This window comes from Amphibalanus amphitrite, unplaced genomic scaffold, assembly GCF_019059575.1.
Source record: "Amphibalanus amphitrite isolate SeventyFive unplaced genomic scaffold, NRLGWU_Aamphi_draft 000609F_arrow, whole genome shotgun sequence".
Classification (NCBI taxonomy): Eukaryota; Metazoa; Arthropoda; class Thecostraca; order Balanomorpha; family Balanidae; genus Amphibalanus; species Amphibalanus amphitrite.
In genome coordinates, this window is record NW_024882103.1 from 299,345 (window position 1) to 416,503 (window position 117,159).

The window sequence follows — 117,159 nt, forward strand, 5'->3', positions numbered from 1 at the left end:
CACTGGTGGGAGGGATCTCTGTATGACCGGCATATTCAGGGCGAGTGCCAACACTGCTGAGGTTTCATCGAGCTATGTGGATTATTGGCGTTGGAACGAGTGCCACCGCTTCTACATAAACGCCGCATAATGCTCCTTCACAGAAATGATTACCAGAAATATAAGCAGTGTTCACAGCAGCCAAGCCGGTCATTTTATATCGTTTATTAAATAAGTAGCCGCCGAAAAAAATGTTCGTATCGTTTTTTCGTGTCACTATTATCAGCTTAACAAGTCTGGCTGGTGCTCTGGCTACATATATTCGTGACAACCTCCGGTATGCCGACGCTCGTTCGGCTGCACATATTTTATAAACATATCATCGCATGTATCCTTTGGACCTGACTTGTAGGGACCACGAACTGTTGTACATGCATTCTCATCAGTCACATCACCTGAGTCACAGCATCCAAAGTCACCCGAGGTCAAGATTCAGCTCGAGCGGCTAATGCATGGAAAGGAAAACTTAAATATTCGAAACGCCTTGAGGCAATTAATGTTTTGATCAGGACTGCGGAGTCGATGGATTCTAGGGTGACTCCGACTCCAACTCCAGCTTCAAAAATCGACTCCGACTCCGACTCCAACTCTGACTCCGGCTCCGGACGGTCCTATTAAAATCCACATCATGATATTGACGTTCATAATGGAGATGTTTTTATCTTGCCTGAAACGACCCTTGTGCGTTCCAAGGCTTTGCGTTGCGCCAAAGATGCATTATAAATAACATGCAAATTAAAAATTAGCTTCTGGGGAATTCACCGTCTTTTGCTTCCCTCCCTGAAAACATTCGCTCAAAACAGCAAAATTGCATTTTTTCGACAAACTCTAATTTCGAGCGCAGTTATATCGTCACTAACCAAACAGGTGCAGTGCATGACGTTGAACCATGCAGCGTTAACTCCGACTCCGTAGTCCGTAGTCGAGTCGGTAATAGGTATTTTGGCGACTCCGGTCCCGACTCCGCAGCCCGGTTTCGATATTTACTCATTCCTTTATTTTTGCCATAGTTATTCACCAAAACCATAGCTAACTTCATTAGTCGTTGCTCTGATCTTCTCTTTCCTTTTCTCGTTCGTTTTTCCCCGGGGCTCTGGATTGGACTATCCCACCTTTAACATGGGGTTTGAGTTGAGATAGCCAAGTTTGCGGCGAGGTTCAGAAACCACTATCTATCTAGGTTGCAACCCCCGCGGCCTCTTGGTGTTGAAGAAATTCGTTCCCTTCATTTGAAAGTGGGCCTTGTACAAGGCCCTATCTTCAACATGGAGCGACCGTTAGTGTGACGTCACCTCGTTTAGTCATTCTGATTTAAATGGGTTTATTCGTTGCAAAATCGCTTAAAACTTGGTCTGAACTTTGTTGTGGTGCCTACAGAGTAAAAAGAATCAGCTTTATGACAGAAATGTGGCCTGGGGAAGGAGGTAATTTTGAGCTGTGACGTCACATATTTGAAAGTTTGTGTTTGGAATATGGGAAGCCTAAGATGTTTAATGAAAAATAAATGCCAGAACCGTGTTCCTGGTCATCCAATCTATAAAGTCGGGCACAATTTAACTGGTTTTAACAACATTTTAGAAGGTGGGATAGTCCCTTTAACCCGCGCCCCGTAGGGCTATCGGCGGACCCTACCACCCGTAAGGGGGGAGGGGGGGGGGCGTTTCGCCCCCCCTAAGATCTCGAAAATTTACCGGCTGATTTTCAAAATTCAAAACGGTGTTCGATAGCCGCACCCGGGAACTACCTTGTAACCAAATTTCATTGACCTAGGTCAAACTGATGACGTCACAGGTCAGGTCGAAGGTCGAATTTTCACCGTTCACAGGCATTTCAAGAAATGTGTTGTGAAATCGAGTAAATTGGTAAGTTATTGAAAACCATCGATGGTACATTGATCTTCAAACACATACTTCGCTATCTGAGGTCACTGATACCAGGTCAGGTCACAGCGAGGTCAGGTCACCTGACGTCACAATATGAAAGTGTCGTGTGATACATGTTTTATGGTCCATTTTACATGACAAATGCGATTATGTGGGTAAGACAGCCTTTGGGGCCAGCCTAGGTCACGTTTTGGTGAAGGCCAGGTCAAGGTCAGGTCAAATTGGTCAAATTTCAAAGTTGATATTTTTGCATTAAATGGGTATTGATTCGATGCAGCTCGTCACGGGGAGTCTAATGGTGGTCTTTGTTTTGCTCTACGAGGTCTAGAATTGCCAAAAATTGAGTTTGAAAATTTGACGTCATCATTCTTGAACAGTTTTTTCGCTATAACTTGGCCAAAAAACGAGGTATTGATCTGAAATTTGGTATGTAGATAGAAGACGGTAGGTACTATCACATATATTCCGGTTTTTCGAAACTCATTTTTTATTTTTTTGGCTAATATATCCAGAAAAAATGTATTTTTTTATTTTGGGGGTCAAAACTCAAAAATTTCAAAAATCCGAGATAGCAGTTTTGTAGCCCTGTCAATTCTACACCATTAATGTCGGATCATTTTTCTGTATCTTTGAAGCTGTAGGCCTGACCGGTCGTCTCGCGAAGGTCTTTTTTCGGTCGAGAATGACAGAACATGACGTCATTCTGACGTCATTTGTGGCCACCCTATCATAGTCTCTGGAAATTGTTTTGGTCAAAATGTGTAAAATTGATGTCCGGAAGGGTCCAGAAAGATTGGTGGCGATATCTCCATCCGCTTAGGAGATATCGACCGAAAAGGACAGGGGGCCGTTTCGCCCCCCCCCCCCCTACGAGGCGCGGGTTAAATCAGCGGTCAAACACGAGTGGGGCGAATTCTCGCTGCATTCTAACGCCGTTTTTACGGGTCTTTCTCCTATTAGGTAGTGCTATAAACAAACGGATTTCTACCTTACATTTATGAATTGTGAGTGACCTTTCCATGAAAAAATATTTCAGCTTACAACCATAAATCCTCAGGTTCCTTCGCCGAAGACGCAATTAACCCTCGCCGGCTGAGGGGGGGGGGGCGGGTGCCGCCCCCCCTCATAGGGTTTTTCGCGATAGCTCCGAACACGCTGGCGATAGAGAGCTGAAACTTGGCATATCTAACCTTTGATCCAAGCCGGGTCTTTTGACACCAACCGCATTTTTGGGTCAGGTCAGGTCACTGACCTATGACGTCATAAGTGAACCTCTGCACGGTCTTCAGATGTCGCAACTTCGCAACGCCCTCACTGCCAGAGGAGATGTCACAGGGAAATGAAACTTGCAGGATCTAGTATCCATTATGAGTCCCACAACTTGTATATCTCGGATTTTTCCTAAAGGTCATGTGAGGTCAGGTCATTTTCGTGACCTCACCATTATAAGTCTATGGGGAAAAATGAAAACTGCTATTCTGGCGCCGGGAACGATCTCCAACTATGGCTCAAGCACACAGAATCATAATTTGATGCACTCCTTGCAAGGTTAGATGCGTCACTTTTGCAATGTTGACCTTGCGTGAGGTCATTTATGACGTCATCAAGGTCATATTAGTTTTTCGTCAATAACTCTTGATCAAATTGAGCTAGCGAGTCGGGAAAGCCACCAATGGACTCAGGAAGGCCTGCCGAATCGAATGATATGCGACATGACCTCTTTCGACCAACTTCGTGACCTGGGGGTGCTGACCTGACCTTGACCTGAGGTCAACACCCCAAGTTGACCTGACCCGGACAAAAAGTATATCATTCGACGCGCCTGAGCGGGGCGAACACGATGCTGCCAAAATCGGCGCTCTGCGGCCGTTTTTTGCGAAGTTATTCACCAAAAACTGAACCGTACCTTGGGGCACTTGACCTGACCTCAGAGGTCACCGGTTGACCTAGGACTTTAAAATCGGGTACCATTCTCTGCGTCTCGTAACGGCGCACACGCTCGTTTTTTCCGCGACGCGCTAGCTCCACCAGGGGCGAAACGGCGAGGGGGTCGTACCCGCCCCCCCCTCGGCCGGCGCGTATGTAGAAAATAGAGATGCCACTTTTGAACCCGCGAACCCGCTTTCTGCGGGTTTTGAAAACCCGCAGGGTTTTTGGCGGGTTCGAGAAGCAAAACTTGTCGTGTGGCGGGTATTTGGCGGTCAGACTTAAGAACCTATAAATTTATTTTTTTAGATGCAAAACACAATGTCAAGTGCATTTGCTCAGGTTAACAATACAATATTCATCAAAACAACTTTTAAAACAGAACCAAATATAAAAATATATCAAGGTAGCACATTTCAAATGCAAAACTGAAAACAACCAGCAATAGCATCCACAGTCTAGCAATGACCAAACCAGGGTACAAGCAACAAACTACAAAGCATAAGTAAATGCTGATGAAAGCATTCCATAAAACATAAAAGAACCTGAAAGCAAACTTATAGGAAGCTGAACTGAAGTCTATGTGCAGTGTGCACTAGATATACATTATGGAAGAACCCAGACTTAAATGAGATGTTGAAAATCAGAGCAAATGCCACATGTTACTTTATTTGCGTCTGGTCGGCATAAAAAGAGCTATCAGCTAAACAAAATTTGATGCAATGCAAATTCATTAATTACCTATCCTACTCTATGTTCTGTCCCACCCTATATTACGAAAATAACACCAATTACCCTTACAAAAAATCAAAATATTGACTGGCATGCGGCCCAAACATAACGCAATACAAAACTGGCGCAGTTCCGACATTCTGACAAGGATTGGCATTTGACTGCGTCAATTTTGGTCTTTGAGGCGAAGGAAAGCTGACATTGATGACGCAAAAATAATTTTACAATCAATTTTTCTGTTTTGGTTTTTGAATACCTCAAAATAGCAGTTATACATGTTACAAAACCACGTAGCTGGTCGCATTTATTTCTTTTGTCTTTTTACTTGTCATTTGTATGCCGAGAGATGACCAGCCGGAGAGCATTACCAAGACCATCTTTAAAATTATTACATTTAATTTAGTATTTGCTGTCTCTTTTTTTAACAGGTGATTAAATCTGAATTGTAAAACTTTAGCTGTTTTGTAAAATAACTTTATCAGAATGGCACATGAATATGCATTATACAACGGTGTTTTCGCAACAAGTTCGCACTAACTACGGCTGCAATAATTTAGTCGCTGTAACATTCCTTGCAATCAGCTGTTGGTAACGCTTCTGACGCATGTTTCCAGAAACGCGTGGTTCATTGGTGGTTAGTTGGTTTTGCTGGGATTTTGCATGATTTGTTTTATGTGTACCTAGATCGACTGGATACTCATTATTCAACGTGTCACTATTTATTTTTAACTGGAAATCGCATATCTTTTTATATCAACATTCATTTTGATAACAATATCATTCTAGAAGCCTAATATTGAGAGGGAGCTAGAGTGAAATTTTGATCCTCAGCCAATGCTGAAGGGTAAGGTGAGAGAAAGATTTTACTGAACTCTTTTCAGAAAGGAATTTCAAATGTATTGATGCATTATTCATTTTCCACTATCCAGTGTGCACTTCCTGAGGACTTAGCATAGAAATTTCAAGTCCTTACTATTTGTTTGGCTGCCTTTTTCTGCACAGCAATGAAGCAAGTAAGGTTTATACAGCTCTAGCATTGACCCAGCTGTATTTTTTTCTTGCAAAAGCAGGTTTTTAAAATTGCGGGTTTTTTGCGGGTTCTGCTCAGCCAAAATCAGCTTGTGGGTAGTTGTGGTTGGGCAAGAGGTAGCTGCGGGGCGGGGCGGGTAATGAAATTGTAAATTTGTGGCATCTCTAGTAGAAAACCAATAGGTCCGGCGAGGGTTAACCCGCGCCCGGCTGGGGGTCCTGGATTTCCACGCCCTGCTGGGGGGGGGGGTGTTTGTGTAGCGGGGTTTCGCGGCGTTGCGGGGCTAACCGGGCAGTGTCTTTCGTTAGTGAGATAAAGAAGAAAACAAGAGAGCTCCGTCGGTGCGCTCCTAAAAGCCCTTCTCTATATCCAGCCCCTCGCGAACCCGTTCCGACTCTGACTCTATCTTTCCGGGGCGATCAATCATCGGAAACACATAGGCTAGGGTTGAGGGATGGGATGAGTGATAAGTGATAACCAATTGTCCCTGATCACATTGAATTAAGAAATTAACTCAACTCAACTGCTCTCCCACTCTTAACAACGGCACCCGTCCTAGCTGAGGGCTATCTCCCACCGGATATACACGACAATCACACTTTCACTTGTCCATCCCCTCTCACTCCTGTCATACGTCCAGTCATACCTCAAAATAATCAGAGTTAGCCGTCTCCGATCCCTCCCTCTTTTTCCTAACTTCCCCCGGTGGTGCTAGGGCGCACGCAAAGTCGTTATCGAGTTATTGGCCTTAAATTTCATTTAACCGTCATCCCTTCATAACCTCAATGCTCCGTACATCAGACAAACGCTTCATAATGCTCACGCTACACAATTAGAGATACGACCCACCACAGATTTCGGCACTCGACCCTCGCCTTACGTGACTTATTGCGGTCCATCCCTCACCATGTCGAACTACCTACACAAAAACATAAATGTCCTTCGGTCAGCGGTTCCGAGACTACGGCTCGCAGGACACTGTGTAGTCCGGTTTCCGCGGGGGACTTATTTGAAATTTGAGACCGGGGCTGGGTAACTAAGGTCCGTCCGGGCTGCCTGCGTCGTCTCCGTATAGCCGCGGTTTTCGGGCCAGCCCCCGGCGACCGAAAGGGATTAGTCGTTCGTCGGCTTTACACGAATCCATGACTACCAGTTATGCCAAATTGCCTATAAGAAAACGAAAACTAAGCGTACCACGGCCCGCGGTGGGCTTATCTAAACTTTGAAACCGGGCTGGGTAACTAGGTCCGTCCGGGCTGCCTGCATCGTCTCCGTATAGCCACGACTTTTGAAACAGCACCGGCGACCGAACGGGTTAGCCTCTGTTGGCTTCACACAATCCACGACTACCAGCGTTATAGGTGCCCGAAGCCCTATCTATCCGTTGCTGGTAGTTAAGCTGTCGTCACAGACCTAACCGAAATGACCGCTGCACGGCCGGAGTAAATCGACTGACAGCGGGGTGGCCAGTACCGACTTACCGCGATCACCCGACTCGCGTGCTTTGGTATTTAATGTTCACCCCCGTCCTGCAGCATCACACGTTTCTTCGCGGGACATTACTTAACCGGCGGCATACGTCTCCTCGCTGGGACGCCTGGGGTCCTAACCATCTCCGAAACTACCTACGTCGCTTGTCGAATGTCATCCTGCGCTGATCACTCAATGGACCGATAGCGGACCTAACCTATCTTTTAAAACCGGGCGGGGTCACTAGGTCCCTCCGGGCTGCCTGCATCGTCTCCGTATAGCCACGGCTTTATGGGGCCCGCGCCGGCAACCGAACGGATTAGCCTTCGTCGGCTATGCACTCATCCTCAATAATCGATCCTTAACTCGCTCTCACCCTTTCTCTTCACTTCGCGACTTATTGCACGTATCCAGGGCTTACCCAAGCGAGGCCTACTATCAAGTGGGGTCTATCCGAGCTGAACTTCATTCAGTAAATCCGATTCCTCTACGTGTACAGTCTTCTTCCATTTCACTCGCTTCTCATCTCCCTCCTAACCCGTAGCCGCGTCGGTGGACTTTCCACGCACAGGGGCGTGACGTGCATCATCTATCTCCCCGGTTCCATCCCTTGCAGTGTCCATGTAGAAGAAAATTACATATATTTCGTGTGCAACAAAGTCTAGTGTGTTGCTTGTGTGCGGACCGTTGGTAAATTGATTAGTGGAGTGCCAGGAAATCCGCTGGCAAGGGCATTTGGGAGTCAACCGGAGGAGCTCCAGTATCGGTTGGGCTAGGGAGGTCCTGTATGTGTTGTGTATAATCGCTATCGTTTGGACCGTGGGATAATTCGGGGAGGATGGAGTGCCAGGAAATCCACTGGCAAGGGCACTTAGGAGTCAACCGGAGAAGCTCCAGTATCGGTTAGGTCAGGGAGGTCCTGTGTGTACATATTGTGTGTAATCGCTATTGTTTGGACCGTGGGATAATTTGGGGAGGATGGAGTGCCAGGAAATCCACTGGCAAGGGCACTTAGGAGTCAACCGGAGAAGCTCCAGTATCGGTTAGGCTAGGGAGGTCCTGTGTGTGTATTGTGTGTAATCGCTATTGTTTGGACCGTGGGATAATTTGGGGAGGATGGAGTGCCAGGAAATCCACTGGCAAGGGCACTTAGGAGTCAACCGGAGAAGCTCCAGTATCGGCTAGGCTAGGGAGGTCCTGTGTGTGTTGTGTATAATCGCTATTGTTGGACCGTGGGATAATTTGGGGGAGGATGGAGTGCCAGGAAATCCACTGGCAAGGGCACTTAGGAGTCAACCGGAGAAGCTCCAGTATCGGTTAGGCTAGGGAGGTCCTGTGTGTATTGTGTGTAATCGCTATTGTTTGGACCGTGTGATAATTTGGGGAGGATGGAGTGCCAGGAAATCCACTGGCAAGGGCACTTAGGAGTCAACCGGAGAAGCTCCAGTATCGGTTTGGCTAGGGAGGTCCTGTGGGTGTTGTGTGTAATCGCTATTGTTGGACCGTGGGATGATTTGGGGAGGATGGAGTGCCAGGAAATCCACTGGCAAGGGCACTTAGGAGTCAACCGGAGAAGCTCCAGTATCGGTTAGGCTAGGGAGGTCCTGCATGTGTTGTGTATAATCGCTTTGTTCACTGTGTAAAATCAACAGATAAAGAGAACTGATCGTTGTAAATTACTCTGGCCAGACACCTTGGAAACGACCTCTTTCCTGACTGTGGGTTAGCATATGGCCTTTTGTGCTCCATCCTCCGATCCCTGCCCCTTCAGCACTACTCACACTCGTATTTCAATATTTACAAGTCCCATTTATTGACATACTCCGACGCAACACCTTAAATTCCCTTGCACGTCAAATTTAAAGGAAAGATTCTGGGCCCAGGCCGCCCATCAACTGAGCCCCACAAGCCGCGCGGTGCGGTACACAGTCGCCCGTCCCTTTCCCGACTCCCCACGGTGCATATTCCCCTCCGTCCGCCTTAATCACCACGGGGCGCCGGACGAGGGTTCACGTCGGCACGCGTCTCGCACCACGCGCACAGTTACATAATTGACCGAGATCGAATTGTGAACTTAAGCTACCTAGACTGAAAGTCGCAAGAATAAATTGAGCTACCTAAACTGAATGGCCTAAAATATTGCGGATGACACCAAAAAAAGGGCAATATAATGTGGCTCACATAGCAGTAACGAGGGGGGGGGGTGTACTTGAAGGATTTAGGGACTAGGTGCGCACCCGTGTTCACCGTGACCTTACTTGAGATGGAGGCGCTGACATGATGGCCGTCTCCGTCCAGCGCCCGGCCAGGCGGCCAGAGCCGCCGCCGGCGCCGCGATGTCCAGCCGCTGGTGTCTCGTGGGCTGTGTGCGATGTCAGACGAGATGCAAGACGAGAAGAGAGGCGTCGAATCCGTCGTCCGAGAGAGCCAGAGTGCGCGTTCCAGTTCCGTTTCATCAACTTATACTTTTGATGACGTCATACTTCAGAGGGCCGGGCAGCATCTCCTTGTCCAATCTTCGTCCTCCATTCGCAGAAAGTGCGTATGGCTCCGCCTTCAAACGTTCGTGATTTGCTGAAGCTCGGCATCCCCGGCCATGGCAGTCACACCCTTTCACGCAGCGGTCGGGTGGAATTCGCCGCCGGCGATCACGGCGTCTGGGGCGCCAGGTGGCGGGGCTGGCCCTCCGCTCCCCTTGTTTTGAAGCCAGCTCCGGCCAGATGTCCTATATTTTGTCGTTGGCGACCGAGTTCCATTTCATCCTGTTTTCGTACAAACCGGGTCAGTCCCCGCTCCCCTTTCTTGTTTTGGTTCAAATCAGGGCCGGTCTGCACTCCCCTCTCCTTGTTCTTCTCTTCTGGCGGGGTGCCGAGCGTGGGACATTGTCTTGTTTTCCAAAGGTTAAACTGATAAATGGTTCGAGACGGGCCGAATGGCGCGTTTCGGTATGCTATTTGTCGACTTCAAATCCGGGTTCTCATGAAGCGGGGTGGTCATCTATAGGGGACCCCTGTTTGTCAAAGCCGGCTGCGCCGTTTCTGTGGGCGCCGGCTGGGACGGAGATCGGGTATCACAGCCGATTTAGCCGGCTGACCGTGTCTGTGTGGCGCTCGCAGATGGCTATGTTTCAGCTTGTGACACAGCTTGCAATTCCGCATGAAAGATGAAAAAAATGTAGCGCATCTGCGTTACATTTGAACACACCCCCCTTCTAACTCGGCTCCTGGGCCACGTAGCGATACGCAGAAGGCGGCGTTCGAAAGAGCGTCAAAAATAATGAGGAAATTACTTCGGTCAATTTTTTGGTCAGGTCAAAGGTCAGGTCACCAGAGGTCATTGAAGGCAAAATTTCGCCGATTTCCGGGTCGAATGTCGAAAATTTCCAAGAAGCCAACGCATAACTCGGGAACCAATAGAGCTACAGCGCCGCGGAAAAGCGCATTCGATAGCCCTATTAACGCCCTTTCTGAGCAATTTTCTCAGATTTGACCTAACGTCAACGGTTTTGCCTGCAGGGGGCAAAAACTGCAAAAATAGCCGATTTTTTCGAAAACAGTTTTTCTGCAATAACTTCTGACCCAAGCCTTGTACGAGCTTACTTTTACCGGCATCGTGTTCCTCTCGTTAAGACGCATCGAATGAACTATAACTTGACCTTGAAAGGTCAACTTGAAAATTTGACCTCAGGTCAAGGTCATGACCTGACCGGAAAGGGTCATGTTGCATATCAGTCGATCCGTATCGTCGAGCTGAACACATCTAAGGCGTTTTCATCGCTCTAGCATGCCTCTATCAAAAGTTATTTCCGAAAAACTATTAGATACCATTCGTGACCTAAGATGACCTCAGTGCATAAACAGGGGTCACGGACACCATTTTCATGTTCAGTGTGTCTAAACCACTTGTAATTCAGTGTTTGGGAGTGTTTATAATGTCTTTCGTCCAAAAGAGGCGCATTTCAATTTTCTCCCATTGACTTATAATGGGGAGGTCGCAAAATTGACCTGACCTTAGGTCATCGATATCACAATTCTGAGATAAACATTTTGTACATGCTATTGCTCTTAGCAATCGCTAAAAGTTTCAAAGCGATCGGTCACTCGGTGTAGCTATGACAGACATTGAAACTTGTTATGAGGTGAGGTCACTTCAAGTGACCTGGTGACCTGACCTTGAATGACCTTGGTCTGAAATTTTCACAACATGTGTAAAATTGATGTATGATAAGGTGTACCAAAAACGGCGGCGCGCGCCGCCGTTTTTGAGATATTCGCAAAAAACCACAAGGGGGGTGTTAAAACACTCCCCCCAGCAGGGCGCGGGTTAAATCGAGACTCACATCAACAATAAAATTTATTAAAAAATCAAAACAAACATTTACTGACTTCATCACGGTAAGTACGGCATAAAAAGCATAAAACAAACATCAAACACCGCTCAGAATACACATTCACTTGTAAAACGGCTAACATTTGAGTTATTCAATCAGGACCCCTGATTCGCACGGAACATTCAAGCCACTAAGCATATAACTGGAGGTATCTCATCAGATCGGCGTCCATCCGTCAAAGGACAATTTCGGGAACACTTCCGGACCCGCGGCGGGCACGTGCTCACTCCTGTGGTGTGTCTGACCTGGCGAGGGAGCCCCGTAATGGGATCCCGGCCTGGGGGGACCATAGCCAGGCTTTGGCTTTGGTTTAGGCGGTCCGTAATGTGACCCTGGTCTTGGAGGACCATAACTCGGCCTCGGCTTTGGTTTCGGTGGACCGTAGTGGGATCCTGGTCTAGGAGGACCGTAGGTAGGTTTGGGCTTTGGTTTCGGTGGACCGTAGTGGGATCCCGGTCTAGGTGGACCGTAGGAAGGCCGGGGTTTCGGCTTCGGCGGACCGTAGCTCGGCCGTGGTTTTGGAGGACCATAGTGAGTGGAGGGTGAGCCATGGAAGGTTATCGGCGGAGGACCGTACACAGGCCCCGGGCCAGGGATAAACCGCTTCGGCTTCTTGGAAAACAGAGTCCATGGTTTTAGGAAGGAGAAGAGATCGAATTTTCCTCTGGGCTGATAGGAACTGCCGATGGTGACCTGAGTATGCTGGTGGCCACCACCGTGTCTGTAGTCCTGCTGACTGTGATGCTGGACGTGTTGACCATGATGCTCTTGATGCTGCGCATGGTGCTCCTCGTGGTGACCGAAGTGCTCTCCGTGATGTTCCTCGTGTCCTTGACCGTGACCTTCATGATACTCTCCATGAACCTCGTGATGACCCTCGTGATGACCTTCGTGATGTCCTCCGTGATAGTCGCCCTGATGTTCGTAGTCGTGATTGCCGTAGTCGCCGTGATCGGGGCTCGGTCTGGCGCACGGCAGCTGCTCAAACTCCACGTCAAAACCGCCAGACACGGTGCCAACCACCTCAGACACAAACTCAACGTGCGCGACCGCTCCTTCGAAGCTGAAGCGGCGCGCGTAGCCAGGCGGATGAGATCCACAGACTCGCTCCTGTAGCTGGCCGACCTGAAGGAACTGGACGGGACACACAGGCTCCTCAGGGGCCAGCTGGAAGTGACGCACGCGCATTTCCAAGGTGCACGAGGACGGTACGGTCCTCTTGATAACCAGAGAGCAGCGGGTGGCAGGCGGTGGGCCAGGGAAGTTGGGTGAAGTGAAGCGCACCAGAGCGCCATTGGAGCTCAGCTCGGCGCGGCAGGCGCCAGGAGTTGGTACCGGAGGCACTGGAACGCCGCAGTCCACCTGCCGCAGCTGCAGCAGGAACCGTCCTCCCGGGCCAACCGCATCTGAGTGGAACAGCAGCTCGGCAGCGGCGTTCCGGAACGGAACGCGACGCACTTCGCCCGGCTCCGCCCTGCAGATTCGCTCTCCGCCGACCTCGATGAAGTCTCCTCGACAGCCTTCGGCGCCGAACGGGCCTGGGTCCAGCTGGAACACGTCAAAACGTACCTCGAGCTCGCAAACGGACTCGTCGGCCTTCTGCAGAGAGTAGACGCACGAGACGCCGCCCGGGTACGGCCCGGGAAAACCAGGACTGGATATCTCCACCTGTCGTCCGAACAGGGCGCCACCACAAGCTGAAGGGGGCGGCAGTGTGGGAGGGATCGGTGGAAACGGCCCGGGGCCGGGGTTGGGACCGGGGCTGGAGCAGCGCACCTGACGAAGGAGAAGGTCAAAACCTTGACGTTGTGTGACGACGTCGGAGAGGAACGCCAGTGTCACCTGTTCTCCAGTGAACGTGATGTTGCGGACGAGTCCTGCCGGCTGCAGACCACAGAGCCGTTCACCACCCAACACGAAGCGGTCAGCCACGCAGCCCGGAGATTCCTCGAGGTCGAAGGTGCGTACGGTGACCTCAAGGGAGCAGATGTCAGGCAGGGCGCGGCGCACTTGGTACTGGCAGTCGGAGTCTGGAGGATAATCTAGCGGAAACCCTGGCGATGTCAGCTCAAACACGGGCGTTGTGATGACGAGATCGCAGGAGGGCCGAGGAGTGGGCCCAGGACCCGGCCCGCAGTTGAGCTGTTTCGCTCGGATCCTGTAGCCAGGTCCTGAGCCACGTTCGTCCGACTGGAACTGCGCTAAGAGCGTCGAAGCGCCGCCGAACGGCACGATCCTCGTCTGATCGGTCGGCAGCACACCACAGATTCTCTCACCGCCGATTTCGAAGAAGTCAAGAGCGCAGTCGGCTGCTGATTCCAGCGCGAAGACCTCAAATGTCAGCTGAAGCTCGCAGACAGTTGGACCAGCGCGCTGAATTTCGTAGCGACAGCTGGTAGACACGGGGTACGGTGACGGGAAGTCGGGGCTCTCTATGGTGAACTCGGGCCCCACGAATACAGCATCACAGTCGCCACGCGGCTCTGGACCCGGGCCCGGAGGATCCACACACCGTAGCTGACGAGCCGTGATGTCAAAGCCAGACCGTTGGGTTTGATCGTCTGAGTGAAACTGCAGCTCCATGAAGGGCTCGACGAAGTCGACGTAGACGATCTCCCCGGGAGGTCGCAGTCCGCAGAGTCGCTGGTTACCGGCCTGGAGGTAGTCGAAGGGGCAGACCGACGCCGCGACGCCTTCGACATCGAAGGCGTTCAGAGTCAGCTCCAGTCGACAGATGTCACTGCCCGCACGGCGGATCTGGTACTGACAGATCGTATCCGGCGGGTAGTTGTTCGGATAGCCTGGCGAACGGAACCGGAACGCAGTCTCAGAGAACTCCTGGAAACAGATTCCGGTCGGTGGAATGTCTGGTTCTCCAAGCAGCTGCGGCGCCGTCTGAGCTACACCAGCCCCGCTACACGGCTCCTGACGAAAGCGTACCTCTGGAAGAGCCTCAGCAGCTGGTTCAATGAAAGCACCCTCCGAGCTGAGTGCTGAGCTCACCACTAGGCCCACCCCGCCGTGTCGTGGCTCAGTGTCCCTGGCGAGCTCCACATCCAGCGTCATGGCATCGCCGGTGAAGTTTCTGACTACCTCAACAGCGCCGGAGAGCTGTTCGCAGATCGGTTGCCCGTCCATGTCAAGACGGGCGGTGTCACAGCTCAGGGAGCCGGGTTTGATCAGCTGCAGACGCACGGCGCAGTGGTCCGGCCGTCGCTGAAGACGGAACAGACACGGCGCTTCTTCAGTGGGCCGCAAGACGCCGTCCAGCTGATCCACAAGCACCACGCAGCTGCTAGAGACGCCAGGAAGGAACTGGCTGTTTTCGGCCGATGTAGCGCCACGGCCTTCGATGGAAGAAGAGATGCCAATCTGGGAGCTTTGAGTATCACTGCCGTCGCTGTAGACTACTTCACTGATCTGGCCCGAAGTGAACATACGAGTATCGTCTTGAGCAGGACCGGAGGGAGTCTGTACACCGACAGACCGACCTTCGTCTTGGAAAGCGCTGAAGTCGCCAATTGAACTGGATGATGACACGCTACCCTCAGAGCCAGAGACCAGGCCTCCTTCGCTTATGAGTTGATCATTCTGCAGACTAAAATCACTATTGACCTCAGACAGTAGTTCACTGGTCTGTGTTGATATCAAGTCACTGTCTTGACTTGAAGTCAGGTCACCCTGCTGGCTGAAGGTCAAGCTGTCCTGTTCTCCGCTGTTGAATACATCTAGCACACTTTCCTGGGGCTGCTTCTGGAGGCTTGCCAGCTGCACTAGTGTTTCACTCGGTTCCGGAAACACCAGTAAAGGCGTGGTCGTTTCAACAGCTGGCTCTGATTCTTGTTCTCCAGTCTTGTTCGTCACTGCTGCGAAGAACGCGTCTAGGGACACCTCGCTTCGGTTCAGCTCCGCACTGACATCAGCACTGATGGCAGAGGTCAGTGAGGTCACGCAGGTCACGTAGATGACGAGAGTGAACCTCACTGAGGTGACACAGCGCGGCGGGGAGATTCTTGACCCGGCCATCGAGCCGACCGGCGAGCCCTCGCGAGACCGTCCACCGCCCACCACCGATCAGGTACGAGTCGTCAAAAAACGTCCAGTACCGGCAGTTTTATTGAGCCTATTTGTTCTCGGGGTTTCCGCACAAACTGCCGAGGAATTGGGTAAGTCAGTGCGCCTTCCAGGCACACCGTGGCGGTCGGGCGGTGGTGTTTGCTTTTGACGTACGGCGCCGTGCCGCTAGAGAAAGTGTCATTTCCGCAGCAGGTCAGCTTCGGAGGACCGCGGAGGGGGAGGTAAGGGCGTGGAGGAGAGACCACCGACTCGGCTCCTGCACGGCCGGAACTCCGCCGGAACCGCTCGTGTGTGAATCGATTTCATGATGGAAACGGTGTTTGTAAAGCTGGCTGTTCGCACTTCGCAGTACGGGACAGAGTACGTGATGAGCGTTTAAACAGCGACCGAGGCTGAGGGTGGAGGAGTGACGTCATCAGCCAGTGAGCAAATGAGACGTCGCCGCCTCATCGAGTCACTGGAGTTTACATTGTCAAGGTCATGGCCACCCAGACGGGGGAAAATCCGAGTGACAAATCTTGTCCAGTAAGGAGGGCTAGAATCCGGATCTTATCCCCAGCTGGGCCTTCGAACTGCGAGATAAGCTGAACTATGCCAAGTGTGTCGAGTGATAGAAATAGTTCCAACCTACCTGCTTTCTCAAGCCAAAACACGCTCAGTTAACCTTTCCGCTAGAAATAAAGTCGATCAGGTATAGCCCTTATTGACTATATTATATCATAAATTACATAGGTATTGGTCATGTAACATAAATAAAAACGTATAACTTATTTCACCGCGCTTTTTCGGTCAGGTCATGATCTTAATTTCAGAACAAATATGCGTGTACGGTTGTTTTACGGTAAATTTACCGTTCATTCCTTGGTTCATTCGTGTTTCACTCGACGAGAGAAACACGACGCCGGTAAAATAAATGTCGCACAAGTTAAAAAAAATGTGTCTAAACTCGAAAGCTAGTTCAACGCAAGCAATCTTTTTTTCGACACAGTTATTATAAGCATAATTAAGAAGTGAGGTCTTGCGAGTTGTTTGATGCCACTTACTTCCATTGTTTAACTACAATTTGCAGTGAAATTTTGAAGACCGTGACTATTGACCTATCTAGGTCAAACGGACAAACCGCTATTGTTGCCGTAGAATGGTTTGAGTCACGTATTCAATAGCTCAGTTGTGTAGGGGAAGTTGGGGGAACGCCGAATACTTTTTTTCTGACGCCTGTAGCACGCAACGTAGACAACATAAGCTATTCTTGTTGGCGTCATTCGAGAGGCCAGTCGTTTGCCTTTCAAACATACCAGGCGCATTTGATGAATCCGCATACCGTTAAGCACACAAACTAAGAATATCAAAGAAGTGACTTTTTCGGCGTTGCCCCGGACTGCGGGGAAAGCCGAAAATGGGAAAAATGATCTACGGGGAATGCAGATATTGATGTTTTGCCATTTTATCTCAAACTTTATCCAGAATTCATCAAAGCTGACACGCGTTTAACCCTATTCCTGGCGGGCTCCGCCGGGACAAGAAACTGGCGGGGGGGGGGCCGATTCGGCCCCCCCTGAGATCTCGAGAACGAAGCAAGATAGCGACAAGCGGTAAACGGCATCGGATACGCATGGACAAGGTCTACAATTTTTACTAAGGTCATTTTCAGGTCAGGTCAAAGATGACGTCACAGGGGTCGAAAAAGTCAAAATGGCAGCGCTAGATATAGAGAGTTTTTCTCGAATAACTTTGTAATTAGTCAAGATAGGAACAAACTAAGGGCATCATCGTGATCCTTTCGTCAATCCGCATCGAATGATATATATGTTGACCTCGAAAGGTCAAGGTCAAAGGTTGACCTCAGGTCACGTGACCTCGAGGTCATCATGTATATCATTCGATGCGTCTTGACGAGCTGAACACAATGAGACCATCCACGCGTCTGTATCTTGTTCCTGTACGGAGTTATTGGCCAAAAACCTTTGGTGACCTTTGATGACGTCACATGACCTCACCGCTGCCCAACAGCAAAACAGACCTAAAGGTAGTGAAGGTTGATCGTATATGAAGTCATGTATGGTATATGGGGCCATTCCGACCCGTTTTAGTGGTAAAAACAGCCCGAGTTGATTTTTCCCCCATTGACTTATAATGGGGAGGTCGCGAAACTGACCTGACCTTAGGTCACCGATATCAAAATTCCGAGATATACAAATTGCACATACTGGTACCCTAACTAAAGCCTGAAGAGAAGAAATTGATCGGTCAAAAACTCTAGCTCTGGCGTGATTGCAAACTTTTCTGAGGTAGGGTCACCAAACCGCCTCTGGTGACCTGACCTGAGGTCAGATCAACTCAAAATTTTCAGACATGTTGCGTAGAAGCCTTTTAGGAAAAGTCAGAAAATTTGAGCTTCCTAGCTCAACGCGTTTGGGAGAAATAACCAAAAAACCTCAGGGGGGGGGGGGGCTCCTGAGGCCCCCCCGCCAGGAATAGGGTTAACCCGCGCCCCGTAGGGGGGGGGGCCGAAACGGCCCCTCCCTGTCCTTTTCCGTCAATATCTCCTAAACGGCTGGAGATATCGCCACCAAACTTTCAGGACCCCTCCGGGCATCAATTTTACACATTGTGACCAAAAATTTTTCCAGAGGCTATGATAGGTTGGCCACAAATGACGTCAGAATGGCGTCATGTTCTGCCATTTTCGACCGAAAAAAGACCTTCGCGAGAAGACCTGTCAGGCCTACAGCTTTGAAGATACAGAAAAATGATCAACACATAAAAGGTGTAGAATTGACAGGGCTACAAAACTGCTATCTCAGATTTTTGAGATTTTCGAGTTTTGACCCCCAAAAACCAAAAAAGCATTTTTTTGGATATATTAGCCAAAAAATCCAAAAAGTTTTTTGAGTTTCGAAAAAACCGGAACATATGTGATAGTACCTACCGTCTTCTATCTACATACCAAATTTCAGATCGATAACTCCTTTTTTGGCCAAGTTATAGCGAAAAAACTGTTCAAAAATGATGACGTCAAATTTTCAAACTCAATTTTTGGCAATTGTAGACCTCGTAGAGCAGAACAAAGACCACCATTAGACTCCCCGTGACGAGCTGCATCGAATCGATACCCAGTTTATGCAAAAATATCAACTTTGAAATTTGACCTAATTTGACCTGACCTTGACCTGACCTTCACCAAAATGTGACCCAGGCTGGCCCCAAAGGCTGCCTAACCCACATAATCGCATTTGTCATGTAAAATGGACCATAAAACATGTATCACACGACACTTTCATATTGTGACCCCCGGTGACCTGACCTCGCTGTGACCTGACCTGGTATCAGTGACCTCAGATAGTAAAGTATGTGTTTGACGAACAATGTACCATCGATGGTTTTCAATAAATTACCAATTTACTCGATTTCACAACACATTTCTTGAAATGCCTGTTAACGGTGAAAATCCGACCTTTGACCTGACCTGTGACGTCATCGGTTTGACCTAGGTCAATGAAATTTGGTCACAAGGTAGTTCCCCGGTGGGGCTATCGAATACCGTTTGAATTTTGAAAATCGGCCGGTAAATTTCCGAGATCTTAGGGGGGGCCGAAACGGCCCCTCCCCTACGGGTGGTAGGGTCCGCCGATAGCCCTACGGGGCGCGGGTTAAGATCTTGAGAACGCTTGGTGCACACTGGAAGTTATAATTGTGTGATATAATAAGAAAATGCCAGGTAAATCATTCCTTATAGGTAACAGGCCGTTGTGTCGGTTGAAAGTGTAATTTGTGTGGCTAAAAATACGCGTTGCTATTCTACAGCAGTAAAGTCCACGTAGCGTGCTTTAACGTGCGTAATTGCACGTTTTCGGCATTACCCCAGCCAGACATACTTTCATTTGCAGGCCCATTACTTTTCAACGTGCTGTAAAAATTTCAACTAGGCAGCACACTTATGCAAAGACATGCTGAAGATTACTTGACCGAATTGGCCAGACAAACGGTAGCATAATGAGTAAAAAATGCAGCTTCAAAGGCGCATGTAGTACAAGGGAAACGTACCTTGAAAACGCTCTTGGCGCCCTCACAGCCGAAGTTTTCCGAATGACGACTCGTAACAAACATGCGATAATTGTAGTCACTTAAGATTCAGAGCATCACTGACAGGTGGCATTCATGTCGTACAGTTTCCGAAATATCTCGAATTTCGGCTTTGCCCCAACTCCGGCATTGTCCCAACTTCCCCTACTCGATATCAAGGTGTTAGGAATTTGTCCAAAATGCTGGCTAAATATGGGAAAAACTTGCTCTATATTGGATTCAATCATTCTGCCTTATAATTCACTTGGATTTAGATCGATTTAGATTGGCAGGTAATTTTGAGTTTCATCGCGCCCGTATTTTGAGCAGGTTCTAAGAATAGTAGTCTTTAGACACCGTTTCCCATTCATTAAACGTCAACTCAGAACACTAATAACATGACATCTACTTACTGTGCGTGACTTTTTCGCAAGCATCCTGTTTAGTTATTTAGGTGCATGACGAACCCTAAATTTCCATATTCGTGAAGAACTGTTTCATCATATACCGACGAAAGCTCGTAGTATTCTCGTCGTGACGTTGCACTTCGCCAATCACCAAAATTAGGTAACGTGGGGTGTTTCGGTATGCATTTTGCGAGTAAATCTAATAAAAGCTACAATCATCCTATTATGATCGGTGTACCACCACTAATGGTGCACGGTGTGTGTCCATGAACATGAAGCTTTATGTAGGCCACATTGTAACGTCAGTTACCAGCTGTGCAATAAAACATCATCCCATAATGCTGCAAATAGGACGGAGATAAAACTTGAACTTGAAGCTTCGAGTTGCTTCAAAATATTAGCGATAGACAGATAAGAGCATAAATTGAAGTCAAGCAAATAAAAAAGCGTCGCTTCAGCAGAGATTTGAAGTAATGACGCATCTGACCACCAAACCCCGGTAAAGCAAAGGCACTGTGGGCGGATTGTGTCAAAATCATGACAGCTCTCAGTCAGACAACATTGCCGAGAGTCCGACCCCAGTGAAACCATGCCGGACATTGCATTTTAAAGTGAGAGGGAGAGCCGAGAGACGGTTTAACACAGGAACAAACCGACACGGACCAAACTCGTCGCCTTAGCGAGTCGTCGCAGCACGTCGCTACAGCCCGACCGGGCTCAGTTGGAACCGAATATCCGCACCAACACTTTCTATTAGCTATGACTTATCGCAGACCGCGTATTTGACTTGGTGTTGTAACGAGATCTAGGCAGAGTTTGGCACCAGCGACGGCGACGACGGAAAACAGGGGGGGGGGGGGGACAGACGGCGGCTATATGTGCCCAGCGCGCTGCGCGGCCTACTCTTGGAGTGTGGCGCACCTGTATGTTCGCCTCGACGCAGTGCTGCGCGGAAGGAGACCGACACGTGACCGGAAGTACAGTCCGGGGGCGGAACGGCGATACCAAATGCCGATGTGAACAATATGCATTAGCTGGGCCGCTCACCTAGTGCGTCCAAGTTCGAATTGATCATGGAACGCGCATATGTGTGGAACGGAGATGGACATTGGATGATATTGAACCTCCAAGGCCCGTGTGCTTTGGTAGTAATAAGGCATGATCCAATATCATTTAACGAAATGCGGTCACCTTGATAGACCATGAAATATGATTCATATATGTGCATTGTGCGTTGCATCTGTGAGCCATGGCTCATTCTCGAGGAAGGACCAAGTTGTTAGGCTGCATCTAGTATTTTATGTGAACTGGCAATATTGATGATTTATGGCAATGACCATTACAATTATTTGGCCGCGTAAAACCGATTAAGTTAAAGTCTTATCAAAGCATAGCATCACAATTACTACAAAACGTTCGAGAAAAAAATATTGGTTATATGGGCATTACCCCCCGAGTTGCTGGGGGGGGGGGGCGTTAAACGCCCCCACTTTTTCACTTTTTTTCGCCGCGCTATAGCATAAAAACGGCGCGCCGCAGGCATTTAGGTACCTGTAGGGAATTGATTGAAGTTTATTATGACAAAGTTTCTAAAAAATCGGTCGGAAAATTTTTGAGATATCGAGGTTTTAGTGACGTCATGATTTCTGAGTTTTCGACCAAAAACGGCATATGTTAAAAAAATCATATAAAATCACAGAATAAAGATACAGACGTGTCGTAAACGCCATTAACCCGCGCCCGGCTGGGGGTCCTGGATTTCCACGCCCTGCTGGGGGGGGGGGGGGGTGTTTGAACACCCCCCTTCTAACTCGGCTCCTGGGCCACGTAGCGACACGCGGAAGGCGGCGTTCGAAAGAGCGTCAAAAATAATGAGGAAATCACTTCTGTCAATTTTTTGGTCAGGTCAAACGTCAGGTCACCAGAGGTCATTGAAGGCAAAATTTCGCCGATTTCAAGGTCGAATGTCGACAATTTCCAAGAAGCCAACGCATAACTCGGGAACCAATAGAGCTACAGCGCCGCAGAAAAGCGCATTCGATAGCCCTATTAACGCCCTTTCTGAGTAATTTTCTCAGATTTGACCTAACGTCAACGGTTTTGCCTGCAGGGGGCAAAAACTGCAAAAATAGCCGATTTTTTTTCGGAAACAGTTTTTCTGCAATAACTTTTGACTCAAGCCTTGTACGAGCTTAGTTTTACCGGCATCGTGTTCCTCTTGTCAAGACGCTATGAACTATAACTTGACCTTGAAAGGTCAACTTGAAAATTTGACCTCAGGTCAAGGTCATGACCTGACCGGAAAGGGTCATGTTGCATATCAGTCGATCGGTATCGTCGAGCTGAACACATCTAAGGCGTTTTCATCATTCTAGCATGCCTCTATCAAAAGTTATTTGCGAAAAACTGTTAGATACTATTCGTGACCTAAGATGACCTCAGGGCATAATCAGGGGTCACGGACACCATTTTCATGTTCAGTGTGTCTAAACCACTTGTAATTCAGTGTTTGGGAGTGTTTATAATGTCTTTCGTCCAAAAGAGGCGCATTTCAATTTTCTCCCATTGACTTATAATGGGGAGGTCGCAAAATTGACCTGACCTTAGGTCATCGATATCAAAATTCTGAGATATACATTTTGTACATGCTATTGCTCTTAGCAATCGCTGAAAGTTTCAAAGCGATCGGTCACTCGGTGTAGCTATGACTGACATTGAAACTTTTTATGAGGTGGGGTCACTTCAAGTGACCTGGTGACCTGACCTTGAATGACCTTGGTCTGAAATTTTCACAACATGTGTAGAATTGATGTATGATAAGGTGTACCAAAAACGGCGGCGCATGATAAGGTGTACCAAAAACGGCGGCGCTCCGCGCCGCCGTTTTTGAGATATTCGCGAAAAACCACAAGGGGGGGGGGTGTTCAAACACCTCCCCCCCCCAGCAGGGCGCGGGTTAAACTGCCAATACCATGAACAATCAAATGGCTATCTTCGATTTTTTATTATCGCTCCGCATTTTCCAACATCTTCAACTGAATCTTGGCGATTTCTCGTGACTACTTCACGACCATGATACATACATTTCTTAAATTGAACTTTTTGAACCAAACACGTACACATATGATAAAATGAATGTCACATTCGTGTTCTACGCCCAAAATTACCCATAAAACATGTGTCACAGGCTGTGAATATCAGTTTTGATTTTCGGAGATATGTGCCTACCTGGTTGACCTGACCTTGACCCTGACCTATGCTTGACTGACCCCTACATGGATCTGACTCTTGTAGGCCTTATATGAAGGCTTGTGCACCGTTTTGACAGAGCTTATGACGAGAGACGCCCATTGCGAGGTTCTTAAGTCCATGCTACTGAAAGCCCGATTTCAGGTGTTTGACCTGACCTTGTACCGACCTGTGACCTCAAAATCCAACTTTAAAGTACTCTGAAACGTCTCGTCACGTTCTTTCGTTTGCCGCCTCGTGCGTTTCGCTGCGCATATTGGTTCTCGAGTTATCTGGTGGGGGCCTTTATCGCCCCCCCCCCTCAGCAAACGGCGGGTGGCGAAATACCCCAGCAACTGCCGGGTTACTATCGCGGAAGGGAAAAGCGATAACAAAGTAATCTTTTTAGCGTATATTTATAAACCCCAATGCCGACACCATTGTAACAAATATCGTATTAGGTATCCACCCCAGTAACTTTACGGAGTTAGTTCACTCGGTAAATGCCAACGGAATGTGCACGCCACCTTATCCCTACAGGTAGATATAGGTAGTGGCAACAAAATGCCCTCAGTGGTTACTAAGTCATCCAAGTAAGGCACAATTCATTCAACACTTTTCAGAATACAATTCGACTCCACGTCTAGCCACGAAAAAATCTTCAAAAAACACTGGCATCTCCATAATTGGTGTCGCCCCTTGAATTATCTTAGCTTCTACCAAGACGAGCAAACACTACACAGCTCTCACACGCTCACATCATTCTCACATCCAGATCTCTGTTCTATCCACACTACCGCTATAGATGTCGCTCTAACCACTGTTAGGCCCTGCCGAGTACCGTGGTGAGCAGCGCCATGCGCACGTACATGCCATACTCGGCCTGTCGGAAGTAGGCGGCGCGCGGATCACCGTCCAGCTCGGTGCTCACCTCGTCAACACGCGGCAGGGGGTGCAGCACCACCGTGCGCGGGCCAGCCAGTGTCATCAGTTGAGGGGTGAGCACCAGACGCCCGGCGCAGCGCTCGTACTCTGCCGTGTCGGCAAAACGCTCCCGCTGCACGCGCGTCATGTAGATGACGTCTGAGTCGGGCAGGGCCTCCTCCAGGGAGGTACAGTGGGTCTGCTTCACCGCCTGGGCGGCCACAAAGTCAACCACCTGGAGGTACAGAACGGGAGCCATGTCAGTGAGGAGAACAGCGGTGACTAGATCTAACATTCATCCCGTGCGTCACCTTCTCGAGCTATGCTTTTCCAAAGTTCGACAGATCTATGTTTTTCAATCTACTGTCATTTCACATGCCTATGATCTCGCTATGGGTTTTCAAATAAGAATCAGCTGTCCGAACTACTTCCTAATTCAACTATGACTAACGACGCATGGTTTCCAATCATGCTAATAACACATTTAACTGGTAACAAGCACCACGCCTCTCTATCTTACCACATATTTTCATTTTCCGAACATACCATATCTAAATCGTCACACAATTTTCCACTCAACGAGCGCCTCTCTCACCTCCTGAGGCATCTCCAGTCCCGGAGGACAGACGTACTTCAGGTGCACCTTGTAGAGCGTCAGCAGGCGCGCCAGCGAGTGCACGGTGCGCCCGTTCTTCAGGTCACCCACCTGTGACATGAGGTCAGCGGTCAGAGGTCATAGACGGTCCGGCCGGTGAGGGGTTAAAGGGAAAAGGGATTTGGTGATCGAATGATCACATATGGTAGTCAATGACGGTTCGGCACGAAGTATGGCTGGGGAAAGGGATTTGTAGGTTAGCAGTCGGTGTTGTTTCAGATGTTGGGCTGAAGGATTAATTAGTTTCTGGTTGCTTGGCTCGATGGTGAGGGCTAACAAAAGTCAGACGGAACTTAGGAATATTCTTTACTGACACCGGCATATTCAACGTGTTGCGAGTCGGAAATTCGATTGGCCTCCCTGAGCCCGGCCATCGCATTTGAACAATATTCCAACAGTGACAACCTTATCACCATTCATGAAGGAAATACCGCTCCGAAAACCTTATACCACCGCTGCAGGTCGGCACAGCATTGGCATGTGGGAAATCCGAGAGCAATGAATAAACCTGCAAGCAAAGTCATCCCTCCCGAGTTGAGGCCATAAACCGTTATCGGAGAACACTGTGCCGTTTAATCAAGACATGACGTCAAAATTCTTACATGACGTCATTATGGTTTACAATGAGGTGCCGTGAAATAGGTATAGCGATGGCTTCACTTGACAATTTCTCTTCATTGCTGCATTGAGTGGACGTTGAGCGACCAAAGATTCAGGGGTGCGGCTACATATCTCCCGCTGAAACTTCGATAGAGCAAAGGTCCTTAGCAATAGCTACCGTTCACTATTGATTGAGTGGCTACCTGAGTGGCTGATCTAATGGCATCACGCGATCTTTTCAATGTGACTGATAGCTGTCCTGATGACTGTTCCAAGTGCCTTAATGCACCTTATCATTGATAAAGATGTCTAGCCGGACTCAGGTAGCATTACTGCATGTCAGACGGCATACAGCCGTGTCAGCTCAGGTTCTCGGAGAAGGAGCAACTTTTCCTATAATGCTCTGAAGAAACGCCTAATCAGACATGAGTAACTTTCCCCAAAGTACTGTCTGACAGCATTACGGTAGCTTGTCAAATTGTTAAACACATAGTGTCGACATGCAATAACTCGCAGTAAGGTACTGCAAGTCGTCAGTCGGGTCTGTTGCACACAAGAAAGGAAAAGCATCATTATTGACCAGGGTTGTGCTTGACTCATGAGTCGAGTCAGAAATTTGACTCAACTCTGACTCAAATGAGTCAGATTTGAGTCGAGTCGGATAAAATGTTGAGGTGTTGAGTTGAGTCAGAGTTGAGTCGGACAAAAATATTAAGATGTTGAGTTGAGTCAGAGTTGAGTCCAACATTTAGGAGCATGACTCAACTTTCTAGGAGCAATATAATATACATATATATATATATATATATATATATATATATGTATCTATATATATATATATTATATATATATACAAACTTTTCCTTCCCCCTCCCCCCCCCCGCTAACAACTTAGCCCTGGCCCTGCTGCCGGATTTCCCTCCAACAACTTTTTTATCTGAGTCAATTTTGAGTCAACACAATTGAGTCAACAAAAAGTTTGAGTCAAGTTTGAGTCGACTCATATTTTCATTGAGCCGCTTGAGTCATGAGTCGAGTCAAGGGAAAAAATCAGCTCCTTGTTTGAGTCAGAGTTGAGTCAGGGCTTTCTGAAGTTGAATGATGAGTCGAGTCGGCAAATTTTTTTGAGTCGAGTACAACCCTGTTATTGACAGATTATAAGAGGGCTTTTCATGTCACGCTATAAACATAAAGGCGCAATTATAGCATCACGTCTAACTTCTCAAGAGCAAATACCCAAAGCCCAGCATGCACAACTGGGCCCATCTCTCATTTCTTTTCCAGACATCGCACGAACCCGTAAACGATTTAGCTCAAATTTAGTAAGCCCTTATGATTTTTTTCACAAGTCGTGACTTGGATGGCCATCGTGCTCGGTTACCATGGTGATAATTTGCGTCGCCCCGTGTCCAGTTACCATGGTGATGGTGAGTCCGTTGACGGTGCCGATCTCCTCTCGGATAGTGAACACGTCCAGCAGTGCCTGGGTCGGGTGCTCGCCCGTGCCGCTGCCGGCGTTGATGATCGGCCGAGGGCTGACCTCCGCCGCCCGGCCGGCCGCCGTCGGCGACGGGTGACGTAACACGATGACGTCACTGTAGCCGGCCATAGTGCGCACAGAATCTGCACGGGTGACGTCAGACAGTGACGTCATACGGACAGGGAACTCGAGATCCGCGCGGTGATTTTGTGCCGGAAGGTCGCCGGTTGACCTCGAGTTCATAGGACGAGTACTTTTCACAGTCATAATGACACTTAAGGCACAACAGAGAAAGAGCAGCCCACCGAATCCCACCCACACAAACTTCTACCACAATTCCTCGTATAATAAACCCAAAGCTTTTATCGTTAGCACTCTACCCCATAAAAGCATTGACGCTAGTATAAAACAATCGCCCACCTTCCAGAGTCTCGCCCTTTTTGACGGAGGAGGTGCTCTCGTTGAAGTGTAGTACGCGCCCTCCGAGACGCTGCATGGCGCTGTCGAAGCTGCACGAGGTGCGGGTGGAGGCCTCGTAGAACATGAGCGCCATCACCTTACCCTGAGGGAGGGAGCGGAAGGGAGGGATCACGTCCAGGAGTTTATCAATGGTCTGGAGCAGCATTGCCATCACCTTACCCTGAGGAAGAGGGGAGGGGCAGGTCCAGTGTTTATCATTCGTCTAAAATATCAAATGTTCATGGATCTAGCCCTTCGGGACAAGGAAGGGATTTGGGGCAGTCAGGGTATGTTGTGGTCCGTGTAATTTTTCAGGTAAGAAGATTCTAAATCGAAGATATAATATTTAGCATATAGGGGATATACTACTCTGAATCGCAGCTCACATCACATCTGACTTCCCGCCGTCCGTTCTCCCTAACTTCTTCCTTCCGTCCGTCCATCTAGAGAACCATCCAACCGTCCCTTCGTTCCTTCCCCGTCCGTCTGTCCGTCTGTCCGTCTTTCCGTCTTTCCGTCCGTCCGTCTGTCCGTCCGTCCCTCCATCCGTCCGTCCGTCCGACCCACCTTGAGCACATGATCGAGCGGCCTGTCTTTGGCCACACTGGTACGGTACGTCCCAGCCAGGTAGAAGATCCGGTAGAGCGCGTCTCGACTGAAGTTCTCCGCTGTCAGTACGTGGCTCAGCTGTGCCGCCGAGGGCGCGGCGTGGCTGGTCGGCGGAGGACGCGGCGACGGCGCGCGCTGCCTAGAGCCGCCGGCCGTACCGGCTCGGGGACGGCTGGGAGGGGTGGACGCCAGCGCGGGACGCTCCAGAGCGTGGATGCCCAGACTCTCGGCGGCTGTGGGGCGGGCAGCAATGGAGCGCTGGTTAGTGGTTAGCGATTCATTGATCATCTGCTATAATTTGATGTCGTCTGAATATCGTCTTATACTTGCTACTAAATGATACCATCCTGCTACATTATTCAATATTCCAGGCATAAAAACAATCAGTTACAGTTTTGGTTTGAAAAATGCAAACTTGTAAATTTCCTTTCGAATACCGTACAATCCAGTCGTAAACACAACTCGCCTGCACACATCTCTCCCATCCTGTTCACCTTCCCTCCTCAGATCGCACCTGCAGTAAGCCGATCGTCGGTCCTGCCGGCGGCGGGCACGTGCCACTCGCGCTCCTCCGTCCACGGCAGCCCCACGGTCTCCGGCTGGACGGCCGGCGGCGGCGGCAGCAGCGGCTGCAGCTCGCGCAAGTCTCGTCCTGAGCCGGGCGTGGCCAGCACACGTCCATCCACCATGGCCACCTCACCTCGGAGCACCACCCTCTTGACGGCACCGGCCACCGCGCGGCCGGCGAACGGAGTCCACATGGCCTTACTGCGGGGCGGGGTGGGGCGGGAGGTAAGCTACTGCATGGAAAAGCAGCCAGCACCGCTTGTGGAATTTACATATATGCCAATGATTGTTTGTTTGTTTGTTTGTTTGTTTGTTTGTTTGTTTGTTTGTTTGCGTATGTGAGAATAGATGATAGGAGGAGCGTAAGCGTTTATGCAGCTATAAACTGGTCACATATGTGAAACATATAATAGTAAAAGATATCAACACTACCAACTTTAACCTGACGCATTTTTTTTCTCTGGGGAGAGCTCGCATCGACTTCAAACACACAAAAATATCGAACGTTTAACAATAAAAGCATTACACAACACTTTTGCAGTACACAGCACCTGTGCGCGGGAGCTTCTGGAATCGAGTAGGTCTCGTCCATGTCTACTTCGATGTAGGTGTTGGGCTGCTCTGGCAGCTTGAAGATGCGCCGAGGGTTGTGATGCAGCTTGTCCTCTAGGTCCTGGTGGAGACAGAATGGCGAGGTCACACATCTGAAGTGACAGAGGTTTGCGACACTACACGAGCAGGAAATTTCGCAGGGAGCTTTGCGATAACAAGGACTTCCAACAGTTATGCATCCGTCTTAGTTTAACCCTCGCCCTGGCAGGGGGGGGGGGGTCGATGCGACCCCCCCCTAAGGTTTTTCGAAGATAGCGTAAAAACGGCGGCGCGCAGCGCCGCCAAATTTGGCACAGCCTATGGGGCAACCTTTTTACATATGACCTGAAAATTTCAGGTTCGGGTGACCTTGGGTCAGGTCACCAGGTCAGAAAAACCGGTACAAGGTCATGGTCAAATTTAAATTTTCTTTTTGCACCTCTCCAACTCACAGTTTTCGACTGATTTCCTTCAAACTTTCAGGATGTGCTAAGTTCACCGAGTTGTATAACATATAGTCCGGCTTTTTTGAGGTCACTGACCTGAGGTCAGTTAGAGGTCATTACGTCGTAATGTTAAGCCTATGGGAAAATACTAAATTCGGAAAATACTGGAGATATCCGCTTCGTTCTATCACTTTTGTGCTTTGAAACCACGGTACTTAACAGCAGGTCACTTGGTGCTTCTTTGTTTGGTGTACTTACCCATGGGTCAGGTCAAATGAGGTCAACTGAGGTCAAATGATGTTTTTGCCAATAACTTGGCACATAATGACGCTAGAGCTTAAAAAAATGGTACCATTGTGTTCCTGGTGATCAGCCGAATCGAATGATATGCGATATGATGCAATTTGGTTAACTTGACCTTAATTTATTAATTTAAGTTTACTTAAAAGTTAAGAAAAACTCTAAGTACACTTAAGCAAGCTAAAAAGTATATCATTCGACGCGCCTTGACGTGCTGAGTTCACTGGAGCTTTTCTTTTTTCTCTATCTTAATGAGATCAAAAGTTATAAGCGAAAAACTTTTGACCTGTTTTTAGCGAAATTTTTACATTTATACCCCCCAAAACCCCCCTAAATATTGACCTAGAGCAACCAAATTTGCACAGGGGCGAGAACTCCAGGGGGCCCACCTACCTACCAAATTTGGTGTTTCTAGGTGCCATAGGAGCCAATCGCGAGGGGGGGGGGGTCGCATCGACCCCCCCCCCCCTGCCAGGCCGTGTTATGAAAAATGCCCTGCCAGGGCGAGGGTTAAGTGACGCACATTCTAAGGCATATTTTTTTTTCTGACCGACGCTTTACGATTTCAGTAGAAAATAATGTAAACGAACTTAGTTGTATGGTTAAGTACAAGATATACTCTTGTGCTCAAAATGTCCACGACATGACACTCCCATTATAACGCTGAGTTACCCCTGACTGAATCACATAGCAAACATGCATGTTCGCTTTATCCACCCTATTATTTCCTGTCATTCCGGAAAAAGATAGCCGGCAGGCTATAAGGCAATCAGCCAGCAACGAGAAACAATCCCACATCTACCAACCCATACAATATTTCAATCGTTGGACAAACAGAGCAGAACCCACGCCTACTCAGTCGCGACCTTCCGTTTGCGTCATTCCGAGCTTCCGTGGGCCAATCAGCGTGCAATCAGTGCCTGGTGATCGGCAGGTGATATCTCACGGATCAGTGAAACTGAGCCCCCCCCCCCTATCACCGTAGACCGTGGGGAGGGGGAGGGGTGGGATGTCCCGACAGCACGCCTCTCGAGGGACCCCACTCAACCCCACGGAGCTTGCAGAGGCGGTAGCTGTGCGTCATATGGATTACTGCGGATTGCGGTGAAGGATTTCGGGTGCAGCAGGACGGCTACCGACCACGCGAGCGAGGCGTGATCGATATACCCGGCTAGAGAGACTGGGGGTGTGATAGGGGCTCTCACAGAGGAAGCACAAACAAATCTCGGCGTGCTGGTCGGAAGGATATATGGCGAGTCATAAGGGTTAATCATGCGGAATTTCAGCGTGCCTTTGACGCGAAGCACGTTAGCGCCAGGGTACCTATATTGACTTAGGTTTGTGCAGCTAAGAAGAAACACGAGACTCAAACCTCCAGGTCAATATTTGTTGACCGACAAAAAAAAAGCGTTGAGTGGACACAATTAACTGGATCCTCCAGTGTAAGACAGTGCCGTCTGTGCCACTAGCGTGCACGTTACAAGGACGACAGACCACCCCAGCGGCTGGTCCGCGCCGGCTCCCTGGCGGTTCTGTCGGCTGCGTGTGACGATCAGCGGCTGGTCCGCGATGGTTCCCTGGCGGTTCTGCCGGGTGCATATGACAATCACGGTTACCTGCAGTGTGAGTCGTCCCTGGTTGACCGCAGTCAGCAGCAGCGGCAACATCGTCTCCAGGCCCGGGAAGCCCGGCGGCGGCTTCTCCGACCGCTTTTCGGCCACCGTGTGAGGCGCTGTCAAAGAAGAAAGACACAGCTGATAATGCTACTGCTGAAATCAACCATCTCGATAGACTGCAACGTAGTGGACACTACAGTACATACAGCTCTTGTGAGACTCTACAACATACCACAGCTCTTGACAGACTGCACAGTAAATAGCGATACACTACACCTTCAGCTCTCGATAGACTGCACCCTAATGGACACTACCTACAGCCCTTCATAGTTGATTCCGTATCGCAATACACCACACAGCTCTAGGTAGACTGTACCGCAGTACACAACAGCTCTAGGTAGGCTGCACCGCATTACACCACAACTCTATTTAGGCTGTACCGCAATACACCACAGCTCTAGGTAGACTGTACCGCAATACACAAAAGCTCTAGGTAGGCTGTACCGCATTACACCACATGTCTATGTAGGCTGTAACGCAATACACCACACAGCTCTAGGTAGACTGTACCGCAGTACACAACAGCTCTAGGTAGGCTGTACCGCAATACACCACACAGCTCTAGGTAGACTGTACCGCAGTACACAACAGCTCTAGGTAGGCTGCACCGCATTTCACTACAGCTCTTGATAGGCTGTGCCGCAATACACTACAGCTCTTGATATACTGTACCGCAATACACCACGGCTGACAGCTCTGGGTAGGCTGTACCGTATTACACTACAGCTCTATGTAGGCTGTAACGCAATACACTATAGCTATTAGCTCTAGGTAGACTGTATCGCAATGCACTACAACTCTAGGTAGACTGTACCGCAATGCACTACAACTCTAGGTAGACTATACCCCAATACGCAACTGCTCTATGTAGCCTGTGCCGCATTACACCACAGCTCTAGGTCAGCTGTACCGCAATAGTTACATGACAACTCTAGGTAGACTGTACCGCAATACGCAACAGCTCTATTTAGCCTGTGCCGCATTGCACCACAGTTCTAGGTAGGCTGTACCGCAATACACCACAGCTCTAGGTAGACTGTACCGTAATACACCACAGCTCTTGGTAGACTGCACCGCAATACACTACAGCTCTAGGTAGGCTGTACCGCAATACACCACATTAGCTGATCTTCGACCGTAGTCTCTTCAGGCCCAAACCAGCTCTACGAGGGTTGCAGACTGGAGACACTCACCATGGTCTGTAGCGAAGCAGTCGATGACGGCCATGTTATCCCAGAGCGCTCGCTGGTCATCCTCGACCATCAGAGGCGGTTTGACCTGACCCATGGCGCCCAGCCGGCCCAGCTCCGAGGAGGTGAGGAACAGATGGTGCGGCGACACCTCGCATGTCACCGGGAAACCCTGGAGGACAGAGGCGAGCGTAAAGTGACGCGGGACGGCGATGGTTCGCACGTTGAACGTTACTGGAAAAACCAGGACAGAGAGGATGTTAAAGACAGGAAGGGGCAGGACGAGAGACAGGACAGGAGAGACGGCAAAAGACGGAAGGGGAAGGGACGGGAAATACGGACAGACTGCTGGTGAAGAATAACCACTGGGCATGACAAATTGAGCAGATCATAATTATATGCGTCTGGTTCAAAAAGAAGCTGCTGGGTTGCTACTTGGAAGATAAGAATAGCCAATCTAGGGGAGAGTGGGGTAATTTGGCCGCTTTTTTTTTAGAAATCGATGTAGCTTAAAATTGACGACACATTTCTGCATTTTCTCAACGCTGGCAGGTGTCGCATTCATTTTACTTTACTGGACAGTGAACTTGAAATGATAGAGTAATTACTTATATTGAAATTGTGACGCATTACAAAGGTCTGCAAGGCGGCCAAATTGCCCCAATAGCAGGGTTATTTGGCCGGGGGTGTGGGGCAATTTGGCCGGTGTTAGTTTGCGGTCGGGATTTTCTCTTATATTGCGAGTCAGCTTCAGATTCAGCAATGACGTGTGTCCTATGACGCATTTGCCGCATTTTGGAGGTTGACTCAGGGGTCACAGGGGTCAAAGTAGCCAAATTAGCGGCTCTAGATTCGAAGACAGTTTTTTACGAATAACTTTTGAAGTAATCAAGCTAGGCCAAAACTAAAAGTACCATCGTAATTCTCTCGTCAGTCCGCATCGATTCATATATGTGTTGACCTCGAGAAGTCAAGGTCAAAGGTTGACCTCAGGTCGCGTTACCTCCGGTCGCTTGACCTCAAGGTCACGTGATTTCAAGGTCATCATGCATATCATTCGATGCGCCTTGGCGAACTGAACAGAATGAGACCATTTGTGTGGCTGTACCATTTTTATGTAAGGATTTATTAGCAAAAAACGTTTGGTAACCTTTGATGACGTCACATGCTCTTACAGTTGACCAATCGGAAGTAAGGCATCAAAGTAGTCAAAGTTGGTCATGAATCATGTCATTTGTGGTACACAGGGGCGGATCCAGAAAATCTCCAAGGGAGGGGCCATTAGAAACCAGGAGGCCCCCATAATCCCACCTGTTGGAGGCCCCATCTTCCCACTTGTTGGGCCCCCCCCCCCAAAAAAAAACTGCGTCTATTGAGCTTATCTAGCTGTTCAGGCAACATCTCAACATGAATAGCCACTTTATTTTCAGGAGGCCCCCTTTTCAGCTTTTTAACTTTTTATTTTATTTTTGAAAAAAATCGGCCAAGGGGGGGCCATGGCCCCCATGGCCCCCCCTTGTATCCGCGCCTGGTGGTACAATTGACCATGAAAACTCGGCCGTCCTAGCATAGTGACCATGAGCGCACCGGCCAAGTTGCCCCGCTAGTCCCGGCCAAATTACCCCATATTGCCATTCTGAAAATTTTTGTCTATAAAGTCATCACGGCTATACGGAATTAGATGAAATTGCTCTTGGAACCGCTGAACACCCCCAAGAATGGCGCTGTAATGTCTGAATTCGTTTTTAGCCCAAATACTACATGTTATACAACTTTGTAAACAGAAGCAAAAGTTACCATTTTCTAATGAAATTGACGTTTTGTTAATTTTGAATAAAACTACGAGGGGCAAAGTTTTGACATTTGTCCTCCAGTTATTTCTACCCATGACAAATGAATAGAGACTAGAGTTATTTCACTCACTTTTATTAGACATGGTACAGGTGGGGGCGGCCAATTTACACCACCGACCAAATTACCCCACTCTCCCCTACAGGGTAGGCATTTTAAGCGATTAAAGAGGTGCCCCAAATATAGCAAAACGAAGACGATTAAATAGGAAACAAACAACGAAAAGATATATAATATATAAAAGCACATATATAACCTACCCTTAATCGAAAAAAAAACTCGTGATACATTTCAGTGTGATTATGAACCACTCAAAAAGCAGTTAAAACATACTGTTATAACGAGTCAAACGGAAGATGCCTAGCGATTCGTAACGCTGAACGATGGGTATACTCGGCAAATGATTACTGCCAGTAAAAAGCACCTATTTCTGAACTAATTGATGTCTACATTACCTTCTGTTTGGCGGCCTTGATGAAGAGAATCTCCTCCTTTTTGGCCACGTGGCAGATGTGGATTGGTCGGTTGGCGAGCGCCGCGACCATCATGGCGGCTGCCATCGTCTGGCCTTCTGCGTGGACGCACAGTGGTAGGTGTCGCTGCCCAGGGGAGCAAAAAGACGCGGTCAGATGGAATACGGCTACTGAATTATTGCATAGCTTAATATCATAACAACCTGTGTCGGGAGTGATAAGCAATGTGCATTGACCAATTAAATGAAGTAGGGGAGAGTGGGGCAAAGCGGCCACCCTAACGCTTCTCACGATGCCAACGCTTGATTTTTAAACTTGGAAAGATTCTTTCTATACCAATGTGATCCCTATTAAGTTGCCTTTTATTTCAACTGCGTTTTATTTCCAAAGGCGTTCACATATGAAAGATATTGACAAAACTTTAAACCTATGCATACTGGCCACTTTGCCCCATACCCTGGGGCAAAGCGGCCACCGGCGTCTTCTCAAGTCCCGATATGAGAAACAAAATAGTTGCCTCGTGTACGACTAGGGTATTTGATGGTGACAGGGTTAAGCGAGGATGGATGTTTACTTTATCATCTTCCACCTGTAGGTAAACAAAGAAAGGATTTTCATGAAAATAAACATTTAATTGCATTATTTGGTAACTCATGCAACTAAAAAGTGGCCAAGATGAATGCATGACGACACATTTGAATATAAATAATGTTTTTTATCCAGATGGAAGCAACTTATGGCCAATTGGGGGGTGGCCACTTTGCCCCGGCCACTTTGCCCCGCGCATACCGTCCGAGACAAAAATATTCCAGCTTAGCTATTAGTGGGGTAAAAGACATTAAAATTGGTAGAATACATCTACGATAACCATGCAATGCATGGACAAGAACGCTTATAAAAATTCCAAACGGTTATGGAATAATATAACATTTAAAAATTGTAAACATAGTTGGTAACCTGGCAAGAAATGCTTTTCCGTGTTTCACAGAACAATGGTGATGGGCCTGAAACCCCGGTCTGGCTCATTCGAATGACCGTGAAGAGAAGCATAATTGGAAACCATAAATTTGAACTGACGCCAGCTATGAAGGGCTAAAACGATGGGTGGCCGCTTTGCCCCGGGTGGCCGCTTTGCCCCACTCTCCCCTAGTTCAAATTACTTGTGGAGAAAAGAGCCAAGCAATAGTGGTTATCTAAAAAAAAGTTTAACCCTGACCAAGCTCATGGGACACGGATAAAGCCTCCTAAATACCGTTCTATTGCCTCCTAATTCACACCCAGAAGCCAATTAATGAGCACGTCTTTTCTTCAAATCGTGCAACGTTCCATTTATGCAAAAAAAAAAAAACGGAGAAAACTCTTGAGAACGCACCGAGCCGACAGAAACAGATCCAAGAGTAATTAAGACGTTCTACTCATATTCCGCCACGCAGACATTTGAGAGATACCAGAAAGGGACCGATCACTCCTTCACAGCCCAGCAGCCGCGATTAACAGGTGTCCCTCACCGGCCAATGTTCCATGTGCTGGCTCCACACGGTCAGGTCGTCCAGCCTCAGGTCAGAGAACGTGTCGTTCAGGTACATCTTGAGTGCAGCGGCACGCGGCCCCAGCTCAGCCAGCTGTCTGTAGTTGTCCAGAGAGGCGCCCACGAACAGGGCGTAGTCGCAGCGGGCGCCGCGCGCCGCACACTGCAGGAGACACGCGAGTGTGCGAGGAGATAGGGGAAGTCAGTGACGCCGTGAACGACCGAGGAAGGGTGTCGTATTGCGTTGGCGATTGATAAATTCGGAATGCGTGGACAATGCTGGGTGTCGGACAGTGGCCTACAGTATCAAAAACTGTAAAAGCTATGCTAAACCATAGACCTCTGCACACCATAGACCTTTGGTGTACAGAGGTCTATGCTTAAACTTATTCATTTTGCCTTCAAATGGCAATGTTCCATGTGAAACAGACTACCAATAATAAATATCAATCGCAGAGACACGATCGCAAAGAAACGTGAACCACGCGAACAAATCATGTTCGTCTCGCTAACACCCTATGTTGTCATGTTTCTCAGAAGCACGGTATGTATGTGCCTCACCTCCTTGGCCATCTGGAAGCTGTCCCTGTCGATGACGGCCGGCTTCGTGTTGGGCATGGCCATCACCATGGTCACACCGCCAGCCAGCGCCGCCGCCGTTCCCGACGCAAAGTCCTCCTTGTGCGTCTGACCTGTGGAACAATCACAGCGGTACGATCAGAACGGTGAGTCAGTTCGTCACACGGTAGCGAATAGTGAGCCCAATTACGCCCATTGAATGTCGCTTTCCATATCAATGATCAGCACTTCTAAAAAATCCGGCGCTCTCTCTGAGTAAAAGAGCAAAAAGAAGAAAAAAGAATGACAGCGTGTCGGCGTATCGAAGTTTACTTTAAGAAGTGTAAACAATATAATAAAATGCAGATTTACATAAAAATATTTAAAAAGCTCGGGATATGATGTCATTCATTGACCATGGGCTCAGCTCAGAAAACAGGCGTCTCTGTTTCCAGTCACTGACCGGGGTCCCGCAGATGCACGTGAACGTCGATCATGCCCGGCAGCCGAACGATGCGACGCGACGAGATACAGTCAATCCCCGTGTTGATCACCGGAGCCTTGCCACCCAGTCGGTGTAGGGCCTGTGAGCGGTGGGCGGGTAAGGGTTAGACCCACGTGGGGAAGGAGAGAGGCGCGAGAGGCACAGACACTGACAGACAACACAGGGAACCATCGGATAAACATAGGGATAGGAACGGGTCAGACCGATAGATGCAAATGGCAAAAGAAATGTTTTGAGGCGAGGAGCATGCAGATAGACAGAATAGGGATGAAAAGAGAACGATGGGTGGCGGGAAAATAATACAAAATTACACATGGTTAGAATGGTAGGGACTAGGGGAAGAGGTAGACATTGGACAAAACTGATAGGGGGAAACAGCATCTTACAGTCTTACAGACGTTTAAAACGCGGGTGATTATACTACCCAGAAAGAGAAACGGCCAAGAGTATGATTGACACTGAAAACAGACACACTTAAATAATTTTTTTTTTAAATCAGAGGGACAGAAAACAGGTAACCGGCCAAGAATAGGACGAAATGAATGGAGAGTTATGTAAGCAAACAGATGATCAATATCTGACAGAACGACAAACGGGCATGAACAAGCGTGCAAAGCAGCATCTGCCAGGCCTGCACCGGTCTGCAGCCGTCAGTCCGCGGATCACCGACACGTCAGTTAGTTCCGTATGACTCAGTCCGTTATCCGTCTCAGACATTATCGGTGCGGGGTGCGCACTAGGTAGATAGCGGTCACAGATAGCGACCTAACGGCTGGGCAGAAGGGCACCAACACCCGGTAACGGAGAACACAGTGCGACTGCACGCTGAGCTATGTAGGAATGAAGGATAAAAATATTTTAACCTAGCATGTGCGAATAACATTAGACACATAAAAAGAGACCAGTACCCGACAAGAGAAGCCGATGTTTTTTGTTTTGTCTTTTTGCTAAGAAATATCAGGCCATTTGGTTATTCTATTCGCTTTAAAGCCATTTTATCATGTAAAATTTCCTCATGTTAATTAATCATGTGCACTTCAAATTAGCATGCTCATGTAGACCTTTGCCGTCTTATGATCAGTTAACTAACTAGTTAGTAACACCTGAGACCTACACAAATACCGACGGAGAGCCATTCACTAACACATCGACAGCATTAACCATCTCCCCTCCACCTTGCCTCACCTCGACCAGCAGTTTAGCGCACTTGACATCGGTGACCAGACAGACGCCGTAGTCGACCGCCATGCGTCGGGTGCGGTAGCCCTGCGTCTGGAACGAGCTGACGCGCCGCGCCCCGCCGCTGCGCATTGGAAGGTTGATGACCAGATCGAGCTGCTGGCGGGACAGGTAGTCGGCCATGCTGTTGAGCTCCTTGTCGGTGGCACCCTGCTCGGCGATGTTTTCGTACGCCCATTCCACCGTCTCGACCTGGGAGATAAGGAGTTATATGGTTAGAGTGAGGTCGAATCGAGGGTCATAAAGGAGCCAAAACAAGGTAAAATAGAGGGGCAAGATGAGAATCCTTTAGAACTAGGGAGGTAGCGAAGCGAAGAACGAACGGAGCTCAAAGTGGAATTAAACGGACACAAAATAGGCGTTATTTCTCCGTTGGGAGCTACAACTTCGTCAGGCTGAACGTCATTCAGCGGGACAATTGATCGAATTCAATACCAGATGGCGTTGAGGCCACGCGGCGGCGGGAGTCTAGCAAACAGTTGATCAGGACGGAGTCAAACTGAGGCAACTGACAGCTGTAGGTATGTACTGAGACAAGGCTGAATCCCTCACTATAATGGCAAGACTAGCGGACGAGCACCACACTAGCGGATGCTTCTATGTAATCAGTGTTTCCGTGGGCATAACCGATATCGATTTGTTGTGTGATAACCCCACCTATGAAATATCTAACAAATATCGAGGGCCTTGGTCAAATATCGATGACCTTGATCACAAAGTACAGTTGTTCTTAGGTCAACGTAAGTACCTTCGTTCGCTGGCGTAACCTGTTGGGGGTAAGGTAGAAACTAGAAAGTCTGTTGTTCGGTATTTACTGATTAATCTGTTACACTGATAACTGAAAAATGATAACAAAAAGCGGTAAGTTGAGGTGCACAAGTCACAATATTCAAGTGTGGTACAATACGAGCCCTCCCAAGATTACTTTGAGTCCGCCCACGTGGACAGAAATTACCTAGAGGAATGTGCCAGACCTCACGAGAGACGTTATCAGAAGGAACATTGATCATAAAACTGCTAGATAGTTCGGCATCATAAAGACGCCGTGACAGTAAGAGGGGCGTTAAAAGCAAAAAGCAAAAAAGGTTTAACTTCATAGGTCATATATGTAATGTCAACTAGGTGCATGAAAAGTGCTCGATGATGTCAAAATACCTTCCCTAATTGGATAATATAAATTGACCTGCCAATCCGACATACTACAAACTAGAGCACTTCACGGATAGGCTTTTTAGGATCCGGCCCGGCCCATATCCGGCAAGTCATATCCAGATCCGCCCATTATCCGCCTTTCTTTGAATATCAGAATCCGGCCCACCCATGGCCCGTATTGCAGCCAAACTTCCAAAAAATATCCGTAATAATCCGTTTCACCAATAACTGGTTTCACCCAAAACTGGACTAACAAATTCAATCTAAGGGACCAGACAGCCATACATCTCACAGACCATCATGGTTCCAAAAACCATGCTTATAAACCTAAAACCACATGAAAATCACCACATTGGTAAACTAGGTATCATCCTTCAGTGAGTGTCATAAAATGATGCCTATTACTTTAATCAAACCTCTGCTGCCGCTTAACACATTAGGTTAATTTTTAACTTCAATGTTGAATGTTAAAATTTTGATCCGTTTTGATCCGGGTTCAACCTTCAATTCCCAAATCCGGCCCGCCCATACCCGTTCTTTTTTAACAAATTTAGAATCCAATCCTATCCGGTCCGCGGATTTATCCGTGGATAACGGATTTATCCGGCCCATGAAGTGCTCTACTACAAACATCAGTTTCTGGCGAGGGACACTATCATCATAGTGTTTCAAGAGAAAAGCGTATCGCAAAAAAGCGTTCATGAAGGCAGACATGGCAGTAAGAGCCATTTGCTCGGTGATGCGCACTCTACCCTCTCCAACTCTACCACGCTCTCGGCTCCGACGCACCGCCCACCTCACCCACGCTGTGCCCCTACCCTGCCTGGGCGACCTACCGGCGCCACTTCTAACCAACGCTCAGTATCCGAGCACCGTCAGACAGCGATATCGGCTGCAGATAGCGAGCCACCGCGCCGAGGTCGGCGGCGGTAGCTGAGGGTGTCCCCGACCCCCGGCAGTGCCGCGCCGACCCGGTCACCGACAGCACGTGTTTTGGCGAGGGAGCGACTCTTGCGCCGTCGACCACGCGGCGACCGGCACTCAGCGCGAGCGGCGAGACTGGGACACGAGGCAGACGAGAAGCCTGTTGGGAGTGACGAAGAACTGGAGAGGAGGGTGCGGCGAGGCGAGAGCACGCCAGGTTCGGATGGAGTAGTGAGGACTGGTCTGCAGTCAAACAGGTGAGAAGGCCCCCACGATGCCGGCGCACTCAGTGGCGTGGTCGTATGGAGCTGATACCTATTGGGCCATGGAGGACAAGGTTCACATTACTCTAGTTTTCACCAGAGTAAACACTTGATAGACATTGGTCAATGCGGACAGAAGCATCATTCAGTGAATAATACCTCGGACCTATTGTTCGTTCTGTTTTCTGACATCCATTGTTCGTCGCATCACGCACATGACAATTATGGCACGAGGTTTATCACGAAATGACTGTAATCCACCTCTGACAGTCTCACACAGTGGTAACGTCCAATGATCAGCAAAGCGAAATTGGAACTTTGGTGCACCGGTGCCTTTAAGTTGCATCCCTTTTCTTCGAAGCACATGGTTCATAACCGCGTTTTATAAGTAACGTACCCATAAGAAGTAAAACAGAAAGAGTAAGAATCATACAAGAGTGAGACCCCGACAGGTACCAGTCAATGGATGTCATGTGTATACATAGAAGGCAAAAAGCCTGGGATGGGATCGTATCGCTATTTTGTAGGTACTCGAGGTGTAATCAATAAACACACAAGAGATGAATGATGTTCTTTTTAACACTTAATTGCAACCATCGACATATGCACAATAGGTACAGTCCACAGCAGAAGTAATGTGCGGTTTCAATCATGGGTATGTTCTGCTTCTGAAGCTTAGGAACGATTAACCAGACTACAATGAAACTTTGAATGTAGCTTATATGTATCGTCACCCTTTCAGCTGCAACTTAAGCTATTGACATCTTCTTTTCGATCACTCCGCATTAAACAATCGCCAGTCAAAGCCAACCGTTGAGATTGGTAAAACCCTACATTACTTTAGCGGTGGGCTGTACTTTAAAGCTATTTTGTGAGCTGCAAAACCACCCAACGTTGCATTTTGAAAACCATGGGCTCAACCAGGCATAAAAATTAAGCGAATAGCCCGAAACTTTCAAATCACCGATAGCATACATTTTCTCTTATGATGGGCAGCATGTTTAACCATGAAGCTCTGGCTCCAACAACTCGAAAGTAAGCGCAAAGGGGCAGAAAGGATTACACTAGCCATAGGTATATAGTTTCGCGGCTAAACACTGGCCACTCGGGTATACCTGAGTGCAATATCTTGCTTCTAGATGTCACTAGTGGTAAACGCCTGAGCGTATGCTGTGCCGCAAGGGTTACCTAGATGGCACACGCAAAAAAGACGGGACCAAATGGTATGGGCCTGGCCAATGACGGTCCTAAAAAGTGAAATAATTGTTATAAGAGTAGGGCTTCAATCAAGCGCGAAGGAGATCATATTGAACTCTTTCGCTCCTACCAACACATTTCACACGACACAAGCAGCCGCTGTTGAAACTGTGCGCGCATAAAGCATAGCTCTTTGGAGGACCACCTCATCAGTCATCAGTACAAAAGTTCGCTTGCAGGGGAAGGTTCAAGTACCAAGCGTCGAGAAGCTACTTGATGTAACGACTTGTCATCCTCACATGCGCCTCTTTTTTACGCAAACGGAGCAAACTGATTAGCCCTTTAGCTGCGAGACAAAACAACGGTAGGCATACCTAAGTACGAAAATAGATACAACTGGCCGTTTATGATGATAATAATAACGTTGAATTTATTATCATCGGACCACAAAGGGTGAGTGCGAAATTCGCAGAACACTTGATCAACTAATGGACCACACACTCCTGATGACTGGTTCGCCGCTGATGCAACCCCTTATCTTGAAATTATCAACCGACCATGCCTCGATCGGTGACGACCACGATATCATGAATTGCGAACGGAAAACAAGCTTTGTCCGATCTCTAATGCTACTGTCTAGCTTCAACGAAAATAGAACGTAGCGCGTGCTAGTAATGAATGACATCGAAACAAACATTCGTTATGACAGTCAACCGCATCAGATGACATTCTGAAAAAGGCACAATATCTTCCCCGAGTCAGCACCATGGGGGTGGGCTGCAGCCGTTGACCGGTGACCTGACCCGTGCCCTCTGTCCCAGGTCGCCACCATGGGGGTAGGCTGTAGTCGTTGACCTGACCTGACCTGACCCGCTCCCCCTCTGCCCCCGGTCGCCACCATGGGGGTGGGCTGCAGCCGGTGACCGGCGACTTGACCTGACCCGCTCCCCCTCTGTCCCAGGTCGCCACCATGGGGGTGGGCTGCAGCCGATGCTGTTCCGACAGCCGGCACAGCTCCCTGGCGCCGTCCACCATCCCTTCCCAGCGGCCGTCGGGCAACGGCTCGGCAGGCAGCGGCGCGTCCTCCTACGAACAGGAGCGCGAGGAGGCGCTCCGCCTACTGCGGGACGAGTTCAAACGGCGGCCCACCGTGTTCCTCATCAGCCAGATTCTGATGTCGGTGCAGTTCTTCAAGAACTTTAACAGGTGAGAGACACTGACTATCCGTTAGCGCATCGTGGAAATCAGCGGGCGACTCCTTAGTTCCACAGCGTCGAACGCTTCCGAGCGGGCAGGCAGCGCTGCTCTCCTCCGATCCATGGCAAATAATTATCATTTGCTAATACACGGCTTTTGTTAGTTGATGTCAATATTGTTAAGTTATCAGGAAGTACTTTTCTACTGGGGAGGTGCACAAACTGCGCATTATTCTAGATTAACTAGCACCCCTATCGCTAACAATAACAACAGAGAGAAAGTGACACTTGGTTGGTAATGATCAGTGGATACACAGATAGATGTAAAAGACAGAAAAAGCCCTACAGGAAATATCGAATTGAAAACCGGATCTTAAATAACCAGTATAACGCCTTATGGGGCGACTAACGGAGCGAGCGAGAGGCTGGGCCTTGCACGTGCGAAATTTCGAGGGGGTACCTCCAACTGACTTGTGCACGGCACCCTACTAACCGGTCTCTAGCGACGTGCCAAATTTGAGCACAATCGGCCCAGCCGTTCTCGAGATCTGGAAGCGGCACCCTGCACGTGCGCACGTGCAAAATGGGTCCCAACTGACTTGTGCACGGCACCCTACTAACTGGTCCCTAACCGTGTACCAAATTTGAGCGCCATCGGTCCAGCCGTTCTCGAGATCTGGAAACGACCCCTGCACGTGCGCACGTGCAGCAGCACCCCAACCTTAACACATGCAGATGAATTATCTGATGGAGACCTAACTGTGTACCGAGTTTCAATTCAATCGGCCCAACCGTTGTGCCGTTATTGAGGTTGCAATTTTGGGGGTTCTTAAAAAATGTCCAACTTTACCACGCGCCACGTGCGGTGGTTGGCAAGAACGCATGGTGGCCATCACACCACAGAACTTTTACGTCCAAGTGACATTCAGTAAAGAAGACCGCTTGTCAATCGGATGTCCCGTTCCTAAGATATTAGCTTTTGAAGAGCGTCCCCACGGCCGGCCGGCCGGCCGGCCGGCCGCTCATACTCAGAAATTTCCGTTAATCTAAGGAAAGACTCCGCTCGCTTCGCTCGCTCCGTAATAACACCGAAACGGGACCAGATAAGGTAGAGATACGCAATGTTGACCTTCGATAATGTAACTAATACTTAGAGCAACGCGATTTGACATAAGATAAAATGGGCATGTAAAAAGAGAATAAACTGAGGTAACTGAAAGGTTTCAAGCTGTCTTGAGGGTATCAAAAATGACTGTACTTGACCACGGTGTTGCAGGGACAAGTTGAGGATATTGCAGCTAAAGGAGGAAAAAGAAGAAGAGCTAAACAGGGCCTTGCAGAAAGACAAAAAATCGGCCGCCTATCTAGGATCTCCCTATGAGGTAAGTTAGAAATTAAACAAATTGAATGCAATAGAAACAACGCATATCAAAAATCATAGATGCCGGAAAATGTGCCTCTTTAAACGATTATGAACGTTTTTTGCCTAGCTGCAATGCATATAAAATATAGAAAAGCAATATTAACTCACTTGAACGAAAGCAGAAAGAATACTGCGGAAAACTGAAATCAGCGACTGTGTATCATACATACAATTAAAAGTCACATTTATCACCATTATCTTATCGGGCATTTAAAATCCTTCTACTCATAGTAATAGCAACAAACTCAGGCAAAGACACTCGTCGCTTATTGTTTATCAGTCCACCTGTGACGTCACCGACCCTCACCCATGACGTCACTCACCCGCCAGGTGATTGGGGAGGTAATGGCGTACTGTCGCAGGGACGGTGACGAGCCGTGTCTGGGACACGACCTCGAATACCTCATCATGCACGACTCGATCGCCGTGAGAACGCCGTCGGATGAGCTCAGTCCTGAGGAAGAGGCTAGGACATACCAGTTCATCATGCAGCGCTGCAGGAGTGAGGGTGAGATTCAGGGGCAGCTGAGTCAATTTGGGGATAAATATCATGGATGGTATTTAATGTGACAAATAATTTACGCGTTTTGCTCAACATTCTAATCCTAAGCACGCGTAGTAGTGCATTTATAGAGCAATGAGTAGGAATGAGTTATTAATGTTTCCATCATATTTCGCTTAACAACTAAAACGTCATTAGTCTATGCGCCCCAGCGTGAAGCCGAGTTAAGCTGTGTCTTCTTACATCAGGCCTGGTTCTTCCTGTAACCTACCACACCTAACCAGATTCCGGGCCGCCCGACGAAACTCCTCCCTCCGGCAGGCTACACCCGACTCCGTCAGACGGGTCGGATCCCGGCACCGACCATCCACCGGTCGCGCCTCTCCGATATAAAGAGCCGCGAGTGGTCGCACCAGTCGCCGCTAAAAGAGTCTGAGACGGAGCCGGGCGCCAAGGACCGGACGTCATCGGGTAGCGCCGCCAGCCCGGAGCGCACCCCTGACGCCGAAGCCGCCCCACCAGCGAAAGAACGGCAGGGTGCGGCAGTCGAGAAATCTGGAGCGAATGCCACCCCTGTAGGGAGCCCCAGCGGCTCCACTGACCGGGAAGGCAAGGCCAAGAGCGCGGCTGGCGCAGCCAAAGAGGCGGCGTTAGGTGATCGACGACGCTCCCGCGGAGCCGACTCGTCTGGTGACGACTCCGAGGGTACCTCATCCAGCAGCTTAGCCAGCGCCGCGGGAAAGAGACAGGTGAGGAGACATTTCAATCATCAGGAACTTCCACACAATAGGTACAGGCTGTTCAAGCATTCATTTATATTCACTAGCATCGTACATTCTGACCAAAGCAACTATTCAATCAAACCTTCTTGCTTATTGCGGAATCAGCAACGGATTACGAAATAGAGGTAATAAGCATTACACAGGCACAAATGCTTGTTCTTTTTTGGTAGTTTGAATCACATGCGTTGTAGGTGTAACTCGTGGAAATGTGTAGCTGAAATCATATTGTGTTGTAAAATTTATCGTCATTTTTTCTACCCCTAGGTTGTTGCTGAGCCGAGCGCAAACCATCAAGGCGAGGGACAAAAGTTCCTGGAAAACCTGAAGAGAAGAATGAACGGAGATATGAAAGCTCGGGTCAACCTCAGTGACGAAGAGCCGAGTGACGAGGCTGAAAACAGCGCTGCACAAAAACCGACGCTCACTATCACAGACGAAAGTGGCGCAGATCGCAAAATGTCCTCGGAGCCTGAGTTGACATCAGCCGCGCCCCAGCAGGGGGACAAGTCCCAAGGAGCCGCTGGCCACCCTGCGCAAAACGGACCGGAGCCGGCTGATGGTTCCCTTGCGAGCGGCAGTCATATGACGAGCCACACCGCACCCTATGGCCAGCCCTTCCCGGGTCAGGGAGCACCCATGCCGGGACAAAGGGCTCTTAAAGATCCCAACGCCCATTTCCCGGGCCACGTGCCACCACACGTTCCTTTCGGCCACTTCCCTCCACCGATGGGTGGAGCCGTACCTTATCATATGCACGGAGTCATGCCGGGATACCCTCAGCCAACTCCAGAGAACCCTTTACCATTAATGATGCACCCGGCCGCGCCGCACTTCGCGCAGTTCCAGCCGGGGATGAGCCCCTACCAGCAGTTTGTCGGGCCCTACCCGATGGCCTCACCGCCTGTCGGCTGGTCTCCGGAGCAGATGATGCTGGGCAGCCAGCAGCCCTACATGCCGGGAGTACCGCTCGCCAACCAAAACCCGGCCGTCGGCTTCGGTATGCCCGGCATGCCAGGCCAGCCGGTGCCTCCTGGCTACCTTGGCGCAGGCCATCCCTACATGCATCCGGCACCTATGTCCGCGGGACATCACCTAAATACTATCTCCGAGGGCCGAGCCAACACCAAGCCGCGACGGGCGGCCGCCGAGGCGAAGCGACACACATCCGATGTCAGTTCTAGCCACTTGATGCCGCCATCACAACACCACGGTAGGCGAAAGTCGCGCTCCAAGTCGAACGCCAGTCTGCTGGCGCCGGTCGACAGCCGTCGCCAGTCTACCTCCAGCAGCACGAGCCGGCTCTCGTTCCTCGACTCCACCACCACCGACGAAGAGGGCGACACGCCCGGTCTCGTGCCCCATCACTGCTTCAGGAAGTTGCGGATGCGCGTCGACACCGGCGACGACGATGACGAAGATGTGTGGCACGAGCCCCACTACGTAACGCACCGCTTCCTCTCGTCAGAGCGCTTCCTCGGGGTGTTCGCCGACCGGTTCGGCGAGCTGGTTCAGCTGATGGCACGCGACGCGTGGCTGCAGCACGGCGGCCGTGGCCTTCTCAACGGTGCGGTAGTCCAGTGTCGCGAGGTGCTTCCCTCTGGCCTGCGCACAACGGCGCGCATCACCGCCACACTGCAGGTCTCCAGCTGGCCGTCTGAGCACGCCTTCGAGTGGGCACTGCGCAAGCGAACCGAGCTGATCGACGCACGCAACCAGTGGCGCTTCGTGTGGCCGCCGCAGCGAGTGGTGCAAAACGTCCTCCAAGAAGTTGGCTGCAACCTCGTGCCGCTGGCCAGCCAGAAGGGCCGCGCCGCCGAGCTCGAGTGGGAGATCGCCTTCCAGCAGGCAGAGATCAAGCTGATCAGCTCGCTCGGCCTGGTGCACGTGCACTGCTGGGCGGCGGCCAAGCTGTTCTTCACGCACTTCCTGTCCGAGTTTGGCTGCCTGCAGGAGCGCCACATCCGCCATCTCATGTTCTGGCAGTTCGAGAACAACTTCCGCGACTGGCGTCTGGAGGGACTGGGCGCCACGTTTGTCGGCCTGCTCAGTGCGCTGAAGGAGAGTGTGCGCGAACGCCGCCTCGAGCACTACTTCATCCGCAAGCGCAACCTTCTGCAGAACGAGAGCACTGGGGACCTGGTGAGTGCTCAGGAGAAGATACAGCGGGTGATGGAGAACCTCCTACCGAACATCATCATCCTGATGAGCCGCCTGCAAATCAGGAACAAGGCGTTCCCGACCCTCGACTGGCAGAACCTCTACGACACGCTTCGCATGTCAACTACAGACATCATGAAGAAATTGATTCCGGAGCTGAGCATCTCACCGGATGGAGAACTGGTGAGCGAATGTCTCGTCTAAATCAATACATCTCCATGTCACTGCAACGTACTACGATAACAACATTTATTTGGCATGCAGCATTGCATGCAAGTGCAATGTAGACATGCATTATTTTGATGGGTGATGTCAGTTTCAAAGTATTGGGAAACTGCAACCCAACTGATAAGACCTACCAATAGTGATGCATTCAACACAAAATTCTAGTTTTGATGTTTTGAAATAAATGCTGAATAACAACGAAATGAATATTAAATCGGGTAAAGACACATACGTGATTACAAAGTCATGCCAACTGAAAACAGCAATAGTTGTTTAGGTGTTCGGCGGTATCGTCAAAATCATGATTTTGACAAACCATCGCATATAAGAAAAGTTGACAATGGCCTTTCGTTGTTTCACAGGGCAATCACCGCGACTCGCTCGCGTTTAACCCAGCACAGCATGTCGACGATGAGGAGGAGGATGGATGGATCATCAGCCGCCGCCAGCAGATGGAAGAACGCTACCGCCAATGGCAGCGAGAACAACAAAAGCTCAAGAACAAAAATCGGCGGGAGAGAAGGAACAGGGCACAAGCAGCGCCAGGTAAGCCCTTGCCAGAGTTTGCTGGACCCCGTGACAAGCTCTACACGTTGGGCGATGGCTTCCAGCCTCGTGTCGAGATGGTGCTCAGTCTCTTCATCCGGCACTTCAACGCCATGGCCGAGAGACTCATTGAGCACGAGAGCATCTATACGGCGCTGGCGTACATCGACCACAGTCTGAACCTGTGCACCTTGCTCAGCGAAGAGGGCGGCGCCACCGAGACTGCCGAAGAGCTCCGCGAGAAGGTGCTGGAGCTCCAGGCGGCGGCGATTGCTAAGCTTCCTGCACCCAGCGAGAGTGTCCCCCAAATCGACCCTGACCTCCTGCAGATGGCTTCTGGAAGTGGACGAGCTTCCCAAGATCATAGCAACTGGACCGTCGGTCCAGAGAAGGGTCCTGCCGCGCGGCGCGACTTCAATCGGGAGGCGGCTACGGCTACCGCTGGCGACATGGCCGAGTGGCAGGCGCAGGGCGGCGTGCGGCCAGAGACCGAGGGAGGCGACCAGGCCGAGCGAACCGGCAGCGGAAGCCTCTTCGACGGACCGGCGCTGTTCGGAGAGATGCGCGTCAACCCGGCCTTCGTCGAGGACCAGCCGAAGGCGGAAGAGGACGGCGCAGAGTCTGACGATGCCGAGGTATCTAGGAGCGGGCTACGGACATCTCGGGGAGAGGCTGATGGGAGCGAGGACCTGGACGAGAGTCGGCGAGGAGCCGCCGTCGGCAGGAGCAGGAGCGGGTCACGAGGCAGCAGCGGTCAGGCGATCGACGAAGGGGAAGAGGAAGACGAAGACGACGAGGAGGGGGGCGATGAGGATGAGAAAAGCGGAACTGAAAACGACGAATCGACAGATGAGGATGATGATGCCGAGGACAGCGAGGACACAAAAATGTAAGTGGGCCAGACTTGCCACTGTTTTCGGCAGTGAAAGTGATGCATCACATCCATCTCTAGTGGTTTTGGATGATTCCCCTGCCTTGTGTTCGGACCGAAAGCGCGAACACTGAGCTACTGTCGCCGACCTTGCTCAAGTCAGCGTCGCGCTGATAAGCTGTAACAAACCGATCAAAAGAGCTTTCCGCGCCCATGACGGGCAATCCGTATCAGTCACACACGGACAGTAGCATGGCATGCCAAGGATAGTGTGGTCGCGTCGGTGAGATGAAATATCACCCACATAGGGCCACGGCAGGCTTTCGCCCAGTGGGAAGGCGAAACCCAGTGATACTAACTCTTTATTGGCGGCTAGTGCGACGGTCTGCCGACTTACTGGCTAGTGAAGCGTTCCACGTATATGTTTGTGCGAGTGGGTGAGGAGGGGTGACGAGGGGTGAGAAGGGGTGGCGATTAGAACCGGTAGAAGGGTGACAGCACGAAGTGTCAGAGCTAGTGACTAGGTGCACTCTCGTTGATCACTCCCCCGCATGACCGGGGCTGGTGAGCAGCGGTGGACCCGGATGTTCTTGGTGGTCGCCCAGGACGATAGTCCAATACTCATCCCGCTTACCGAGCGCTGTGATACGGTATCTGGGCGAGGATTTGGCCCGGACCGACCATGTCGGCAAGGTTTTCGAGCACGTAGTGTGTGTGTGCACGGGCAGAGCGAATGGCACCGACGATTCCCCGGGCCACATGCAGACCAGTGTTGCTCAAGGTGAAGCACTATCACAGGATTTGGGGCGGCTGGCCTGCTCCCCAATCACGCCCAAATAGAAGCGGTGCGATATGCTATCCGTATATTTATGTTACAATGTTATGCGTTCTACCAGTGGCGTAGGAACAAACATGCATTTGTATATAACGCAATTATTTAAAGTGATGTTTACAAAATAAATGAACAATGACAAACAGCGTTTTCCGTTAAGCTCCACATTGACTGAAATTCACAATAAAGAACGGCAGACCGGTTGCTGTTCACAAACCGCATTGTCGACTGGCAATACCAGTAATTAGATACTTTGACGACACTTGTAGGTACGAGTATATCTCTAAATTTTGAAAAGGGTCAGAAGCCTTCTGGGATTGGGGTGCAAGCCTGATAAAGACAAGTAGAGGCGATCTGCAGGCCGGGTGAATCATCGCATAAAGCTGCAAGTACCATAGCTAACCCCGAAAATCTACACCAAATCTACTCTGAAAATCAAATATTAACATCCCGAAACTATTTATTTATTTTATTTATTTCACGTCATTGGCTCACTCCACACTTGTGTGGCTATTCTAGTGCCAGAGTCAAATAATAAAATAGTGGTTGTTGGGATGACACACATACATAACATTCATACATACATACATACATACATACGCCCTCGTTCCCCCACCAATCTCACAACCACACTATCACATAAGTGTCGTCACTAGGCGCCGCTAACGATCGTTCCTTTGTTGCTGCAGCAAATGCCGACGAAGTTCTCTTTTAAAAGCTCTCATGTCCAGATCACGCATGCTTGGAGGCAGTCGATTAAAAGCCGTTGCTGCAGCGAAAAGGAATCGTCTCCTCCCGGACTCAGACTTTATCATGGGAACATGTAGCATGCCGTCCTGCCTCGTAGCTCTTTGGTGTACATGCCGTCTTCGCACAAGATTCTCCGAGAGCAACTCGGGCTGAGCCGTAACCAGCGTGCGTTTTAAGAGCGTCAGCACACGGTACGTATACATGTTGTGCGCCGATAGCCACTCTAAGTCACGCAACACGTCACTCACATGGTCAAACTTCCGTCGCCCCGATATAACACGTGCAGCAATTCAACACTTTCTGTAGCTATCGCTTCTCAGTGGAGGATAAGAGGTAATGTGTGATGTAATGGGGCGTTTATGAAAAAAATTGGGAAGTAAGTACCACTCTTGAGCACTCGCCGCACCTTGCACTGACTCATGCGGTACTGAGCTAAAAATAGCTAAAAGCACCCAAACCCGACTACCTTTCTCGAAGCACGTCTATCTGCGTCTGGAGCAGCAAGCTATCGAAAGGATGTGATTTGGTGGCCTCGATTCTTTATCATGCTCTCAGGCTGCAAAGTCCTATCGGTCATTGAAAGACAAATCGTAAAGCCACTGAACACTTGAAAGAAGTCAAGGAAGGTCAAACGAGATCAAGAGCAGGGAGAGCTGCAATACGGAAGTTAATTAATTATCTTTTGACAGCCAATTCTTAGAAAGGGTAGGAAAATCCCGGGGCACATAGAACCGCGCGATGTCTGCTTTGCAAACAAAAGAGGGTCGTAGGTGAACAAAGTGTGTAATCACTGCAACATCCTTTGTTCCACTGCTTGCACGGTATCTGTGTGCATTTTGATTTGGCCAGAACGCAGATGTGTAGCACCTACCAAGGCCGTTCAGTCTGCGTCAAGCGAAAAATAAACGTAGCAAATATGAGTGAACGTGATTGAAAGATTCCCAATGTACGATTACAGTTGTAAAGTAAAGGTATATTTGAGCAAGTGATAAATTTTTAATGTGTGTGCCTTTGACTTCAAAGGTAGTGTGCCACCTTTGAAAGATTTCCCATTTTATTTTTCCTAGGATAAGAAGCTTCTGTTTTTACCTAATATCGCAAAAAAAAATCAAAAATGGGCCTGGAATAGTGCCTTTTTCGCCTAAAAGTTTATCGGTTTTTCGATATGTATAACAACTGTAGTGGGCTGGCCTGCAAACAGGCGTCGGCAACAATCGCGAATGCGGCGCACATGTGACAATAAGCAAAGGTCATTATAGAGTTACGACGTACGGGAATGAGTTATCAGCTGTCTAATCGTAGACAACACAATGTCGAGCCGTAAACTGTAAGCCTGTATTGGTATTGTTTCTTTTATTTGGCTGTCGAACATTATTTATGGTTTGAAATATGATTTTATGTAAAATATTTGATATGAGAAAGCCGTCTCTTAAGTTATGACCCCATTTCACCACACGCAAGTGGCAGAAATGACAATGATCAGCTGACGCATTTTTCTTGGCCGAAGTCAGAGCGCGCGGCCCGACGCACCACCACCGCACCACAAAGTATGAGCAGAAGCCGCGCCCAAAGCCAGGGCCCCGGTAACGTGAGGTAGCCGAGTCGGGGCAGCGTGCGCTGACCCAAGCCAGGGCCGCAGCTTTGGGCGCGGTCTACCGCATCCCCGCGGGCAGCCCCGGGCTATCACATGACACCGGGAGGACGCGCGGCCCCGGCTTGGGTCAGCGCACGCTGCCCCGACTCGGCTACCTCACGTTACCGGGGCCCTGGCTTTGGGCGCGGTCTACCGCACCACCTAACAGGCGTGTTCGAAACCGCAGGAGATGATGATGAACGGGTTTATCGAAACTTGATTGGATGAGCATATCGGTAATAGCGATTTCAGTGTGTGCATTTATTGTTCATAGTGGTGTGAAATGTGGTTGGGGTACGACCGACAACCCGTCGGGGCGAATTTCGCACTGGGGTACTCAAAATTTGAAGAATTTAAGACGTTTCCATGAGTTTTGAAAGTATGGATAAGTTCTAAAAATCCGGCTCTCCTTATCTGGGCCATTAACTCCATACGGTCCAGGAAAGCTGGCACACTACCTTTAACCCGCGAGTTGCTGGGGGGGGGGGGCGTTAAACGCCCCCACTTTTTTCGCCGGGCCGTAGCATAAAAACGGCGCGCCGCAGGCGCGCCAAATTTTGGGTACCTGTAGGCAATTGATTGAAGTTTATTGTGACAAAGTTTCAAAAAAATCGGTCCGACAAATTTTGAGATATCGAGGTTTTAGTGACGTCATGATTTCTGAGTTTTCGACCAAAAACGGCATATGTTCAAAAAATCATAAAATCACAGAACAGACATACAGACATGCAGTAAACGCCATTAGACTGCCAATACCATGAACAATCAAATGGCTATCTTCGATTATTGATTATCGTTGCGCATTTTCCAAAATCTTGAACTGAATCTTGGCAATTTCTCGTGACTACTTCACGACCATGATACATGCATTTCTTAAATTGAACTTTTTGAGCCAAACACGTACACATATGATAAAATGAATGTCACCATCGTGTTCTACGCCCCAAATTACCCATAAAACATGTGTCACGGGTTGCGAATATCAGTTTTGATTTTCGGGGATATGTGCCTACCCGGTTGACCTGACCTTGACCCTGACCTATGCTTGACTGACCCCTACATGGAGCTGACACTCTTGTAGGGCTTATGTGATGGATTGTGCACCGTTTTGACAGAGTTTATGACGAGAGGCGCCCATTGCGAAGTCCTGAAGTCCATGCTACTGAAAGCCCGATTTCAGGTGTTTGACCTGACCTTGACCCGACCTGTGGCCTCAAAATTCAACTTTAAGGTACTCATCTAAAGCGTCTCGTCGCGTTCTTTCGTTTGCCGCCTCGTGCGTTTCGCTGCGCCTATTGGTTCTCGAGTTATCGGCTGGGGGCGTTTAACGCCCCCCCCCCCCCAGCAAACGGTGGGTGGCGAAATACCCCAGCAACTGCCGGGTTAATCACTTCTTATTGAAAAGCATTATCACAAATTCACAAGTGCTCGTCACGAAATTCAAACTTAAGGAGCAGCAAAATTTCAGCGTAAAATGTAGGAGCAGTTCCGAAGAAAGTAAACGATTTTCACTACCCAGTGAAAAAGAAATAAAAAAATGCCAGACAACTAGGCGGCAGGGAAGCAACATAAAGCGCTGTTTTCATTCAGCCTTACCATACCTAGGCCTCTAGAACGGTCAGTCCCAGTCGGTCGGCTCCTCAGTTCTCTCCCTTGCGTGTTGAACATTGGTCAGTATCCGGTCATCGGGCATTGCAGAACATTCGGATCACCTGTTGGGACCGACCGTCTTGCGGCTTGAGAATTTTACTTTTAGGATTTACTTTAGCTAGGAAGGCAATAAGATCGTCGAATGTTCCCAAATGACCAGATTTTCATTCACATTGTACCGCTGTTAGTGTTAAGGCAACAACATTCTTCAACGCTGAAAGTTGTATACCAAAACAATAAAGATCAAGTAAAGAGTTGTACTTGCCGGGATGCCGTGTTCCGTGTAGAAGTCCGCAGTACCGATGCTGGCAAACAGTTTGTAGTTGAGCTGGTGCAGAATCTTAGCGCTCGACAGGAACTCGCTCTTGTGCTGAAAGAGATCACAAGAAACTCCTGAACACTATGCCGAACACGGATCACAAATAACACCGGTGTTTCCGCTCATTTCTGATAAGCTTTGTTATTGGACATAATTCACCAACTATACGCAGTTCAAGGAAACGTTTGGAAGGGTGCAATAATTAACAGTTTTTGGTCAACAATATACATATTATAGCAGCCGTCAGCTATTGAGAGCTTGATGACGATATTTAAGTTGAAGGCAAACGGACTGCGATGGTTGGTCACGAGGCCGAAATCCACGAAAAACTGGCTAGCCAAAATGGAAATTAAAATCGCGCGTACCAACCTTCCATTTTTCATAATCAATAATCATTATCTATAAATAAACAATTATTCACACACTGACTTTTACACGTATTCAATCATTTATTCATTCATTCATTCATTCATTCATCCACTCATTCGCCCGTTCATATTTACTTATTAATTCATTCCAGCAGTCATTTATTCATCACTACTGCATGTTTAGAGAAGCAAAAAACAAACCAAACAAAACAAAACAAAACGTCAAGCTATACCTACTCCAAGCAGCTGCACCCTGTCAGTAGGCTGAAGGACACAGTAACACAACGCCAAGGATAGATCGTTACAAACGTGCACAGTACGCACACAACACAGTAGGCTATTCACACTCGATAACATTATCTATCTTTTGCAACAGAAGAGAAAAGATGAAAAACTAGCACAAAAGATAGCAACAAACAAACAGGGAAGAGCGATCACCTATCAGCATGCAAACGGTTCTGTGTCAATCAGAGTATATAGGTGTCAATAGCACCTCGCTGACAACATACTGCATTATAAAAACACTTACAGTGAATCAAACGACAGCACTAACCATAACGCAGTGTGCTGTTTCAGCCATAAACCTGCACCTGCCGTTGATCACAAATACTGCCGCTATTGGTCAAAGGTAACGTGCTCAAAATCGGGACAGCTCAAGTTCATGCAAATTATGAAAGCATGCAGCCATACCAGATCGATGCGAGGCGTCGGCAAGGGCATGATTTTTACGGCATGTTTAATGTGAAACTATCAGCATCCGGCCGATATGCACTTCATTTATCAGCGCGTGCGTTCCACGCAAATAGGCCATTCCACACAACAACTCTTGATTACTTAGCCGGATAGCACTGTCATTAAGTACTCTCTGGAAACTGAGCCTTCCTTCCTATATTCCTTCTTCCTTCCTTACATAACTGTCACCCCCTTCCCCCTCCACGCATCACCCTTCTTTATCATTCCTTTCCCATGCCCGGGTATTCGAAGGAACCAAAACCGTACCTTGAACGTGCCGATGCTGAGCAGGATGCCCTTCCTGGGCATGCGGAAGCCGGTGCTGAGCATGGCCTTGAGGTAGGCCTCGTGCCGGTTCTCGCCGAAGCAGGCGACCTCGCCAGTGGAGGCCATCTCTACACCGAGACGAACGTCAGCTCCTGGGGACACGCAGGGATTCGTTGAGGTCAGCACGGAGAGAATGAGAATATCGTGGAACAAAGTCGAGAATGGGGCAACAAAGTCGAGAATGGGGCAACTTATTCAACTTATCAAACATTGTGTTATGGTGGGACACTAGGCGCAGTCGTTGTTCTCGTAAAGTAGAAACACATCTCGCCAGGGTTCGGCAATCCGAGTCAGCCAATCAAAGCAATAAAAGGAATGAGACTCAATTCTTGTAAGTCTGAATAACCGTCGATGAGACTCCCCCGTCACCTACCAGCCAGTCTGGAGAAGGAGAACTGGGCCACCTTGACTCCCACTCTGCCTCCGGCGCCGCTGAGGACATCCACCGGCTCGACGGGCGCGCCCACCATCACACGGGTCGCCATGGCGATAAAGTCGTGGTCCAGCGTCTTGGAGACGAACGGGAACGAGCGCGACACGCGTACGTTGCACTCGATCACCTTCAGAAGGTTGTCCTGAGGGTAAAAAAGGTAACTGGTTGGCGAGAGAAGTTGAGCTCGCGGACAGCTGTGAAACTCGCTTTCAGCCGAGGCATCAGTGCAATAGCGTATTTCTTGCCGAAACTATGAGGCGGCTGTTGACATCGTGCTATTCAATAGAAACGAAATACGAAAATGAAGAAGGCGCTTTGAGCTCACTTCCTCCATTCAAAACAAGTACAGTGTTCGGCAAACAAAACTAATTAGAAATAGCGATCAAGGTAAATATCCTGCTTCATGAAGAATCACCAAGTGACGCCTTATCCACAGTACACCCGGCGGTCCAAACCGCGTTCGCAAACATCAAACGCTCTAAGTCGCTCGGGCGTCATGTATACGTCACATCATGAACAAGCACTATGTTCGCGTGTGCAGCCGTTATCGCTCGCACATCGGCGCACTGCTAATCTACTTTTACGAGCTCGACCCTTATCAAGCAGTCAGGCAGGAGCCTGGATTACCGAATCAGACGTTAAAAACAAGTCATCGCTGGCTTGTAAGCCAGGGTTGGCATTTTTGCCGGCAAAAACTAGTTTATGCCATTTGCCGGTTTAAACCGGTTTAAACCGGCAAAAAGTGGCAAAAACTGGCAAAAACTCAAAACCATTACAATGATTTGCCTAGACATGCATTTGAATTGGAAACATTCTAAGGGGGATTCAGTGAAAGTTATATGCTTTCAAAAAGAAGTGACATATTGACCACTGGACCAGTGTTTCATACAATAAAAACATTTTCATGGGCTTCCCGCTTTCTATTAGTAACCAGTACGTCTTTTTGGGGCGATAAATGAGCCAGTGCAAGAGTGCACTGGCACTGCACATGCAGAAGCGCGAAGGAATGCCTGCCACTGATTCGTGCACGTGACGGCACCCATACTCACTGGTTCCTAACGGTATTAGTACCAAATTTGAGCTCAATCGACGCAGCCGTTCTTGAGAACTGGAAGTGTCGTCCCACACGTGCGCTCGTAGAAAGTTAACCCCGACTGACTTATCTGCGACACCCATACTAATCTGTCTGTAACGGTGTTCCAAATTTGAGCGCAATCGGCAGAGCCATTCTCGAGATCTGGTCGAAAGCGACCCTTGCACGTGTGCACCTGCAGTAAGCAGCACCCTAACCGTGATGCATGGAAATGCCAAGATCCTTCGGAAATGCATTGTCTGACGGATGTCTACCGACATGCATAGACATTGCAGCCGGGTAGTTAATGGGGCAAACTTCAGAATGGTTAGCGCGTCTCTTAAACATCCAGAAATGCATTTGTACATTTCAAATCAATTGCTAACCAGAAAGGTTGCAAGTCTTGACTACCTGAGTTTTTGCCAGTTTTTGCCACCAGGGTTTCTGCCAGCCGGTTTAAACCGGTTAAAACCACTGGCAAAAACCAGTTTTTGCCACCCCTTGCCAACCCTGTTGTAAGCCAGCCTGAAGACAACGCTTCGAAACGGAACTACACAGAATGTGCAACGTGATATTTTGGCACAAAAGCAACAATGCAGGCAGTGCTCCACAATATGAATCCTTAACCCTATTTTAGTGCACTTTATTTAATAACACATCACCAACGGGCATTACCCCAATAACAAGCGAAGTCGAAACAGCAGGCGAAGTTCCAGTCCAGATAAACAGAACCCGTCCTCACTAGCTTATTAACAGTTCACCAGTTAACCCCATGTTATCAGACTGAAGTGAGGTCATGACCCAGCAGGATTCAGGTAAAAGGTCACGAGGTCAGTTACCTTTGCGATGAGTTGCATGTTGAACGGACCAGTGACCTCCAGCTCGCGGGCGATCGACGAGAATATCTCCCGGATGGACGACAGAGTGGCGGCGTTCAGATCCTGGCAAAAAAAAAAAAAATGAAAGGCATGTGGTTACCGTATGTCTATGGGAATTTTGAATCGGTAACTAATTACATACAAAGTGGCGTGATATTCGGGGCGTAGGCTGTTATTTCAATTCTGATATCAAGCAGTCATCAAATGCATTTTTGGTCGCGTACATAATGTAGAGCATAAATACATCGACATCCATACCCTGTTTTGGGTTGTCAAAACTACGACCGCTGAGTTACAGCGGCAAGATTGAATAGAGGCCGGTACATACAAACGGTTACTATGAATTCCGCTAAAGCAATGGTTGATGCATCTGCAAGGTTGCAATATTCCCAGCCAGTAGTAAGGAGCAAATGACGCAAGCATCAACAGTAGACGAACTAAGCGTGACAACATGATAAATTTCCATTTTCCTGATCACAACACGACTTGAGACGAAACCAGTCAGACAAAACCAATCGAGTCTTCAGCCGCCATGTGAGCTCCACAGAGCTATGCCTCGCTGTTCGCCTGCGTTCAGATAGGCTCAGGGCACAGCGACAGACCCATAAATTCCCGGTTAATCCGCCCTTCTCGGCGATCACAGATACGAACGGTGGAGACAGTTTGTGACGTCAGCGCGGCCTTGGTGACGCCCGTAGGGTGGCATGGTGTCAGCGAGGTGTCATAGAGGTGTCATAGAGGTGTCATAGAGGTGTCAGCGAGGTGTTATAGAGGTGCAAATCAGGCGCCGACAATGTGGCACCAAGTGATAGCGAGGGTGGGCATTAGCTTAACTTGGATAAGTGGGGAATTTGTGGGTGGGACGACTCTTTAGTGCCCTGGGTGGGACCTTCGTTCTCAGAACAACGCTTATTTATAGTGAATGGGGTTATTCGCAAAATGGCATTTCCCAGCATCATTTCGTACGCTTGTTGCAAAGCACAAACGCAATAAAAGCTACTGGTTTATTATACACCAGATGGATAAATATCAGCAAAGTCAGCGTTACAAGTGTTACCTGCGACAGAGCGACCAAGTGTGATAAAGTGACACAAGCCGCTTACCCGAAGCGAGTTGACCAGTGTGGCATAATGACCGTTCAGTAACATAATGACCACAAGCCACTTATCTGTGGCAGAACGAACAGTGTGGTAAAGTTGGACCAGCCGGTTACCTGCGGCAGTCTAGAGCATTGTAAACCTGTCAATTATAGTACCTGTGGCGGGGTGACCAGGGTGATAAAGTGACACCAGCCGCTTACCTGAGGCGGGCTAATCAGTGTGTAACTGCCCAAACCCACGGCAGTCTAGGCATTGTAAACCAGCGACTCACCTGCGGTGGGGTGACCAGGGTGGCGTCTCCGGAGTGCACGCCAGCGTTCTCGACGTGTTCGCTGACAGCCAGACAGAGAAGCTCGCCGTCCCTCGCCACGCCGTCCACGTCAATCTCCTGAGGTCACAGGTCACAGGTCACGTCCTGCGCCACGCGTCCACGTCAATTTCCTGAGGTCACAGGTCACGTCCCGCGCCACGCCGTCCACGTCAATCTCCTGAGGTCACAGGTCACAGGTCACAGCTCGCCCTCTCGAGCCACGGCGTCCACGTCAATCTCCTGAGGTCACAGGTCACAGGTCACAGGTCACAGGTCACGTCCCGCGCCATGTCGTCCACGTAAATCTCCTGAGGTCACAGGTCACAGCTCGCCCTCTCGAGCCACGCCGTCCACGTCAATCTCCTGAGGTCACAGGTCACAGGTCACAGGTCACAGGTCACAGGTCACAGGTCACAGGTCACGTCCCGCGCCACGCCGTCCACGTTAATCTCCTGAGGTCACAGGTCACAGGTCACAGGTCACAGGTCACGTCCCGCGCCACGCCGTCCACGTCAATCTCCTGAGGTCACAGGTCACAGGTCACAGCTCGCCCTCTCGAGCCACGCCGTCCACGTCAATCTCCTGAGGTCACAGGTCACAGGTCACAGGTCACGTCCCGCGCCACGCCGTCCACGTCAATCTCCTGAGGTCACAGGTCACAGGTCACAGGTCACAGGTCACAGCTCGCCGTCCCGCGGCACACTGTCCACGTCAATCTCCTGAGGTCACAGGCCACAGGCACGTAAGTTACATCATACTAGAGCGACAATCCCCTGAGGTTACGGACAAACATGTCAATGACATCATAGGAACGTGTCAATATACTGACTGTTATGAGCAGATTGACAGCTTCAAAGTCCCACGACTTCAAAACCAACTATAGTTAATGATGATGTGATCGACACTTTCACAGCTTGTTAAACCATACCTATGACGCAAATGTTGCCACAAAAACGCGATATTACAGACCTGACGACAACGGGCATCAAATTTATGATAAACATATCCGCGTGCGCCGTGCATATCAGAAGTATGATAACGTACAGATAGTGTAGATAGCATTGAAGCATTGCTCCACTTTAACAGTAGCGAAACATCACCATCAAAATGCCACGACTACAAGACAGCTTAAAAGGCAGAAAAAATATGTAACCAGCCGACCTATCCCAGCTGACGCCTGCTGAAACAGTGAGCTACAGAATTGCCGAATCATTGATCAATAACACAAAAACATTTTCTGAGCAGTAACTCCTCAGCATTCCTCCTTTCTCACAGCCTCATCTCCACATCTGCCCAAAGCCCCCACCTTGGCTTCGAGGATGAACTTTGAGATGACGACCGGGTGCTCCTTGCTGACAGTAGCTGCCTCGCGCAGGTACACTTCCAGATCGGTGTGTGAGTGAGCCACGTTCATGGCTGCCCCGCTCAGCACGTACGAGGGTCGCACCAGGCACGGGTAGCCCACCTCCTCACAGAACCGGCGGGCCGAGTCAATGTCCGTCAGCTCCTTCCATCTGGGGACACGGAAAGGTCACTGACCAAAGATGGAAAGGAAATAAACGAGAAAAGTGAATACGTGTTAGAAACAGACAATAGTGCTAAGCGTCATACAAGTTTGCAATACACATTTACTCATGAGCTCATATATCTCATGTATGAGGTCATGTCTCTCTACATTCTACAATATATTTCAATTTCTAGCCAGAGCTATTACCACATATCTCAATGATCTCCCTCCCACTATAAGGCATTTAGCCTATCTCTTCTCCATCATCCAATATCTTCTCTCCCGCGTACCGCGGCTGCTGTATGCCGATGCGGTCCAGCATGCGGGAGAACTTGAAGCGGTTCTCGGCGCCGTCCACCGACTCCGGCGAGCTGCCCAGCACTCGGGCGTTCTGTCGGTGAAGCTGCATCGCCATGTTGTTCGGGAGCTGGCCGCCCATGCTGATAATGATGCCCTCGGGACTCTCCAGGCGGTAGATGTCCATCACGACCTGGGAGCAGGAGGGGTACGGTGGTTAGGTGATACGGTCGGAATGGACAGGCACACATTACCTGTGTGCTTCTTTCCGGCACAAGTTAAATCCTTCCTAACACGTCATTTTTGTGTAACTAGTTATTTAAGAGAGCATGTACAGGCAATACATCATACAGATACATCATGGCTAAACGAAAAAAGCAAGGCAAGGGCAACCTTAATGCCAATCGTTGTTGAGGTCAAAAAATGCCAATCTAATGGATTACCTGCTAGTCAAAACTACAATACACGTTTCAATGCATGTTTTCAGGCTTGTGTTTATGTATATGTAATAGACACAAGCCTGAAGATCCATTGATATATTCAATGGAAACACCACGCCAAACCAACATCCCCGGGCCTCAAACTTCCCATTCCGTTCCACTCACCTCCGCCGACAGCTCGTCAAAGTAGAGTCGGTCGCACATGTCGTAGTCGGTGCTGACCGTCTCTGGGTTGCAGTTGACCATGACGGTCGACCTGCCGAGCTTCCTCAGCTCTCGCAGACAGCCGACGGCGCACCAGTCGAACTCGACGCTGCTGCCGATCCGGTACACGCCAGAGCCTGGAGCGGGTGGAGAGCGTGGTAAAGGCGGTGGGGTGGATGATGCTAGTTGCGGACAGTGAGATGCCATATAATCGCAGAGCTTGTGTCGATTCTCGTAGGAATGGGATGGACATATTTGTATGGCTTGATAAGGCGAAGTATATTTTGTTTCCTGTCTTCAATTAACGACACATCCAGCTAAATTCTAAAACAATCATCTATATGATTGGTTCCCAATCTTTTCCCACCATGATTTCTTATTCGAATCGACAGACAATCGGTGCCATCTGCAGTATATTGTAAGGTAGCCCCGACTAATAATGTTGGCCATGCCCAGGTTTCCATAGCCCTTCCGTACCGAGGACGACGGTGGCGCCGCCTGGGAAGTCGACGTCGTGTGAGCCGCCGTTGTAGGTGAGGTAGAGGTAGTTGGTGGTAGCCGGCCACTCGGCAGCCACTGTGTCCACCTGCTTCACGTGCGGGTGCATGCCTGAGGAAAAACGCGGACAAAGACATGGTGAAGTTTTTGAGAAAATGATTGCAAGCTAACGGTGGGTAAATAACGAAACGAGCTGATCTGTTGGTGAAGAAGTAGAACCTTACAATATGTTTGAAGATGTTGTTGTTTAGCTGGGACATAGTTGAATGCTGATAACGATAACCGTACTTCCAGCTCTTCGTTTATTCGAGAAGCTTTCGGAAGCTATACTGCTTCCTTCGTCAGCTCGTCAAAAACTAAAATACAGTGAGGCACATATACATACACTATCGAGTTGTTTCGCTTCGAAGTTCGAAATTTTATGTGTTCGAATTTCGAAGCGAAACGACTCGATAGTGTATGTATATGTGCCTCACTGCTGTATTTTAGTTTTTAACGAGCTGACGAAGGAAGCAGTATAGCTTCATAAAGCTTCTCGAATAAACGAAGAGCTGGAAGTACGGTTATCGTTACCAGCATAGAACCTTACAAGTGTCCATAATTTGATCAGCCTGCCCTGCTGACAACGTTACTCACACCGACACCGATGGCTATTTCTTTAGCCTTTACTATCTAGCAAATTGGTGGCTAGTTCGGCGTTCAGTAATATTATCAAAGAATGATGTGTCCCTACCTTATATCACACTCCGTCCCTACTGTTTCCTTACTTTCACGATAAAGCCAATTTCACACTACACTACTGAGTCTCACCGAGTTTCCTCCTCATCTTGGAGACGACCTGTTCGGTGATGCCCACGTAGTGCGCCACCTGGGCGTCGGAGAAGCCGAGCTGTTTGGCCAGCAGCAGGTTCTCCGCACTGAGCCTCTCGTGGGCAGACAGGCGAGCCGTGTGCTCTGGGGCGGGGGGGGGGCACAGCGGTAAGGAGCGAGCGCGATGCAGTCATATGGCCACTTGGGCAGTCAAGGTACTGGTGTTGTGCTTCTAGACCCGATCGACTACGGCCGATCGACCAAAGGTTGACTCTGATGGTAACGTTATTTCACCGTTGAGGATTGAAGCAGCATTGGAATAGCAGTGTCGATGAGAACCGATAGGCCCACCGGGTTTAGCTACAGAAATCACACTGCAGAGCACGGTTAAATACCTATGAAGCCATTTTGGTAAACCTGACATAAACTTAGTAAGGGACTCAACCGACTAATAGCAACATAAAGTAACTGAAAATGCAAATCAAATATTTATGGACCTACCGATTATGTTTTTCATCTTGTGAAGGAACCACTTGTCGATACGGGTCAGTTCATAGAGGCGGTCTATGGTGTAACCGACCTTCAGAGCAGCAGCCAGGACAAACATTCGCTTGTCGGTGGGCTGCGCCAGCTCCTAGAAAACGACATACGTGATTTCGTCAAAAGTATGGGCGAAACATCCAAATGTTTATCTAGATGGGGTGCCAAAAATGACACCCGATCTAGATAGTCGCCAACTCCCCATGGCCCATTTTCTTATTTGAGGCATATGCCAATTGCATTGTAGATATGTATCAGTCCTGGTCAGTAATAATGACTATTCCGTTTTATTCTACTTAAAACAACACAATGCAGACGGTACCTCGTCGGAGGGCGGCTGGACGTCCGGATCGAAGCCGCTCACGGCGTTGTCCACCATCCTGAACGCCTTCTGGAAGGCCTCCTCGAACCCCCGGCCGAGGGCCATCACCTCGCCAACCGACTTCATTGAGCTGCCGATCTGAGGTCAAAGGTCACGGTCAAGGTCATTGACAGGGGCAACGGCAGAGGATCTTCGTGGACCCGTTTGTAACGCTTACAAATTTGAGACGATGATGAGCGGAAACATGAGAGCAAATAAGTACATTGTACAAGTTTTGTATATGATTTTGAATATGGTTTTTAATATAGTTTTGAATATGGGTTTGAATATCACCACTGGAGATATGTCAGCAGAAACATGAAGCACCCGTGGCTATCCCACTGTATCTCGATCGATGTGATCATTACCTTAGTGCTGACCCGGGTGAACTTGCCGAGATCCCAGCGTGGCATCTTGACCACGCAGTAATCCAAGCTGGGCTCAAAGCAGGCGGTCGTCTTGCCTGAAAACGACATCAATTAGTCTAAAACGACAACAAACGTTAGCAAAAACAAAGGCCAGTCATATATTTGTTTTGTTTTAGATGAACACAACAAATACTGTCGTCCCATTGAAGAGCCTTTGTCCCCGTCATTCCATTCCATTCATTCGGCATAGCATTCCATCGTCCCTCACTTACGCCTGGCTCTTTCTGGATAAATCGCTATTTCGAACGTACCGACTCAGCGTCATTTGTTCCACCACGCATTATAAAACCAATTTAGCTACAACTGACCAGTGACAGAGTTGTACAGATCGGGTAGTGGTTTGTTGAGCGCCAGCTTGGCGGCTACATACGCCAGCGGGTAGCCGGTAGCCTTTGAGGCCAGAGCAGACGACCGAGAGAGCCGCGCGTTCACCTGAAAACGGCGCACGGTGTCAGAACATCACAACTTTTGCAGATTTCCCAACCATTCCGATAGTTAAATATACCTGCAAATTGGCAAATCCACATCTCCCTTATCAGTTATAGCTAGTAAAACAAATTAACTAGTTGTCAGCTGTGCTACCGTTTACCATAAATAAAAATCATTGCACGTTTATACGCGTTAGCACGAAGCGACAAAATGAGCATCGATGGCAAAATAGAGTGCAAAAGTCACAGCAATGTGTTCGCATTAAATGCTAACGGCATTCTTTCCTTTGGCTTTACCTAGACCATTCGCACCTCAATGATGATCAATTCTATTTCCTGATCCTCTCCTGGGATCGTTCTCACCTCAATGATGTAGTACTGTTCCGAGTCCGGACTGAGTGCGTACTGGATGTTACACTCGCCCACCACTCCCAGGTGGCGGATCACTTTCAGAGCCGTGGTGCGCAGCTTGTTGTACTCGCGGTCGGACAGCGTTTGACTGGGAGCCACTACTATGGATTCGCCCGTGTGGATGCCCAGGGGGTCGACGTTCTCCATGTTGCAGACCTAGGGGGAGAGAGAGGGAGGGAGGGAGAGAGAGAGAGAGAGAGAGAGAGAGAGAGAGAGAGAGAGAGAGAGGGAGAGAGAGAGAGGGAGAGAGAGAGAGAGAGAGAGAGAGAGAGAGAGAGAGAGAGAGAGAGAGAGAGAGAGAGAGAGAGAGAGAGAGAGAGAGAGAGAGAGAGAGAGACGACCGTGTTAAAGCGTTAACCGTGCGGCTCATGTGCGCAGGTAACTGACGCATAAGCTGCAACGTGAGCTTAGTTACGCAAGACAAACGAAGGCGGTAATTCTTTTTGATAGGAAATGGCTTACAGACAGATCGAAGAGAATTTTGCATATTTTTCCTCCTTCAGCCAATGTATGTTCGCAGTAATCAATGATTCTTTAAATCAGTAGCAACTTAAGCAGCGACTTTCCCCAGACCTGAGCACGTAGGTTTATTAACTCACACAGGTCAGTGTGGTCATGTCAGTACTTACGGTAACACAGTTGTCGTAGGCATCCCTGACCACCTCATATTCCACCTCCTTCCAGCCCTTCAGCGACTTGTCTGAAAAAAATAAATCGCCATTATTTCCAGATAAATAAAAGACGGCGCCAGTCATTGTCCAAGAATCCATAGTCACACAGTCTATCTAGCGACGAAACTGTTGGGATTCACTGAACATCTGGAATGGACGCATAAGGCTCAACTAACACAATGCTGTCTCAGCTGCGACACAGGTATGCTGCCAAATCCAAATGCTGCCATTTCACACTTGGTGACCTGTACTAACCAATGATATGACCTATCTTTTACTGACCTATGATGACCTGCGGTGACCTCGCCAGCGCCGTGGTTACCAGGGCTCGCAGTCCCTCCGGGTTGCTGGCGAACCCTGAGCCGAGCCCTCCGAGAGCGAAGGCGGCCCGCGCCATCACAGGGTAGCCGAGAACAGCGGCGGCGTCCAGCGCCTGGTGGCGGAGGCCGGAACTATTAGTAACGGTACGCGGCACCAGGTCACGACCAGCAGCCAATGGCATAAATTGTGAGACGTTGCATTATCGTACTCGATGCCTATGATCGCCTTAATAAAAAAAAACTTTGAACAGCATGGTCACTTCACAGCAATGACAGCATGTTAAGCCATTTCACGATTGCATTTTAAACATCTTTAGACGCATAATTAGCAAGTTGCCAAATGGTGTATCTATCGCTTGCATGAGGGCTCCACCCGAGCTGTGTTCGCACCCCCTTTATTTATCAGCAGGCTGCGACCATGCTGCTGCTTCTTGGCTCCTCATTGGTCGAATTCAAGTGGTCTATTCGTTAGACCAATGAGAGGCCAAGCCGCGCCAGCAATAACTTCCTTATATGGGGAAAACCGACAGCACGCTGATATAAAAACAGCGACCGAACAGGGCCCCGGCTACCAGCCGCGACCAAATTCATTTGCATATCATTCCGTTTGCTCTTCCCTCATACCTCCCTCATCGGTACACCTTTGTCTCGTTCATCGCCGACCTCTCACCTGCTGAACGGTCTCGGCGCAGGCAGAGGGCGCCACCCTCTCCCCTATCTGTTCCACTTTGGCTGCGAACGCCTTCCTGTCCTCCGTCTCCATAATGGAGCGGATTGGCGTCCCTGGAAAACACACAGAAGATCACCGTTCCATGCTTCTATCCTCAGGATACGGAAATCCTTCTCCTCCACGCCGCAACCCCCCTCCGGGCTGGACAGGCAACTTTATCTCATGCGGTCTGCTTCCTTGGAGCGGCACCGCTGCTCCCGAGGGAGCGCACCCCGTAGCCGGGTGCAGTGAGTACCTTGGGGCTGGTCGGCCTGTCCTTCGGGATGGGCTCAGCCCCGGCGACTCACTAGGGTGCCTGCCCAGACCAATGTCTCCCCCTGATTCCTATCATCCTTCCGCTTCTGAAATGGTCTAATTGGACCGAAAGGGCCTAACCCAACAAAACAAAAAACAAACAAACACAGAAGATGACTAGGAATCGGAAATAGTGACAGTGACGCATGGCACAAACAGCGACTTAAATGCAACTTCCACGTACTCGTTCTCGATAGAGGAAGTCGGAAAGGTCGAAGCGGACTTTCACATCAACCGATGACAAATCAGAGTAGCTTACAATGTTTCCAGACAAAACCGAGCTCCAAATAGTTACATCCTTTACCCGGCATACATTACATTAATTCAGCTCGGTGACCTGTGCAATGCGCATACTGGCAGCTCGGGCATTCCAACAAGCTCACCACCAGCTCGGGGTTCAGGACGGATCTTACCGAGCACTCTGACCCCGTACTTGGTGAGCACTCCGGCCCGATCGAGTGCCACACCACAGTTCAGAGCTGTCTGGCCGCCAAACGTCAGGAGAATGCCGTCCGGATGTTCGGCGCGGATTACCTGTGAGAAATAGGAAATGTTTAACGATGGTTACTGGTGGTGAATGATCACCTACGGCATGAGCATCCGAAGGTCACCAGTGGAGTTATACAAAATGGAGGGTTGATCATTTGTTTACTTTGGTCACCGAATAAGCCGGCAAAAAAAAACTCGAGCTTGAACTGCTTTTCTAGTTCTAACCTTGCTCACCAGTGCGTTTTACACACATTTCGCCACACAACTAAGTCCGTTCGATCCGAGCTGAGCATATCAACACCTTAAACCGATTTATGCAACACATCAATATATCCGTCAGTCGCTGCTTGAAGCGAGATAGGAATTTATCCATCGGTCTGATCCTCTGTCCCACCGTCCGACCCTCTGTTCGACCCTCCCACCCTCCGATTCTCTCACCTGTTCCACATACTCTGGCGTGATCGGCAGCAGGTAGACCTTATCGGCCATGCCGCGGGACGTCTGCACGGTGGCGATGTTGGGGTTGATGAGTACCACCTGTACCTCCTCCTCTTTAAGAGCCTTGATGGCCTGGCTCCCGGAGTAATCAAACTCACCGGCCTGGCCGATCGAGAGGCCGCCCGAGCCCAGCAGCAGCACCTGGGGACGGGGCGGGGGGGGGGGGGGTGAGGTGCGGGGAGATGACATTGATTTTAATAGTTGTTATTTTCCTCGGTTTGTACAAATTGGAAAGGGTGGGGGACATCGATCTGTGTTTTTTATGACAGAATGGGTTTATTAATGCGGTCAAAAAAAAAAAATGCCGTCAAATTACTCACAAAATATGAATGATGACTTTCAGTTCAGACTTCTGGCGATAGCATGCTGAGCAATGCTATGTTAGCATATCATGGTCATTGGCTGAATATGTTATTTAAAAATGCTTACTCCTACCCCATGCGATGACAAACTAAAAAACGAGCACACAACGACAGATACTCGTATCGCTATTAGTGGTGTCAATCGGAACTTGAATCTTCGGAATTCCGATTTTGTCCAATGTTCAATTCGGAATTCGGTTGGACAATGGCAGCAGGCTTTGGACAATTTTGGACAATCGCTTGCTACACATCAACATTTTTAAAATGTAGTCGTGTTTAACATTAATTGGCTATTAGAAAGCTCAGCTTTCGATATGATTAACACTTTTGAGCTTGTAACGGTACATGAAAAGCAAATTAAATAACAGTGTTGAGTGTAAACTATTGCGTAGGTGTCAGACATCTTTGGACAAATGGCTGGCTTGGACATTTTTGGACGGACAATCGACGCAAGCATTGGACATTAGACGGACTTTGGACATACAGGGTTGGGCAGATAAATTGGGACAAATTTCAACTTCCTCTAAAACGACTATTTTTTGAGTGATTAAGATAATTTTTGAACGTAAATATAGGCTAATGAATACTTTTCGATGTTATGCAGGTTGCGTTGTAATTTTGAATCGGCTGATCACAGAACGTGGGCTTAAGCAAGTCACTATCAACTTAGTCCGCGCCCACATGCATGCCAATACTCTAATTATGCTCCATCAAATGGCTGAAAGTAGTGTGTATCGAACAGACGTAAACGTTGGAGGAAGAGAAGATGTTGACTCATCCTTACATACTTATTGCATTGACACCGGCCGCTCCCCCGGTTTTCCAGGGGGGCTAAAAGGCAAAATTTAGTTAAATCAGAGGATCCTCGCGAAAACAGTGGTGCGAGCTTACAACGAAGGTAGCCGCGCCATGAGAAAGCGATATACCAGCACCTCAAACATGTACTCTTATGCATTGATGCATATCGACCTGTTAACATAGATGTTGAAGCAGCTGTGACGTTAAAAAGATTGTTTCCTCTTGAAGGGCTTTGGAGAAGCGAGCAAGCACGTGCAGGTCTTTTTCGACGATGGTATCCCCATAACCGAACATATGAACAACCGCAAACACCATGAAACATCGCAACCAGCCCAGAAGACGTGATCTTAGTTCCAAAAAGCATGCAGCAGACCTCGGTGATGGCATTCCACTCGGTGACTTCTGACGGCCACGTGGGGCCCCCTTATTTTACGGAATCGGGAGAAGGTTCGCCCTTACAGCGTACCTAACCATTATTCCGGCAGTTCGAATCAACAAGATGGAAGAAGGCATCATCCTGCATGGAGTGATGCTCTTCGAGGAGTCAGCTCCCCGGCATACAGTAAATTAAATACAAAATCTCCTGAAACGGAGGATCCCGGAAACTGTACCCAAGGCTAAATGGCCCCTCCCTCATTAAACCTCAGCCCACACAAGTTCTGCTTGCTGGGGCGTTTTTGCGGCCGAGTCTAACGAACGTCCCCATGTGACTGTGGTGAGTCTCAGCAGTGCCAGTTGGCTACAATTACGAGCCATTTCAGAAGGGAGATCTCGCCGCGCGTGCGGCCAGTTCAGGCACCGATAAGGACTGATGCAGGTGGACCACAGTGATCATATTTGGTGATAAATGTGTAAAATTGGTGTGACAATATGTGATCCAAATTTGAAATGCCTACGTTTACAAATTTATAAGCTACGGCGTTCTGAATGCAAATATGTATTTTGTCCCAATTTATCTGCCCAACCCTGTACACGTTTTCTGAAATTGACACCACTAATCGCTATACAAGTATATGCACTTTTCAATTTCCTCCCCCATCCCTCACGCTCTCGCTCCCCACCTTCCTGGGACGCAGTTCCGTGACGGGTGTCTCTGATGTGAAGGTCAGGGCGCTGGAGATGAGGTCGGGCAGGTCGGCGCGTTTCCCGGCCGCCGAGCGACGGACCGCCTCCAGAAACACGTCAAAGAGGCCCTCCAGGTCCTCTGGCCCGGCACTGTGCTCCGGGTGGAACTGGACGCTGCCGGGGGAGCACAGACGTCAGCAGGAATGAACGGGAGAGAACACAGGGAGAAAACGAACATGGGAAAACAAGGTGGAATATATGAACAGCTTCATATATAAAAAGCATGGGAAAACAAGGTGGAATATATGAAAAACTTCATATATAAAAAGCATGGGAAAAGAATCATAGAGTAGTGTTTACGAAGAACGCGTGAGAAAAAAAAACATCAGCAGAAACGCCCATATCATGTGAGCACTGAACAGCCAGTACGGAGAGCAGGGTATTTAAAGACCACAATCAGCTGACAGGAACATTCTTACGAGCCTCTGGCACAAACAATTGTCAAACAAAGTAGACGGCTCCAGAAAAGATACATGATACATTGATGATGTAAATAATAAACCAAATTATTACAAATGCATTCAAATATATTCAAAAAGACACACAAAGCTTTCGGTTCATGGAACCTTGATCACTGTGCATACTCATTTGCACAGTGATCAAGGTTCCATGAACCGAAAGCTTTGTGTGTCTTTTTGAATATATTTGAATGCATTTGTAATAATTTGGTTTATTATTTACATCATCATCCAACCTGTCATGGATACTCAACATGATACATTCGAGGCATGTTTGATGTTAAAAGGGACGCATAGATCCTTTGTACAGAGCGTGGGAAAACTGACTAATGATGCCTTTGGCATACAGACAATTGAACCAAGATGGTACATATGCAGCTTAATTACGAATATTGTTAGTCCAATCAGACAAAAATGAGTTTTCAAGCCTCTAATTGAATAGTTAAGAAGCCATTTTATCGGGAAAGTCATTACTATAATAACACTGATTTCAAATCGAGACGGGATCATAATCGGAACTTGACGCACATCCTGAAGTATAAGTCAAAAAACGACAAAGTAAGTAATATTCCCTGCATTGTTTGAAATAAACGCGCGAGCGCTAATGTGCTACCTCACGCTATTGGCACAGAAGGAAATACTCATTAAATGGCAATGGCGCAGCAAAGCTATTCTGCACATGTCTTCACCGGAAACTTGAGTTGTTCATGTTTAAAAGCTGCAAAAAAAATACTGAACAAACTTTTAGAAATAACATCAAACAAAACGAACATAATTTTTAGAAAAGGAATAATATGTGTAAAAATCAAACATTTTTGTACCGTTTAAGATTGCAGAAAACTAGCAGTGCTACCAGACGCGGGTGCGTTGTCACCCTCCCACATGGAACGTGGTGCAGATATCGAGTGACGTAATTAAGCTGAACTGGGCCACCGTTATACGGACGCTCTAATCTCCTGACTCCTACCATCAGTGACAGCGCACCCACATGCCTCGAGCCCACATCATGGGAGTGACATTGGAGCGGACTGCGTGCATATGCATTTTAGACAGAGTGAAAGTGTTGAACGATTGGAATCGGGATCACATAGGAAATAAGTATCGTGCTATCCCATGGAGACAGTAGATTCTGCTGCAATGTTAAAATTTGGGATTTTGAAGAGAGGTGTAAGCATTTACAGTCAACGTAAAAAGCAAAGGCGGTTATGAATAATTCAATTATTTGTGATCTTAGATAAGCGTTCACAGAAACTTCTATGAAAGACAATCAACCGAAAACATTCCTCTCCTCCAATTCATCCAACGCTGTTTTCCTCATTAAACAGACGTGCTATCACCGGCTCACCGTCAACACGCCTGCGTTTCCCGTGCCCCCCCCCCCCCTCCCTCCATACCGCACGGTGACGCACATTTCAAACAACAAGCCCCGTCTGAAAGTCGGCCAACGTTTCCGCCTCGGCGACCACGGCAAGCAAACAAACAGCCAACCTACCTGAAGAACGGCTGCGACTTGTGCAGCAGCCCCTCGTTGGTTTTGTCGTTGGTGTTGGTGAAGAGAGGTTCCCAGTCGGCTGGTACCGAGCTGGCGTCCACGGCGTAACCATGGTTCTGCGAGGTGATGAAGCACCGACCCGTGCCGTGGTGCGTGCACGGCTGGTTGTGACCGCGGTTGCCGTAGCTGAAAAAAAGATAGAGTTAAAAAGAAAGAGTAATACAATATTCTAAATGGGAAATATTGACTTTATTCTACGTCTTTTACGTGACGGGAGTCTATGCACTGCTTTGAACGTTAACAAAAATATATAAAAGTGGGGCGAATAAAAAGATTAACTAAAAAATAGACGAGAGCCAAGGCACTTCCTGGAACATTCCTCTTTGTCCAGCGGAAGAGATGAGATCAAGTAAACATTTGACCATATGGCAGCACACCTGCGTTTGTCAGATGAAACAGAAAGCGCCGAGGGAAAGTATTCTGCTCGAGCTCGTTTATCAGAGCCTCAGCCAGCAGTGTCATTGTGTGGGGAAAACTGTCGGTATGTCTGGCAGCGATTCACCGGCGGGAAAACGAGCACTCGGGATGGCTCACCAGATGGTGAGTTTCGGCGGATGGACAGCCAGGTGTAGGATGTGAGGAGATGAGGCGAGAGATAGCAGACAGCCGGGAAAATCGACAATGGAACAGCAGAGATAAAGGTGGCGAACGGGGAGAAGCTCGGCGTCAGAGGAGACATCGAGTGCATATTTCTACAGGGCGCAACGGATGACATAAAGTGTATAAAAATGATAAATACATAATCTCTACAAAATATACCGGATGCAGTCTTAATGATATCCACTTTTCGACCGAGTTCTTTTTGAAAATCTAAGTCCGTTCCATCGCCATGCTCGGACGAGGCTGCTCACACGGAGAGCTCATGGTGCTCATGGTGCAAGTGAAGCTCATCGTGCAAGTGAAGCTCATGGTGCAAGTCATCACAACTCATCGATACAGACAACCGCAACAGAGCGAGACGGCCCTCTGTCGTACCCGGTTGAAACGAGTCCGCGGGAAAAGAGGAGAGGAGAGGAGAGGAGAGGAGAGGAAGGAGAGGAGAGGAGAGGAGAGGAGAGGAGAGGAGAGGAGAGGAGAGGAGAGGAGAGGAGAGGAGAGGAGAGGAGAGGAGAGGACAGGAGAGGAGAGGAAAACACGTTCAGAGGCGTTGCTAGTGATCGTCGAGCTGTGCACAATGTGCATTGAACTGATAATATTGCACAGGAAATCAGTATAATTTCAAACGTTTAACCACGACTTTTTATTTTGTCATTCATTTGCATTGGATGCAGGGTTACTTTTACAGGAAAAGTTGAGAGGGGGAATAAAGTTCGGGGCAAAGGCGGATCCAGGGGCATCTGAAAGGGGGGTGGGCGGCAATACCATTAGGTTTTTCGTTAGGATGGAGCCCGCAGAACCTTACCTACCCCCAAATCCTATTCTTTCCTCGGGTTTCAGCCACTTTATTTTGGAAGGTTGCCAAAAAATAATTTTGCTAAAAAATATACGCACCTACCTTGGCTGTAAGGGGCGGGGGAGGTCCCAACTTGACTGCGCCCTTGCAAATGCCAATCAGTAGTATCAACCTATCAGTGGTATCAATAACTAGTAGGTATACCCCGGCCAAACATTAAGTAACGCCTTTCTAAAGAGAGAGGTTAATCCGCGCCCTGATTGGAGGTCATTTTGGCCCCCATGTGGGTTTTCTTGAAAAGCGAAAAACGGCGGCGCGCAGCGCCGCCAAATTTTTAGTACCTTACCGGGCATCAATTTGAAACCTTCGCACAAAATTTAAAGTCTTAGGTCACCTTAGGTCAGGAGTAATTGATGTCAAACTGTTCGAGCAAAAATGAGCAAAAAACATGAAATTCTTAAACGCTCACAAAAGCTACAGTTAACGAGCAATTCCAAAGTTCTTTGTGTGGTCGTGTACATATGTAGAGAAACGACGGCGCTACAAAACTGCAACCTCTACAACTACAAGGTGGGCAGTGACATCCGAACAAAAACTAATGAAGCACAAAACTTGAATTATTACTATTAGTATTAGTGAGCAGTGAAAGTTCCATTGGGAAAGCCGGCTGTGATGAGGTACTTTTTTTGCGCCCTGCTCTGCATGCAAAGCAGATGAACGTGAATGCTGCATAAAGAGAAAAGTCATTTATTACTCAAAGCTTTGATGCCTATGGGACAAAAATAACGTTGTTTTTCCTTCAATGATTCCGGTTTGGAGGATGGTTAAACACGGCCATTGTCATATTGGGACAAAAATTTTAGATGTCTGGCCTTGGCGTCGATGAAAAAGTGAAAATAATCGTGAATAAATGGGTCGTTTCTGAGAAAGAACACAGAATATAAAAGGGGGTCCAAAAGGGGGTCACCTTCTTTTTGCGTCAAAGGAGGGGCCATGGCCCATTGCCCCCCTCCCCCTGTATCCACCCTTGGTTCGGAGAGGTAATCCCGTCCCCCGCCGGTTTCTACGCCGACGCCTGTACCGATATGTCAGTGATTGCGAAAAGACGGAAGAGACAAGACAAGAGACGGTCCCACCGACTATCCGATCGGTATCGGGTCAAATCTGGAGTTCCTGCTGCACTGAACGTAAAATGGTTGGATGGAACCGAAAATTGAAAATTAATAATTATCTTAACGCCGGCAACGTTGATTGATGACGAGAATCTGATTAACGATGACTATAGAATCTGAATAGCGAATTGATTGAAAATGGGCTCCAAAATAAATTTGAAAGGGGGAAATTCCCCCTTCCCTCCCTAGCCGTTCAGACACGATTTGAAAGGGGGAGCGGAATTTTCGAAGGGGGGAAATTCCCCTCTTCCCCCCTTTAAAAGTAACCCTGATTGGATGTAAATACATTATCATCATAAAAAACGTTTTATAACTTGTATAGCGTAGTTTTCTATAGAGACGATTAGTATCTGGCTGATAATACGGTCTACGCTAGCACCACCCTGCGAATCAAAGCAGAAATGCACATCTCCGATCTCCAAGATACTTTCACCTTCCTTGAACTAATCTAATCGTTTTATTTCGCTCAGCCTAGCATACTTCCTGTGCATTTTCACCACGACACGAAGAGCTCCGATATCGTTTGACAGACAATATCCCACCACACAGCGCAATAGCTCGCCCTGCCGTGTCATTTCCCACCAAAACTGCACGCGTGTGCTCGTGCCGTGGGGTAATTCAGCGACCGACACACCACCACTACAGTGCGGGCCTGTGCATGGTTTCCAGCCATTAGCGAGCCGCACAATAGGCGGCAATGTCACGGCCATAGCGGTCGGTACGGGCTGAGGTGGGCTGACGGGTCCTCTGTGGGAAACGCCGGGCAGCCCAGCAACGCGGCCGGCCGCCGAGACAGAGGCAGGCAGTGGTGGAAGGCGTCAATAATGGGGTATCGAGACACATTTGTAATGGTGGGAACTGAAAGTGGGAAACCGAATTGGAGGGACGGTAAGAGGGAGACTGAGAGCGTGCAATAGTGGGGAGACGAAGAGAAGAGAGATTGCAAAAGAGCAAATGTTGGATGTTGGAGATAGAAACGGAGTTGATGAGGCAAAGACAAACATAGATGGCCAACGTTGGGATGTCGGTACACATTGCACACACGCTGCAAGGCAGGTCTTCTGTCGGGAAGCGCTTAGATCACATCACGCTGGAAGTTTGCCAATTAAACACATTTTGCCGAGTCACGCTCATGGGTTATTCATGAGTTTGTCCGATGCAAACAGCCCGCGACCTCTCAGCAGATCCTTGCGGTGAAAGATAAAAGAAAACATTCTGCAATGGGTTAAGCCCTCAGTTATCGCGTAGTTTAATGCCTGCGGTGCCTGAATTGCTGCGGCCGCTCAATAGCCCATTGCTGAACCGCGAACGTTTGCCGCTAATAGAGGCTAAATAAATCACCCTCTTTGATTTCGATGAAGTAATGAAGTCATACTAACATAAACGGTCAAATTTTAATCATTTTGATTTTATCTAAATAAATATTAAGTTTCTGAAGAAAAAAAAATATTTAAAAAGTTAATTTTGTGACGGTGTATTTAATTCGAGTCGCTCTAACCAAACAAATATTATTTGCCATGTATCAACAAAACGCGCTATGCGGTCATGTCATGCGCCTGACACCTTATGAAGTTCAGTACCTATAACTACCTCCATTCATCTGACCTCTCCTCCTCTCATTTATCCATCTTCCACGCCTGCCCTGGCCTTAGTGGCTGTCACGTGCTATGATATAATAGCAAGGGTGACCCCAAATCACACACGGCCCCTGTCGACCCTTATTGAGGTCAGCGAAACTGCCCTTCCGATTGGCAGTTCCGATGTAGCTCGCCGAGTGCGACCGTCCATCCGCCGTGACCCGTTACGTGACAGAGACGTGTAGTTCAGCTACCTGCACTGAAAGCCCCACGGTACGGCGCGGTCACGGCGTCTTGGATTACCCCGTGCCAGAGCTGCCGGTTTTGGTTTGGTCTGGTTCCGGTGAGGCAGTGGGAATGACAGGCGGATGATAATTCACCGGATAGAGTGGCATTTGGCGGTTGTACTGCACTAATCGGGGGAGGAATGCTGACGATAATAAAAAGAACAGAACATTTCCCACAACTGAAAGATGAACGATAAGATAATCCAATTTATGTGGACAATGCAAAAATACACCGTCAATGCTCACTTATCCGGCATTGCAAACATTCTGAAATCTGAGCTGTCTTTCTGCTAACGTCGCCACGAGGCGAGTGCGTTGCTCCTCCGTTCCCTGACCCCCACTGCCTGCCAGTCTGCTGTCACCATCGACAGCTAACGCGTTGACCTCTTACAGTAATCCAACACCGTAAAGGTCACGAGCCGGGCTTCACGCGTCTGAAATCCGGCCGCTCTAGAGCGCGCTGTCCCACAGTGTGTGATACTCGCGGTCCCGCGACGGCGCTGGCAGCACGGGCGACTTTCACTGCGTTCCGACTGGGCCGGCCGCGCGGAGAGGTCGGTGGGCCGCCGGCGGCGCCGGTTGTGCCCGTTCCTGACCGCTGGCTCCGCGGCCCGGCGAGGGCCAGTGAAACTTTCCGGCCCGGTCAGCCCACCGAGTACCGACCCATCCCGGTCCCGGCGCACACTGGTCGGAAACGCTCCAGCGAGAGGCCAGCGGCCTTTCCGCAAAAGTTTTTTGCTTGTTATTCCACAACTAGTGAAGCAAACTTCATAAAACTTTGCATACCTTCTCTGTCATATGTAAGCTATCATTTGGATGTCAAGCACTAAATATATGACGTGAATCTGTTAAGTTATGACGTCATAATTGAGCATAATACAGGATCTAGCACCACTTTAAGTCAACAAGGGAAATTGGGAGCTGCTATTCGGGGACCGGGAATGGTTTCATGCACTCCTTGCAAGGTCCAGTGCTTCACTTTAGTATTGTTGACTTTGCGTGACGTCATTTATGACGTCACTAAGGCCATATAAGTTTTTCGTCAATAACTCCTGATCAGATGGAGCTAGAGAGTCGGGAAAGCCACCATTGGACTCAGGAAGACCTGCCGAATCGAATGATATGCGATATGACCTCCTTCAACCATTTTCGTGACCTGAGGGGCTCCGACCTGACCTTGACCCGAGGTTAACACCTTAAGTTGACTTCACCCGAACACCAAGTATAGCATTCAACGCGCCTGAGCTAGACAAACACGATGATGTCAAAATCGCGGCAGTGCGACCATTTTTGGCAAAGTAATTAACCTAAAACCGAGCCCGTGCCTTGTGGCACTTACCTGACCTAAGAGGTCACTGGCTGACCTAAGACCTTAAAATCGGGTAGTACCTAATTGTTGCGTCTTATAACGACACACGAGCTTGTTTTTTCCGCGAGGCTCTAGCTCAATTAGAGGCGAAACGGCGAGGGAGTTGTACCAACCCTCCCCGGTCAATATAGAAAACCAATCGGTCCGGCCATGGTTAAATACCGGAATTGTGATCTAATGTAAAAAGACGGCCCAAGGTAACCCGACGTCAGTGACAGGTGTCCTATATTTGCAGCGTCTTATATTCACGAAGGTTTCAATTTCCACTTTCTTCAGCCGAGTGATGGTTGTCAATAGCAAGGCTCTCTAAATGCAAGCCGTAATCGCCACGCAATATGTGGAAGGCTTTTGATGTCAATACATAAATAAATGCATACATAAAACGCGCTTTTCACAAAATTCATAAACTCAAGCGCATCTGTTTTTAATGACCAGTCAACTACGCATGGATGCGTGCAGGCCACACAGGTCAGCGTAAGCCGGGCGCGGCGGCCGTGCCGAAACTGGGGCGGGGCGGGCGGTAGTTGGGTAGGAAGAGCGGCTCCTGCAAATTTTGCGCAAATATGCGCAGTTAGCTTTTATGTTGCCCTGGTGTGAATTTAAATCCTGCTTCATCTCACAAAAAATCAGAGTGGAACTAGATGGGACTACCTGTTGTTTCCTTACCTAAACTTTGCAGTTATATTCCAGAATCACTGTAGGAGAGCCTTCATAAAAAAGCTACAGTACATCTTAGTTAGGGAAAAAGCATGCCAAAAATTTTGCACTGACCAGTCGGCAACTTCATAACGAACATTTTGATGCATAATATGTGGGATTTCAATTTGGTGTCTATCAGCAATAAGACTCTGAATATCCGGCTCAAGAAACCTCTTGCTCCGCGTCAGTTTCCGAGTTCTGGGATAACCCATCTTCGGGGGCTGATTACAGTTATTTTTGGTCACCCGGATCAGTTTTTTTGGCCTAAGTATAATAATTTGATCAATTTCAAATCGATCTATATAAAAAATAATCCGAAACTCCGGAATCGCCCGTGGCCTCTCGTGAGGGCGTTTCCGACCAGTGTGCGGCGGCGCGGCTCAGCCTGGCTCAGCTACAGCGCACTGTAGGCCGGCAGCCCGAAAAAGCGCTAGAAATTCCCTCAAACTGACTCTCCGCAATATGAACAAAACAGGTATCATTGAATCCCAAATTGATCGAAGAATACGATTCCGATGCCAGTTTTTCCCTAAGGTCAAAATTGAGGTCGTCAGTTGTCACCAAACACAAGACAATTTAGACTCTCTAGTGGCCACCACATTTACCGATTTTCATGATGATCTTCAGTGGTAATTTATTAGCTGACCAATCGTCGTTTTGAACGAAATTTCCTCACAGACGAGTTTAGGGCACTGTTGTTCACTGTGCCAACATCATTCTTACATATTGCATCGCTTTTCTGCAAGATAAGCTAGCTTTTTGCAAGCAGCTGCAAGACGTAATTAAAAATCATATCTAATTTTTTAATTAGACTTTTATAAAAATGTGATTTCGAGCAGCTAAAAATGAACATTTTATACTAGCCTCTGATTACTCATCTTTCGTTCCATATAGGTGCTTTGCTGCTTTTCCCTGCTACTTTTCGAGATATGCGCAAGTAAACCACATGATGTAGGGGCAATTGTCACCTCGCCGCTCTACTGAAGGCCCCGCGCTCTTTAAAGCGCTGGAAGTTTTGAAAAACAAACGCGTATAATCAGAATAGAATATATGTCCCTGAGCTCAGAATTGATCAACGCACACAATGCTGTTAAAAATTTTGGCCCAAACTAAAAAAAAATCAGTCGTTATTAACCCCCAAACACAAGTCAGTGATAATCAACAACAACTTGCTCTTTAGTCAGACTTTTTGAGAAATGTTATTTCGAGCCGCTAAAAATGACCATGCCATACAAACCACTAATCATCTTTCTGTCATGCCCTACTCGCAATTTTTGCTAATGCCTGCTACTCTTCGAGGTCACGTGACCTCACCAATAAAAGTCAATGGGGAAATAAGGAAACTGTTGTTTTTGCGCATGAAATGATCTCAAACTATCTCAAGCACTCGGAATCGTGATTTCATGCACTCCTTGCAAGATCCGATGCTTTACTTTTGCATTTTTGACCTTCCGTGACGTCATTTATGACGTCACTACGGTCATAGGAGTTTCTCGTCAATAACTCATGATCAAATTGAGCCAGCGACTCGGGAAAGCCACCAATGGACTCGGGAAGACATCCCGAATCGAATGATATGCAATACGACTTCCTTCGATTAAGTTCGTGGCCTGATGGGCTCTGAACTGACCTTGACTCGAGGTCAACACCTTAAGTTGACCTCACCCGGACAAAAAGTATACCATTCGACGCGCCTGAGCCAGGCGACCACGATGGTGCCAAAATCGCTGCTCTGCGGCCATTTTTTTGCGAAATTATTTACCAAAAACTAAACCCTACCTTGGGCTTTTTGACTTCACCTCAGAGGTTACCGGTTGACCTGGGACCTTAAAATCGGGTATCAATCGTTTCGTCTTGAAACGGCGCACACGCTTGTTTTTTCCGCGAGGCTCTAGCTCCATTAGGGGCGAAACGGCGAAAAGGGGTCGTACCAACCCTCCCCCCTCGGCTGGCCGAGGGGGGGGGGGTCCAACAATAGGTCCGGCGAGGGTTAAGCAGCCCCACGTCGTTTTTAGCATGTTTGCTTGTCACTGAGATCAACAACTCAATCACAGATAATTTCTAGCACTTTTCCGGGCCCCCGGCCCAGTGTGCAGCGGGGGCCGGGTGAGACCGAACCAGGCCGGACCCGCACAGCGCGCCCCGCTGCACTGTGTAGGCAGCATAAACCTGTACCGGTCCCGCCCACCCGGCCACACCCAGCTCAAACACACCAGACCGACTCTGAGATAGCTGAGCTCGGTAATATCAGCTGATGTGTCTGATTGAGCTCCCCTCTTCTTGACAACCCAACACGCCGTAATCCGCGTTCACCTTCACCTGACCCATACCAGCAAAACATCCAGCCCTTCTAAACCCACCCAACTGGGCTTTAGCCCTCGACAATCAATACTCTCACAACATTTTAAAGCCTGACTCGTCTTATCTATCTCGAGCAGACCAGCCTGACCACCCCTTCCCCACGCACCGTCCTGATCCACGGCCACTTCTGCCCATCGTCTCGGCGTTTTCAGCAAACGCCAGGAAGCAGCGCTGAGAGTAGCGGCAGGATCCACAGCGGTGGGTGCCGGGGGCGTTCTGTCGGGTGCCGAGACCCATCAGATGCGGAGGAGCCCGTCTGTCCCGGCAACAAACGACATATGCGTGGTGCGAATTGACGTTTGTCCGTTTTTGTTTTTATTTTTAGTTCTTGTTTTAATTTTTTGTCGAAACGATCATATGATAGATTGAGTGGATTCAGTTCTTCAAGCATTCAGTGGAATGGCTCAAAAGCACGTTAGACGTTTTATACTTTCAAGGTGCATGCATGACATAATGTAGGCATAAATTGGAGCTGGCTTTTGATTGATCTGTTTTACTGCAATCGATCAATACCGACCAATTGGGACAGGTAATAAATAGACAGCATGGAGTCGGACTAAACAATAAACATTCGAATGGGACAAGGGCACGTGATTTATACGGCGCCGCGCAAAACCTCCTTCAGCACACGGGAGAACTGAGGCAATGCAGCATAGGTTCTTGCTTTTCACTAACCAGTAACCACTTAACATCAGTGTCACCTACGCACTTCAACTAAACTGGTGATAGTGAGTGTCCTGCGCTTTCTTACAGAGGGGAAACCATCTCTTCTTACTTCTATCTCACATCTTCCATTCAACTACGTGATGACAATGGCAGTCCTCGTAATTAGTTCCAATGTGTCGCAAACAATAGCGACGCCGACGGAGCGGGTTTTGTAATGACTGGGCAGGGGCACGCAACGCACTTAATTAGCATGGAAGGCGGCGACACAGATCCTCTGACCTCTATAACTTTCAGTTATGCAAGTGTAGTAGCAGGCTGGAAAAAAAACTTCAGTTATGCCTCTTAGTCATTTATCTTCCTTCAATGCTTAGAGATATTATGTCAGCAGTCAGCACAAATGAGCTAGTGCGAAAATTGTAGAGTGGATACCCTTTCCTGTGTAGAGGTGTAGGAGATATCGCAACTCTTTTCGAAAGTGTAAATATGCGTGTTGCAAAACAAGTCTTAGCTGAAAGCACCATGCCGTTACTTCTAGTCAAGTCGGGTTGTTGCGTATATCGGGGCAAAAACTGGACTGTTCGTACGGCCCGGGGCTCCTTTTTCAGACTCGAGCATCCGCTGTTGCAAAAGCTATTAGCTTGGCTCTTGGACCGCTCACCTTGACAAAACAGACGGTCGCTAAATGTGATTGCTTTGCCATTCGAAAGAACCAACAGGAAGGCACACATGGGTGCATGTTTTGCCATGTTCACCAATGCCTAGTTGAAACAATGGCGACAAAGACATGAGACAAAGCTTCTGGAAAACGTGGCTCTCAAATAACACAAAAAAGACGAGTACAACCCCGTTCGCATGTAAGCGAAGCGCATGAAACCGGCAAACTCTGAAAGTGGTGATAAAAAGAGAAAAAGAAAGTGTTAAGCTCATGTGATTACGCATAACCGGTCAGACATTCGTTGTGATCCCCTAGTCACAAGTCAGGAGCGAAACTATAGGCGCTAGCAGAGCTTCTTTTGAATCGCACAGTCGTTGATTCATAAGATCCTCTTACCTTTCGCACTCAAAGCTCTTGAATGAGTCAAAATACGAACGGAAACCTTTTTTTTAATTAGTGCCTAGCGCTGTAGCTCTATTGGTTCCCGAGTTATGCGTTGGCTTCTTGGAAATTGTCGATATTCGACCTGGAAATCGGCGAAATTTTGCCTTCAATTACCTCTGGTGACCTGACCTTTGACCTGACCAAAAAAATTGACCGAAGTGATTTCCTCATTATTTTTGACGTTCTTTCGAACGCCGCCTTTTGCGTATCGCTACGTGGCCCAGGAGCCGAGTTAGAAGGGGGGGTGTTCGAACCCCCCCCCCCCCCCAGCAGGGCGTGGAAATCCAGGACCCCCAGCCGGGCGCGGGTTAAGTCGTTAACAAATTTACAAAAAGTGGAGTCACACACGTATATACAAGTTACCAATAAAACTTGCAAAGTGTAAGACTTTAAAACACTCGTCCCATATCTTTATAACAAATTTGCACGTTATATGGTGCAAATTTGCAACTGCCGGCGGTGAACCATGAAGAAAGGGATTGTGCTGAACTGTTTATGACAAAAAAGGACAGGTTATGCAATCGCCATTCTGCCCTAAGCAAACAAAAACGAAAACAAAGACGTGTAAGTGTTTTGCAGGAAACTTCTTACTACACAGCACATGTCTATGTCTATGCACTTGTGACTCAACTAAAGGGATGGCCCAGCCAATTGACCTGCTCTATAGGGTAACGATTTTTTTCATGCTCATATAAAGCATCTTGCAAGGAAAAATAATACTTGCATCGCCAAAAGTCACAAAACAATTAGTGCTTCATAAGGAAAACAAGAAAGAAAGCTGTTAGCCCGGTCACACATGCATGACGTACGGCCGGCGCATTGCAAAAAGACCAGTGCGTCGTCGTGCGTTGTTGTGTGACCAACTTTTGTCAGGAGTTCGCAGGAAATGGCAAGTTGACAACGAATGCACAACGCGCTACGAACGCGTTGCCAGCGCGCCGGGCACTTGCACAGCGAATGCAAAGCGCATAAAGGACGCACACACAACGGATGCACAGCGGCTTGCTAGCGCACGGGACGCATGGACTGCGCGTGCACCGCGCATTCAACGCACAGCCAGCGAACTGCTTTTGGCAGCGGTGCAGTAGCCCGTCTTGCCTGCTGTCATATCAGATGTGCCCCCAAGGAGGGCACATCCTCATGTTTTCAGATGGTTCAACAGCTCCTGAGATAAACAATGACAATGACAAATAATGTATGCTTAAAATGACTTATAAATTCTGACATCAAGAGCGGGAGGAATTGAAGAGGAACCCATGCACTATGCAGCAATAACGCAGGAGAGTCGCCCATGAGGGTAGAATGAGCAATGAGGAGGTAGGACCTTGTTATGGTTACAATTAGACATACGCCAGACGAACGCTGTGCGCGCTACAGACTCGCTCAGCTCTGGTTTACCACGTCTTTATAGTCTATGCGAATCCGTTAGACATGCGTTAGAGGCACGCTATGTCTGCGCTGGGTGTACGCGATGCATCAACCGACGAGCATACAACGATTACCTAGCGTATATTCCGCGTGTATCTGGCGCTGGTCCAACGCGCTCCGCGCGTGTCTGGCGTCCGCCTTCGTGCGTCGAGCTCAACGCACATTTTTGAGCATGCACAAAAATTGTCGACGCACGCGACGAATGACGACGCATGATTCCGTTCGCCCAGCGCGCTCGACGAACGAGTAACGAATGCATAGCGCAGGACGACGCACTGGCCAGAATGAATGAATTTTTGGTGCGCGGGCCGTGCGTCGTGTATGTGTGACCGGGGCAACTGAAATGAACGTCCAATATATGTGTCGCATCTTTCTGGACTGAGGTAGATAATGGCATGCTACCGCACAATAGAACAGTATGATAACGGGTAAACATGGCAGAATGGTACATACCTGTACCAACGGCGGAGGGCTAATTATTGACATAAAGGGTAATGATTGACGTACCTAATTACGTGCAAATAAATACTTCCATGACTGATGAGTGAGCCTGTACAGCTTCTTATTTAACTAGGTACGTTCCGATAAGAATGTTATCAAACAAGTCGACATTTGTCCATGAAATTAAATGTACACGGCACAGCGCACAGGTATTCGGGACCAAAGCAGCCCATTTATGATAGATATTTGGCCATAATTATAATCATTTCATCCATCACCATGTGATGTTTTGTTCACCCATGTGAAAAATAAAATGTCATGTTTACTTTTTATTTTTCAATCACCGAAGTATACATATTCCAGCCTGGCAAACAAACATATGCTTGGGTTGACGTGTCACAATCGAGCACACTTATTTACATCACAATCACCTTTAATGTACATACAAACGGCTAAGTGTATCAACTGGTTGAAATAGCGATCGCCCTCAATCTTTGCGACATTGTCCAGTTTATAGGCATCACAGCTATTCACCGCCTGATAAGCATACAAGATAAAAAACGCACGGTCACTTCCAGAGTTTGACACCGTTTGGTGCAAGTTTGAAGGACAGCCCTTCTGATGTCTGTCCTATACCTTACCTTACCTTAGGCAATGCTACCTTAGGCACCTTTCAGGCTTTCTACCATAATATGAAGGTGTCAGCATGGAACGGCCATGGATTTAAAGCGGAATCAGGAACGGCAAATGCACGCATTTAAGTCAATAACTACGGTGTCGAAACGGCTCAAGAGTATAACGGAAAAATGTATAGAAATCTGAAATAGTGTGTCGTAAATCACGCAACTGTGTGACACGCAACTGTGTGACACGCAACTGTGTGACACGCAACTGTGTGACACGCAACTACAGATGTCACATATCACGTCTATGGGAACGAGTTTTATACCAAGTCATCGACCTATTTCACGAGAGTTTGCGTAAGACATTTTCTTTGGATCCCAAATGCGGTAAAAACAGTGCAATTCTGAGGCTTGTGTTATCGCTACAAAGAGTCAGAGTGATACCTCAGAATGCAGAACTAATAATGCATGGGAGCCTCAGATAAAATGCACAACTGTGGTATGCTCTTAATGATATAGGACACCCTGGTGTGCGTCTATTTTCACAGGTTCACTCATTGAGAATACACCCTGATTTGCTCCTGGCTTGCTACTGACAAAGCAGGTACTTCCAAAAACGCATGGTCATAATTTAGTCATGCAATTGACAATAGCAAAACCATCAATCTTCCCAGGGGAAAAAAATCGGACCACAGAACGGTGACAAAGTTTACCGTGTCGATTGAACGAGGAACATTGCATTTCAAAGGCTATTCACAATCGTAACATGTGCACAATGTATGAAAAAGTAGCGTCCAGGCACGATGATTCGACGATCTTGTGCAAATACAAATGTCCCTGCTCATGGATACAATGCTAACAATTATTGGAATAATATGCCCGGTCCATGATTCACACATTCAGACAGAACGCCTTTCGTGACCAGCCGACCACAGCAACACTTCCAGGTAGTAAGGAGCACGGAAAAGTTCCCGGCCTTTCTGGCATCAACGCCTCCATCAGTTGGTTAATCACTTTCGAGCGACCCATCCTCGGCACGCACATTCACTATATTTGCATTGTGTCGTGTCCGAAGAGACGCCCGGTCCAGCCAAGAGCGCTTCACTTCCACCGTGACTGAGTTCAGTCGCGCCCAACAACTCTGCTCCAGCATACCCTATTCCCTGAGTTTCTATTCATTTTTCAGCTCCTCCGGAGCACCCCCACCACTGCAGTGGTGACAGCCGCCAGAGCTGCTGTGACACCGGGCACGGCAGCGGCCGCCGCGCCTCTGGCAGAGCGGTAGTAGTTGAGCCTGCCGAACTCATCCACGGCCTCCAGCACGGCCGGCTGCTGCATGCTGTCTACACAGAGGCCGCGGAACACCACCTCACGCAGCGCGTCCGTGGCAACGTCCCGCATCACGGGCGAGCAATGCGCCAGCGCCGGCGGCAGACACTGCGCCAGCCGCACCAGCGCCGGGCAGCTCTCGGTTACATTCTCCACCGCTGAGAAAGAGTCGGCCAGCAGCGCCGACTGCTGGTCCAGCTGGCGCACCTGCTGCTCCTCCATCAGCTGCTGGAAGTGCTGCATGCAGTCGGCCATGGCGCCGCTGTAGCGCTGGAACGGCTCGGCGGCGCACGTCTGCAGCTGCCGCAGGCCGCGGCCAAACAGCTCGCCAGAGTCGCGGCAGAGGTGACGCGCCGCGCGCGCCGCCGCCGCGATCGTGCGCGCCTCGTTGGCGACGATGTTGTCGTGCGTGCAGGCGAGTTTGCCGCTGTTCTGCAGCTCCTCGGCGCAGCTGACCACGCCGTCCAGGTGGACGAGCTGGCAGATCAGCGTGGCCGGGTTACTGCTCTGCAGCGCCTGGAGCTGACCAGTGCCCAGAGAGGCGATCCGCTCCAGGTCCAGCTGCTCCTTCACACACCGGATCGTGTTCCGCATCGTCAGCAGCACGCGCTTCGAGCAATCGGGACCGTACTTTTTGTACATCACCGCCTCGAACGTGCTTCCCGCTCGATCGAAGCTGATGCCGAGCTTGTCGAGTGTTTGTACGACGATGTACTCCTGCATGGGCACCTTGCCCGGCTTTGCGTGTCCTCCTTCCACCAGCTGGTAGTGGACGTTGCTCCAGTCGGTCTGAGGCAACGGATCGGCTGCCGCTGCCGCCAGAGTCACCGCAATCATAGCGTACCACAGCATTGCTGCCACGACAAACACACCTTAGGCTCACTCCTTAGGCACTCGACCACGCTGTGCGGCGTCTCACCTCCCACCTATCTAACCTCCTCTCACCCTGCCAGTGCCCCAGCCCACTGCGACCGCCTCCTCCCGACCGCCCAGCTCCAGCGTTCCAGCGCCACCAGATGTCGCGCAGGCTCTGACGCTACTGCGCATGCGCGACGGCAGCCCGCCGCGCCGCAACTGTCCCAGATGCACCGAAATCGTCGGCTGGCGGGCGCGTCTGAGTCGTCTGAGTACAGCCGGGCGTCACATGCCACACAAAAGTGAAATCTCACTGACAGCCTGACGCGAGCGTAGGACCTGCTTCTTGTGCCGTGGTCAGGACCGCAGCACAGTAGTGGGTCACAAATCCGAGCAGCTTTGAGTTACGACATGTCACGCAGGCCGCACAGCGACCGTTTGTGGTTTGGGCTCCGAGTTCCATCTCAGAATATGTCACTGTGCGGGGGGGGGGGGGGGCAGCGCGACTGCATGCCGTGAGGCGTGAGCCGATTAAATTGTAAACAGAAAGGGGAGATGTCAGGTCAGAAGCTCAAGCCACACATTTCCTCTGGAAACATGTTGTGAGGTGAGTGAGGCCATGACCTTACCTGAGGTCACATCATGTTTCATGTCAAACTCATCATTGAGAAGAAAAATACTCAATACGCAAATGCCTGATAATTATACCTCGGATAACAAATCTTTGTCAATCTTTGTCAAGTGTCAATCTGTTATCTTTATTGCAGCATCTCCTAGCAAACAAGTCTGAAATCCATCAAAAGAGACACAACAAAAGTTATCTTATAGAAACAAAAAATTAAACTGCATTGTTTCGATAACACATGGCTGTGATCCGTGCGCACTCGTCAAACATAAACAATTTATCGGACTGTTATCACACTAGACCGAGCTTTGCAGTCAGGAGAACCGCTCAAAGAAATAATTCGCTCAATAACAAGAAGTTAAATAAGACAGAGACAACCTCTAAGGGTGCGTGCCATTTATAGCAACCCTCTATAGTTCACTCTGCCCTCCGGTTTGAAGGCAACTGGTCCATCCGGGATCTTGTCAAATATGTCAAAGTAGTCTTTAGCTAGATCGCTTTCATTATCTTCATCGATGTATTTACTGCAAAACCTCAAACACTCTTTCTTGCTGTCAAACCTGTTGAAGTTACCACCACAGCCACTGTAAATAAATTTTACACACTTCTGATCCTTGTAGCTGAAGTACCAGTTACGGGCAGAGGCGTCACAGGTGTAATTATGCCTGGGGTTTCCCGGCTGCAGGCAGGCGGGGCACTCGACAAACCCGGGCTCCTGGCAGTTCTCTGGATGGGGACTATCGGTCACCTCTTCAGCAGATGTCGTTAAGTTATCCTCAGTTGAAGTAAACTCGTCTAGGTGAACTGCACCTGCGGCATCCTCATCTTCAGTATTTTCCGCTTCACTGTCTTCATGTTCTACATTCTCGGTACCGCTGTGGTCGGCTTCTGTGCCAGGCTCCGTGCTACCATTGGTGCTAACGTCGTCGTTCTCATCCTCACCCTCGGCCTTGGTGCTAACATCAGAGCTGGCTGTGGTACTGAACTCGACGTGACCATCCTCACTTCCAGTCTCAGCGTCGTCTTCAACACTCAGCGTAATGTTCTCAAACTCATTTTCAGTCTCAAGATCATGCCCAATATCCTCTATGGTAACCTCGCCCTCTGTAGTGGCTTCATTGCTAGACTTGGTACTAACCTCGGCCTCAGCGCTCTCAGCCTCAACAGCAGTCCCTGTATTACTGCTGACTTCGTTGCTAGCTTCTGTGCTGAGCTCAGTGACAGACTCAGCACTCTCAGCCTCACTCTCGGCCTCTGTGCTACTGCTGACTTCGGTGTTGGCTCCAATACTGAGCTTGGCGATAGTCTCAGCGCTTTCAGCTTCATTCTCGGCCTCTGCGCTCACATGGCTGCTAGTTTCTGTGATAACCTCGGTGCTACTTTCAATGCTAAGCTGACTGCTACTCTCCGTGCTGGCCTGGGTGCTCTCTGTGCTTAGCTCCAAACTATCCTTGCTCCCAGCTTCGGAAATCTCATCTGCATACTCAGCCTCTGTGCTGACCTCAAAACTAGCATCTGTGCTAGCCTCGGTGGTCTCTGTCTCACTCACCACTTCTGTGCTAACCTGGATGCTGGATTCTGTGCCAGTCGCGGCTCCCTTATCCTCACGCTCAGTTTCGATGCTGGTTTCAGCCTCAGCACTCTCATCCTCTGCCTCAGCCTCTGTACTGTGCTTGAAGGAAGCACTGGTGCTAGTTTCAGCAATCTCAACCTCACTCCCAGCCGCTATGTTGGCCTCTTCGCTAGGATTGTTGCTAGTTTCCGTGTCGGTCTTGAAGCTACTCTCGTCGCTCTCAGCTTGACTATCAGTTGTCTCGTGGCTGCCTTCGTCGCTGGGTTTGGTGCCTGCTTCTGCACTATCATCAAAGCTATCATGAAAGTTAGTGTCAGAGCCCGCAGCCTGACTCTTAGCCTCTATGCTGATGTGGACGCTGGAATCGGTGCTTGCTTCCGTGCTAAGCCCGTCGCTACCAGCTTTGCTCTGAGCTTCTGGGGTTATCCCAGCACTAGACTCAGTGCTGGCCTCAGTACTCTCCATCTCACTAGCGGGTTTAGTGTACTCCGGCTCAGTGATGGTTTCGTTGTGGATGACAGTGCTGTTTGAAGACCGGGCGGGGTCCTCGAGAGTGACAGTGATCTGGCCATGTCCAACTAGACTTCTTCCCTGAACAAGAGAAGGCCCTAGCGTGCACAGAGCAAGGGCAACTGTGAAAGTGAGTCTGACCGTCATAATTTCTACAGAAAATTCATTGATAGGTAATGCTTGAAATTAATTGATATGCTTCTCGAAACAAGGTAGATAAAATGACAGAACTAAAAAAGAACACACAATTTAATAACTAAAAGGAAAAGAGAAAATTGCCGCCGGTGTATATCAGGAATTGGCGCCCTGGCTAGAATTAAAAATTATGGAGATTTGAAATAAAATAATGATCCACTTTCCACCACGTGGCGAAGTTTGTGAAATGAATCCCAAGGAAATGATCACGGTCTCGAAGGTAAATAAGACACGAATATGCCAATGCCGACGGGTTGTAGGTATTGTTCGAAAAAGCACTGTGGCTGCTCGACTTTCCGAGTTTTGCATTGCGTAAAACAATTTGTTCGTCAATTCGACACTTTTTATGAGAAGCAAAGCCATGGCGAAATAAGCATGCCTATTATATTATCTACCTATAATCACTACATTACCTAATTCAACAAAAATGTTTACCTCCGACGACCTCTGGTGACCTAACCTTTGAGAAGTGACTTGTCCTAAAAATACTAGAACGTCCTGAATTTGACCTGTCATGCCCACGCCACCTGAATTGATGCATGCTTATTGCTTGCAGTCTCTGGTGCCAATTATTTCCTGTGCTAATGGATGTGAAAGCTTGCCCAAGATTCTTGTCTTGTCCGTATACGAAAGTTCGCTTGAAGTGACAAAAGATTTAATGAGATGGTTCATGGCCAACGATGAAATTGCTACGTAAACGTTTCGAGTTTTTTTTTAGCTTATCGTTTATTTCACGAGCAATGAACAATAAAATAAATGCATCGCATGTCATAAAGCAGATGTCCACTAAACTGCACGTTGAAATATCTTTTTTAACTATACCACTGCGTCAGCAGTGCGGTGATGATTCGGTCCTCATAGATGACACTGAAGCCCGGGCTGTGAAATGCCCCTGAACTTTAAGCGTGACGGAGCTTTCGATGAGCAGCGTTCTTCGAAATTCGCAGTCAGTTTGATATTGACATTTCTGTTAAATAAATGACGGAGCATATAATGCTGAAAAGTTAGGTGGAAACGGACATTCTTTTTATTCGATTTAGGCTCAAACAAAGTTCGCTTGGCATCATTTGCCACTACGACGATATAAACGATTAGGTACCTATACATATCAACGATCAGCAGAAAAGCTTCGGTAATCGGTATACCAGTTTAGCATTGCCTCGTTGAAAATTCAACTCATAACTCGAAGTCCTGTAAAAATTAACGCCCAGCTTGCAGTCAATTGATATGTTTTACGCAAGTTAAAAGCCACCGCACATACTAAGAAATGTTAGTAGTTCGGACTGCCTCCCTCTTCCCCCCTCCCCCAGCCAGCCCTCTGACTGACCAAAATTACGACTCAGTTGATAAGATTGACGCAAAAGATACTTATTCTAAGACTGAGCATTACCAATGGTGTTTTAACCAATAGTCAGTAAAGTGAAATGGATACAAAATTTCTTGGCACGATGAGCGATTAAAGAATGATGCAAAGGCCAATGAGTCATCAAAGAATCAATGTTTTGTTTACTGGAGAGCAGAGAATGTTGCAAAGGCCAATGCGTCATAAAAGTGTCAGTTTTTTTTTTTTTTTTGTTTACTGGAGAGCAACATAAAACCCACATGAAATAAAACAACACATACAATTCCAACAAAAAAAAAAAAACGGTTACGAAGAAGAGAGCATTTATTTATCTAGCACATCATGCTTATATTTGTGTGTACCTATGCACCTAAAATGTATGTAGGTAAAGTATATCCCGGATCAAGGAATCCAAAATGAAGACGGTTAAAATTGCATCCAGTCGCGGGACAGCATATCATTTGCTTCTGTATAACGCAGCTCTCAGCGACTGAAGTTAGGTTGCAGAAGTCACGACAGTTTGCATCGTTCACGGCAGATGCTTCCAGTGGTAGTCCCGTCGGCTGGTCGTTCGGTTTACCCCTTGCGTGGGAAAATGAACCTTCTGCAGGTGTTGAGACACTCCTTCTCTGACGAGAATCGGTTGGCGTTGCCTCCGCAGCCGCCGTAGATGAAGTGCACACAGCGCTGCTGGCTGAAGTCAAAGTACCATCTGGGAAAAAAAGCAGTACAGACGACCGGCTCGAACGGGTTACCGGGCAGCAGGCAGCGCGGGCACCACTTCGAGCAGATCTGGCAAGTGGGCAGCCGCAGGCCCGGGTACGGCTTCAGCGGCAGCTTGGGCTTCACCAGCGGCGGGTTCACCGTCTTTGGCGGCGTGGGGGTGACGCCGGATACGGAGAGAACCGCCAGAGAGACCAGCACGGTCAGGAGCAGACGCGAGGCAGAGGACGCCATCGCTGCGGTGGGCTTCAACGCTGTAGACCGGACGAAACTCCAACTCCAACTGAGCTAGTGACGGGGTGGCGTCGAGTCGCTTTATACCGTGCAGGCGTGACGTGACAATTGATAAGTTCACACTTTCAAATGTCAAAAATGCACGCTGTGAGAATCATTCGCAATCGCCATTCGAACAGTGAATTCATTTTAATATCGTTTTATGCAGTCTAATCGCTTTTAAGTGTTTTCATATACTTAAGCCACGCCATGGTAGATAGATTAAATCACGTGTATTTGCCGAGAGCTGCAAATTGTCAAAAGGAAGAGTTTTCATAGTCCCATGTAAATTGCGATAAAGATGTGCACTGTGAGGAGTGCACACCACGCATTTCGTCGTGAACAGTGAACACGCCTTACACAATCAATGGAGTACCGTCCGAGTGTTGGTCAAATGAGATAGAGTCGGCTGTCACAAACCCGTCAGCCTGAACGTTGGCCTGCGTCACACGTTAGCCTCATCGAGCTGCCATCTTGCACTATGACGCACTTCCGCTCCGCCGCAGGCATAATGGCATCCATTCCCGCTAGCGCTAAATGACAGAACCAATGACAGTTTGACAGCGAACGAAGTCGGAGTGGATACATGCGGTGCAGCCCGGTCTCAACTAGCTTTGTATATAAATCATTTTCCGAAACGCATTATAATCAGCAAGAAACACTATGCATATGGGGACGATTGCTATCAGAGTTTCCGAAAAGCTTGAGTCGAGCTTGTAGAAAACATGCATTCCACATTCATTGCCCTAAAAAAACGTACACGCAGTTTGAAGAGAATCCATATCTGCCCTTCATAATCACTTTCCGATTATCCACCACCATAGTGGTCCATATATGTATTCACCGTCCACCCCATCGTTATATCACATGAATGCGATAGTAATCCTGCTCCACTGACATTAGCCGTCCCCCTGTCGAAGTCCACTCAGACATATTGGTCTAAAGGTAAACCGCGAGCTGAATCAGCTGAACTGACCTCATTTTGAAGGTGTGCCCGCCAGCAGCGGTGGCCAGTAGCTGGTGGCCCAAGCAGATCCCGAAGATGGGCTTGGCGTGCTTGGAGCCGGTCTGGGCGGCCATCAGGTCACGCAGGTTTGACACGGTGGTGGCGCATTTCACGGGGTCGCCTGGAGGTGGGATGTAATGTGTCAAAAACCAACGAACTATGAGCTGCATGGGACACAATTCCTTCAGAATTCATGTTACGAATTTTAGAAAATGAATCCCGATATCCGTAAAAATGGACCAATTTCCACATTCACATCGGTTATCCATATAAATTCCGAAAAGTTTATTCAATCCAGGAAATAAATGCAAGGACTTGAATATATCGTCTGCGAATGTCAAGCTTGATATATGTAGAAATATCAGTATTTCAGCGCCCTCTGCCCTGTCGGCTGGCCACTCATGCGACCAGCAGTTAGTCCAACATCCCTAGCCAACTTGCCTGGTCCGTTGCTGACGAAGAAGCCGTCGTACTTGTTCACGTCGAGCGGCTGGTCCCAAGGCACCAGGTCCACCCTGGCCCCTCGCTTCAGCAGACACCGCAGCTGGTTGTACTTGAGCCCGCAGTCGACGGCACAGATGTAGGGGGTGCCACCAGCGTTATACGAAACAGTCTCCTGCGGACAGGAGGAACGGCTCAGGTCAGGTAGCAGGGTGGTGTGCTCGTACTTCTCCAGATGGCGCTGCAGGTCATTACGGAGCGAGCGAAGCGAGCGTAGTCTTTCCTTAGATTAACGGAAATTTCTGAGTATGAGCGGCCGGCCGTGGTCACGCTTTTGCGAGGCTTATATCTCAGCAACCACTTGACCGATTTACACGCGGTAATTTTTGTAGGGTAGCTTCATTCCTTCTACCAAGTATTGGACTATTGCCGATGCATGTGGGTGACCCCTTATGCACGTGCCACGTGCAAAACGAAGAGGTGTCACTTTTGTAATTGTTGCAATATCTCGGTAACTACTTGGCCGATTGCGCTGAAAGTTGGCATGTAGGTAGACACCCACTAGGCAATGCATATCCATGTGCCAGAATTGGGGTGCTGCTGCACGTGCGCACGTGCAGGGGTCGATTCCAGATCTCGAGAACGGCTTGACCGATGGCGCTCAAATTTGGCACATGGTTAGGGACCGGTTAGTAGGGTGCCGTGCAAAACTCAGTTGGGACCCATTTTGCACGTGCGCACGTGCAGGGTGCCGCTTCCAGATCTCGAGAACGGCTGGGCCGATTGTGCTCAAATTTGGCACATCGCTAGAGACCGGTTAGTAGGGTGCCGTGCACAAGTCAGCTAGAGGTACCTCGTCGAAATTTCGCACGTGCAAGGCTCACCCTCTCGCTCGCTCCGTTAGTCGCCCCAAAAGGCGTTATACTGGTATAACTTAAATGAAAGTCAAGCCCAGTCTCATACCAAGGAACAAAGTTGTCGAATTGGTGTATTAAAGTCTAAAGAACATAATAATGGATATTGTAGCGACTTTCGTTTGCCATACAAAAGAATCAACAACATAAATTGAAGACAAGCGTATCCCTAATCAATAACATAAATCCTAATATTCCACCGCATTCGACGTTCAGTCGGAAATACTAGTAGACAAGTAGTCTGTCTGATTTCCAACCGACCTTGACGGAGACTTCGGCCACCAAGTTGCGAGTGCTGGGGTCATCCTGGGGCACAGAAGCCGGCTCTGTGCCCTCGGGAACGATCTTTCCCAGCATCGTTCCCTTCTCGCGCAGTTGTTTGGTCAGCTGGCGCGTGTCGATCCCCTGTAGAAAGAGACGAGAGATCATGAGAGCGAGAGATTGGCGACATTATGGAAGATCGGTGGTGAAGAGATGTTACACTGGAAACTCACGTAAGGGGATACACTGACAAATTAACGCAGATCTAGGCGTGGAGGTCGCCTCTACACTTCCAGCATCTTCTAATCGTTAGTAACACACATGATACTATATTATTTAGCATACATTCCAGGCGAAATCTTATGGCTCCACTAGCCGTTGCTCCAGTGATCAGCATCCAGTGACCGCAGCCTCGACTCCAGTTCTCTCACGGATCACTGACCATTTGCAGTGACCCGTGAACACTGAGCTGTGTCATATGTGACCAGCCACCTCGTAATTACGGGAATCGCGACCCGTGATGTTGGGGCACATGTACCCATGATCCCACGACACAATGACCCGTGATAAAATGACCCACGATCCGTGATCAAGTGACCCATGACCAATGACCCATGACCCACGACTCATGACTAGTGACACTGTGGCCCATGACCCCGCCACTCCACGATCCCATACCGTGATTCCGGTGACGCCCTGCTCCTTCATCCACTGGTCGAGTGTCTGTCGGCTGTTCCAGTGACTGGGAGAGGTGCACAGTTCACCAACCACCAGACCAGACGGCCAGATCCGGTGCGACTCAAAAAAACTGTCCACGACATATAGACGATCATCAGCTGAGCACAGTTCAACACGAAGGCTCCGTATAATAAACAAAGCTGGAAATTGGTGCAGCAGAAAGTGTTTGCCCAATTTTCATTCTGTATGATTGATAGCATTTAAATATGTTACACAAAGATCCATCATACAATTATAACTAAGCTTTTAATGTCAACCATCAGTTTACTCCCTGCTGATCATTGCCTCACACACTTAATTGATACTTTAAACGTTTATTTTTTTAACGTTTTGTGAGACGTGATTCGTATATTATGTCTGAAATTATGCTATGCACCTGTGAAGGTATCGTCTACCACGCAGCCGTGGGTGTGACGAAATGACCACCGCTGCCGAGCTCTCACCTGGGAATGCCATGTTCGTCCGTGTCGCCGCCGGGAACGCCGTAGTTGCCGATCAGGGGGTAGGTGAGCAGCAGAATTTGGGAGCGGTACGACGGATCGGTCAGCGACTCCGGGTAGCCCACCATGCCCGTCTGGAACACTGAAAACAACAGATCGCGTTAGATTACTGGCGGTTGAATTTCAATGTTCAGAAGAAAAAAAAACTGGTGATAGCCGGTCTGATTTAATTCAAACAATCTGTTTCTGTAAGCAAGCCATTTGTTTCCTTTTAAAAAGCGACTGCGATTGTGTACATGTAGCATACCGAGGGCAGTTGGGAGTTCAGCTTGGTTCTGAACCTTGATCCTCAACGTAACACAAGCGGGACAAAAAACGACCTCGCGCTTTATGAGGGTTAATGTCACATAAACCTGACAAACGGAGGGTCCAGATAAATGACCTTCACAATTCCCGGCTACAGGACCAGTTGTTCCGTAAAAGGGACGATGTCTTCTGATCAGTGAACCGTGTTTAACGACCGGTTGTTGACCTGACAATAATGACCTCAGGAAGGGCAACACCGACAATAAGCGCAGAGTGCGGACCGTTTAATCGTATAGCTACTCGTTTGAGGGACAGAAGGAAACGTGTTATCGGAATATAAGGTGTATTTGAAATGTAGTCGTGTCACTACGACGCCCGAGGCCTGGCAACAGCCCGGGCCGTGCCCTGCTCGACTGACGAGTTGATCACCGGAAACTATCGTCTTGAGTATCGCGTGGCTCAACCGTCAGCCCGGGACTTCATTCATTGTCATACAGCGACATAGGCCCGATACCGATGCAATCATGACGTGAGCTCAGGACCGATTTTGCCGGACGATAAACGCAATAACTGGAAACCATGGCTCGGAATATTTTTTAGATCCCCTACCGGCCCAGACCGGACCGGTTGGCCATAAAGAAGCATTACCAGTCTTGGTAATCTAGCCTTGGCAGTACCAGACCTAACTAAACTATACCTCTCCGTCACAGCCACGGCGCATATAGTGCGCTGTGTGCCGCAATACTGCTCCTATAGTATACGCCCACAGCTGTGAAGTGATGCAGAGCAGCTATGTAAATATTACACAACGCCAGCAGAGAATGCCGAGTGCGTCCTCGAGGAGTGTCGAAACCACTAACTTCAGGACTTCAGTCCAGACTCAAGAGCCTATACGAAAGTGTCGACGCCGCTAGCTCACGTCTACATAAACAAATAGATGGCAGCTACCTAAACGTTTTCAACAAGAAGTAGTTAATACAGATAACAGGAAGCAAACTTAACATTTTCCGAAAACGTTTATGTATGTGCAAGTAACTATAGGAATAAAGAGCCACTTACGTATAATTATTTCATAGACATATTGATACCTATAAATGGGAAAGACAATGGGAACATGTTATTTTTTTACATTAAAATTGGTTACACATGTGTTTCGGGAATAATTCCTTGGTCACACCATATAAAAATAACAACATCCAAATACAATCGAGGTCTAAGGGGTGACCACGGCCGCCTCGAAAAGATTGCGGAGCGAGCGAATTCTTATGTAGAATAGCAAAAATTTCTTAGTATGAGCGGCCGGCCGTGGTCACTGGTCACCATCTAGGACGGCCGGGCGAACTTCTGGTGTGATCAGGGGATTATTCCCGAAACACATGTGTAACCATTACCAATTTTAATGTAAAAACAACAAGTTCCCCTTGCCTTTCCCCCTTAGGTTTCAACAAAGCTCTAGACAAAGTCTGACCGACTTTGTCCTGACCTTGACCTTAAGTTGAAGTTTCTAAATAAAATCAAAATATGAAGGCAGCATTCGACGCACCTGGGTATACCTAACAAGCAAGTTGGTACCAACTCGCTAGTGTACCTATGTACAACCAAACATATTTGTCCAGTCCCCGCTGACGAAGTCAAAGTACGTTATAAAAAAACACCGATCAACTTTCAGGTCTTCGACCTGACCTCATGCCGCCGACTGACCCAAGACCTTAAAATAAGGTGTGTACCAAGCACTGAATCTGCATCCACACTTTTCCCGCAAATCGTAAACTAAACGAGGGGAAAACAACGAGGGAGCAGTAGCTGTTCCCCTCCGATAACCCGCGCCGGGCCGGACAACGTTTCAGACCCGCCCTGCAGCTTTTGGCTCATCTTTTCCTGCTCATGGGAACATTTGCACCTTATCTGCGCAAGGGGACAGTTCAGACCCATGTTGTTCAAGGTCAGGTCACCAAGTCATGTCAATTGACCCAGACTCACGAAAAGTTTTCATGCTTGTCACCCCTACCGGCACGGGATAGCTGATTGCTTTGAAACGCTCAGCAACTGATATGAGTGACAGGATGTACAAAACGTTTACCTCAGATTTTCGACGACGGTGGCCTAAGGGCAAATCCATTTTTTTATTACCTCTCCATCAGTCGGTTTATATAGCCTTGCAGTTGCATCAGTCAATGCGGAGAAAATTGAGCTGCGACGTTTTTGGGCGAAAGTCATTCTAAACACGCTAGAACATCGGTAATATGACAGATTGCACATTATTGACTCGGAATATTGCACCCTGCGGCCTGCACCCTTGACGTCTGTTATGCCCTTGAGGTCACCTCACGGTCGTCATGAATGGTCTCCACAAGTTTTTGACAATAACCTTTGATAATGTCATGCTAGGCTAGGGTGATGAAAACACTTCGGGATGCCTTCAGCTCAATGTTTAGTGTCGTATCTCGCACCGGTCAGTTAGTCTTGGACCGGTCTAAAACGTTTTGGTTTCAATTTACGCTGACACACGCGGTGGACATCACATTTTACTCACCGATTTCGCCGGAGGTTGGCTCCAGGGAGCCGAACAGCTCCCCCTCGAACCGGCTGCCATCCTCCAGCAGCACGGCGCCCTTCATGTTGACAGCTTTCGTCACTAAAGGTGACAGGTTCCGTCACGGACGGCGTCTCAGTCTGTCGCACGCTTGGACAGGCGACGACGCCGTGCGCGCCGCGCGGACCTCGATCTGCCCCGCCGGAATTCCTTGAGTTGAGGCTTTGACACCGTCTTCCTAGAGTTTGCAGACCACTGAATCACCTGGAGATAACGCCTAACTCACACACTCTCCCACACTCCCCACTCGCTCACTCCCGTCTCTGCACCCGCGCGCTTTTCGCAGAGCGCGCGCGCCCTCGCTCCGCCAAGGCAGCTCGTGGACAGAGTGACCACGTGGCTCCGGCAGGGAGGCCCTCTGTCCAGGCAGCTGAGCGGCCGGTCGCCGGGGAGAGGGGGTGCGGGGGTGAGCCTGGATCCCCGCCCCGCCCCGCCCCTCCCCGCTCGACGGCAGGGGCCCCGCGGAGGTAAGGAGCTCGGGGTCAAATGACATGGCTCAAGTGCGTTCATCAACCACGACAGACCGAGCGGACGGGTGTGCCGAATGTCCATTGGTAACCTATGTTCCTACGGTTCTAGTCTCGCGGCTTTCGAGTGTGGCGAGGAAATTCAAGTTGGGTTACGAGTCTACGACTTACGAGTTACGTATAGTCTTCACGAGCTATGAAAGGAGAGTAAAAAGAAATCAAGATACAAAATGTTTCATCCACCTGCATACCTACGTTACGCTGCGTGTATTTTTTCTTTTCTTTTTTTTACACGTATCTAATGCTGTGCTGTGTGCAAGAGACAAACAGCGATATGGTCTTTTTCACGTGTTACTCGAGCCAGTCAAGATATCTCGGCTTGATAAAATGCCATGCTTCATCGTGTTTCGGAAAAAAAAAACGCTCTTGATAAAAAGAATTACGTACCGTAAGGCACTGGCGGATCCTGGGGGGGGTCCACGGGGTCATGACCCCCCCCAAAAGGTCTGAGAGGGTCATTTGACCCCCCCCAAAAGCCGAAGACCTAAATGCGCTATAGACGCCGTCTTGCATGCTCAAAATCACCTGTCAAACACTTCTGAGCTAATACCTTTGTTTTTCTGGATCGTGTTGCGTGAAAAGGCGTATTGAAGACCAGAATCTTACTCGTTTTTGTCTCAACCGTGCGAGCACCAGGGGATGATCCAGGAAAACTCCAAGGGGATGGTCATGAATTTAATTCGTGGTGCCCCTACCTATACGCAAAATTAAAAACTCAACGGATTTCGGTCACTTAATTTTGGTGATGTCCTATTTTCATTTTTTATTTTGTTTGTTTTATTTTTAGTGCCCCTGGGCCCTGGCAGGTCAAAATCACGTCTGAGGCGAAAGAAATTCACGGGAATCCCAAAAATCACGTCAGGACATTCAGGGCCCTCTGACCAGCCTGACAGCTAGGGCCCTTCTTACTTCCTGGGGCCTCCAGTGAATAACCGCTAGTGTCTGTGTCTGACCGCTAGGGCCCCTCTGACTCCTCAGTAGGTAGGAGGCCCTCTGTAGAGGAGGTCCTCTGTAGAAAAGAGGCCCTCAGTAGAGAGGAGGCCCCCTGTAGAGAGGAGACCCCTTTAAAGAGGAGGCCCTCTGTAGAGAGGAGACCTGCTGTAGAGAGAAGGCTCTATGTAGAGAGGAGGCCCTGTGTAGAGAGGAGGCCCTCTGTGGAAAGGAGACCGCCTGAATGCAGAAGGCCCTCTGAAGAGTGGAGACCCGCTGTAGAGAAGAGGCCCTCTGAAGAAAGGAGGCCCTCTGTAGAGAAGAGGCCCTCTGAAGAGAGGAGGCCCTTTGCAGAGATGAGGTCCTCTGGCTCTTTGAAGAGAGGAGGCCCTCTGTAAAGGAGGCCCTCTTAAAGGGAGAGACCCTCAGTAGAGAGGAAGCCCTCTGTAGAGAGGAGGCCCTGTAGCTTCTGTAGTTAAGAGGCCCTGTGAAAAGAGGAGGCCCGCAGTAGAGATCGGTGGTCCTCTGTAGAGAGGAGGCCCCCTCTGTGTTTTGACAAATGTTTTTGCAAATTTTTCGCGGCGCTTCGCGCCGCCGATTTATGTACATACGTACAGGTCAATACGAAATCTTGACTGTAATTACATAAACCAACCGTGTCAAATTGAATCAGAATTCATATGTGTGCTGTAAAGGAACTCCGGCTTGTACTGCAATGCTGAAAGGGTGGTAAAATTTGTGTTTTGGAGCTGTGTTTCGACACATTCTTTTGCAAATTTTCTCGGCGCTTCGCGCCGCCGATTTATACACCAATCAATAAGAGAGAAATAACAGTGACTGTAATAACACCAACCGTGTCAAATTGAATCGGAATTCATATGTGTACTGTGAAGGAACTCCGGCTTGTACTAGCATGCTAAAAAGGTTGTAATATTTGTGTTTTAGAGCTGTGTTTTGACAACTTTTTTTTGCAAATTTTTGCGGCGCTTCGCGCCGCCGATTCATACACAGGTCAATAAGAGAGATCGTGACTGTATGCTACTATTTACTAATGCATTAGGCTAAAAGTGAGGTAACTATATCTACTTCTGGGTTTTTAAGTCGGTCGACCCGCCTCCCCCCCCCCCAGTAAAAAATCCGTGGCGACGCTCCTATATAGGTGGGTTTCACTAACTAAAACTACTGAGCCGAGTGACTTACGATAAAACTTCATCTTATAAACGACGAAGATCAAATGTCATTTTTTGATCTCGACATACTCGCTCCCTACCCCCCCCCCCCCCCCCCGGTCGTCAGAATTCATTCACCAGACCTGGTATGTCGGCCGACTGGTGACCCCCCCCAAAACGACCCCCTAGATCCGCCCTTGCCGTAAGGTGGGGCTATTTGAGACAGTGGGCTATCTGGGACAGTATTTAAAATTGCTATAAAATAAAAACCACTTAAAAATTATGCTTAATTTTTTGCTCAGGCGATTTACTGCTCGATTCCACACCTCCCTGAGCAAAAATATCACACAAAAATCAAACGACCTTCATTTTATAGCGATTTTAAATACTGTCTCAAATAGCCCCACTGTCTCAAATAGCCCCACTTTACGGTAGGTTCTGGGATCGGATCGGCCAAAAATTTATTACAAATGCCCAGGTAACGGGGAATCAAGGTCGCCCCTTCCACACACGAAGTCACTCATTCAAAAACAGCCCACGTGTCGCCGTGTCACAGGCCACGCGTCCATGGAACATTCCAGACATGGGCGGGTCGATGTGAGGCCCGGTCATCTCAGCTGACTGACCCTCCCCCCCCCCCCCGCCCAGCGCGTCTGTTACCAGGGGCCGCCGGCCAGGCGACGCGTGGCGACTGCCCTGTGCCCTATCTCAGCCAGGCTAGGTTCAACACCTAACCGGCGCCCACACCGCCATCCTCCGCCGTGGCGGTGCCGGGGTCGGCAGCCGTTCATCTGATGGCGATCGTAAACCTCAAGGACAGCAGGGATGCACGCTCATTTACATATAGGGTGGGGATTCGGATGCGGAAAACACCAAGCGGCACGCATTGGGAGATAGCAGTCAGTCGGTGCTGGACAAACGGTGGCTCCGAAGGCTGGCGCCTGCTTTTGACTTATGATCGTTGTGGATAGATGGCCGATGGGTCTGGGGCCCAGGGTTCATCCAGGCTCCAGGGTGTGCACTAGTGATGTCAATCACGGAAAATCGGAATATCGATACCAAACCAAATACCAACTAAAACCACGGGAGAATACCGAAACCAAACCAACTTGGGAAACTGAGGGAACTACCAACTTTTTACCGATTTCTTAGCCTCTAATACATTAGTGAGGGCTTATGATACCAACAAAATACCAAACACATTACGATTGAAATACCAAATACCAAGTTGGTATCGGTTTGGTATCGAGTATACCAAAAAGTTGGTATCCGATTGACATCTCTAGTGTGCACCGTGCAGTCTAGCAGACGCCCGAGTTAGTACGGCCGAATGTTGGCCTGCAGAACGGGGTATGCGTGTAATCACCCACCCTTCCGACATTAATGTTCATTTAAAGTGGGCATGATAGCGATGATTTGGGGGTTTTCACTAAACCAGTTGCCACTACCGATTCCAGTCGTTAGCCGAGATGATCAGCTTGTCAGCCAGACACGACTTGACAAATGATTAATGCTACAAATTATCCGATAACCAATAGTGCTGACTACTGAAGTGAAGAAAGTAAGTCGACATGCATATTGCATGCGACCGTTACTCGATGGCATACTATGCTATGTCTTGATGGTAGTGTAACAGTGTTTTACCTGGGATTCTGAACTGGGATTATAGCTTCTCGTGTATATTTGATCAGTCTCGGTGACATTCATTGCCGTGAGAAAATCCCGCCCGCGTAAGTGCTGCTGCCGATGCCGATGGAAAACGATCGTGATATCCACCGTGCACCGCAGTGTTAGCAGTGCACACTACATTTGTGCGTGAAGAATGGAAGTACCGCATCCCAGAGCCACATTTTCCAACGTCCTTACCTAAAAATTTCGATGAATATTAAAGGATGTGGTTCACAAGTCCACTGCAAGGAAGCAGGTCCCTGTTGATACGCTGTTTCCAAATTAATGCTCAACCTACAACCTCATCTGCATGCCTTCCATCCACCCCAAATCACAAACATCGTGCTTGACATGTGTATATTATATATAAAAATACGTCATACACGTCTGCAGCACTCATTCACACAGAAATAAAATGCAGCGCACCTGGCGATCGCTCTCGGTCTCCAGACAGAGCCGCCATACACTGCCAGCCACTGATTTCAGGCCGGTTCTGATGATTGACTATTATGTATTATGACACATCCTGCTAGTTTGGCTAGCAGCGTGGCAGTACATGTACAGGGGGATACTATTGCTAGACGACCGAGCGTCTTCTGGTGGTTAGTGAGTGATTTAATACAGGCATGATCACCCGAGTATGTGCTACAGCAGTCAGAAGGTGCAGAGAGATAACATCGTAACAGATACAAGAACATGAAACGAACGAGCAGACTGCCTTGTCTCAAACGAGCTTTGAGCTACGAATTACAGAACAATGAGTAGCAACTAGTAATCAGGCGTCTGTGGTTACTTTGATGTGTTATCAGAACAATACAGCGATCTCCGACCCCTGCAGCGTAACAAAGAGACGGTCGATGTGACGAGTTCACAAACAAACGGTTCCCGCTCAGCGCCAACAATCGTTCAGCACGCGACTCCCCGACCCTTTATCAAACAGCGCAATCGGAAGACACGCGACAAGAAAATATCGCATGAAAAGGTGTAAATGCAATATCAACCCGGTCGTATTTCATTCAGGGGTCACGATGCAAAAGGATGCTTCTCGTATTTTCATAGCATTAGGCAGAATTACTAAATGTGAGTTCAATGGTTAGGAACTAATGAAGCACATTCTACACAGTATCGCAGTTAAAATTTCGTTCGTGATGCGAAAATTCGTCATAATCTCAATTACGGTAGACTACCGCGTACGTCAAACTAGTGAAGCTCGAGCACATTTTAACCCGGTTGGCAAGCACGCATTGGTTGTGGATCGGCTGCCACAAGACGCCACAGCTATCACCGTACGGAGGTGCAGACGCCAGACGCCACGGAGAAGCGCCTGCTCTACCCGAGATCATCACGCATTCACCATCAACAACAAAATACACCGTCATTTACGTGCTGCTCAATATTCGGAATGAAATGGAATGGAGCTTTCAATAATGGCTCCCGACATTCACATGATCTCTCGCGTGTAAATCGCAGCGCATGAAAAACGCAATTTCTTATCACTATGACGAGTGTAAACAAGTCCTTCGATGGACCCATAATAGACCTCACGCAGGCAAGCAACGTCTAGCTGGCACTACCATTGGAACGCTGCCTCTCCTGTCATTAAAATCTCGAAATATCACCAAATGTCTCCGAATCAAGTCATCACAAACGCCACAAAACCAAATATCCACAACAAACGCTGCACTCTTGTCTCTCAAGACATTTCACGATTGTCTTTCACCTAACTTCATCAACAGAACGTCTAAAACACTCGCAGCCGTCTTGACTCGTGGCTCCGCGCAGCGTCCGCCGGCGTACTATCAGTTCGCCTCTGGGCCGCTGTGTGTCGCTACTGCAGCACGCAGCAGCCGGTCCCCTCGTGCGGCGGTTCGGAGGTCACTCCTCCGCCGGGCACCGTGCTGACAAACTTCTTCATCTCGATTTCTCCGTCGCTGGCGACGGCTGGCCCAGCTGCGCCGGCACCTGGCGGCAGGGGGCGCGGCGGGGTGCCGGCTGAGCCGGGACCGGGGCCGGGCGGCAGCGGTGGCCGCTGCTGGGCGCGCTGCAGCTTCAGGTCGGCCAGCGTGCCCTGCGGCGGCGCGCTGACCGGGCCCGCGCCGCCAGCCGTACGCACGGTGACGTGCACGTGGATGTCGATCTTACCGGACTCTGACGAACCGCTCTCCAGCGCTAGCGACCACATGGAACAGAGTGTGAGGCGTGCTCAGCGGGCGGCGGTACTGGACACGCAGCCGCTGACCGGCCGGCTGTACATACAGCCAGATACAGCGGGCAGGGGCGGCATGCGGGGAGGCGCACTCACAGGCCGGGGGCATCAGCTCAACAGTCTGAGGGAGATGTTATATACAGGGTAGGTATGCTCATTCCTGGTTGACATTCATAAATTCATTCAGCACAAACGGGTTCCGATTACGAATTAAAATGAACGAAATGAAGTAAAAATACAACAGCTGCCGTCAAACCAGTAGCGCAAAAGAACAGTGGCAAACGTCATAGCATGCATTTGAGAAATGCATTAAATCAATTGGGAGGCATTGATCTTAACATTCATTCCTCGTTAGATATAAAACAGCACAGAACAAAAAATCAGTTACAAAAATGAGCAAGAATCTACACTATACAGCTGAGCAGCAGAGGCGCGAACACCTAACCTCTTACCGCGTCTGATGATCTCGCTTAAAATAAGTGAGTCAGGACGGTCACGGATCCGCTGAAAATACTTCATCTTACCTGGATAGCTGGAATCGCCTCAGCCCACCTAACGTACCGTCCCATTCCACAGCATACAATGTAACACCATGAAACACTTGACAGTACTACAATACCGGACAGTTATTAAGTGTCTAAAACGCAGTGAATGTGAAGATAAACCATGACATTATTTCAAAGCAGCCTGTGAGCAATGACTCAGGAGCTCAGCGTTGGAACTTCCTAAATTCCGGGTCCAGTCTAGTGCATGCATGCACTAGAGGAAAAAGATATTTTGAAGGAAAGTTTTGGCTGCCCGTACCTCAACCACCAAGACGTGTCTACCCAACACTTGGAGCATGTACAAACACACTTCACAACCAGTTCCAGGAAAAGCTTATGGAACATGACCAAAACATCCCTCCCTTTGGCCAGACACCCGATACCACTGGAGATGGGGTAAGACGCCACTCGCAGCAGCTATTCTGGTCTCCCAGACAACACCAGACACCGCCAGACACTGTGAGGACACTCAGACACGCCAGTCTGAGAGTGTCTGGATATTTGTGACTGGCAATAATCACTGAGTGCCGGAAATGACAACACCGACCGACATCCCCGCAGACGCCATGGATCAAGCACACACCACACGGACGTGGGGAGGGGGACTTAGCTACGTTAACCAAAGCTAGTTGTAGCTAATTACGATAGGTTTGCTTACCCAGGGAAGAGGTGGATGAAACAGGAATTGCACAGGGACACTACTAACTCGACCAGCGGTGCCAAGTGCTACCTCAAACGTTATGGCGCAGCTTTAGCGATCTACATGAGGATTCACTGTTTAAGCCGAGGTCATTTGGCTACCAACAAACCAAGCTAGGCAATTCTACATCATACACACCTCGAACGATTTCTCACCATTCACAGTAGCAATACATACGCATATTTACCTTCACAAACCACTTACAGCATTCACGTCCGACAAACCACACCTAGTACCTACCCCTCCCAGTCTATCACACACGCCACACACACACACACAGCTCAACAAGAAGCCCTGTCCAGCCTACCAAACCCTGTCCAGTCCCACCCACTTACAGTTGGTCTTGGCGTCGGGCTGGTCGTTGTTGTTGACCTGGTGACCGTTGACCTTCCTCGGGTCAGGCAGGGTCGTCACGGCCGTCCCCATTCTCAGTCGGACTGGGGACAAACGAAAACGGGGGTAGGAGTCAGACGACCACTTCAGGGACACAAGCGATATAATGCATACAAATTAACGGGAATTCTTAAGTGGAAGCAGCAGAAAGGAAAGGAAAAGAGAATAACAAAGCCAAAGCCACAGATGGTATTGCTAATACCCCACAAAGTGAGCCGAATATTTCATTGGTAGCTGTGAGCCAAAAATGACGCGTTAAAAAATAACAATAACTCCCCATTCACTATCAATTATGTCGACGTGAGGGCCTGTATGCCTCTCAAGCCCTGCTACTTTCAGTTGAACAAACAGCCACCCCACGCCGCCACGGCGGACAAAGCGGGCCGCCGACTTGTTATTCGAGTCACACTCTGTGCCTGCGTCACCACGAGTCAGGGCGTGGCACGCGACACACCCGACTCCGCGGCGGTTATACGATACAAATTGGGGCCGAAGACTGGAGATACGTGATCTCGAGGACGGCACACAGTTCCGTCACTGCCGAGTGGCCTGCTGGTGGAAGGTCCCCTGTTCTCTGTTCTTGACGCACGTGCTGTTTCAAACTAAGTCAATCTCCTTGTCGGGTGAAATGAATGTGGTGGTTCCAGTAACCCGATATTATGTCACGGAGTTAGATTCCGTACGTCGTCCTCTCCTCCACTGATGTTTCGAGCTCAGTCTCGAACATGCTCCGAACACTACGTGCTTCACGTCTTATCTTTTTATTACTCAAACCAAATACTACAAGCGACGCGAATGGCGATGGAAAGTCATATTGAGTTACGCTCATCGCATTAACTCGTTTCCAGCAGTTTCACTTTGTTTCTCAACCGAATTCTGCACCTTATGCCAATACAAATGCTGTTACTTAACAGCAATCATATCCAGATGCAGCCTTTTTCTCTTAAAAAGACTTTTTTCGTAAACTTACATGTAGCAGCTTCCAAAAGCCTGGCTTCAAGTACAGAGCTCGGGGAATGGTGAACTGTGGTTGGAATCCATAAGGAAATAAAGAAATTGCTGAGAATGTTTAACGAGCGGCGATATGCGCACTGCACAGTCATGATCTCAAACGCTCAAATACTTGCATTTATAGTTCTATTCCTTGCATTTATACCCAACAAAATGTATGCCTACGCTCGCATCAACCACTGAATGACGTTTTTTATCATTTTCCGGGCTGATGTCTGATTTTACGAGCCAGATCGAACGTTTTCGGCACTGCAACATCTCTCCTCATATCTCCCTACACGTTCCATCTCATCACCGCCCCCCGCTCCTCCCCTCCCTTTCTCCCTCTCCCAGTCCCCCCTCCCCCCCCACCGCCCCGCCCCCTCATCCATCAGTTGCCGGCGCCGGCTGGCGTCGGGGCGGCGCCGCCTTTCAGCCACGTGCGCCCTCCGTAATTGCTGCCGTCCCGGCCGTGTCTCGTCATCCTGTCATCGCCTCGGTGGCGCCACGTTGTTTGAGACGCGGCGGTGGGGAGGGAGGGGGAGAGAGAGAGAGAGAGAGAGAGAGAGAGAGAGAGAGAGAGAGAGAGAGAGAGAGAGAGAGAGAGAGAGAGAGAGAGAGAGAGAGAGAGAGAGAGAGAGAGAGAGAGAGAGAGAGAGAGAGAGAGAGAGAGAGAGAGAGAGAGAGAGAGAGAGAGAGAGAGAGAGAGAGAGAGAGAGAGAGAGAGAGAGAGAGAGAGAGAGAGAGAGAGAGAGAGAGAGAGAGAGAGAGAGAGAGAGAGAGAGAGAGAGAGAGAGAGAGAGAGAGAGAGAGAGAGAGAGAGAGAGAGAGAGAGAGAGAGAGAGAGAGAGAGAGAGAGAGAGAGAGAGAGAGAGGAGACGATGAGCTCTGAGTGTTGGGTGTCAGTCGGCCGGGTCCGGCTGGAGCCGACACGGCACGGAATCTATTTCCCCAGACAGCGCACGCTCTAATTTTCCCAGCGTCCCAAGTGACAGGCTGTGCTTCCACCCCTCCCCTCACCCGCCGCGCCGACACCCGTTCGTTGCAGATGATCTGATCCATGACAGCGTAGCAGGCCGACAAGAGCCAATATCGTTCGTGCAGGGAGCGGGAGCACGGAGTCGGTGCTGTGTCGACGCGAATATTGCCCGGCGGACGAGGCAGGCTGATGGTGGGCAGCCGGGGTGGAACGGGGAGGCCTATGGTAGGACGGTATACGGAGAGTAAAAGCACCAGCCAATGGTGGTACGAATAGTCAGGCATAGATGATTCTCGCCATAAATACGGAGAAGTATCGTGCTGAAGGCATGCGGGACCCAAGGTGGAGAAGCTGATCAAATCAGCGAGTAAAGGAAGGACTTACGTGGTAGTGCCGTTGATTCCCGGAACTATGATGGAGATATCGTGAACATCCAGCGGTGTCTTCTGTTCATCCAGCTCCGACTTCTGCAGAGCGAGGGGAGGTGCGTCACGATAAACTAGAGTAGAAGGGGGCCGAGATATTATGACTTGACCAAACAACGAAACAATTTGAACGCACAATGGCGTTAAAAACCACATTGACTTTTTCTAGTGAAAAAGAATACATTGTGAAAACATAAACAGGTGTACTGTGGTTCAGAGCCGTGAAGATTTCACGCACGATTCGCTATCGTCAATATCAATCACCTATACCAACAAAATACGACAATCATTGATAAAGTAGCTGCCCGCTGTTGGCTTACTAAAGCTACACGCGCAACGCATATCCACTCCACTACCAACCACACCACGCACTCAAAGCGTCCGTGTTCCCTTCACAGCCCGGAGCTGACAGCACGCACCGTTAAGTTCACTATCGCTAGCTCACTGTCCCAGAGGCAATCGCCGAGGATGGGAGCCAGGCGCGGCAAACAGTGCCAAACACGACACTGATCAACTAACAGAGAGACTGACAACTGGAAAACGTCACCAGCCCCGACAGGCCCAGCCACTTTTGAAATGAAACAATACATTTAGAAGTGTTGTCGTTTGAGGAAAAATGTTTATTTGATGGACTGAAAACTATATCAGACGAATACGTGAACTTCCATCCAATTCTCTCACGGTACTGTACATAATATGATGCCTGCTTATCTGCAAAGACAATGGTCGTTTACCAGAAACATAATCGCCATGATAACAAATAACTACCCCGTATATAAAAAATCCGTAGTCCACGTTCAACAAATGGCAAATTTGCTGAAGCAGTGAACGGTAGCGATTGACGATTGCCTACAACCTGAATAGAAACTACAGGTAACATGCAAGCTGATAAGCTTGAAGAATGGCCCGATATCCTTGGAATCAGCATCACACTCTCCATCATTCGCACCACAAATACCTCTTGCATGACCATCCCTGACCTCTCCAAACACCCTCCTCTCCTTCCCAGTCCCTTCCCTCCTCTCACCATAGTGCCTTCCGCTCCCAGCCGTATCCTGGCCTCCTGCTTCACATCCTTCTTAGGCGTGAGCGTCTTCTGGCGCATGGAGGTACGCCGGATCGAGTGTTTGGTGGACTGTGTGCGCCGCACGCGCGCCAGCTGGCCGTCCGTGCTGCGCTTCAGTTCCTGTTCGTTACGCAGCTGCTCCAGCCGCTCACGAATCTCCGGGTCCTCGCAGACGTCTGAGAATGCAAAACGGTTGCGTTAGTGGCGAGGAGACGTGCGGTGTTGTTGGGTTGTGTTTGTATGGAGTGGTCACTCTCCATTAGTGGCTCGTCTAGCATACGCCGATGATAGCAGTCGAAATGGCGTGGATCTGAAAATGATGACCGTAGAAGGTAATACAAATTGCAATAAACGTTAAGTTTAAACATCAAATTCACCACAACGCCCGAAGACTACTTCACACATAAATAAATCAACCTATCCGAAAACCGGTAACCCGTAAGAGACTCCATCGCTAAATACTTCCAAGAATATGTTGCCAACACATTAAACAGACACTGCCGGCCAGTCGTAACTAATGCCACCAAACGGCAAATCTCTCCGAGTGCCGAGTAATTCAGCCAGCGTGTTGCTTTGATGTCACGCTCTGGCGCACTGTTGGAGTTGTCAGACTCAGTAGAGGGGGGGGGGGGGGGGCGGCACGACGGGCTACACACTGAGTTCCGGTGAAGTTGTACTGTGCGAATACCGCGAGTGACGGAAGGAAGTCAATGAGTGTCGGTGAGTGTCGGGGAGTGTCGGTGAGTGTCGGTGAGTGTCAGGTGTAACTTCACGGGGTCAATGACCGCAGCTCAGGGCACTGCCGACGGTAGGGATACGTCCTGGGTCAACGGGAGCAGCTGACACGGGCCGAGACACGCACCGGGCAGCACGCGACGACAAACACGCAATATGAGAGAGGAAAGAAGGATATATTGAGCCATCACCAGAAAGGGCAGTGTTAGAATTGGAGCCGGAGTCGGAACTGGAGAGAGCAAAGTGGACAGGCTAGTCCCTTCGCCTATTTCCTTCTGCGTATCATCGTGAACGTCTAACTTGGTGAACAATCACACTGTGATGGAACGAATCAGGATTTATCTCGGATGTGGACCAGACCACATCAAAGCCAGCTTTTTCTGCCATCATCGTTTTTTATCAGAACGGATCCAACATAATAAATATGAACATTTTCTCCTGCTAAGACCGTACAGCTAATGGAAGCTTAAGAAAAGCTGCGATTTGTGTGCCTAACAAAAACAGCCGCATCGAGGATCATTTTCTGATGCAACCCATCGACAAGTTATGTCCGATCAGCGGACAATCGGCGGGTCTAAATCACTATCCGATCAATGTTGGCGCAGACGAGCCCAGTCCCAGACATTCGACAAGCCTCTCTACATGAGGAAAAATCCATGCTCCCAACGGCAGAGCTGGGTTTATTGATGGCTTTAGAATCGATACCACGAGCTCGATGGCCGGAAGTCGAAATAAAGCACCATCAACAGCAGCTGAGTCGGCGACTAACAGTTGTTCAGCTGGTAGTGATCGGTTATCTACAGGGGATTTTAGTGACTTACCAAACGGAGTCTCTCCATTTCGGGTTTTGGCGGTGAGATCGGCTCCGTGCTGGTATAGTAGCTCTATCACCCGCGGCTGCAACAAGACCATCACGGTAAGGTCACGGTTTAAGGTCACGATCACGATTACAGTTACGACCAGTAGCTGGCCAATGTCACATAGGCAAGGTTACTACATTGAGTCTCAGCCTAAGGTCACGACGAAAACTAAATCGATACAAGGGGCGATTGAGTCTTGTGAACTAGCTGCTTTACGAAATCCAAAAACGTGCTGGGTTAATATTGTTTAGCAAACAGTGTTTCTAGACCACAAAGTACATCTTGTCTGCCTGTAAAAAAACGTGGTTCTATGAATTAATGACAGGCTGCTAACATTTAAGAAAAGCGACATGAACCTTCTTAAAACATTCAATAATTCGTGAAAATACCCACCGTTCCCAGTACTGTTAATCCTCCATATAGCCCGGAATCAGCTACATCCGTTCACTAAAACACAGAGCAAACTTGCAAAGACCCAGCTCTGCTGAGACACGGCTCGACGACCTCAGCAGGCATATCTAACTCACATATCCTTTGACAATCACATCCAGTCACGTGACCGATCCGCCCCGTAGTGCTCTAACTCACGTGACCCCAGCAGGCATATCTAACTCACATATCCTTTGACAATCACATCCAGTCACGTGACCGATCCGCCCCGTAGTGCTCTAACTCACGTGACCCCAGCAGGCATATCTAACTCACATATCCTCTGACAATCGCATCCAGTCACGTGACCGATCCCCCCGCAGTGCTCTAACTCACGTGACCCCAGCAGGCGGCGGCGTGGATGGGTTGCCAGTCGTCCTTGTCGCAGGGACCGACAGCCACGTGATTATCCAGCAGGTACTTGACCACCGACAGGTAGCCGTTGGCTGCCGCCACGTGAAGCTGAGGGAGACAAGGAGGTGACAGACGTCAGATGACGGCGGTCAGGGGTGACAGGTAAGATGACAGCGGCCAGAGAGCAGTAGGTACACACGGGGTCACGGAGGTCAGATGACAGCAGTCAGCGTCTATTACACACAAGGTGACAGCGGTCGGAATATATTACAATTGGGATGACAGAAATCATAAGTAAGGAAACAAATGACAGGAGTTAAGAAATAAATGGCATGGGTCTTAGTTATGACGGCAGTCGGGCAACGATAACACTCGTAGAATAACTATGGCAGTTGGAAGAAGATAGTCAAAATACAGGACATTTTCAATACACAGTGCGTTGCTGGTCCCTACAATCTAGAGCAGAGTCGATAAAAGACGGGAGCACTTCGGCGTGGCAGGCGCATGACACGGCCCATTTCCCAGAGTAAGAAATACGGCCATGATCAGATCTGACTGTTCCCGATGGCTTTCGGTCCACCACACAATGCGTCATCGTGCGTTAGTGGACGCTACTGGAGACAGTAAATTCTGATCGAGCGCCAAGATGGAAATCGGATGGTTCGGGAATCACCACCATCCGCTTTATCTGCTGTCTCTGCATGGAGTAGACAGAAATATCAACTATCAACTACGCGACAGCGGCGCCTACGCCGCAACCTCCCCCCTCTCTCTCAATTCCTCCCTCCCTCCCCCTCCCTCTCTCCCTCCCTCCCTTCCCCCTCTCTCTCTCTCTCCACCCCGCTCTACCCCTAAACCACACTCTGCTCTCTGCACCGTCCGCGATACCCGTCCCTACCGACGTCCATCAGTGTCGCACGCGGTCGGACAGGGGCCGGCCATTTCCGGCGGGTCGCCCGGGGACCGCGCGGCCGGCCGGTGTTACACCTCGGGCCGCCAGCGGTCATTAGCTAGGTGACACGTCCAGACAGATGGACATGGTCGACCGCAGATGGAGGGAGAGGGAGGATAGAGGGAGAAGAGAGAGAGAGAGAGAGAGAGAGAGAGAGAGAGAGAGAGAGAGAGAGAGAGAGAGAGAGAGAGAGAGAGAGAGAGAGAGAGAGAGAGAGAGAAGGAAGAGAAGAGAGGGGAGCAAAGCAAAGATGGAAGTAGGCTGGAGTAGAGGAGCGGCCGGGCGAAGGTGGTTGACGGTCGGTTTGACGGCTGGTTGACCATGCATCGCTGTGTAAAGATGGCTGATGTTTGGATGGCTGGTGTGTCGGGTTGGTTGACTAAATAGCTGATAGGCTAGTTGTCCATGAGATTACAAATGACGAGTTGAATGGTTGTCACAGCGACAGATTTAACTCGAAGCCGCTCGCCGACGGAGATTGAAGTAAGTCCACCTGCGGTTTTCTGGAAACCAACAATCACCTCGACCCAGACATTGGTCCCAGTCCATCTCACCACCACCCTGCCCCGCCAGTGAGCCAGTACCAAGAAACAGCGCGTGACCGGACGGCGCCGATGGCCGCGGCGACTGAGGTGATCCCTCCGGGCGGAAATGAAGTGGTCGCGGACGTGACCGTCCACGTTCCCCCGCTGATCACCTGAGCGGCTCTGGACCCGGTACCAGCAGGGGCCAGCGGGGCATCATGTGCGGCAGGAAATAGGACGGCATGCTCTCTGGGTCGGGAGAGGGCATAACAAAAAGGGAGAGAGAGAGAGAAAGAGAGTGAGAGAGAGAGAGAGAGAGAAAAGAGAAAGAGCAGGAACGAGGTAAAGATAAAGAGAAAGCGAGAGAGAGGGAGAGAGACAGTTAGAGGTAGAGGTAGAGGTAGAGGTAGAGGTAGATGTAGATGTAGAGGTAGAGGTAGAGGTAGAGGTAGAAGTAGAAGTAGAAGTAGAGGTAGAGGTAGAGGTAGAGGTAGGAGGTAGAGGTAGGTATAGGTAGAGGTAGAGGTAGGTAGAGGTAGAGGTAGAGGTAGAGAGAGAGAGAGAGAGAGAGAGAGAGAGAGAGAAGAGAGAGAGAGAGAGAGAGAGAGAGAGAGAGAGAGAGAGAGAGAGAGAGAGAGAGAGAGAGAGAGAGAGAGAGAGAGAGAGAGAGAGAGAGAGAGAGAGAGATAGAGAGAGAGAGAGAGAAGAGA

The 117,159-nt window shown here is 49.0% G+C and overlaps 5 protein-coding genes across 5 annotated transcripts; 1 reads left to right on the forward strand and 4 right to left on the reverse strand.

Moving 5' to 3' along the window:
- Nucleotides 1-11,420: 11,420 nt before the first annotated feature.
- On the reverse strand, nt 11,421-14,908 carry LOC122363193. Its single transcript, XM_043332164.1, has one exon. It carries the CDS (start codon nt 14,906-14,908, stop codon nt 11,627-11,629), a length of 3,282 nt encoding a protein of 1,093 aa, XP_043188099.1. The 3' UTR covers nt 11,421-11,626.
- An 8,733-nt stretch (nt 14,909-23,641) lies between these two features.
- On the reverse strand, nt 23,642-101,332 carry LOC122363197 (CAD protein-like). The gene is made up of 42 exons (XM_043332170.1): nt 100,938-101,332; nt 98,102-98,240; nt 97,599-97,728; nt 96,921-97,064; nt 95,746-95,920; nt 95,275-95,425; nt 73,699-73,884; nt 71,685-71,862; nt 69,404-69,604; nt 68,890-69,010; nt 68,123-68,235; nt 67,415-67,565; nt 67,091-67,161; nt 66,414-66,617; nt 65,931-66,054; nt 65,563-65,657; nt 65,156-65,293; nt 64,795-64,927; nt 64,294-64,437; nt 63,463-63,594; nt 62,947-63,122; nt 62,335-62,534; nt 61,844-62,051; nt 60,499-60,615; nt 59,089-59,190; nt 57,118-57,319; nt 56,685-56,836; nt 55,264-55,368; nt 38,842-39,087; nt 37,615-37,735; nt 37,155-37,285; nt 36,574-36,756; nt 35,048-35,191; nt 32,745-32,913; nt 31,492-31,607; nt 29,090-29,211; nt 28,486-28,739; nt 27,930-28,204; nt 27,324-27,465; nt 26,841-27,046; nt 24,764-24,874; nt 23,642-24,403 (listed from the first exon to the last, which is right to left on the reverse strand). Exons 1-42 carry the CDS (start codon nt 101,020-101,022, stop codon nt 24,068-24,070), a joined length of 6,633 nt encoding a protein of 2,210 aa, XP_043188105.1. The 5' UTR covers nt 101,023-101,332; the 3' UTR covers nt 23,642-24,067.
- Nucleotides 40,942-51,110, forward strand: LOC122363198. Its single transcript, XM_043332171.1, has 7 exons — nt 40,942-41,228; nt 43,393-43,637; nt 44,904-45,009; nt 45,381-45,558; nt 45,874-46,301; nt 46,599-48,674; nt 49,079-51,110. Exons 2-7 carry the CDS (start codon nt 43,402-43,404, stop codon nt 50,153-50,155), a joined length of 4,101 nt encoding a protein of 1,366 aa, XP_043188106.1. The 5' UTR covers nt 40,942-41,228; nt 43,393-43,401; the 3' UTR covers nt 50,156-51,110.
- Nucleotides 89,791-92,077, reverse strand: LOC122363199 (probable GPI-anchored adhesin-like protein PGA55). The gene has a single exon (XM_043332172.1). The coding sequence runs from the start codon at nt 91,910-91,912 to the stop codon at nt 90,080-90,082; it is 1,833 nt and encodes a 610-aa protein (XP_043188107.1). The 5' UTR covers nt 91,913-92,077; the 3' UTR covers nt 89,791-90,079.
- Nucleotides 93,609-94,310, reverse strand: LOC122363200 (kunitz-type kappaPI-theraphotoxin-Hs1e-like). The gene has a single exon (XM_043332173.1). The coding sequence runs from the start codon at nt 94,257-94,259 to the stop codon at nt 93,879-93,881; it is 381 nt and encodes a 126-aa protein (XP_043188108.1). The 5' UTR covers nt 94,260-94,310; the 3' UTR covers nt 93,609-93,878.
- Nucleotides 101,333-117,159: the final 15,827 nt, after the last annotated feature.

Excerpts from the sequence above, each read along its gene's own strand:
- LOC122363193 (XM_043332164.1), bottom strand. The coding sequence starts at position 14,908 with ATGTTCACTTCGGGCCAGATCAGTGAAGTAGTCTACAGCGACGGCAGT.
- LOC122363198 (XM_043332171.1), top strand. The coding sequence starts at position 43,402 with ATGGGGGTGGGCTGCAGCCGATGCTGTTCCGACAGCCGGCACAGCTCC. Across the intron at positions 46,302-46,598 it reads GCGCCGCGGGAAAGAGACAG|GTTGTTGCTGAGCCGAGCGC; the intron begins GTGAGGAGACAT and ends TTCTACCCCTAG. Across the intron at positions 48,675-49,078 it reads TCTCACCGGATGGAGAACTG|GGCAATCACCGCGACTCGCT; the intron begins GTGAGCGAATGT and ends GTTGTTTCACAG.
- LOC122363199 (XM_043332172.1), bottom strand. The coding sequence starts at position 91,912 with ATGACGGTCAGACTCACTTTCACAGTTGCCCTTGCTCTGTGCACGCTA.
- LOC122363200 (XM_043332173.1), bottom strand. The coding sequence starts at position 94,259 with ATGGCGTCCTCTGCCTCGCGTCTGCTCCTGACCGTGCTGGTCTCTCTG.
- LOC122363197 (XM_043332170.1), bottom strand. The coding sequence starts at position 101,022 with ATGAAGGGCGCCGTGCTGCTGGAGGATGGCAGCCGGTTCGAGGGGGAG. Across the intron at positions 73,885-95,274 it reads GGGCACACCTTCAAAATGAG|CTACGGCAACCGCGGTCACA; the intron begins GTCAGTTCAGCT and ends TCTTTTTTTCAG. Across the intron at positions 62,052-62,334 it reads ATCGGCATACAGCAGCCGCG|ATGGAAGGAGCTGACGGACA; the intron begins GTACGCGGGAGA and ends CCGTGTCCCCAG.